At 40.5% G+C, this 105,158-nt stretch overlaps 5 protein-coding genes across 6 annotated transcripts; 3 read left to right on the top strand and 2 right to left on the bottom strand.

The window, feature by feature from the left end:
• Nucleotides 1–3,760: 3,760 nt before the first annotated feature.
• LOC145452505 (mitotic spindle assembly checkpoint protein MAD2A-like) lies at nucleotides 3,761–6,599 on the top strand. The gene has a single exon (XM_080330683.1). It carries the CDS (start codon nucleotides 3,876–3,878, stop codon nucleotides 4,509–4,511), a length of 636 nt encoding a protein of 211 aa, XP_080186809.1. The 5' UTR covers nucleotides 3,761–3,875; the 3' UTR covers nucleotides 4,512–6,599.
• Nucleotides 6,561–23,873, top strand: LOC145452503 (serine/threonine-protein kinase tousled-like 1-B). The gene is made up of 15 exons (XM_080330682.1): nucleotides 6,561–6,701; nucleotides 6,760–6,898; nucleotides 7,210–7,322; nucleotides 7,934–8,043; nucleotides 8,103–8,205; nucleotides 9,294–9,535; nucleotides 10,270–10,405; nucleotides 11,091–11,269; nucleotides 13,440–13,521; nucleotides 16,416–16,597; nucleotides 17,022–17,191; nucleotides 18,320–18,455; nucleotides 19,667–19,784; nucleotides 19,848–19,955; nucleotides 23,065–23,873. The coding sequence occupies exons 1-15, from the start codon at nucleotides 6,630–6,632 to the stop codon at nucleotides 23,197–23,199; spliced, it is 2,025 nt and encodes a 674-aa protein (XP_080186808.1). The 5' UTR covers nucleotides 6,561–6,629; the 3' UTR covers nucleotides 23,200–23,873.
• Nucleotides 23,874–24,378: 505 nt separating this feature from the next.
• LOC145452502 (protogenin B-like) lies at nucleotides 24,379–56,917 on the top strand. 2 transcript variants are annotated; one of them, XR_013919398.1, is made up of 27 exons: nucleotides 24,379–25,123; nucleotides 26,177–26,650; nucleotides 29,822–29,969; nucleotides 30,906–31,048; nucleotides 31,297–31,431; nucleotides 31,872–32,048; nucleotides 33,206–33,328; nucleotides 33,390–33,557; nucleotides 34,177–34,299; nucleotides 34,361–34,519; nucleotides 36,697–36,812; nucleotides 37,949–38,180; nucleotides 40,019–40,204; nucleotides 41,206–41,295; nucleotides 41,358–41,520; nucleotides 41,583–41,725; nucleotides 42,515–42,673; nucleotides 44,102–44,260; nucleotides 45,236–45,289; nucleotides 45,724–45,832; nucleotides 45,902–46,006; nucleotides 46,068–46,179; nucleotides 48,305–48,363; nucleotides 49,284–49,362; nucleotides 50,012–50,118; nucleotides 52,826–55,467; nucleotides 55,997–56,917. XR_013919398.1 is itself a non-coding variant. In XM_080330681.1 (26 exons), the coding sequence occupies exons 1-26, from the start codon at nucleotides 25,003–25,005 to the stop codon at nucleotides 52,842–52,844; spliced, it is 3,663 nt and encodes a 1,220-aa protein (XP_080186807.1). In that variant the 5' UTR covers nucleotides 24,379–25,002; the 3' UTR covers nucleotides 52,845–56,917. The 2 variants fall into 2 exon arrangements, 1 of the variants encoding a protein (XP_080186807.1); XM_080330681.1 differs by having other exon boundaries at nucleotides 52,826–56,917.
• Nucleotides 56,918–66,249: 9,332 nt separating this feature from the next.
• LOC145451697 (claudin-7-like) lies at nucleotides 66,250–72,301 on the bottom strand. Its single transcript, XM_080329912.1, has 4 exons — nucleotides 72,043–72,301; nucleotides 70,640–70,731; nucleotides 67,104–67,298; nucleotides 66,250–66,835 (listed from the first exon to the last, which is right to left on the bottom strand). The coding sequence occupies exons 1-4, from the start codon at nucleotides 72,182–72,184 to the stop codon at nucleotides 66,557–66,559; spliced, it is 708 nt and encodes a 235-aa protein (XP_080186038.1). The 5' UTR covers nucleotides 72,185–72,301; the 3' UTR covers nucleotides 66,250–66,556.
• A 3,587-nt stretch (nucleotides 72,302–75,888) lies between these two features.
• Nucleotides 75,889–85,112, bottom strand: LOC145451698 (claudin-1-like). The gene is made up of 4 exons (XM_080329913.1): nucleotides 84,920–85,112; nucleotides 82,714–82,805; nucleotides 76,577–76,771; nucleotides 75,889–76,305 (listed from the first exon to the last, which is right to left on the bottom strand). Exons 1-4 carry the CDS (start codon nucleotides 85,056–85,058, stop codon nucleotides 76,075–76,077), a joined length of 657 nt encoding a protein of 218 aa, XP_080186039.1. The 5' UTR covers nucleotides 85,059–85,112; the 3' UTR covers nucleotides 75,889–76,074.
• Between the last annotated feature and the right edge of the window lie 20,046 nt (nucleotides 85,113–105,158).

The raw sequence follows: 105,158 nt of genomic DNA, 5'->3' as shown, positions 1-105,158 counted from the left end.
GAAAACGTCAAGCCGACTTCAGCACAAGGCCGCTAGTGAAATTGTTTAACTTTTTAAGCCAACATATGAGCTAACGTGAAAAACATACCGTACCAATTCATCGATTCAACTCAAGTCCATAGCGAGCGGACTTCGTGATTTATTTTTCGTCAGCCGCTACCCAACCGGTGAAAAACAGGTCAAATTTGACTGTACTTTACCAAAGTTTAGTGCGGTCCGCATCAGGGTTGTAATGACTCGAGTCATGACTCGACTCGAGTCAGACTCGAGTCACGATTTTCGGATGACTCGACTCGACTCGAGTCATTTTCTCAAAATACGGAAATGACTCGACTCGACTCGAGTCAATCTGTGTATTGACTCGACTTGGACTCGAGTCATTGCGCATGACTCGAAACAAGTCATTGACTCGAGATTCAGACGGCCAAGACGGACATTTCATTGTAATTTCGAAGCCAACACACTATTGGGATTTCGTTTGTTGGTACTGGTGCTTGAAAATGCGACCAGAAACTGCTAAAAGTGAGGAAAATTGATATATTATAAATGCGAACCATTCAATATCACCAAACAGAGTTACAAAAGTGGGTTTAGGAAGACTATAACTGGAAACTGAGCAGTCAACACAATGACTTGGACTCGGACTCGAGTCATAATACCATGACTCGGACTCGTTCCTCGGTTCGCTGGCTTGGACTCGGACTTGTTTCGGTGGGAATTGAAAATGACTCGACTTGACTCGAGTCAAAAATAGAAAAGTGAGATTGACTTGTGACTCGGAGCCTTGTGACTTGGTTACAACCCTGGTCCGCATTCGCCATACTTCGGACATATCTGAATATGTTTGGCCATTATAGTTGCTCAAGATAGCGTAATGGTGAAGCGTCCGGCTTCTTGATCGGTAGGTCGTGGGTTCGATCCCCGGCCGGGTCAGACCAAAGACCTGATTACAGTAACACTGGTATCCATGACTTCCCTGCTTGGCGCTCATGCATTACTGGGATAGCATGGAGGGGTGGTGCATGACTTAAAAAGCCGTAAAGGCTATATCTGCACTTCCTTGTCCAGCGGCATATGCACACCATATGCTAATGGTATGTATATGCACAGATCGTATGTATGTGTATCATGAGTCGGTGTATATGCCGGAAAAAACATCAAGGACAAAAATAAACTACGTCCTTTCCTTTTCTTTCAACAAGTGGTTGCGCGTTAAAAAGCACATTTTTTTAGTCACAGGCAACTTTTTCATAGGGGGGAATTTTAGCTCAAATATCGGCCAAGGGGGGCACGAGACGAAAAAGGTTGGGAACCACTGTACTAGACTAACGACGCACGCGATCTCAAATTGGTATTTCTTTACGGGCATACAATTTTTCCCTGCGGAGTGGTATTTGTCTTCTGAGGTTCAGATTGCCAAGACAGGAACATTCGGCGCCAGTCATTTAGGCGCTTATGGAAAATTAAACCTATATGCATTTTGCATATATAACGAAGTTTTCGGTCAGCGTAAGCGGGCAGTCCTTTTCGGCCCAGGTTTTCTCGCTGCCGATCGTTCTGGCACACTTCTTGGAGTCGCATGTTACATGTTCTAAAACTTTAAATGTCTCGCCGATATGTCCATTTCGACAAATCTTGCGTATTTTGTCTTAGGGAAGAGTAGGCTACCAAATAACTAAGAAAGTTGGCAACTTGAAATCACACGCGGCGCGAAAAATTTTTGAAAAAGTTGCATAAATTTTTGAAAAATACTCAATAATTTATGCTAATTCGCGAAATAATTTTGGGCCCCCTTCGAGCTCGCCCCCCCAATTGGGGGGTTTGGGGTGCGGCAGTTACGGTCCTGCTAGTCATACTCAAGTTTCTGCGGTTATCGGACAGGCATTATATAAGACTACAAGACAGTTGCAATATTATTTGTTGTATTCATACTCGAGTTTCTGCAGTTAATATAGGACATATTTTCAATCAACTATATTGTGAATTGCATATCGGTATAGTTCAAGATCTTTCCACTTGTTCACTTTGTAGTATTCTTCAGTCTTTCTTTCCATGAGTTCATCTCACAATAGCCAATGCACACGAACCAGATATTCTATACCTTCTGTCATTATATTCATATACGTAGCAAACTCTACAAAGGATCAAACCCACAATATCACATCAATCTCGTGTGAAATGTAGCATAGGCTACACAGTATTATTCACTAGTCATAACGACTCGCCACCGCTACCTAAATGTTGAACTGTCTAACTAATACCGACGCAACTTCAAGAAATACACGACGAATCGCCTTGAACGCCATTGAAACAAGCACTGAGCTATCCTGTTTTGGGTGGATCCATCTGACCGTGACCATTCTGCCGGCTAACAATGGGAGAACAATCGAGTCGTCACTCCAGTCATACTCTATAATGGAATCAAAGTGACTTATGTCCACTTTACACATGTTGAGAAAATTGACTTGACGTAAAGTTTTCATCTTCTTTCAGCCATATATTGGCCCTGATTAACTTTGAATTAATGAAACAGACATAACCTTGGCCAAGATATGGCCGAAAGTAAATGGAAATCTTTCAAAAACTTGATTTTTTTCAAGTTTTAAAAATGGACCTTCAAAATTTGAAAACTGGACGTAAGTCACTTTGATTCCACTGCAACGATATAGGTGCAATGGCCCATTCAGCTTAGCCAGTGTAACTTGAAACACCTTTTATATGCTCGATAATTTGGATCAAGATGAATATCTCAGGGATAGCAGGCTAAGTGGCATGGTGTTATGCTCCACGTACCACAATATCGTAACTAAAGCAAGTCTGCGTGGGCAATGGACATTGGTTTTTATATCACAAGCGCATGATGAAAAATTATGATGTGGACAAAATTCTCAGAATGAATCAACACGGTGTGTCGCCGCAGCAGTTTACGCACAACTTCAGTGTTGCCAGCCAACAACTGCTGCTGTTGGACGTTCTTTCTCCATTCCTGGTAAGCTACTTTTGTGAGGACAGACACTTTCTACTCGAGAATGTAGGAAAGTATGTTTCGTGGTACTACAATAAATTTTAATTATTTCTACCATAATGCTTGATGCAACTACTGGAATTCTCCATAGATCCAGACTTAGTTAAAATAAGGTTTTTTCATGTAAAAATTTGTGAGTTTCAATAAGTCAAAAAAGTTTGTTCAGGCCTAACTACTTTGTAATGACAAATAGTTCCAACCAGAAAATAAAATATAAGTAGTACAATTCTATTTACATACGTGAGGTCAAAATTTGGTCAAAATTAAGTTTTTTTGGTAAAAAAGTCAAAATTTTGATTTTTTATGAGGTAAAAAATCGCACTAGTTGTATAAATAGCCCATGTATCGCGTGAATATATTTTCGAACATTCTATGTATCTTTTAGGATCATTTTAGTCATGTTGCCGTAGCCACGAAGATACATCTTGCAAGTATCCGCTTTCGATGGACTTCCAAAATATGCAACTCCAAAAGTACTTCTACTTCTACTTGAGTAGAAACAACTAACCTAGTATCTAATATAACGTGACCTGTATGTTGGGTATAGAACACTACCGACAATAAACTTCGACCAAAAATCTCCTATTGTACATCTATTCATATCAATCTCGACAATCTCTCAGTCACAGGGTCGAAGAACTTCAGTTTCAATGCAAGCACTCCATCCACTACATTTTCGATGTGCTTTCCCACTAGCGGACTCGCGCTACCGCGGCGCGTTTTGGTGGTGCAAAGGGCTCCGCAAGCTGGTGGTTTGCCAAATCTTGTCATATTTGACCTTATCACCTTATCGATCTTCTAAGGCAGAATTGCATCTGTAAGAAATTTATAAAATTCTTGATTTCAGAAAATGGGTTCGACAGGTCAAGTATCACTCAATAAAATTACTCTCAAAGGGTCTGCGGAAATAGTATCGGAATTTTTCTATTATGGAATAAACAACATCCTGTACCAGCGTGGCGTATATCCCTCGGAAATGTTCAAAAGAGAAAAGAAGTACGGTCTCACAATTCTTGTCTGCAACGACGCAAAGATAGAGGAGTATCTGAAAAGCAATGTCTGCCCCCAGCTTACTAAATGGCTTGAAAATGGTGTCGTCAATCGTCTAGTTGTCGTGATTAAAGACATTGCCAGCAATGCCCCGCTTGAGAGGTGGCAGTTTGAAATAGACTGCGACAACTCAATGAAGGGTTGTGGTGAAAATGAGGAAAAGCACAAGGTGAAAGATATCAACGTCATCAACAAAGAGATATGTGCCGTCATCAGGCAGATAACTGCTACTGTTACATTTCTACCTCTTCTTGAAAGTCCCTGCTCCTTTGATATATTATTCTACACCAAACCGGATATTGAGGTTCCCAAAGAATTGGAAGAGAGTGGTGCATTTCTCATTGATGACTCGCAAGAGGTTCAGTTGAGGTCGTTCAGCACATCAGTGCACACTGTAAACGGAGCTGTGTCATACAAATTTGGTATGAATAACTGATCATGGTACTATGGTATGAAATGTAATATTTCATGACTTTGCCCTTCACATTTGCTGATTACTCGCGTTGCTCAGAAGGTTCAAGGGCACACGTGAAGATCATTTGTGTGTATTGACACACTCATCAAGGCCATAGACCTCCTTTTACCCCTTCATGAATAGGTTGAATCCTGGGTTTTAAAATTATTATGTCTTTCTCAGTGACTGCAAGTCTAACTGATATTTTAAACACAATGTCATTTTAAACACAATGTCATGGATTTAATGGTAGGCTATGTACACATACTATTTTGTGTTGAAGATAATCTTAAAAGCCATTGTTTCATTGCTGCTACTCAAGTCCATCAACATCATGACTAGGGCGATTTTTTTCGGCATGTCAAAAAAAGTCAAGATTTAGTCAAAATTTGAGCGTTGTCAAAATGTCAAAATTGTTTACAATGTCAAAATTTTTTTGTAACATGCATTTCATTTGTATTGTAGATTTTGCACTATCAGTGAACTTCTCATTTGACATTTTACAGCTTATAGGCTACTTTATTGGCCTTCATGGTTCTTATATCAAGAAACGCTTGATGAAAAATTGTGATGTAGACATTGTTGTCAGAATGAAGCATCACGGTTTGTCACCAGCAGTGTACGCAGTCCTACGCACTGCTTACGTGGTGTCAGCCAACAGCTTCTGCTGTTGAACGGTCTTTCCGTTCTTGGCAATCTAGCCTATACTTCAACTTCGTAAGGACAGACACTTTCTACCCGAGAATGTAGGAAAGCATCTATCGTTGTACTGCAACAAATATTTATTATTTCTGCCATTATGTGTGATATAATAACTACTGGAAATCTTCATAGGGCCAGATTTCGTTGAATAAAGTTTTTTCATGTAAAAAATTCGTCAGTTTTTGAGTCAATTCTAACATTATGTGGGAAAATATCTAATTTACGTACCGTATGTTAAGTCGAAATTTGGTCAAAATTTGGTTTTTTAAGGTGAAAAAATGTCACAAATTTTCTTCATATTCTTCTTGATATAAGAACCATGCAGGGGTGCAATGCGCACGCATCATGCTTCAGTTGAGGTATTGCGGTACGTTGAGCATAACACCATGTCCACCTATTTGTTGCCTTTGAATGTTTATGATTCACAAGGAGCAGACAATGGGCCGTCTACAACAGTAGGCCTATAAAAAAGGCTACAAGCTGTAAAATGTCAAATGATAAGTTCACCGACAGTGCAAAATCTACGATACAAACGAAATGCAGGCTGCAAAAAAGTTTTAACTTTGTTAACAATTTTGACATTTTTTGACCTTACACTACAATTTTGACCTAATTTTGACTTTTTTTTACATGTAAAAGAAATTGCCCTATTGATAACTAACGTTCAAAGAGAGAGGGATGAGGTATATTTAGATCAATTTCTATCCAGTTGATGTTGGCGATTTGGAGTATCTTGGAGCTGCAATTAAAATAGACTTACCTATGTAGTATCATTTTCATCTCCTCCACTGCCACCTGCTTGGGATTTCTAATCATATTTTATAATTGTGTGTTAACTGAAATTTAACGATTGTGTTTGATGTTCTGGTTATTTGTGTCAGTCTTACTTTGGTGCCTAGCAGCTTATGTAACAGGGTTATTTTTAGTCGAAGTTTCGTTGCCTATTATGTTTTTTCTCTGCAAACTATTCTAGTGAAACACCTTAACATAACAATTACAATAGCAATGTACATTGCTGATCAACGGATCTGAAAAATGTGTTGATACCCCCATCCATGTTATGAAGGACTAGATGCGTTCTTGCCCCCAAAATTTTTACTCGCAGATTTTCATTTGTAAATAATGTTGGTTTGTTTTGTCTGTTTTCGAATACATGAGATTTTGACTGCCACTTCACAGCGAATCAAAATCAATTTTCTACATTGTGACAGTGTCTTTTCGTTGGTACTTTCAATTGGTCCGCCAGCGCATTGTCGCCCTATGTATTGCATTCCTGTTTTGTACCGTCGGTTCGTTTTCAAAGGATTTGATCACTGACGCACCGCTCTCAGCATTGATAGCTTGTGAACCGTTCGTGATTCTTTTTAGCTCGGGATTAAGTCTCTGTAGGCTACTCACATGGATGAACTGCCAACCATCGACGCCAGGAGACAAGAACTCCTAGAAGCTCGCTTTCTCGGGTCATCCAAGGCAAGAGATTTTATTCCGAGCTCGTACCAGATACTCATTGTCCGGTTTTATATAACAGCAAGGTCAGACTGGCTCGGAGTCAAATGTCAGCATTGGATCATTCGGTAGCGATATGGAAAGCGCTTCTGGTTACGCGAGCACGCCGGAGAAACCAGAAAAAGATAAATCAGAAACTAGAAAAGGGAAGAAACGAAAAGGTGGGACATTAACGCATAAATAATATGTGAGAAAGGATCCGTGTGAAAAATACTCCATTGTGTGCCTTTTAGAAATAGCCAATTAGCCATAATGGCTATGTATGTACTTTGTAATTTCACTATTAAATTTGGTTGGTACGAATCCATCAACTTTGAGCATTGTATGTTGGATGAATTTGGTTGCTTTGATTACTCACATATACGACTTGTCTTTCTTGCATCATTTATGTCCAGTTTGGAAGAGTTCGTTCTGTTGAGCAGAAATGTTATAATATGGAATCCCTGAACTAAAAAGTTTTGTACGATTTTAGCCGACGCCGCCGAAAAGCGCGGTGCCGCCAACTGCAAGAAAATCAACGACTATTTTGGAACCAGCCCGTCTAGGCAGAAACAGGATCAGAACATACAAAATTATTCTTCCGTGGTATGAATTTGTATTATTCTTTGGGTTTTTTATTATTTTCTGCGAATTGATTAGATCCCATGGATGTTAACATTATAAAATGAGTTCATTTCGCCAAGAACCAATGTGGCTTGCCAGCTTGGTACTTATCGTGTTATTAAATCGGGAAAATCTCGGGACAGTCATTAAACTGACCATCCACTATTGGGTGTGATTATGATTGTGGCAGACAGAGTTGTGTCGAATAGTTGAATATCTCAGGATTTTGACTTGGCAAATTCCTACCAAAGTATTGGGAAATATCAGCACTGCCGTGTGTATCTCTATTGTTGTGCTCCTATAGCAGGGCTACCCAAAAAAATTTTGCGAGCCCTCACGAATAGGATAAACATCGGGAACTAAAATACTTCAATCCTGTTGTAGTGAGAGTAGGAAATTCCTACCAGTTACTTTGTGTCGGTAAATAATATAATTATGCGTCACCAATAGTTTGTGGCCATTGTTTCTGGCTCCTGTTAACTAATTCTGACACTCCGCTTAGAAACATATGTTTTCTTGTGCTCTATGACTCTCCGTTGCTGGCGGTATATGTCAGCTTTCCAATTGTTCTTGACGCACACCCCTGTTCTCAGCTGCGATCACCCTCCTCACACTCCTACCACGCCTCCAACCCCAGCAGTTCGATCGATATATCAGGACTCGTGCATCTTCAAAAGCGAAACGCGGTCAGCGACGAACACAAGTATGCCTGCTTGGTTCTATCGATTTTACAACATCGCGAAACGACACTTCTCATTTCAGGTGTATGCAAACCGACATGACGCTAGTGACTTTGACGCAACTGGAGAGTCAAAGTTCGTCACAAGGAATTCGTAACGATAGGAAATTCGATGATATGTTACAGGTAGCCTATGTTAGACTATCTGTCGAGATTTCATAAGAACTTGGGGCCAGAGTTGGTCAATACAGAACTGCTTTTACTTTTTCAGTGTATTGAGTAGATTTAGCGTTTATGTAATTAGACTACTTTCCTTTGTACTTGAATCATTTTTTTTTGCTAAAACTACTTGCTTTTTACATTTTTATGAATAGTAAAAAGTAGTATTGTGGTGAGTTTTCGTAACTTTTATTTGTCATATTAACTGCCGGAAATAGCCACAGGTATCACAGTTACTGAATATATTTTCGAACATTGTGCATATTTGACGTGTATTTAGTCATTTTACATTCGACTCGAGTCACGATTTTCTAATGACTCGACTTGACTCGAGTCATTTTCTCAAAATACGGAAATGACTCGACTCAACTCGAGTCAATGTGTGTATTGACTCGACTTGGACTCGAGTCATTACGCATGACTCGAACCAAGTCATATGACTCGAGACTCAGACGGCCAATATCGACATTTCATGGTAATTTCGAAGTATAGGCCTAGTAAAGTAACCACCCTATTGGGATTTCGTCTATTGATACTGGTACTTGAAAATGCGACCAGAAACTGCTAAAAGTGAGGAAAATTTGTATATTATAGATGCGAACCATTCGATATCACCAAACAGAGTTATAAAAGTGGGTTTAACAAAACTTTAACTGGAAACTGAGCAGTCAACACAATGACTTGGACTCGGACTCGAGTCATAATACCATGACTCGGACTCGAACCCCTGCTCGATGACTTGGACTCGGACTTGACTCGGTGGTGAATTGAAAATGACTCGACTTGACTCGAGTCAAAACTATAAAAGTGAGATTGACTTGTGACTCGGAACCTTGTGACTTGGTTACAACCCTGATGTCACCCCTCGACCCCTAAGGGAGTAGGAATTTATAACGTTACCGTACTTCTACTTTGAGTAGCTTGAGGCTACTTTGACCGCCTCTGCCTGGGACGCGACATTAAAAAGTTCTTAGGGTACAGCTAGTAGGCCAACGAAAGTATTTTGCGTGTTTTTCGCTGCGTAATTCTAAGCATTTGTGTACTTCTCTCTTCAGAAAAACTCAAATCTGGAGCATCAAATCCAAGAGTTCAAGTCCATGCTGGAACAGTACAAGGACCAGCTCACCAGATGCAAAACGGTCAACAAGCAATTGCTCATAGAAAAGACGAAAGCCGAAAAGAAAGAGGCCCGCAAGAGGGCCATGGAGGGCAGACTGCGGCTGGGACAATTCAGCAGGCAGGGTCACGGTTACCACGAGACGTGGATGAACGGATGGGCGTTTACTGATATCGAAAGGTGAATATCGATGTTTTGTTTGCTTCGCAAATAGGGTAATTCCATATCAAATCGGCCAAAAACATAGATTGGCATCCATCAAACTTGAAATTTTGCTGAAATCTTGTTCAAAATATTATGAGGTATATCTGAGTAAATCTCAATTCATTTTGAACGACTGACACCTTTCATTTTTGAGTAATCGTCTGAATAAAAATGAGCTTTTTCCCATGATTTTAGCTTTAATTCGAGGGGCTTTATACGCAGATTTGGAATGATCTGTATATGACCATTGAAAGTTATTGATCTATATATATAACGCAGTGAAGGTTATCGAATTTTTGTGTATGACCGCAGCCTCCAGCTCAACTTGAAGTTATTTTCCGCAATAAAATGACCCGAACATAGCAACATTTCAGGGGCATACCTCTCATTTCTTTCTGCTTCAAAATGCTTGGAAATGGAGTAACAAATCTTTTTTCAGTTTTTATGTAATGCAGTATTCAGTTGCAATTGCGATTATCGTCTATTGTATCATTATCACGTCTGGATGTACCATTTTATTCAACTCCTAATTGTGGCTAGACCGGGTCAAACCTAATTCATATATTGTATCGTGATGTCGCAAATGCTCGATTAGATGCAGACTAGTCGTAAATGTTGTGATGTTTGTAATCCGAATGTTGGCATGACCGGCGGTCGTTTGATACCGGTTATTGTAAATTTTGTGGCTACCCCGCCGTGTCTTTTACTAGAAAACGAGCTAAAATCAATAAGGAGAAAGAGGATATTGAAAAAGAGAGAAAGCTGTTGAATAAACGGAAGCCCGGGAATCCGAGGAATAAGCAAGCGTCGCCGGTGGATTCGGAGGGAGTTTTTGTGAAACCCAAGGTAAGAAACTGGTTTTTACTTCCCAAAATCCAAAGTGTATAAAGTAAGTAGGCCTAACCGCTTCACTAAGTAATACAGCTAGGCAAAATCTACTCTGAAAAGTAGAAGTTCTTTGTTACTGACAACTTCTGCCAAAAAGACGTCACAATCGGTGTAGTAGCAGAAAATATTGACTTTGCCTTTTTTACGACCAGTCATTTTCAAGTCATACCTGGGCAGTAAGCTACTGGATTCAATTTCAGAAATAATTTTTCAACTGATTTGTGGTAGAGAATTTGAATACAACTCTCTAAAGTATGTTCATATTAACATATATTGATTCGAAGAACTTTTCGAGTGAAACAATTATTTTCTTCAAAAGTACGTTCATTTTTAAACGTTTATTCACCCGAATAATTTTGCAACCGGCACGATAAAAGACAGAATTAGATCCAAAACCAAATAGCTCTAACTCTGCCTTGTCCTTGCTCTTGGTGAGAGGCGCCCGAAATGTTCTTTCAGTAGGTATACGTTAATGAACAAACCTTTGAAAGAAATGAGTGTTTATTCAAAGCACCCCGGTAATTCTCCGAAATTAGCGAATTCAAATCCTAATGCTAAATATGCATGCGATGACTTCTACGAGTGAATCGCATGAAATCCCTATCTACCTGTATCACGTCGTACCTTACCATATCGTAAACAGGAATCGAAGGAACAACTGACGGCGCAAGAGTTTCACGAGAGAGACGAGATTTTGAGGCTGCGTTCGGTCGCGATCCGGCGAGACGAAACCGAGCTGCAGTTTGAGCTGGAACGTTTGGAAAGAGAGAGAAGTCTTCACATACGAGAGCTGAAGCGGATATTGAACGAGGACAACTCCAGGTGAGACACCGCGGAGGGTTGAACGCCTATGTTTTCGGAGCGTATCTCGTTGACAGACTCTGAACGCTGCTAGAACCTTGCCTGCTGTTATATGCGGTCAAGTAAATTTTACTTTTATAGTTCTGACTCGAGTCAAGTCGAGTCATTTTTGCTTCACCACTGAGTCAAGTCCAAGTCAAGGTGCAACGGATCGAGTCTGAGTTATTGTGTTGAGACTCGAGTCAGAGTCCAAGTCATATTGTTCACTGTTGATTATTGAGATCAAGACGGGATCAAATTAGTTCTGTGATACTCCTGGGTGATATCGAAGGTCTCGCATTCATAATATACGCATTCGTCGTATTCTCTGACGTGTTTATCCAAATGGATTAAATCGGGTTTATGTGTCTATTCAAGTGTGGGTCCTGACACACAAGGATTGAATCAAGTAATATGGAATGTCTCGAGTCGAATGACTCGTTCGAGTCATGCGCAATGACAGGAGTACAAGTCGAGTCAATACGCTAATTAAATCGAGTGTAATCATTTTCCATATTTGAGAAAATGACTCGTGTAAAGTCTAGTTGACGAAAAATTGCGACTCGACAATAGAGATAGGTGCACTTTTCAAAATTATATACAGCTACCAACCATGACATGGGCGCTATTGTGATCAGCTATGGAAATTTCGCTCATAAGGGTGTCGCAAACATCCCAAAGTTACTGTCTCTGTACAAAATCAAAAGTGTGAAACATATCTAGTTGTTGGAAAAGTTGTGAAGTAGAAGAAATGTAAAGACATGACCTCTTGAGTATGTAGTGCAAGTACGTACTGAATATGACAAAGAAGTAGAAGTACTTCCTAACTGACCACCTCACGTCAAACTGTTTCTAGTAGCAACTACTTTTTTTCTGTGCTGGAATATGGGTTTACACCGCCTGCAGCGTCCAGTTATGTATGACTGATGGATTCTTACAAAGATAAGCCTGATGTATTCAAGGACTGCTTTCCAGTGTTGGGATGACTCGAGTAATGACTTGACTCGAGTCAGACTCGAGTCACCTTTTTCGTATGACTTGACTTGACTTGAGTCACTTTGCTAAAATGACTTGACTTGACTTGGCGTATCGGAAGTGTCGATTGACTCGTGACTCGGAGCAAAATTAACAAGTCAATTTCAAGTCATCAAGTAATCGGTGTGGACAAAAATCACTGAATCTTGTGTTCGGATTGTTCGCGGAACGCTGGTGTAACCGTGAGATCGACCAATCATTCAATGATCGTGCCTTTTACTGAGCCTCCATTGTTCTCTCTCAAACAAATTGACCGCAAACGAAGTGATCGATGCTTACAGCTTACGTTGTCGTAAGCTAGTATAGTAAAGTAATTTAACAGCAAAATACCTATTTCTGTTCTCTGTTCTTACCTTAACCAAGCCTTTTGTTTTATTGAAATAGAATTCGAATATAGTTTTTGAAGTCCTCAACCATTAGCACAGGCTCGAATTGCATCATATCACTTTGTAAATGGGTAATGTATTGTAACTGTTCAATTCGATTCTCTAGTCTCTATTTTGGCTGTTAACTATAAACTGGTGAGGCTATACAATTACTTACGTAGCTTCGCAGTTCTAGGTATATGTGAGCGATACAGCGCCTTCTTACGTGTATAATTAACTCTATATTCGTTCATCGGTCCAAAATCAATGACCACTCAATCTGTATTTCAGACAGCCAGCAAAATGCAATGACGTAATCATGCCTCAAACTTCAAAAAGGCAACTTGACTCGAATTGTGACTTGACTCGTGACTTGACTCGAGTCACCTTCAAAAATCGAGTGACTTGACTTGACTCGAGTCCAAATTTGCAATGACTCAAAATGACTCGTGACTCGAAGGTAGTGACTTGATCCCAACACTGCTGCTTTCTACTACTCTACTGAAATCGTAACTTATTTAAAAGCTGCGGAAATGGAAGTAGTCTGACAGAAAGTGTACTTGGTTATTGACCATGACCGCCTCTGCGTGGCAGCTAAAAAAAGTACAATGTTATTTGACATTGACATCTCCGTATCCAATACTAAGCCAACCACGTTGCACGCACTTTTTCATATCCCGTACCCCAGGTACAGCGAACTTGTTTTCATGATGCCTTGCCTGGCTTGATTGTAAATTTATGTTGTCTTACAGATTCAATGATCACCCGGTGTTGAACGATCGTTACCTACTGCTCAACCTGTTGGGAAAAGGTGGATTCAGTGAAGTGTACCGGGTAACTACTATTATAAAAGAGACTATTGAAAATGCATTTAATCTACAGCCGTCCCTATATATAATGAATAGATTTTACTGAGGTAGAAATAGTACTGCAAATATATGTTCCAGTACTCATGAAATGTAGTTGAGAAAACAGAAATGTCAGATTTGAAGAGTATCCAAATAATATTAAAGAGTAAATAAACGCAAATCACAAATATTGGTGCATTCTAAAAAAGTATTGGTGTTATATGCAGGACTTTGGAGCAGCCGTAAATTTGCATTGCTCCAGCTCCGGCTCCGGAGCTTTCTTCTTTCATACAGTAGCTCCGGCTCCAGCTCCGGAGCCGCATTATTACCACTGCTCCGGCTCCGGCTCTGAAAACTAACGACGGTGTCTGTCTATATCAGGGGCGGGCAACCCGCGGCCTGCGGGCCATATGTGGCCAGCGAGAAGGTTTTGAGTAGCCCGCGAGCTAATTTCCCATTATATTATCGAAATTTCCTGTCATATTATCGAAATTGAATTGCTCAGATTGTGAACTTGCAAGGCCTACCAAAAATATGATTAGTCTGGCCGCGACACTTGGGATGTTGATGACTAAAATATCTGTTCCGACGCATTGGCAGATCCAGGGTCGAGTCACATTTTTAGTAAATCGTCGTACATGACAATAAACTAAAAACGTAGTAAAATTTTTCTTCACGCGTCGCGTGTTTAATTTTCACACGATGTCTTTCTTTGTAGCCTACCCCCACCGGAAAATGAAAAACGCCTTATTTAGCCGATCGCGTCTAACTGTATTCGCAATTACGGGAGAAAGTCTTTTAGCCGACGATGAAATGTAGGCACAAAATGATTGTCATATATTAGCGGAAATCTTCGATATCGATATTTCCAGATGCCGAATAGTCCTGCCCTTGCAAACTGAGCCCAGCGGGCGGTATACAGTCGACCCGCAATATACCCAAGTAATAATAATATTAACTTTGAAAATTGTACGCGCCTGGCGCGACTAGTAGGCAGCGCACTCGTTCGTCAATTTCATGTGGCCCTTTAGCCGAAAAGGTTGGCCACCCCTGGTCTATATAGACTACTAATTTAGCCGTATGTTAGTTATCTATAGTAATCTAGAGTCTGTCAGCGGTCAGTAACATCGGATGCATGAAGACATAGGTGCCGCCTGCCGAACTTGTGACGACATAATGAATACTTGTCAATAACATCATAGTTGCACTAGAACGTACTTTACTCCGTGCCATTGCTGTTGTACAGCATTCAAATTCTGATGCGGCGTTTTAACACTGGCATTGTACTCGTTAACATTACGCCATACAGCTCAATTCAATCTTTAAATGTGCGATTATTATTCAACTGTAACTGTAGTAAGAGCAATATGGGCGGATATAACGACGTGATCGAAAGAAATTCGATTCGTACCGAATGGCCCATGGTTTGACGTTAGATATTGGTGCACTCGTTACCAGTCCATCCGGTGTCGATCAAGTTTATCGGAATATAATATTTTCCCGTTGAAACGAATCGAATAATCGAATTAAACACTGTGCCATGCACATTGCGCCATGCCCATAACGAATTAAACCATGCAGTAGGCACACTGCACATTTACAAGTCACAGTGCGCGATAATCCGGGAATACTGGAGTATCAAGCAGACATCAAGAATGAATTTACGAAACAGATGATTAAAAATTGGAAATCGCGTATCAAATCAGTAATTTGTCTCCAACATAAAATACCATGCTGGGGTTTTGGGCTACTCTTCTGCCGTCCCCTACTTGCGCTCGAAAATCCTTACTGGAGTGAATGACGATGATGCGCAGTAATGAATTCCAATTAGCATGCATACTTGCATACTCGATAACACTGTCCAATTTCGCGTCCCGATTGAAGAACTATCACGAAAGAACGAGTATTTGCTCATCCGATTCATAGCAACGATGAGATGGAATTTCTCGGCTCGTGCTCGTCATATCGACATGTCCAACGAAATTACGTTTTTATCCTTTCTCTCTCATTTCACGTAATACATAGTGATCATTATTTTCGAACCGTATACCAACAAGGTTATGCTGATGATGAAATTGCGGGTATACCCACAATATTCATAGGCATATTTCGCATACCGAGGTTCGGCACTCAGCATGTATGAAAATTGAACATTGAACATATCACTGCTCTGCTGTCAAATCTCCAGCAACATGGTTAGTCGGAAAAGGTAGCGCCAAAGAGGAAAAGATTCTTAATTTCGCGAAGGTCTGCTGTTGAATTATGTGAACTCGGCAGATATGGTTGTTGCATATATAAGCATCTTAAGAAATACGTTGGAGCCGGAGCTACCCCTCAAATAACTGGCTCCAGCTCCAGCTCCGGTAAAAGGGCACGGCTCCAGGGCTCCGGCTCCGGCTCCAAAGCCCTGGTTATATGCTAGTAACTGTATCACATTGTCATAACGTCTATTTTATGCTAATATCCGCAAAGGCTGTTTGGTGCTTGACTTAATTACAAAAGAATTTGCAAATTGTCGCAGCATAAATGGAACCAGTCTAAAACCAATATCTCTGCACGACCCTGGTCAACGAAACTACATTTGACCATTCTTCACAGGGGGTCAAAGTGGTCGGCTTCGGTACACAAGTAGAAGTAAATGTATCCTCGATTACAATTCGAAGTAGAAAATGTAGGTATGAATATACTTGAGTACATAGATTCAAAAAGTTTACGCGGTCCTGTCACTCGTGTGTATACTTCTAGTAGTCAATATTGAGGTGGCTACTTTAAAATCGTAGGAGGTTTCGAAATTGCGTGTGGTTTCGTCTAAAATTACTGTAAACGTTGAAGTTGTCTAAACACGACATCACTGATGGCCTCGCTACTGTTCTTCGCCAGGGTTTCGACTCAGAACAACAGCGTTACGTCGCCATCAAGATTCATCACCTGAACCGGGATTGGCACGAGCAGAAAAAGATGGACTACGCCAGGCACGCGAACAGGGAGGCGGAAATCCATCGTAGCGTCAGCCATCCGAGAATCGTACGGCTGTACGATCGCTTCGAAGTCGATATCAACACGTAAGTTTCAAAAATATCTACACTTGTCGTCTGCTAACTATGATATCGACCATTTGTTATGTCATGTCTCACAGAGATCGGTCGTTACGCTAGTGGCTGTATTTTTTATTTCCCCTGATGACTGTGGACCAGGGGGGTCAAAGTAGTGATTATTGCTGCTCAAGTATTTTCATGTAAATTTGGTCTAGCCGCCATATGCCTTTAGCAGCTGATCGGATGTGACTACGCTAAAAATTGTATGTATCTTTGCGACTAATGCAAAATGACCGATGACACTACAAGCAGACAGAATCTTCCAAAATATATTCAATTGCCTTGATCCAGGGGCTCTTTCACACGGTTTTTATGACAATGTCAATCATAAATGTGATATGTGAACTGAACGGAATGATAACGGCGACGATTGTCTTTATCTGGTCGGTAGGTTTTGCACCGTTATGGAGTACTGTGAAGGGAACGACTTGGACTTTTACCTGAAACAACACAAGTCAATGTCGGAGAAGGAAGCGCGCACCATCGTCATGCAGGTGGTGTCGGCGCTGAAATATTTGAACACTATGGAGAGACCGGTCATTCATTACGACTTGAAGCCAGGTGAGATGCGGGTAATCGAGCACTCGGGCTATTCTGCTTGTTCACGTCAAGCCGTATTATTACTAATCAGGGCTATGCATAACGATTCGCGCACTCCAATGCAAATCGAGCATGGAGTTTAAAGATTTGAGTAGTGATTTTTGAGTACCGAAATCATGCACTCATTATTTTATAATCGAATTGATATGATGGGGTTATTTTTGTGAATTTTTTTTCCGACTGCGTGAACATTCAAGCCTCGATATGAAGTAGCGTATCATTCAAAACAAGTAGCACAAGGCTGCCCTCATTTATATTTGAAATCATTAAGTGTAACTTCTATTTAATGCCTTAGTTGTCGTGTAAAAGCTACATATTCGAACACTTCAAATCTGTTGTACTGACGACGTAACGAGTTGTACTCGGATTGGTATTGAATCACTTGGTACTCTAGCCATGGTCTGGCTATAATTAATACTGTCTTGAATTGTGCGGTGCGCATGTGCAACCCTGATAGTGATGCTCGACCTCAGAACCGCTCCGTTTTAAGACCAACGTTTCTAACAAAGGCCCGTGTATTTTTTTTTATTGGAACATTTTGTTCACATTGATTGGAATTAGAAACACCTTGTGAAGGGTTAATTTACAGAGGTGCTGGTAGAAGGTAAAAGTAGCAATTTCCGAGACATGTGAATACTACTTCAAGTGAATGTAGAAAATAAGTGTTCAAAAAGCTCTCCAATAATTCGTTTTGGTCGACACGTCGCGCACGTTTAAACGTCAATCGAAGGTGGCTACGTTGAAACAAACATAATTCAGTAAGTAAAAATTGAGCAGTTTCGGCTACGAACTGTTAAATAGCAGTGGAAGTATTCAAAACACTATGGTTTCAAGTACTGCAAAAAGTAGAAGTACTTTGAAGCAAAGGTAATATACCTGAAAATGATGCCAACCTGTACCCCACCCCATGGAACAGACGGGGGCTCCGTCGCGGTGTTTGTTTTTACGCTATCCACCTCGCATATACCGCCGTTTTTCAGAGGTGGTTTCCAATCTAAATCACGCAGATCACGATTGCTGTCGTGTTGGTCTTGTGACCCTTCCTCTGTGCGGAACGGAAAGTTACCACTGATTTCTGATTTATTGCAGGGAACATCCTGATGTGTGACGGCGCTGTTTGTGGCAATATTAAAATTACCGATTTCGGCTTGTCGAAGCAGTTCGACGAAGGACTCAGCCCGCGCGAAGGCATGGATCTGACGTCGCAGGGGGCCGGAACTTACTGGTAATTGGGCGGCTCTATTCGGTTGACCGTAGCTAGCTAGTATACTAATATGAATCGAGTCGGGTGGTGATATAATTTTTCCAAGTACAGAAATCATACGTTCTTGGCCACTAAGGGCGGAGATAATAAAGTTGAATTAGCAATAAAGTCGATTGTCGCGTTCGTCAGGATTTATCAACCCAGGATTAAGGAAACCAGTTGATCGCAGCGAATAAAGTTAGTTTTAATCTCATGATTTAACAAACCGGAACAAACTATAGATAGCTAGTTATCTACAAAAACTGCGTACCATTCCTACGCGCAAATGCACTAAACAATCAACGAATTATGTGCCCTCCATTGCAGAGCAGAGCGATATCAGTATTCTATAATCCGTTTCTTAGCTGTACCGTACTAATTGGACAGGACTTTCATTTCGCGATGATTTTAATTCTACAATCGACATATTGCAGTGACAGTATCGTTATCAGCAGGCTGCTGTTTCATTCAACAGATGAAACACACTCGAGTACAAGTCGAGTCAATGCAAAAATTGACTCGAGTCCAGTCATATTACGCATTTGAAAAAACAACTCGAGTCAAGTCGAGTCACCTAAAATGCAGAAGTGACCATCACCTGGTCGCCATTGCAAAGCCAGTGGTGACAACCATGCGAATCTGTCTGAACACTGCTCTGTGGCTTGGTCAAATCCAGAATGTAGAAGTGTTGAGAGAAATCTAAAAACGCAACCCCTTATCAAGCAGTGGAAGTTGACAAAGTCTGTTTGATGACAGAAAAAAGTAAAAGTACTTCCTTTCAGAAGGCATCATAGTTGTTACTTGTTTGTTTGTTTTTGGGGTATTCATGGTGTTTCTCGACTACTATGGTCATTTACACCAGGCCGATATTCTTTTTGTATTTTCCGTAACTGCCGACTTATAGCACGGCCCACCTCTAGGCTTTTGTAAGACACCGCTGACGCGGATGAGGTGGCGAGGAGAAGTTGTTACTTGATTAGAAGTTACATGATAAAGCTCTACTGAAGTACTCCAGTATAAAGCAGTGTAGAATCATAACGAATTGTGTGAGTAGGCAAACATACTTGAGTACTCCAAAAAAGTGTCTGTTATTGAGCTGGCTGTTCACGCAGTACAGAAGCGCATCTATCGGTCTCTGTGTTGGTAGATGTTCAAGATCGTGACAAAATTTGAATATCGCGTTTGACATTCAGGTATTTGCCGCCAGAATGTTTCGTCCGAGGCCCCGGTGGTCAGCCGCCTAAAATCGACAACAAAGTTGACGTCTGGTCAGTCGGAGTCATATTTTATCAGTGTTTGTACGGGAAAAAGGTTGGTTGCCCGCTAGCGGTACGTGCGCGATTCCGCCTCAATGCTACTCGCGTTTTTCTTCAGCCGTTCGGACATAATCTGACGCAAGAGGCAATACTGAAACAGAACACCATCCTGCAAGCCACCGAAGTAACGTTTCCCACGAAACCCACTGTCAGCAATGAAGCTAAAGTAAGTGATGTGTGCCGGGGATTTGACCTGTTCCGGTGGGCCTGGAATCCATCCTCTATCACCTGGTTCGGTAATAGATGTATTCTGTATATCTTGCCGTTTCAATGCGACGTGATGGCAGTGTGTTTGTAGTTTTGGAAAGTTTTCATTCTCTTCCCCTGCTGCAATTATTCAATCAATCTCGACAACCTCCCTTATCTGAGGGGTTTAGACCAGTGGTTCTCAACCGCCGGTCCGCGACGACCTTCCTGCCGGGTCAGGTATATTACAATTTTATACCTTAATTTCAATATGCAATGTTGAAGGCGACAAGTACAGAACAGACACGAGCTGACTCATCGCTAACCAGCGCAGTTTGCATTCGTTGTCGATTCATTCATTTTGTGCATAATCGTAACTGGGGCACCCCAAACCCGCCCAATTAGAGAGGGACCGAGCTTGAAAAGGGTCCAAAATTATTTTGCAAATGAACATAAATCATAGCGTAATTTTTTGAAACTTTTTCCAACATTTTTCAATTTCTTTTCACGCTTTGCGCGATTTAGCGTCACTAAATGCCTTGCTTATAGGTGTCCTTTTTCCGAGAAATACGCATGATTTATACAAATAGGCATTTCGGCGTCAGCCATTACCGCACCACGACGTACCAACACATAATGAAGTTCAGGCTAACATAGGACTCCGAAAGTTGTGCCAGAAATTCGGCTGCGAGAATACTGATTCAGTCATGAATGATCGAAAATTTTCGCTATTGGCGCTATTAAACTACATAAAAAACTCTCTGCTTAGACTGAGTAGAATGAATGTGCTCACTATAGTGCAGGTGAAAACATCCATCCAACTGTAGGGTCTGGGGGCGAAGCCCGCGGAAGTTTGGCTTATCGCCCTGTGGGGGCCCAAGACCAGCGTTTTTTGGGGTGAGCTGACGAAGTAATTTTTCGGTCCGAGTTTTCGCATGGCCGGTATAGCTGCTGTAAGGTGTTGTCTTGCGGCACGCATCGTATTCGTAGTTGCCAGAGTCGCCTGCGTCTGGTGGCTGTGGGCAATGAGCAAGGTAGCACGACAAGGTGCTTGGTTCTACTCCTAAACGCTTCTTCTCTCGATATTATCAAAGAGAAGAATAATATTCGTGTTGGCGTGGTCGTAAACCCACGGCCTTCTGCGCGAAAGACTGTAAACGACTCTCGACGGTAGCACGTTTATCTGGACGAGGCAATTTTACCTCCACTCAGCAGACTGACTCACTACCATAAAATCACATGGATGTCATCATGATCAAAACCCTCTAAATGTCACACTCTAGCACCATACAATTGCAAATAACGGTTGCATACTTTACATTTTGGCTTCATTTCAATTTTGAAAGTTAACCGGTCCGCCAGACATTTTTTGAAATTTTACCGGTCCGCGAGGCGAAGAAGGTTGAGAACCACTGGTTTAGACCAAAGGTGGTCGAAGTAGTCAAGAAAGCTACTCAAGTAGAAGTAAAAGTAGCGACGAAAAAATCTACTCAAGTATGAGTAGAAGTAGGATTGACTGACTTTAAATCTACTCAAGTAAGTAAGTAGTTTTAAAAACGATCATATTGCATTCGCATGGACTGTCAAAAGCTGCGAATTGAGCTATGCGGAAGTTGCAGAGAGCTTGATCCGTATTGATGCATCCCAGGAGGTATCAATTTTTGACAAAAGAAGCATTCTTTCGCGTCATTGGATGCAAATTATAGTATTGATTTGAAAATGCGATACTAACCCTTTGTCTACTAGAAGAACCCGTTTTAGAGAATATCATGGTATGTCGCCTACCCCATATTATAAGGCCCCAAGTTTAGGCGAAGGGCAATACGAAGAAGTTGTATCGGATACGATTTCAATACGTTAATAACAAATATTGTGGATCGTAACATCTATATTTAGTATAGCTTTATTTTCGGAAAATAGAGGCATTACTACACTTTCTTTTATGCTTCAACATGTATGTTCTGCAGACAAATGAACTGAAAGCAATTAGAACTCAAAGTATGATACCCGAGTATCATACTCGAAATTGAAAGTGACATACAAACCCACTTCTAAAAAGCGAAAAATATATATCATGTCTTCTGGCAATAAAGCTTAAAAGGTGATCTGCTAAAACAGGTGTAACGTTAAAAAAAGCCGGATTTTCCAGATTAGCAGGACACGTCATGGGCTGCTAGATAACGATAGGATAGGTAGCCTAATTGCTAAACGGTAGTTTCAAACGTTATTGTGGGCCATATTTACTGTGATGAAATATTTGATATGGGCGACAATGCGGTGTGAGTGGAACCATTAGCAATCCGGTACCTAAATTATATTCACTGATACTTTCGTGAAAACATATTTGTCACTCCATAACTACTGTGCGCGGAGCACAACAAAATTTCTGGGCTTTATTTAAGACTTTTATGACTATTAAATGTTGGTACTCCGTGAAAACAGCCCCGAAATTCCCCAGGCCATCTTTCGTTTTGGGGGATTAAACTACTTCTACTTGACAAATTGAAAATAGCGAAAAGTAATTAAGTAGATCACAAAATATTACAAAGTAGAAGTAAAGAAAATCAGATCTACTTGAGTAAGTACCAAAAGTAGAGGAAAACTAATTGAGTACTTCCAAAAAGTAGAAGTACTTCGTTACTGACCACCTCTGGTTTAAACTCATGTGCATGTGGGAAAAATATTTGGCGTCAAAACACCAAGTGTCGAAATAGAGTGTTTAACATAATGAGGCGTTGCATACACCGAGTGTCACAATAGTAGTGCATTGAAAATAGCGAAACATCCAAAATAGTGACTGTCATAATAGAGATGCATTCAAAATAGCAAAACATCCAAAATGGTGACTGTCATAATATAGATTCATTCGAAAAAGCCAGTTACAGTTAGAATAGCTTGTTTTAGGTTTAGGGTTAGCTTGGGTTATTCTGAATGAATCGCTATTACAGTTGTTGTTATTTATATAAATATACACCGCCTGCGTGGAAGGAGAATTGGTCAGCGGTTCGTGGTTTCTGTGGTCGGCGAATTCCCATCTGCACTCGAGATTATCTCGCCACGCGACTGATTTCTCTCCTGTTCTTTTTCAGTCTTTCATCAAAAGCTGCCTGATGTACCACAAGGAAGAACGCGCCGACGTGTTTCGTTTGGTCAGCCACCAATACCTGGTACCAACTCTGAGCAGGCGAGGGGCCGCGGCGCACGCCAGCGTCAATGGCACTTGAGACTGGCCAACCCAATACCCTGTTACTATTCGTCAAAGGTCATTGCCCCCCGGCCACCCATGCTTCAAGGAGTGATTTGAAGTTTCGGCTGTATATTTTATGTATGATCACAAGTTGGTTTGGGAAGTGGCATGCGGTTACCGATTACTGCGCCGCTTGAGACTATACTTGACCACAATTGAACCGATGTGGTGTTGACCGTTTCCTGGGAGTTGGACGTTGGACCGTGAGAAAACCTCAGTGCGATAAAAAAAACTAATGTTGTTTCGAATATCGATTACTTCCGTCAGTAGATGATTCTAGTCTGAGCATGCTCGTTGTTATGCTGAAAAAATAATTGTGGCAGAAATTTTTTATGTGACGAGATATTTATTATAGCACCGCTGGCCCTTTTCTTTCTCAATTACATATGCCCTATTCTGCTTGGGACTAAGATGGTAACGCTTCGAATTCTTCTCAGAGCTTTTTACTCTAGCAATGTTGAAAGGATTTATCTGCGACATGGCACATCTTAAGGTGCAACTTAGTGCTTGTGAGTCTGAAGTGTGTCGCATTTTTGACTCGTGGTCAATTTCATCATGTTGCGTATCGAACATCTGTTTCATATTGGGAGCTTCATGCGTTTTTGAACATGCGCCATTTTTGTTTTGATAAACGCATCCTCTGCAAGTTTAGTGCTGTGGCGCTGAGTTCTGAGTAATACATTGCAAGGAAAGGATTCTAGAAAATGTAGTTGATGACGATTGACTCCGACCACTCCTGAACTTCGCAAGTGTGGTGTAATGTACGCAGAATTCTGATTAAAACTGCAAGGGTTCTAGGAACTACTTAATAACAGCCGACTCCGCCCACCACCGAACTTGGGCCTGTAACCTAAAGAACATCAAATCGATGTGGTGGTCATTGGTCAACTCTCGCTGTCGTTATATATTTCGCGAGAGACGAGGTGGTGTTGTAGAACCCTTCGTGTGGCAGAGACGGGATTCTTCTGTTAATGTAGGAAGTACAAATATATCGAGAGTTTTTCGTGACCATGCGTTGATTGCATTGCAATCGTCGAAAACAAGGCGCCTGTTTGCGTCACAAAACCAGTGATGGACATTTCCTGCCGGACCGTCACTAGGTTTTTCTCTATGCTCAATTTCTCATACATATATTAATAGCAACTAGATTATTATTAATATTTCACATTCTATAGTGGTGCTTCTCGCCTTTTTCAGGCTATGTGCACCACGACACGAATGCTTGTAATGTTCATAAGTCTTGATCTTTGGTAATCTTGGGGACGACTTCTTCAATCTTTAGCTGATTCGGGCATCAGTCTCTCTCGCATCCATGCGTCCCCGTCGTGGTCTTTGCTGCCGACTTGTAGCACGGCTCGCTTTCGGTCTGAGCTTTTCAATGCACCGCAACCGCAGTGAGGTCGGCGATGAGGAGCTCAGAGAAACCTCCGTCCTCCGACATATAGAAGTTGGTCCGAACCGGGATTCGAACCAGTACCATTGGTGTCGTGACGCTGAAAAGCAACTAGATAATATCCCATGTCACACCGTGGCATCATTTCGTCCCACAACTCTGTGCTCTTCTATTGAATTGCTTGATTGGAGAGTCCAACACACAAAAAAATGCATCGCGGCAAACTAGATAACTGTGATCATCGAAGCGTTGCAGTGTAGTTCTTTCAGTGAGCTGCAAACAATACGGCAATCGAGCGCGTGACGTCATACGGAAAGGCTATTTAGTGGCCAGTACTACTCGGACGGTAGTCGTCTGTTGTTAGTGTGGTCAGGAAAGAGTCTTTACATGAAGAATTCTTGCAGAGTAGTTTTGGTATGTGATCTGATGACATCGTTTCGGAAAAAAGGCTCGATTTGGGGGGTTATTATTCCGCTGTCATGCGCTTGGATGTTGTCTTACGCTTCCTGTAAGTATAGCTTACTATAATTGGTATAGTCGTTTCTCGCTAGGCTTGTATATATTGTATAGTTGTACAATGTACATATGTATACCTGTTTTCGATGCAACTATGTCGCTATTTCACGAGTTTATGCACTCTGGAAAGTAGCTTTATCAAGACCTCGTTAGGATTAAGATGTCAACTAAAATTTGGTTGTATATTCGGAAAGGTACTTTAATACTCATTAGGTTTACTATGGTCATGGACTGATAATCATGCAAATTGAGTTGCATTTTTCATCTGATACTGTGAATGCCCCTATTAATGTAAGCCTATGTAATTAAATGATGCTTCAGGGATTGTTTTGTGGTGAAGCCATCGGATTGTTTAAGATGATGAATTGATTAAAATTGATGAGTAAAGTGAGTGAGTGTGGGAAGTGTACGTCCCAACATAGCTTTGATCTGGGTTTAGTTATAATTTTGTCCCATTATTTATGATTTGACAGCACAAATTTGTAGAGCAACTTCAGACTCATTTTCATTTATATTAATTAATGTAGGCAAAGTATAAAAAAATAAATAATCGGAGATTGGTCTTAAATGCCAGGCACTGGCAGAATCGCTGCGGTAACGAAATGCCAGCGATACAGAAATTACTCTATACCAGTGGTTCCCAACCTTTTTCGACTCATCGCCCCCTTTTCAAGCTCGACACCGATCATCGCCTGAAAAACCGAAAAATGGGCATACAAACTGTAATCACCGGCGGGTTGACTAAAAAAAATAAAAAGGTCATTTCTCCGATTTGAATCCTTAGCCGTTTTACCGCGTCATCGCGCCCCCTTCGCTATTTTCGCCCCCTGTCGCCCCCTTTGTCCATTTTTGCCCCCCTATCGCCCCCTTCGTCATTTTTGCCCCCCTAGACCGCCAAATCGTCCACGTTGGGAACCACTGCTCTATACTGAATTCTACCAATGTACTGTTGCATCATTGCTCTTTGCTACCTAGTTGTAAATATATAACTGCATCCTGGTCAATTCAAATCCTAACACTGATCATATTAAATTTCCATTTTCAGTCTCACCACCCCCTCCTGGCACTGGGAATGCAATGGAAATACCCAGAAGTACGCATTTTGATCTGGGCCCCGAGGAAAATTCGAAACTTGGACTGGGACAAACGGCATGGCTCACCTGTAGTCGAGCAGATGCGCAGACTGGCGGCGACGTCTATTGGTACAGAGACGGTGAACATGTCGGTCGAACTGCATTGAAGTCCAGTCAGCAACAGCAACGGGCGTTTATGGAGCAGAAGTTACGAGAATTGTTGCCGGACAGAAATCCTCGTATACACTCAACAGCACTCAATACACCCACCAATGAAACTACCTCAGCAGTTTTTGTTACCAGTCCCAATGCCGAGTACACTGTGTTTCGCAATGGTACATTGAGGATTGGAAATGTTACCAACTCTGATGCCGGAGAGTACTCCTGCTTTATTGAAGACTACCAAGGGACATTGCTTCGAAGAAAATTTAATGTTTCAATTTCAGGTCAGTGAATTTGCATGGTACTATTTTTCCACCGTTATTATATATTTACTGATGCTACAAGTCATCATACGATTTTACTTTCCTTTTTTCATATTCCTCAAATCCATCAATAAAGATGCATTCAGATATGCCGTATGGCGGCAAATTATGTGTGCAGTGAAACTCGCCGATTTCATTGTAACTTTTTTTCCAAGATGTGTTCATGAAAGTTCTGACAATTTAAGCAGATTGTATCGTGATTATATTATTAGTCACTTATGAAATAAATCGCTTTATCGTGCAATTTCTGTCCCATCTATTTTGTGATAAGATAAAAAGTCACAGGATTGCTTGACCTAGGTCTTGAATGATGCAACTAAGTCGTTGAGTCAGCAATGCAATGGCATATTTTTTCACTAGGCACAATGAGTCAGCCCAAATTTTGTGGAAAATAGTTGGGAATGGTATTTTCGCAAATCCCGCTGCCCCGAAGGCTAAAAGTTGACGTTAAACTATATCTAATTTTGCTCTGTTCGAATTTCACGGGATTAGGTGACATGGTTTTATTTCTGATGAAATTATGTCATCTTAAATATGGCGGTCAAAACTTTAGAGGCCGATAGATTTTATTCTTTAATATTTATATTACTTTTTTGGGTTTCCGGTTGAGCAATATCTAATGATTTTTTGAAAGAATATAAATAACATCATGTTTAGACGTATTTTCATACCTACACACAGAGGTGTCTAGTTGGTACAGAAAACATTCCTTAACTCGATAAACGAACTGGATATGAGTTAGAAACCTCTTCCTTTCTGATTTTGCTGGTTTCCGAAAAGAACAATTATTCTCTCTTCAGAGTGAGAACAGTGGGGCAAGATAATGTTTTGTTTGCAAACTTAGCATAAAGGTCATAAAGTCTTTTGTTGCTGAAGTTTAGATTTCTGTTCTGAGACTGCCTGCTGTGTATGTGCGTTTACACTTGCTGTTAAGCGCAGTAGGAATAAAGCTGATTATTCCTCAATGCGCGAACTGCCACATGTACCAAGTACAATTTCGGCTGGATCAAGGGATCCCGTGTTTGGCCATGATAGTCAATCGGCGATCACAGCTGTCGACTCCATCAAATAGATAATTAGGATAGCTCATAATTTCCGGTCTACTTCTACAAAATGATCTGTTTGTACTCGAATTGATGGACTTGGTCGGTATCGTTTGCATTCGTAAATCGCATCGACCTATTGTGACGTTTCAAAAGTGTTTAACCTTCGTCTCGTTGGATATGCCTGCTCATGACATACGTTGCAGAAAGCCGCCACATAGCTTTCTTTGTTAACGTATTACAGCTGCAGCACCGAGAATGACAGTGTTTATGAACTATTGGCCCCAATTAAAATTAGCGACTTGTTTAGTTTTGCGTTTCGAAAGCCACACTCGGGTGGATATTTTTATCGCCAAATTAGCGTGACTACTACGCTTCCATGCCGTGACACTTTCTTTGATCGTGGTGATAACGTATATGTTTTGATGGCCACCTTCCCCGCGGCGGCTGACTCTTTTCGATGAAAATGTCAAGTGCGCGGCCACTGCGTTGTCGCAATGACAATCGTAACGCATCGATATTTGCGGTGTCTACCACGACCGCGGTGTTTAATTCTGTGTTTGTCTCCGCGGTGCTTATGGTTGCGGTGGACCGCGCGCGTACGCCCGGAATTCGTGAAATGGGTTTGGAACGTAGCGTAATGCATAGCAGAGACGTAAAAACGTCTCGCGAAGGCTTTGGAAAGAATCAACGAAAATGCCTTGATAAGTAATGGTTAAAAATGGACACGATTATTCGAATGAATCCGAATCCGTAATAACCGCAATCACCGAAATTACATTCCCCTTACCACTAACCTATAGTTTAGATACTTTTTCTCCCGCCGTGGAAGCATTGATACCCTGGATTGGTCGTGTCGCAGCATCAGAAAAAATGTAGCACAAAGCCACGCGCGGTAGCGGAAACGACACTTGCGCGATGTGATCAACCCATTGCGTTGCCGCAAATTGCAATAATATAATAGATATCGTGCAAAAACTACCGGATTATCTTTAACATGGTGGAGATCTGTCATTGTTTGTTTTGTGGTCGCACAAATGGCACATATTTCAACTTTCCACATCACCCATTCTCTTTTAGCGTAAACTATCAGTGGCACTAGTATGCCTGCCCTTCCAGCAGTTACGAAACTCCGTATCACCGCGGCTTGATGGTAATTATTCTCGCCGGTAGTAAGGCTTGGAATGACCGATCGCTTCCAGGAATTGCTGCGCGCGACAAATTTTTCCGTAAAGCCAGGAAACCGAATCGCCGACCCGCGCTTATGAGTAATATTTGAATTCTGGACAATGACACCGTGCTGTCCGATCGACTCATCGATGACGTGCGTCACGCGCTGCTAGGGAATTATTAGATATCGAACATATTGCCTCTCTTCCGGGGGTCGCGGCGCGCAGATAGGTTGACTTTACATCAAATATTCAAGGGTCTTGCGTCATGGATTCCGGCAAATATTACCTCGATTGCACTTTCGACGGATCTCGGCCGATTTCGCGCGTTTGTAGCCGGCGTGCTGCTTTTCGGAGATGTGTAACCCGATATTGTTTATACACGAATCTTTCGGCTTTCGATAAATCGGCGGCGTTTGGCTGTATCGACAATGTTAATCTCACTGCACTCGGGGACGCGTTATGGCGTCACACATTACTACATTATGGATGACCGGTTAGTGATATGTTAGTCAGCTTCCGTTCGTTTTGTGTGATTGGTTTGGGCTCTCTGTTACGTTCATCTATTGGTTAACCGCACGCGCTCCTGCGACTTGAATCCAAATTAAGTTTTTCGCGCTGGTCAAAAGCCATCGACGCGCCGCACTCGGTAGGAGCAGGCAAGCGTCCCTTTTCTCCATTTGTTTTGCGTTACATGTCAATCGAGGGCAGGAAGCGCGCACACATTCACGAAAACGTTGCCACGATGAGCGATTGTGCGCCAACAATGGACCTTTTTTTACCTTTACTGGCACGTCCAGCACGTTGCGCATAATCGGTCACTATGTAAACAATCGATGGGTTAATAACCTTCCTTCATTTGATTGCCTCCCGGTAGTGCCGTAACTGCCCTTTGTGTAAAACGATCACGTTTCGTACAGAACCTCCTCGCTGCATCCTGAGTCCGGCAATCAAGCAATCTGCTTATCTGCACTCCAACGCTCGCTTGCTTTGTTCTGCGAATTTCGATGATGTGGCGCGGCTTACGTGGGAAAAAGACGGTAAACTTATACCGGATGGCGGTCTCAGGCGAGTACATATCGTGTTAACCAGAGTTTCGATTGCATTGCAAATTATGTGGGGTAGGGAGTGATATGTGGCCGAGTGTTCATATCCACGATCCAAGCTGTAGAAAGATGTAGGTTTGCATAAAAAGTAGTCTTTAAACATGACCACTAGTGCAAATAGAGGAAGCCTACTTGAATAGTCTTTTCAAAAGTAGAAGTATCTCATTACTGACCACCTCTTATTATGTAGTGTGGAGCTACTGGCTTAGCCCAGGGGAGATGAAATTTATTTTTACTCAAATTTGTGGCAACAAGATTGTTATCAGTAGACTGGGGGTGTAACGTGGGCTTCCAATCTAGCTTAGTCTGGTGCATTTGAGCTGAGATCAAGTGGGCTGAGAGGATAGCCAAAATAACTAAGGGCACTGAAATATGCATAAGCTGAAGTTGCAATTATGACGCTTTTTGAGAAAATAAATTTATTCAATAACCTGAAGTTTGTGGCTTTCTTCCCACGCTTTCACATCTGTGTAGCTCGATATTGAATTTTATCATCGACATGTCTTGCCATCACCGAGTTACGAAATTAATGAGATCTCTTGAGCTTTGCAACCACTTGGAAGCCTATACAAGGCCCGCTGCTAATCCGCGTTATCTATATAGGGCCCGCTTTTTCAAAACGGTTGCTCCAACCTGCTTGTAACTACTTTTGTGATGCGGTATACCTGCGAACAAGATTCATCTTGTGCTTTACAGTGGTGTACTCCATAGCAACAGGACTTATGTCAGTGTTGTGATAAGCAACATTCTGCTTGTAAGCGATGAGGTATGTGAACTTTGTCCCAGTGAAGTTATAACGGGACGTGCGGTGTAACTGTGTAAGCACCATTGGTACGCAATCAAGACCCACAGCTTATTTCTCTAATTGACTCCGCATGATTTATGTGTATCGTTTTAGCCACAAATTCAATATTCTCGGTAATGGGGCTCTTCACATATTCAATTTGACTGACGAGGACTCCGGGTCGTACAAATGCCGTGTCAAATCCGGTCTGGGTTGGACTGATTGTGGTCCGGTTGTGCTGGAGGTAATGCGAAAAGGTAAGAATTCATTTTGATTTGTCACAAAGCTTAACTGGCCAATGTAGGCTTGTACAACTAGGTCTTATTTACATGATTGATGAACTACTAGAATGACATGTTGTATTGATAAGAGTCATTCAACCCCTACCACAAGCACTAGTATATTCCATATTACAGCGGATTTCCTGCATTAGGGTGAACCGTCACGGCTTGTGACTTGTTGGTAACTGTTTTTCATCCTTTCCCTTTTTTTCATTATTTTTCAGAAATCAGGCCACATGACTTTGCAGTTATTCATGTCCCAGAGAACATTACAGTCCGTCCACCTCACGACGTTGCTTACTTGGAGTGTCTGACGAACAACATAAATTCAAATTACGCTTGGACCAAAGTAGGACCAGGTGTGTTGCGTAGGACGTCTATGCAAATTTTAGCGCCACATAATTGATCGGTGACTCACTTTGCTCTGTTTCAAGTGTCATTTCTGTATATTAATAATCTATTCATTGCTCTTCGATACTTTTATTCGACTTCACCTCTGTTGACCTTCAATATATGCGATATATATGCAGTGACTGAAAATTTAAATTGGTGTAGGAAGATGTTAACAATAGCAATGTTGCAAATTACATTGGATGTTGTGTTAGCAATCCTGACATGCCATTTATATGCGGTGACTGAAAATTTAAATTGGTGTAGGAAGATGTTAACAATAGCAATGTTGCAAATTACATTGGATGTTGTGTTAGCAATCCTGACATGCCATTTTTTCGATCACAATTTCAGACATGTGCAACATCCATAGGTTTTGTAAATTATTGCAATTTATCATATCTTACAGATCTTATATGCGGCAGCAGCTATTGTCCACCTGAGCGTCTTCTGTCCTCGCCCAGAAATAACAATTTGGTTCTCAAGAGGGTTTCCACCAGCGACATGGGCTATTACAAGTGCATCACACGCATCGTTGACAACAGCACTATCAGAAAAGAGGCTATCATGTATCTTGACGTGTTAAGTAAGTGATAACATCCCCAGAATTTTTTCTTGAGATAATTTCTGAAAAATTATCCCCATGCGTCCTGTGGTGCTTTACGAAATATGTTGATTATTGAGCCTTAAGTCCTGTTCACATTAGACCAAGTGACCGTGTTTTCTTGTAAATAAATATGCAGATATAACGGGATGAAAATCTGTGATGTATTTTACAAAATGTTGTAAATTGTTTTAAATGGCTTCACGTCAGAGGGACGAAAGTTTTAGATACCAGTAATCACATATTTTATGGCAATAAGAATGACAGTTGGGCGATAGGAATGTAGTTTGGTTGTTTTTGTCATCGACTGGCAGTGTCATATCTCAGACTTCGGGATCATGATGTCATTGCTAGTCTTTTGTAATGAGTTATGACTGAAAGACGCTGATGTCCACTGCAATTTGTCAAATTTACCTGCTCGACCGAGTTCAGTAGGAAAATTGTATGCAAATTCAACCTGTTGTAATACAAGTGGCGTGATGCACGCTTGCAATTACAACTACAGCTACCACTGTAAGTCTCATTATATATATGCAACGTGTCTTTTAGGGATAGTCTAATTACGGCTGTGATGAATTTGCTTTTACGGTACGTACCTTGCCTTGTATCGGCCACTTTGTACCTTGCGGATCAACGTAATGAATTGTGTTTGTATCTATTTTGTTGGCTGGTCATGTCCTGAAATGTGTTGATGTGATTGGATATTTCCTGTTCAGTTGTAGGAAAAGGGTACGCTTATGTTGCCGGATGGTAGGCCCAATCATCATTTTTGTGCTTGTATGCGCCAGTGTTTCCGGACCGTGTCGATCATTTTTTTATTTCCTTTTGAGGTACAGGCCTAGTCGTCGATTAGAACATGAATTTTGTATCGAAATATGTTTTCTCTAGCTAACCTAGTGCGGTATGGTAATTGTCAATTTTCTGTCCATTGCAATACTCATTCGAGTCTTTCAAAAAAACATGGCTCGAATCACCCTAACACTGTCATCAGCATATTCGTAATATATTTTTGCTTTTTGGAAGTACAGAACTTTAATATACCATTGAATAATATTCTCGTATTGAAATAAACTTGAATATGTTCGACTGACACTTGTCAGGGGTAATCGTCAGCAACTAATAATAATGCTGTTTCTTAGCGAAACCTGAAGTGAGGATTGGATACCGAACTAAAGGAGTTCTGCTTGCGAAAAGAATCAAAATCACATGCAATGTCGAGTATAGTAACCCGCGCGCCCGTGTCCACTGGATGAAGGATGGAGGTAGTGCACCTCTAAAGTTGATTTCCATCGCATTTTAACTGTAGTTGCGTTTGCGATTTAGAACTCGTCGCTGGTCTACATGGAAGTGGAATATCTGTTGTTCTGATAGGAGAAGTTTCTCACCTCACCATATCTTCTGTAGAATCGAGCCATGAAGGATATTACCAGTGCGTCGCCGTGAATAGCGTTGGGGCGTATTCGGCGGAAACCTTTTTACAAGTTCCTAAAGGTAATAATGTCCACTGAAAGTTTTTCATTCAAGCAACCCTTTTCTGCTTCTACCTCCAAAAATATTACATACTTTTGCCTAGCTAGGATATCATTCCATGACCTGTTAGAATGCGCTCGAGTTCAAACAGTAGAGTTCATGAACCGGTATCAACCTTGTCAATGATCAACTTTGAACTATGTTGACTGATTTAGTGATTCATTCATTGGTGATGTAGTGTAGGCTACTCCAGAGGCCCAACTAAAATAATTGGTGGTAAAAATGCCCATTATGACATTCCAGCCTCTATATTTTGCTCATGGCATCTACCACCATTGTCATGCATTTGACTCAAGTGCACATTAGAGCATAAATATTTTACCTTTTCACATTCCACCCTTAATATTTTGCTTTTTGTACGCACTGTTCTTGGCATGCATTCGGCCCAATGCAACAACTTTTTGTAACTCATCACAGGGCTTACATATCCCGCCTATCCATTCTGCTCCAGCATAGCACCTTTGCCTTGTGTATAAGTGCAGGATTACGTATCTTAGCGAACACTGTAGGGCAGTTTTCGTTCGTATGGTATCTTCAAAGTTTAATCATTCAGAATCTGTCAGATTGCTATTTGTTACAGGTGTTCCGCCTCCCACCCCTCAAAATCTAACGGCTGTTGCTTTGTCTCCAACTGACATCCACGTCTCTTGGGATTATCCAAATTTAACCGAGATCCATAGTTTCTTAATAACATATGAGAAAGGTTGGTATTTAAGAAAAATTAATAGATCTGAATATTTTCTGTGACGCTACTTTCCCATCAGACTACGGACCATTAAAGTCTGAGCCTGTGGACGACATGATACGGCATTACGAAATCAACGATCTTCGACCGTATTCCAATTACACAATCAAAATCACAGCTTATACGAAGCATTCGCCTTCAGAGACAAGCCGAGTCAGGGTTCAAACTCTTGAAGGAAGTAGGTTATCGATTGTGTTTTGTGCTTTGTGTATACTCCCATGATTAGGAGTGACCAAATGATTAGGTGTGACCAAAAATTCAATTTGGATCCAAAGCAGGAAATACAGTGTACTCATGCAATGAATTTTGTCTAAGCCTCTTCAAGGTGATGAAGTCCTTGAAAAGTTCCAGATGTAATTATGCCGTTCCATCCGGGTTATTTGTAATCAAAATTCTGTGATAATTAGTACCTCAGACTGTCTTACATCTGCAAAAATAACAATTAGCTATCATATCATATCATGTAGCGTGTTTACCCCGTCAGAAATGGGGCTTAGCAGGTAACTGTGGATTAATTTTTTCCTAATACTAGTTTTCTCTTACATACATAAGAAATGTTGTATTATTACTAGAATCATTTTTATTCTGGGTAACTGAGTGTGCTGGTGCATTGGGACACTGCATCTCCAGAGTTCAATCAAGTGTCTTATAATCTTTGATAAGGAGTGTTTCCTATACGTCTGACTAATGTTTACCAATAGTCATAGGATTTTTCTAATCTCTGACAGGTTTATTTGATACAAGCATATCGGTGTCTTTTTCCAAGCTGGCTACATGTGTGGCTTTGCGTTGGTTGCGCGCTGCATGATTATTTTTACTAGTAGCTCGCGTGTGAGTCATCTTTAATTGGAAGGTGTGAGGTGGATGTTGCCACCATACTGTAGGCAATGAGTTGTTTGTTTTTCGGATAATTGCCATGAATGTGATTCCACATGTGGTAGTTGTGATGTGGTGGGTGATTGAAATGCCGGATACCCTTGGTACTTGAACAATAATTGCTAGTTGTGAATTATATTTCTTTTTTATTGTTCAGTATCTGCATCTGCTTGTTAAGTATAAGCAGGCTTTGCAATTGTTTACTTTCGATAACCGCCCTACTGAGATCAACTGGTGTCACAATTTCGTGCAGAACACTCGACAAACATGCCGCCGTGTTTGTTGAATACACAATAAATGTAAGCTTTTCACGGTCAGCTCTAGATCAGAGGTCACAAACTCGTGGGTATTGGGTAACGGGCCACTTTTTCAACTTGGTAATTGCAATATTGCAATACCGAAACTTGAATAAGTTACACGGTGAGCACTCTATTCTCGTTCTGTATTATGAGCCATACCCGATGTTTGGCAACGCTTAGTAGCGACTAAAATGTCCCTATCAGGGAAGATTTATCATGGGTTATTCTAAGATCGTTACCAAATGTTCGTATGCCTGTGTCAATGTAAGGATGATTCTTTTACATTCATTTTGTGAGTTCATTGAGATTCGGGAACAAAATCAGTTGCCTAATCGAACGCTTCAAGTGACAAACCATCTGTTTATATTTTGTTCCTGACAAATACTGCATTTCATTCCAAAGCAGATGAGACATAGGGTTTGGTTATTGCACTCAGAGACCAAAGATTACTACCATTTTCCCTAAAACAACTCGTTTTTGTCAGCACACTCGCTTTTTTGGGATATTAAAATAAATGTGCGCGGCTTAATTAAGGACAATACAGGTATTCAATACTCCATAGCAATACCAAGTATAGATTTAATTGTCCCGGGGAGTTCTAGAAATAGAATAATACTGAGAAGAGAAAATGGTGTTGCGAATTGTATCACTCTATGGAATAACTTCTTGGAAAACCAGCAAAATTTGAACTTTATTAGTATGTTTTGCCATTAACCCACTCGTTCATGGCACTCAACATTCCATCATCGGATGACCCATAAATTTTGATTTTCCAAGGCAAAATGATGGATAAATATTCCCTTTTCGTGCAGCTTTTCAATTACGCTGTTCTTTGTCGGTCATCATATATCAAATTCTGCTGTCGGGGGTTTAAGAATGCTGTTACGGAATTTCATGTTTACATAATTGTTTATGAGGATTTCAAAACCTGTAATGGATATTTTGCCAACAAATCTTGGTTTGCCAATGACATATTGACTCTGCTAGAGTTCTTAGCTGTTTGTGGATATAATTTGAGGTATACTCAAACTCTGTCGCGAATACCCACCATATATGAACTATATATATTCACCACACAAAGAACTAGAAATTTATCCAATCTGGCTTCACAGTTGTGGTTAAACAAGACCTCGGTTTTCCAAGTGCTATATCCCATCAGTATGATTTCATTTTATTACAGCCCCGTGCGGTTCCGTTCAGCATATAAGCGTTCTCACCATTAATACCACGTCGATATTGGTGTGGTGGAAGTCTCTGCCAATGAAGGACAGATGTGGGGTAATAACCCAGTACCAGGTGAGTTGTAACGCTCTCAAAGTGAAGGAAATTAGTTACATTAAAGCTGATAGGAAGTGGGGTAGCAATCATATTTGCTTAGTAGTTTGTTTTGGTATTTCAACACTACGTTCGTAGCAGTGTCATTTATAAAACTATTAAGACTTTTTGTGTGCCTCTTATCAAGAATAACCACCGCCATAACAATATTTTTGAACTGGCATTTGGTTGGGCAGTTATCACATATTAAAATATAGTACCCACAGTCTCAGTCACTCATGTCCAGTTATTTGCGCAGAAGGTATAATGACTCTCGGTTTAGACTTGCCGATATTTCTGACAATATTAGTCTTTCCAACAGAGATGGCCCAATTAGTCATTAAGCAGAGTTAGTGCCATGTCTGTCTGTTCCATTGCGAGTCACAGTGGTAATTCTCAAAGTCTCAGAAAAGTCTCAGAAATACTGGAGTAAGTAGTTGTGAAAAGTTTATTTTGGGACGAGTGGTTGCAGTCTTATGTCTACGGCGAGAAATCGCAAGACACGTCTTCGTGGATGACACAGAGTGAATGTTGATGCCTGCACTGCTTTTCATAAATATACACTGTCACCGTGATAAGTTGGCATCTTGGCAACATTGCCCAGCCAAGAATTTCACGGCTGGTAGCAGCACAAACTCTATTAAACTAGGGGCTCAAACTGGGGTCTGCAGCCTAGTGTTAAGGGGTCCACGAAAAGCCGATGTTGAAACTACAATTTTAAGAATAAAATTATGACATCTGTCCTGTCCTCATTTCCGACTCCAGTCCCGTATTTTGTCTTAGTTTCAGTGCTTACCACAGGTCACTATAGACGAACGGCACTACAAGCAATAATGAACCTTTATTTAGTCATCAGCTGCCGAAATTCAGCGTTAGGGGGTCCACACAGCCATCCAAACAAAAAATAAACAGTACTTTCTACTTTGCGAGCACTCTAAAATAGCAATCAGTCGAGTAAGCAGCACAAGTACTTGAAACATACACTCGCACTTCGATTAAGTTGGAATACTTATCACAGATTGGCGACTATCTCTGCTTTGCACCTTCAAATCGTGGAATAGTTTCAATTCAATCGTCATTGTCTGTGAGCACCGGCATATTATCGTTTCATATTTTAGGTGATTCATTATGACCCGGTCATAATAAAGCAAAACATCGACTACGTCGACAGCAGGCAGGATCCCAACGACGAGGGCACTGTCACGGAATATAGGTTGTACGTCGGCTTGAAACCCGGGACGCGGTGCGCCTTTTCTGTGACGCCCCTCACCAGTATAGGATTCGGACAAGAATCTATGTTCAAAGACGGCCAGACTCTGGAGAGTACAGGCTTCACCTGCTTGCCGGATGGTAAGCGCCTGTTGATTACTGAGCAAATGATTTGGTGTATTTCAAGGTGCTTATTAACCTGGGGTGCCCTGGCTTCCATTTGAGAACCTCTGGTCTAAATTAATCTCAATTGTGAATGTTTGTAAGGGGCATAGGTGGGCATAACGCGTTGTTTGGAACCAATGAGCAAATATGGTCATAGTAGTGATATTCGAGTGGAAGAAGCCTATGCTGGAAAGTAGTGCTTGCATAGAAGTTAGCAAAGCACCGCATTAGGTGTATCATATGATAGTATTTTTCAATGGGTTATCTATTTTCTTATATTATATGCGTTTTTACCACTAACTCAAAGCCAGTGTTCTTGGGAGATATTTGGATTTCATCATTGGCCACATCTTGTGAACGCATTTCATGTCTCTTTGTCCTACTCTAACACCCATTTTCTGTTATCTCTTTGTTGTCAAGTTCTTCAACTTAAAAGTCAGCAATTTAATACCCGTGAATTTTTCTAGTGCAGCTGATTTACTCCACCAAAGCCAGGTGGTGTTTTAGCTGAATCTGCTTAATGGTGTTACTGTGTCATCGTGTATTATTACAGGAAGCCATTTCCTTATCAATTCGGTTAAGGGCGCTATTTCTCCTAAATATATTCAAGTGTATGTGCTGCGTATTTGGGTGACTTTAGAAGAATTGATATCTCGAGTCTGGCAGGAACTGATTATGCGGTGGGGAACTTATTTCCAATAATAACAAAAGCGGTATTGGAAAATTTCCCAGTTTATGTTGTATGCTTGGTGGCCGCAATACTCCAGAAATGAACTGTCATCAACTAATTCTTAGGTATTTTTCTTCACATCTTGGCATTAACAGCATGTCTTATGTTGGTGAGTTACCACTGTTAACCCATCAGCAAGAAAATGCTTAGTCAGCTTTTATGTGTTGCTCTTTCCGATGAACACACACACTCGATGGATGAACACACTCGAACCCAGTGAACACACTTGAACCCGTTGTGTGATATGCACTGGAGCGGTAAATCGTATTTTATTTGATACATTGGCTAACTGGAGTGTAGGAGTCGACTATTTCAATGCTTTGTCGCTTAAGACTCTTATTGTGAGGCAGGCTAACTATCTTGACTCAAGGTAAAACCTCTGTACCCTTACTCATCTCAATTGCCTTAAGACTTGAAGAAATTTTATCCCTGGAGTCATATTTATGAGCAAAATATTTCAACTTTCATTAGCTGATTGGGTAAGTGGCCGAAAACAGAGGTTGTAGGCCAGCTCTTTGTAACCTCTCTTAAAATGAGTAATTACACGCTGTTGAAATTTTAAAATGGGTGTCACCTCGCGTTTGCCCACTCTAATCGCATTAGTTCCACTTTTGGACTTACTGGGATGTGTTTCTCTGAATTGGGCAAATATTGATTCATTGGTCACGGTTTTAGTGTGACAAAAGCCAGTTGGTCATTGTATCGGTTAGAGGTCTTTCGTAGTAGATTCTTGATGCATTCTTGATGTGAATAGCTCGACTTTCCCTTGATGAAAAGTGACCGCTTTCAAAGACAGCGTGGTTCACAATGATTTGTGCCGTTTATAATTTACTTCCAGATCAACAGATAAACACAAAGAATAAAATAACAGTCGGCAATTAGCCACTTCCAGTATTGAAATTTTTGACAGAAATAACCTATATAACGGCTAGCTGCCCATTATCTCATAATAGCATTATGAACCTGCCATGCCAACTTCTGCATATAAACTATCAATAATTATGAGTATGTTTCCTGCACAGTATCAATACTCTCGTGTTTGACTGTATATACATCGTTTAAAGAATACCGTCATCCATCGCAGGTCAGTCCGTTTTCCGGGCTATCCGAGGAGCGATGAATTACAGAGGTAAGATTAAAGTGTCGTGGAGCATGCGCACGAATGTATCGCTGGGCCAGTTCCACATCGACCTGATGGGGATAGACGGCCGGATGTTACAAAGGAGTGAATCCATGCACCCTGAAACGGAGAAGATATTTCAACGTCCTGGTGAAGTATAGCATTTGTTAAAAGTAGAGATACTCTCAAGCCATTCCGTACCAGCGGTTATTGGTTGCTAGCTGGGGTGGCAAAACAATGCCCGGCATTAAAATTCTCTTCATGTATGAAATAGTTTAGGTCCTGTTGCGCTTCTAGAAAGCTAGCTGGTCCACGGAGACTCCAATCCAGTTTTTAAATAAATGAAAATTGCTAAATCAGACTAAAATCGCAATCAGTTTGACTACGGTCATCTTTAGCTCCGTTCCGAAAGTCCGGAATCCATTTTATGTCTACTGGAACTTACAGCAGTGTAAATATTGCCTTACCACGACAGTAGCAAATATTTTTGGCGATGCATAGTAGCTTGGGTTGCATTGTGCATGAGGCTGATTTTTTGAGCTTTTTGACTTCGTTACATCGCGTTGTGTCTTGTCCCTTGTGTACCTTGTGTGTCTTGAAGAGCTTCTTGGAGGTACAGAACTACAATATACAATTGTATAGTATAGTCATATTGAAATGAACTGACTGACACTCGTCAGGGGACATCGTCAACAACTATTAGAGAGTTGGAAAGAACATTTTGTATCAACAATCGTATCACAAAATATGACGTCTTGACTGGATGAAATTAATGAGACCACTGATAATGATTTTGATTAGGCTATGGGTCGTGACCGGAATTATTTAAAAAAAATTACTCGACTTCTAGTCTTCCATCGGGAAATTGCGAGCGTGTCTTTGAAATCGACGTTTTGATTCCATGCAGAAAAACACTCCAATTCGATGACGCTGTGCAGCCGGATGTACTCTAAAATTCAAACGATGGAAGTTACAAGAGCTCATGTTACTCATTTTATAAGTAATACCGCCTTTTAGGCGCAACCCGACACTATCGTGACATCGAATTTCTGATTTGTCGCGTTTCAAGGAAATGATTACACATGATCACACATTACATTCTTACAAAAGACTTTCATACCCACCGTGAACTCAGTTTTGTATCTCTTCAGATGACCAACCCGTGTATATCGTCAGGGTAACAGTGCTTGACACTGAATACTCCGCCTGCGAAACCCGCAAGCTTGTGATTCAGTCGAACAGTGAGTTTGCGAAAAGTAATTTTCTGACTTGGGGATTCGCTGACGCAGGTGCTGTTTTGCAGAAAAAAGCCAGGACGAGAATCGGCGACTGCCCGAAATACGGTCGTGTAGAAAGCTTGGCCCGCATTGCGTTGCAATCTCGTGGAAATACCCTTCGTCATTGGAGGTTGTTTTTAGCGTGCGTTACCGGACGCTAGAGGCCAACCGTTTCCGATATCGAAACACGTAATTCCCGAACGGCTTACTAGCGGTAATTCCTGACGCGCAACTTTCATGTATCATGACAGGTCAAAGAGGCAAGCGACAATATGTGGCCTAAGTCCCGGTACGAATTACGAACTCGGAGTAGGCGTCCTGGTGAGCGCAGGACACGCGCTGGACGAGGTTGAGTATGTGAACGCTGACGCTTACGTCAAAACGGAAGAGACCCGTACGTATTACGTAATGCTTGACACAACACATTGTAATTGGAAGCCTGATAGATATCGTATTTTTGAACGGATAAGTTGCATCTTTGCCAATAACCCCGACGTATCCAAAGGGTATGGCATCTAGCTTAAGGAGCATTGCCATCAATTTCAGAGCAATTATTCGAACAGCTTTACCGCTATTGCTATCTGTGGGCATGAAATAAACTAGAAAGGCTGCATCTGGTCACCTGTAACATAAGAAATATATCAATTATAGTTCTCGGACACCGTACTACTGTGTTGTGAAATCCCGATACATAGTTTTTCTTTTGCATGCAATGGCCCCTGTCCAGTAAGAGTTCATTTATCATCGATAATGGTATTGTCCCGTCGATGCTATTTTCCCATCATGGAAGACTTGGAACTTAAGTTGGTGATATCACAGCATCCAAAAGATGCAGAACAAGATTACTGGCGTTCCCATCATCAATCAAGTCTATTAACTTGTCCATTAGCTCACCGTGACGGAATTCTTTGTATTTTCCAAGCAGAGCTTTCAGATGCAGGCTACAATCCCGCCCCAGTGCTGCATAGTTTTACTCGCGAGCCTGGTTGAGAGTTGATTTGATAAACGCGCAAAGGCCCTCTGTGCTGATTCCTGGAAGAATACTTTGTTCTATGTTGCCTGTGGGATTTCCGCAACGTGAATAGATTTTATAAATAGACCGTCTAATCACATCGTTATTTTGGTATCCTGCTATTTTCCGCAACATCTCGTTTATAGGATTTCATTGTTAACGATTCTACAGAACCGGGGCCTCCTCAAAGACTGACGTGCACCTCCGAAGGTCGCGGGTCAGCGTTTTGTACGTGGACCACCCCTAGATTGCCAAACGGGGAGATTCGCAATTACACTCTGCAATATGGCGAACGCAGTCGTGATATTTATACACAACTTCACACAGATGGTAATATGATCTGTTGGCGTTCATTCATTAATTCCGCGGCGCGTGATGTGAACACCCCTTCTAAAGCTACAGGCTGTACAGTAGGGCTGTTCAAAAATAACTTTTTTTTCCAGATTCCAGCCATTCAGTGATTAAATCGTCAGGTTACCTTAAAAAACGCTGCACACCAAATTTGGTTCAATTCTAACAAGTATAGGGCTCCGCGGATCCAATTCAAATTTTTATTATATACAGGAAAATTGAAAAAATTTTTTTTTCAAATTTCTCTGTCAACCCCATGAAATTGTTGAGCTGTCTTCAGAGACGATACAAATAAAATTTGACTCAATTCGGACTAGTAGAAGTAGAGTTATTGGAGTTTTTCGTTGATAATTCTCCAATTATCCTTGATTGTTGGATAATCCGAGAATTATCAACGAAAAACTCAAATAACTCCGTTTCTACTGGTTGGAATTGACTCAAATTTCATTTGCATGGTCTTTGAAGACATCTCAATATTTTCATGGGGTTGAGAGAAAAATTTGAAATTTTTTTTTTTAATTTTACGTAGTAAATTAAAATTTTTAATTGGCTCCGCGGACGCTTAGACATGTTCGAACCTGGCAACCTGACAATTTAATCAGTGAATGGCTGGAATCAGGAAAAAAAAGTTACTTTTGAACAGCCCTACTGTACAGTGTACGTAACCGTACGTTTGAACTTGGCATTGAATAACCCTGCGAGCATGCTTAATTTTGGTGATTGCTTCTTAAAACTGTACTCGAGCTTGAGTTTAAACAAACTTGCGAACATGTGATAACGAGAAACCAGCTTGGCCCAGACAACTTCACGTTGGCAATGTGTTGTTGAGCTCGCGTTCCAGTCCAATACACATTGGCTGGTGGATACCTGGTCTATTTCGGCATAATGTAAGATTGACACATTCGTCTTGAAATACTCCTTTTGAGTTCAATTATGTGCCATTGCGTTGAAGCTCGGGCTTGAGTTAAAGCATCTTTCAACTTCACATAATAGCGTAGCCAAAACAAAAGTTGATGGCGACGGTGCTGGTTATTTGTTCATAACAAAAGAAGATGAGGTTGTGTTGAAGTGAAGCCTCTAATGAGAGGCACTCTTTTTCGTGTTGAAGTTCACCTGCTCGTAAGCGACTGGGTCTTATATCTGGGAGTGGTAACTATTAATAGCTTACTGTCGTGTTTAATCTGCTTGACCGCCAATGTTACGTTACGCTTATTGTGTGCCCTTTCCATGTTCATACATCATCTAGCATCCAATTGATTCCACAGAGTACTTTTTGTATGCCCCTTGTTCATATTGCGACTGTTTGGTGTCAAATCGAACAATTCGATCCAATAGTCGCAGAGCGCTACCAGTTAGTGAATTGTATGTCTCAAATTGAAAATACAAATTTTGCCGCATCCGTTCCAGATACAAATTTTCTACTCGAGTGTCTGAGGCCCGACACTGGCTACGTGTTCCAAGTCAGGGCTGTCAATTACGCAGCGGCGAGCGACTTTTCTACCTCAAGTCGGCTTCACATACCGGCATACGACACTGTGGCGGAAAACTGTACCGCTGTCTTATCAGGTATTTAACTTGTTGTTGTTATCTCTTGGATGCTAGGCGGTTCCCTCGGTATATTAGTGAAGATCGTGTATCCTTCGCTTCAGTTTATACGGATAGGGGTGAGCTAATATGAGTGGCTCCACGTAGAGTCAAGTATTCTGTTGTGCTGCTTTAAGACGACAGCAGTTATAATGACTCACGCATAGCCTTGTGCAACTGGTTTTGAATTACTAGTGACCAAGATTTTGAGGTTCTCACGCTGAGAGGAAAGTATCGAAACGTTGGTTTTTCGTTGGTAAAATAAGTCTTAGTGTGACAGACAGGTGAATATTTTTGTTACTCTACTCATACCACTTGACTCAAATATCATTACAGTTGATGCTAGGTTTGGACTTGAGTACACAAATCGTTGTGCGCATTCCTATACACGAGTTTTTCTGTAGTTATGTTTTTGTGTCACGTGATCTGGGCTATCATCTTTGCCTTGTTCGCCTGGCTCTCAACGAATGAAACACATTTAAAATTGCTGTGCAGATTGCATTTTCGAATTTATACATATTGTTTCGATGGTATTTAAGGAGGGAAATGAAAAGAGTATGTTTGAAAAGATATGTTGGGATTGAGTAGAACATTTCTTGCTCAAACACTTCTTTAACCACGGTACTCTTATAAACTGATCCTAATTTATAGATATATTCTGAAAAATGGATAGATGAAACATACTCGTTTTCCTGAATGACAGTACTTTATAACTGCTTAGTTATTGCTTGCTTGATATCGCTAAGCAACCGATTTCATTTGTCGGGATTTTGAAACCTGTGAGACTACTGACACTACTTGAATGCGATTGTGTGACTTGTGCGTGATTTATCAACATCCAACTGTTATTTTGGGATTACCAAGACTGAAACACGCGATAGTCTGCACTGTTGTATTACCGTGCCGGTATTGTTTGGAATTTTGGATGCAACTTTGACACCCACTCTCCTTCAACAGAGATGAATCGCATTCAGCAAATTGCCAGTTCCACGAATTCGCCGAACCCCTTTGGTAAGATTTCGTAATTGCGATTTTGAGGTGTAATGATAGTCGATAGCGTCATGATGATGCTTGATGGTATTCTTCAGTCTTTGCGGAGGGGATGTATGCAAATTTTTTCTCTGTGAGGATTCTGTGTGTTTAGTGACTCATGACGTTGTGATCATCTGTTGTCTGACTCAACCTATAGTGGCGCTTTGAAATACGGTCGCGATTTTGCGAATTGATAGCCTACAAACTCGGAAAGTCCATTGAACAGTCTTTTTCGTATTGTCCTCATTTACATCGCCGATATCTTGAGCATTTGTGATTCTGACAATCCCTGCCAGACCGTGCAGCACTATTCTATAAAACCAGCATAACAGGCTGGAGGATAGTGTTTTCTCAAATTCTTCTTTTACTCCGTCCCGTGACTTGCTTTCATATCTCGCTTTCCACCGTTTCAGACCCCGTAACAGGAATGGACGATGTTACATTTGGTGTTGTCCTTGCCAGCATCATTGTCGTGATTGTGTCGCTCCTTGTGCTGGCACTTGTCTGTATCTGCCTTCCCGAGTACGTTGAATCGATACGTTTTGTGCTTGAGTTCTCCCATCGCGTTACATCGTTACGTTCTGCCCACAGAATCAAAGCTTTTAGGAAAAAAGACAACACGTCAGTCGGCAGATACCTGTCAAAAGATGAGTCGGGGTCAAATGGTGTCGTTAAACGCGGCAGGTCTCGACAAAAGTACGTCTGCGATTACCAGTCGCGCAGTGTCAGATTCTCAACGTGGGTTTCATTGTTTCAGCGGCAATGAGCATCTCGAATTTACGTCGGAACAAAAGATGCCTCTTCGAACGGGCAATGGGCTTCCGACGAACGGGAAAACTCGTAACGGAAAAAGCAATGGTGTCACCGAGGTTTGTTGAGTTCGGTGTGGATGGGCAAATTTGAGTGCTTGAGTATGTAGCTTCGAGTCGAGTATTCAAGATCGCTACTTAGCACGAGTGTTGAGTAGGTCTGGTCACAATGATTCGACCCGAGTGAAGAAGGAGACGATTTTTTTATCAACACAAATTATAGTTTCGGTCCTATTTTTGCTGTGAACCTCAATTGGTCGTGTCCACTAGTTAAATTTCTAGTGGAAATATGTTTGATTTTGATTACGCATAATATGTGGACTATATGAGCAAAAATATCTTGCACCGCCGATATCGGTTTAGGCTCAACATTCTGATATAGCTTGAACTGTATACAGGATGTTAATAACTCAATCGGTAGCCCTGTAAAATTTTACTCGGGTAGCTAGCTATCAGGGTTTCAAAACTCGAGCTGAGCAATTTTATACTGTGTGTAATGAAGTCCGATTTTTTTTCTCGCTTGAGGAAAAATACAGTGATAGTTACTGAACCGTCAAAATGCATCTCTGTTCTGAGCGTAATTTGGCTAGCTATCATCGCTATACTCCATAGCGTTTTCTAATTAGAATGACGAGAATCCATTCAGAAGATTCAGGGTAATATTGAACTAGTTAAATTAGTGTCAAGTTCTATAATGGTAGGCTACTCTAAACATATGATGCTAAATAGGAAGTAGTAGGCCAAACACAAAACCATGTAATAAAGTAGCACATAAAGAGCCAACTTGCAAATACTTTATTACTGCCCACCACCTGACGGGACACTTAAATTTTGTGAGGGTCACAAAAAGAATCCTATCTTTGCAATTTACTATCGTACCGCCTCGTAGTAAAACTGTCAATATAAATTCAGACTTCTTTTCTTGATTTTAACTGGGGTTTTATCCGATAACCTATCAGAGTATGCAAATTAATCCGCATAGAATCCGCTCCCTTTGTTTGATTAAATCGCGTTTCAACGATGACTGTTAGTTTCGTTGTTTGCTTTAACATTGAGAGGCCCACTTCTCATGTTGTAATTCCTGTGAAAATACTGCTGTCAAATCTGGAATGGATTATGTCGTGAATTTACTTAGCAGTCGTGAAATTGTTACTGCTGTTCCGTGTTTCCAATCATTTTGGGATGGTGCGTTGCAGTGGCCTAGCACGGACCTTTTCTTGTCGATACAGGCTTGCTGCATATAATTTTGTCTTGCGAGTTATTTTTGGTCCAATTAGGCGTCAACTGATATTTTGGGTAATCAGGCGGACTAGTGGAAATTTGATATAGGCCTAATCATAATAGTGTCAAAACACCGTTGAAGTTGAAGTGATATTTTTTGAAGGAACTACTATCACGGTGATGACCTTTGGGATTTTGATATTATGATAGCAGAACAATTGATGGTCGATCCTCGTATAAACTGCGCTCATGTATTTGGTAATATCCTGTATAACTGATTTTCCATGATCGAATATCTGTGTGGCCGTGTTGGTAATCTTGGTATGCTTAACGCCCGCTCTTCGAACATGGGCTGATTTAACATTAAAATCTCAAGCCTATCTATGGCTCGTCTTGAGATTTCGCCATGGCAGGGAGTGAGCATACGTGCTGTGCCAGGTATTTTTGTTGTTGTGGTTTGAGTTCGAATTTGCAGATTCCTTGCACACTGCTTTGTTTCAAAACCTGTACCCTGGACGGGCCTGTTCTTGTGGTACGGCTAGGCTTGCAAGATTATAGTTGCGGAGTTTGCTTTCAAAAAGAGTGAGGTTACTGCTTTCTTTCTTCGCTCTTCGAAGATTCGTGAAATTCTTAAATTGACCTTGCCCCAATTACGCTGTGTGCTTTCGCTGTGTGCGGTGCTTCTTGCGGCGTAGGGAGGTGACCGCTTTTTGCTGAAATTTCTGTGAACATGGTTTCCCGACACAAGATGTTATCAGTTTGACTTTGAATTGGAAATTCTGGTGTGCGAGTGTGATACCAGTACCACAATCGCTTGATAATACCTGTGGTTAACCAAAACTGCACAGGCCGCAGTGTCAGGGCGGGCAGTTTCGCGTGCGGTTTATCACGCGTAGATGTGTTTTTCTCGATGTGAGAATACATTTGACTGTGTTCTTCGCTGACATTGCTGCTGTACGTTTAGAAAAACGGGATCCGAAGTACGACCGCGGCGGATGATCAGCATGTTAAGCAGGACTCGAGGTGATTTGACTTTAAATCTGTTTGCTTGTCTTTACGAGTTCAAAATCTGGCGTAGTAAGTAAATGTGCCGGTCATAGGAATTTGCTGGTAAATGGTGTGTCTCACCAGTGGTACATTCAGGAAATGGTAGGTGTTAATCAGTTAATGGTTTGGGCCACACTTTATGTCAGGGGCGGGCAATGTCTGCAGTTGGCGGGCCGGATATGGGAAAACGAAGTACTTGGCGGGCCATGGTCTCAAATTGATACTATAAACGCGTGTATGTCCACCTATAGGATTCATTAATCGTATTTAATATGAGCTTTTAAGTTTGAAGCATAGAGGCCAAAACGGTATTCAATGAATTTATCAACGTAATGTGCTTCAATAGCTGTAGAAGTCAATGAGGCATCTGTTGTCGATCAAAGTTGTCAACACTCTGGCTGCACGTAGGACGCAAAGAAAACAAAGACCTAATAATAATTAACAATCACTGTTATTTGTGTCAGAATAGAAGAAAGAATAAAATACAGCCACTGTAAATTGACGTACTAAGCAAGTAGTGGCGAATTGTGCCATATCATCACATAAAACCGAAAACTGTGTGTGGGCCGCTCCGCTCCAATTCCTTTCACGGACCGTATCTTGCGCGCCTCCAGTAATAGGTATTGTATATGATAATACGAACGAGGGCTTCGGATTTTTTCAAATTTACCGAGATACCAATTCATTAGGCCTGAGCAGCATTCTGTCCTTCCTTTTGCATTGCAGACCGATCGGAAACACGAACACCCTTCCCAGTTCAGTGTGAATGCGGGCCCAATCACTTTCTTGGTTTCCTAAAGTTTTTTGTCAGTATTTATTTGATAGCCCGCTGCTTCGATTATTTTCATGTCACTTTCGCATGTAGCGATGTAAGGACGACTCGATCTTATTTTCAGATACGAAAACGGGATTTCTAGCTTCCGGAAATTTTTCAGGAATAAACTCGAGAAGCAAGTTGCGGCCCCCGAAAGCGATGTGAGTTGCCATTTTATATGCGAACCCTTTCTCTACTGCAACGTACGGCGTGGAGCAGCAGTTTGATCCCCAGAGTGGCGATAACCTATCATCATCATTTTTTTTGTTTCACATATTTTATTCTCTCATGAAGCGCTTGCATAAGATGGGGCACCATCCTAAGTTACTCACGAATCCGCTTTTATAAGTGTGCATTCATCAAAATATATTCACACTCTACAATCACACCCGACAAAGAGCGGCTGCTAGTGAAAACAAAACAACCATAAACACTGGGATAAACTGAGCGTAAGAATGGTTCATCTGTGATTTTTCGTGTATTTGATCATATTTGTACAAGTTTCCCCGTAAGACGTTAATCGATGAATGGTTAAGACCCACAGGCGGGTCTAACGCTCGACTGTTCACCCTCTCACCTCGACATAGCACGTAAATTTGCGATTTAAATTCCAAGTTGCCCATCGTGGCAATTCCGTTTTGGTAATTAAGTCTTGCTCCTTCAAAAGGTACAAAGTTTAACTAGCCAAATCGGCCTGACTGGCTTTTTTCACAATATGAAATCTGTTGTATTTGATAAATCAGTTACTCTGGTCGAAAGCTATCAATTTTCGGGCATGCGAACTACTTCAAATGTCACCTTTATTTGCAGATCAATAACGAGCATATGCGACATCTGATTTTGTCGGTTCCAATACCGAAGCATTGTGGCAGCTCGTCCGAAGCGAGAAACTCCTCGTCTGTTTCTATTGATTCCTGGTAGGTTGGCTGCTGTTTAGGTGATCGTCAATTCTACCGACATAGATTAGGATATTACTATCTCCTCGGATACACTTCCGCATAAGTAATGAAGTTGATTGATGTTGTTTGTCAGCGGTTCCACCAGGACGTTACATATTTTTTTACGGGAAGTTGTTTTTGGATAAGTTTGCGTCACATTTTTGATTGGAATTGTCAGGAAAAATAGCCTCTGTAACTATGTTCTATGTATTTTCAAATTTTTCAAAATTTCAAAAGTCATTTTGCGTTAGTAGCGAAGAGTCATCTTGCGATTGCAATAAACTGGGTACAGTGTGCGACCCCTTGACCAAATCTACCTTATTAAAGAACTTGAATACTTTTCTGACTTTTGCCGTGTCTTGAAAATTGCGCTTCTGCAGTTGGTAATTCAGTACCTTAGTACCAACACTGATTACTTTAACCACCTCTCGTGAAAATAGTCACTACGATGCAGTACACGCAGCTTGGCACCACATTTGATATTGTTATTGGCATCCATGATACCTGTGACTCTAGTGCTGTGGTTCTCTACCTTTCTGGTCTTTGCGGACCCTCCCTCAAGATTTAGTTTTATTTTAGCTCAATTGTCGTGCAACCGTCATCTGTGTTCTGCAAATATTGACTATATCCTAGCGATGAACAGCAACAAAATTTTTCTTCACAATAATATCATACAATTTAGAACTTGGGAAGAGTTTTAATATTTCTCTAGCCAAATTTCTTGAAATAGACTTGAAATAGTCTTGAAAATCCGCGCCGCCGATTGGATATAAACGGATGCGGAAAATCCATTTCCACAAAGAGAGGTGGTGGCGAATGTAATGATAACTCTTCCGACGACAGTACGTCACCCTAGAGCAGTGGTTCCCAACCTTTTTCGAACCATCGCCCCCTTTTCAAGCTTAACACCGATCATCGCCCCCCAGATTTTGTGTACCGAAAAATGGGCATACAAACTGTAATCACCGGTGGGTTGAATAAAAAATAAAAAAGGGTCATTTTTTTCCGCTTAGAGCTCAAAATAACGTTTTTCTCTCCGCATCGCTAGGTGGATGACTAAAAAAAAAGGTCAGCCGTTTTGGCGCATCATCGCCCCCTTGGCTAATTTCGCCCCCTGTCTCCCCCTTTGTCCATTTTCGCCCCCCTATCGCCCCCTTCGTCATTTTCGCCCCCCTGGACCGCCAAATCGCCCCCTGGGGGGCGATATCGCCCACGTTGGGAACCACTGCCCTAGAGTATGATCCAGGGATTAGCGGATCTGAAATTTCTATGTCCTAATCCAATCCTAATCCAGAAATTTTGTATATTCCAATCCTAATCCGATGTGAACTTGGAATTCCTCTTAGAAAGCCTACATCTTCTGCCTATAATTCTGTAACAAGAAATAAAACGCACAATGAGTGCCAAAGTACATAAGTAATTTTGGCAGGACGAAAAACTTGTCGCCATTTGCCACAAGACATCAATATTCCCGAAAATCGGTAAATCCACTCCTAATCCATCCATCACCATCACAAAAAATCTGAAATCCTAATCTGACAAAATTTACCAAATCCTAATCCACGCTCATCTCTGGTACGATCGCAACAAATATGGAACCAAAATTGAGAAAAGGATTTTTAATGAACAAATAACGCCCAGTGTAGTCCTTTCGATCTAGCCGCTCATCTTGGAACTATTCTGGAATAGCGTTGTGTATATCGCAGGAGAAAATGGAATTTTTCCAAACAAATCTTTTCCAAAACCATCAACGAAACATCTATAAACAGCAATATGTTTGTATCAGTTGGGTATTGGCAATTTGACAATAATCAAAATTAGTCTGCACCAGGGTTGTAATGACTCGAGTCACTCGACTCGACTCGAGTCACGATATTCTGATGACTCGACTTGATTCGAGTCATTTTCTCAAAATACGGAAATGACTAGACTCGACTCGAGTCAATCTGTGTATTGACTCGACTTGGAATCGAGTCATTGCGCATGACTCGAACCAAGTCATATGACTCGAGACTCTGGTGGCCAAGACCAACATTTCATTGTAATTTCTAAGAGAAATAAAGTAACCACACCCTTGGGATTTCGTCTATTGGTACTGGTTTTTGAAAATGCGACCAAAAACTGCTAAAACTGAGGAAAATAAGTATATTATAAATGCAACCCATTCGATATCACCAAACAGGGTTATAAAAATTGAATTTAACAAGACTTTAACTGAAAACTGAGCAGTCAACGCAATGACTCGGACTCGAGTCATAATACCATGACTCGGACTCGACCCTCCGCTTGATGACTTGGACTTGACTCGGTGGTGAAGTGAAAATGACTCGACTGGACTGGAGTCAAAACTATAAAAGTGAGATTGACTTGTGACTCGGAGCCATGTGACTTGGTTACCACCCTGGTCTGAACAGTATAGGATATTGCGTCTCAGACGGCCATTCTGTTTATGTGAGTCCCGGAGTTTTAGCAGTTTGAAAGCAAAACTGCCTCGTGATTTCTCTAATTTAAAAACAATACCAATTAGGTAATCAAACTTTTTGCAAATTTGGAAGTTTCGCGGATCCCGGTTGAGAACCACTGCTCCAGTGGGATAAATAACGGTGCTCTTGTTGTGATAAAAGCTAGGATACAGTTTTGGAACTGCATTGCACACCGAAGCCATGTTGGACACTTTGTTTTTAAGGAGAGAGGACGAAGTCTGAGATGAGGGATCATGACCGTTTCTTCATTCATCTTGATGCGCCGGCACTCTCTGTGTCCCCAAAGCTGCACCGTGAACTGAACAGTCACTGGCTACCTACCAGAACCCACTACTGTATATGGCACCGATCCAATCATACAGACGTTTGTTTATCAGTTTTAAGATTCCTTCCTGGAAAGAAGTCTAGTGTAGGCTGTGGCACGCTTCAGTAAACAGCTCTACGAATACGTTGGTGTGAATTACGGACACTAATCGACGTATTATTCCTCAAAACTTTCTTTTTTGCTTATATTTGCTATTTTTCCAGAAAACTACCTCAAGTTTTTTTGTGTTTCATCGATTTTTCACGATATCCGATCAATTCTTTTCTACACAGTAATTCTGCTTTCGTATTTTTACGATTTTAGCCTTTTGTACATATGCCGAGACCGAATTGCCTGCGTGGCTGTCACACAGACAGTATAGTCTGCTGTGCTACGCTCGTTGGCTTATAGTTGAGGAAAAAGGCGCCAGTGGAAGCTGGATGAAAGGAGTTACATTGATTTTAGTGTCTCTAACCCAGTGGTTCCCAACCTTTTTCGACTCATCACCCCCCAAATTTTGTGAACCGAAAAATGGGCATTCCAAAAAAGAGGTCAACTTTTCGGCTTGATGTCGAATTTTACACTTTTGCAACTAAATTTTCGTTGGTTGACTAAAAAAAGGTCATTTCTCCGACTTGAACTCCAATATAGCCGTTTTAATGCGTCATCGCCCCCTTCGCTATTTTCGCTCCCTATCGCCCCCTTCGTCATTTTCGCCCCCCATATACTGCCAAATCGCCCACGTTGGGAACCACTGATCTAACCCATGACCTTTCTCTGGATGTGACTTTACAGTTTCCACGTCATGTTGTCATCACCGGGGCCCTATATATGATGGAACGATATTTTGTCTTTTTGGAACCATATTTGGATTTGAATCAATCCTATCTATTTCACCACATTCAATCATGTGATGTGATGTCATGTTGTGGTACTACACAAATGCAAACCAACATAAACAGCGGAAACCTAAGACTTATTTGGGGACGTATCTACTAATTTAAGGTTACAGAGCTTGTTGCCCCTAGAAGCTGATCATTGATCAACGATCTTCAATTGAGTAAAGTTGGGCCCTTTTTTGTCATTTACCTGATGCAAGTCTTAGTCGGTAGAAATTCCCATAGATGCATGCAGACTAAGGGTATATATTCTTACGGGAGTGTTTTTAGTATTATTTTAGGGTAAAATGCTACCTACCTTTATCCGGTCTTCATACCTTGACAATTTGCATTGGCGTTGAAAATGTTCGGGTACAATTTTATCAATAACAAATACCTCTACTGCTCTGCAAAGGTGTTTATCTGATGGTAATTCTTCAATGTTTACTCAATTTTTGAAATCTATTAATGAGTTCTCATAGAATCACGTTTGATTTTGCGATATGATACGTTGTGATGCGAAATCTAGGATGGTTGAAATCTCCTATTTAGGTGCGACATCATGCAACCACCAATTGATATGGTTCATGAAAAGCCACCTAACATGGATAAATGATACCATGTTTCATTAGCAGCACGATATTGGCGACCGTTTTCTGGTGATTACGCACTCACAACGCCGTCTACACTTACGTTGTGTCGTGTATTTCTGCTCCTGTTTTACGTTATCTTCCTGCTTAGTTTTCTGTACGATGTTGGCAATTGTTTGTATGGGTTTTTGCTGTTGCGTGGCTTTGCTGCTGGAAGCTCAGGGCTCCTTGTATCACTTTGGTTAGACTTTGTATAGTATATTACTTTTCATTCAACACTTTCTGCTATGATCCGATCGGGGCGTTTGTTTTGTTTGTGAATTTCAACGTTATCTCTAAACACAACCTCCCAACCTCCACCAATAAAGACGATTTTCATTTTTTTTATTTTATTCACCACCCATTCGTCATTATGTCCGTGGAAATTGCCAGTAAAATACCTCCTAATTGCGGTTAATTCTGGTAGGCCTTGGTGCGGATGCCATCGCGGTTAGATAGAATGTTCTACCTCGAAATTGTGTGTAATCCACGCCTTCACGTCGATGATAATTGAATAGGGCGGCATGTGCCTTATCCTTGTTCCCACGAATTGATTCAGAAGACGATTTTTTCATTATTTTGTCAGCCGTGTGTCGTTGCTGTTAGCCGATAGCTACCTCCCCTTTGTGTGTGTGTGTGAATTCGTGTCCCTGTGAAGTGTCGTGAATGTACCGTGACCGTGCGGTATCATTTTGCGTTTTGTAACCGAATCGCGAAGTATTGTCACGACGCGGAGCAAATTGAATATTTCCGAGATGCGTTCAATAAATGATATGTGCCGCTACGATGTTGCTATATGCACATTGCACATCGCAGTACATTCGTGGTACTTGGCGTCTCTCTCAAACATCAGTAGTAAGGCTGTACATGAGTATCGCCAATTGATGACGTCAAAACAGTATGAATGACGTGAAAAGTTTAATATGTACCCTTTATGCTACCACAAGGCATATAATGGCCGTTCCACATCACATTAAATATTATTTGGTATTTTAAACCATACCTATTTCCTTACGCATTTTGACAATGCCGAGGTTGGTCTATAGATAACTAACCTACGGATAGATACGCAACACCCGTCGTCACGCACGCTTGCCCAGTGTAATTTTTACTACTCAGCAATCTGAAAGCAACATAATTTCTAATCCCATAGCGGACGACCCGAGCGCTCAAATTAAATAAGGTTGATCCTATTTGAAAGCTACTGTCGCGCTGATTCCGAAAATATACATTCGAATTTCATCGGCGCAATGGAACCACCTCAAAACAGCCTTCAAAATCTTAAAATCGGCATTGTTCTGAACAATCACAGCGACGCAGCATAATGACCCTAACAATGTCCCTTGCGTGGTTGCAATTGTTCAGAACAATGCCGATTTTCAGACTTTAAGGTGTATTTCGAGGGGTTCCATTGCCCTGATCAGACCTCGATGTATATTTTCGGAATCAGTTCAACGATAGCTTTGGAATAAGATCAACTTAATTTAATTTGAACGCTCGGGTCGCCAGTCTATTGCACTGGGCAACCGAGCGTGACGACGGGTGTTGCGTATCTATCCGTAGGTTAGTTATCTTAAGTTGATCACGGCATGTCATTTCCACCAACATGCGTAGCTTAGCTTCGCACCACATGTTTCGTAAGCTACGATACGCCCAATCTAGGTTTACGGACTTCCTCAGTGGAATATAGTATCGAAACTATAATCCTCGGTTATAAATTAACTGGTACTGGGAATGGAGCGTATAATGTCAGTACTGGGCTCGAATCATTATAATTAATTCAATTCAGGATCGATCACCCCAAAGATTGTGTGCTCCCCCTCCCCCCCCCCCCCCTTCCCCCTACTCAGTGCTTGGTCAAGAAAGAAGCCTTTCCGTTGAATGACGTTAAATCCTTACAAATGATCTGCTATGAGCATTCTCCACGAAATACTCGCATGCATTTTCGTTTCTTGACTATTTCTACCTTGCGGTAAGTCTTAGTGTCCCAATCTTGGCTAAAACAGACTTTACCAGTTTGTAATTCCCACGCGGAATAATACCTTGTGATGTCGCTGCATTTTCGGAAATGGTTATTGGTGTGCGGGGTTGTCTGCCCAGTCAACTTCTACCTCTTGTCCCAAATAATGAGTTCCAACGCTGCAATTTCCGAAGTCCAATTGTCACTTGATAGTTCCCCGCTTTGTAGAGAATACGCATCGGTGCGATCGGTTGTCCGATCGAATATAGTTCCTCTGTATGTTAATCGCGCGGTTTGTACCGGTGCTGTACTCGAATGCAACTTGCATTTCGCCGCTGGATCTTTGCGACACTGAACCCCGCCGACGGGACTTGATTTGGTAGCACCGTCTCGCTGCTCCGCTGTGTAAGGACTTTTTTGTTGATCGATTTTGGTATGTCTCGATTGTGTGGCGTTTCTATCGTTTCTGTGTGTTTTTCTCATTTTCTACGTTAAAATAAAGATTGTATCACGTGTGCCTTTCATTAAGGATTGCTACTGTCATAGTGTTTTGGCGCGAGTGATGATGGTCTTTAGGGCATTTGATTCCCGTATGAGATAACATGACAGGGTTTTTATTGGTCGCAACGAGGAAAAAGAGAAAGATACATATCATAATAACAATTTGACTGGAGAGCTCGTCGGACGTTGTGTAATTAGGTTTTAGAGCAGCGGTCACCAACACGCAGCCTGATTTGAAATTTCGGAAGAGCGCGTAGCAAAGCATTTTGAAATGCTGAAATTGAATTCATTTAATACATATTGTTGTTGATCGAAGTAGGCTATTTGGTAGGTATTATCATTCCATGAAGGCAGAATTTGCTGATATGAATGGGCATATTGCCTTGACGTGCACTGACCCGCCGAGACGCTTAGAAAACGACGTCGGGCTCCCCGGATAGTTTTCCGGCAAGTATTGTGTCTAGCTAATCCCGATATCGATTATTTAATCTAGGGGTGACCAATCTGTGGCAGTAGCAGGAAAATTATGCGGCCTTCGACACTTAATTCGATTAGGATGTATTGAATTTACTAATTGACTCTCTAATTCAGTAGTTTTCAGCCGGTGGTCCGCGAAGCAAAACGTTGAATGGTTTAAAACGTGATTTGTATTTCTTTAAATTAGGAAAATCACGATGCAGTTTCGCTTCAAAACTGCTAAAACTTCAGGACTCACATCAACATAATGGCTGTCTGAGATCATAGCGTGCAAACTCATTGTAATTGCCAATAGCCTACTCATACAAACATATTTCAATCAATCAAGGAATAGATTATATTGCTGTTAAGGGATGTTTTGTTGGGATTTGCGGAAAAATAAAAAAGTGAAGGTGAAGCGGGGTGCCTTCGAAATGTTTGCTAAAATCCAATTTCCCACGCGATATAGCCTACGTATAACCACTATATTCCAGAATATCTTCAAGATATAAGCTGCCAGATGGGAATGACTAGGCTGGACGTTATATGTTCATTAAAAATTATGTTTCTCAATTTGATGCCATGTTGTGATCAGGGCCGTAACAGCACTTCGTCAGCCCCCCCCCCCCAAAAAAAAATGTTGGTCTTGGGCCCCCCATATGGTGATAAAGCCCCCCAGACCCCCATAAGGCTCTACGCTATTTTCGCTACCTATCATCTATATTAAGTGTGTCTATCATTATCTCGTCTAACCGCGCGAACCGCGAAAAATTTGTATAATTCACGATAGAATCGGTCAATATGATCGAGAATTGCATATATATTGCTATCAATTTTTATCCTCTCTCTGCTCACGTATTAAGATTTATACCGGTAGAGCAGAGTGAGGTGTGTTTGAAAAGGTAGGACCAAGACCACTAAATAATAATAATTAAACATACCTGGGCGTATACCTGTAGGCAGGAACGAAACAGCACTTCGTCAGGTCCAAAAAAACTTGGGTCTTGGGCTCCCATAGGGTGATAAATCGACTCCCCTCCCCCCTCCATCACGTTGTTCGCTTTTACCACGAAATTAGTTGTACTATTTAGTGAGCACGTGCCAAGCGCGAAAATTTTCAATGATTCATAGTAAAATCGGTCAATAAGATCGGGAATTGCATATATATTGCTATCAATTTCTTGTCCCTCCCTGCTCGCGTAATCAGATTTACCGGTAGAGCTGAGTGAGGTGTCTTGGAAACTGTAAGGCCCGTAAATAATAATTCAACATCTTCTGGCGGGAGGACCCGGTGGTATGACTTCGTTACATGATGTTATTTCGTAACCTCCGCAATATCAAAAATTGTAGAATCGCATAAACGTACTAAAACTATAACACGCACACGATTTGAAATTGGTGTTTCTTCACTGGCATATAATTTTTCCGTGCGGGACGGTATTTGTCTTGTGAGGTTCAGATTGCCAAGACAGGAACATTCGGCGCCAGTCATTTAGGCGCCTATGGACAATTAAACTTATATGAGAGAGAGAGAGAGAGAGATATGATATTCTTTTCCACCTGCACCATCGAGATGCTTTGACGACGGAGTTGCGATACGGCCCCAGGAGGTCATCTAGTCTGCGCCCCCGTTTTTTTCTCCTCCATGCTATCCGTGATTGCTGAGCGCCTAGCAGGATAGCTGCGGATACGAATTTTCGAGTCTTTGGTATGACCCGGCCGGGGATCGAAGCCACGACCTACCGCCCGAGAAGCCGGACGCATAACCATTACACTATCTCGCTATGTATCAGCATAAGCGCAGTACTTTTCGACCAAGGTTTTCTCGCTGCCGATCGTTCTGGCACACCTCTTGGAGTCGCATGTTACATTTCCTAAAACTTTTTATCTTGGTGCGTTGTGGCGCGGTAATGACCAACGACGATATGCCCATTTCTATAAATCTTGCGTACTTTCTTGGTTGAAGAGTACCCAATAATCAAGATATTCGGAAACCAGAAATCGCGCCCAGCGCGAAAATTTTTTGAAAAAGCTGCATATATTTTCAAAAAATACTCTATAGTTTATGGTAATTCACGAAATAATTTTGGGCCCCCTTCGAGCTCGGCCCCCCCAATTGGGGGGTTTGGGGTGCGGCAGTTACGGTCCTGGTTGTGATCATACCCAAAGGTCTTGTCAGAAGCGTTGCGCATTATCATGACATTCGCCACCACATCTTAGTAGAAATATATCTGCGGCACTCGTTCATATGAAATCGAAGACACGGATTTTCAAGACCCGATCCGGCGATCACGTATTTCAAGAAATGCAGCTGCAGAATTCGCTTTGAACTAATAAAAGACGACCCAACTTCCACATAAATAGTATGACGTTATTTTCAAGAAAGGACATTTTGTTGCCGTTTATCACTAGCCTGCAGTTAATATTTGCACCCAGACAGATGATGATTGCACGATAATTAAGCAGAGGTGGTCAAAGTAGTCAAGAAAGCTACTCAAGTTGAAGTAGAAGTAGCGACGAAAAAAATCTACTCAGGTACGAGTAGAAGTACTTCTTTCATAAGCAACCTAAAACTACTTGAAGTAGAAGTAGAATTGGCTGATTTTAAATCTACTCAAGTAAGTATAAGTAGTTGTGAAAACGATCGTAATTCGTTCGCATGGACTGTCAAAAGCTGCAAACGGCGCTATGCGAAAGGCGTAGAGAGCTTGATTCATATTGATGCATCCCAGGAGGTGTCAATTTTTGACAGATAAGCAGTCGTCCACATCATGGGATGTAAATGATAGTATTGATATGGAAATGTGATACTAATCCTTTGTTTACTCGAACAACCGGTTTTAGAAAATATAATCGCATGGCGCCCTCCCCTATATTGGGCCCTTAGTTCAGTCGAAGAGCAATACGGAGAAATTGTGTCGGATATGGCTTTAACACTTTCCGCGATTAGTATACGTTAATTAAAAATAGTGCAGATCGTAAAAATGCCATATAGTGTATAGCTTTATTTTCGGAAAATAAAAGGCATTACTACACTTGCTTTTATACTTCAACATGTTTGTTCTCCAGACAAAAAAACTGAAACTATAATTAGAACTCAATGTATAATACTCGTGATTGAAAAAAAATACTACCCCTAAAAAGCGAAAAATATATTTCATGTCTTTTGTCTAGAAAGTTTCACCGGTGGTCTGCTGAAACAGGTCTAACGTTAAAAAAGTCAAAGTCCACTTTTCCAGATTAGGACACGTCATGGGCTACTAGGTAATTGCTAGATTGCGAAACTGTAGTTTCAAGCGTTATGGGGGGCCATACTTACTGTGATGAAAAGCGACAACGCGGTGTGAACGGAACCACGCAACCTGGTATCTAAATTATATTCAGCGATACTTTCGTTCAAACATAGTTGTCACTCGATAATACATGTGCGCGAAGCGCAACAAAAATTCTGGGCATTACATGACTTTTATGAAAATTAAATGTTGATACTACGTGAAAATAGCCCCGAAGTTCCTTAGGCTATCTTTGTTATTGGGGGATTAAACTACTTCTACTTGACAAACTGAAAATAGCGAAAAGTAAGTAAGTAGATCACAAAATATTACGAAGTAGAAGTAGAAGTAGCGAAAAAAGATCTACTTGAGTAAGTACCAGAAGTAGAGGAAAACTACTTGAGTACTTCAAAAAAGTAGAAGTACTTCGTTACTGACCACTTCTGTAATTAAGTTAAATTTGAAATAACACTTCTGGGTCCGCGGTAGTTCACGACGATCCAAAAGCGGGCCGAGTTGAGAACCACTGCCCTAATTAATGAGAGGTTTGAATTATTGTTGAAATTTTCGTAGCGCCACGCGCGGTTCAATTTTCGATTTTACTGTCCTTTGTAATCTGAACCCCACTACAGCACAGATACGAACGGCGGAGGGAAATGAGGCACCCCATAAAGTAATAGGCTAGCAATTTGTAATCGTGTTGTCCTCATCATGAAGGAAATTTATTTCTGGTAGGCCTACCTTTGGGCGAATCCGATAACTTTGCACCATACCGATAATCCTGATGGGAGGTCAAGAAATAACAGCATGCAACAAAGGGGACTGATAACTATTGGCCCTCCCAAAGATGCTGCACAGCATTGGCTTACCTAAATTTACGAAGACACCTCCTGCATCAACTTTACCGGTGAATCTGATCACATGGGCTGAGAAATATAAATATTTGATAGTAATATGTAAAACTATACTAATATTAATGACAAAATTCACTCATGAATATGAACAATTTTTCACGCTTCGCGCGACTAGAAAACGAATCCCTGCGACTATTCAGTACATGACTATACTCGCGATTTCGGAGCGCATAGTAAGCCGATATGATTAGATTACTCCGGAGTTCACCGGCAAGGGACATGGACAGTTTAACGTGGGTATTTCGCCTCCAGTTCGTTCATTACGACTATGCACTGGAATGCGACCGTAGGCTACATCAAAGAAATTGAAACGCGGCCGTGAATAGCAAAAAGGTTGGCCACCCCTGCTTTAGTGGCTGAAGAGTGTTGTCAGGTATCGTGCACGGCTCACAGTTAAAAATATAATTAAAGTGATGATCACGATATTTTGTTGTATTTGTATTTCTTCAATAAAATATTATTTCTTTGTGGTAAGTATGCCCATCGCCCATGCTAGAGAGAACAGCGTGTGGTACTGACGAAGAGTAATCAAAGCGTGGCTGGTAAACTGCATTGCTTATTTTTATCTCGTTTATGCAGTCATGCGACCCGCGGCCTCTACGAATTTTGAAAAGTGACCCGCGATCCGTTTTGAGTTGGCAACCCCTGGTCCAGGTCAAACCGGACAATGCTCAGCGTCTGAGTATTGCTACGTTGATATTGAGCAGAGTGTAAAACGGGTTTCTATACTTGCTACCGATATTACCCCAACAAGAAGTTATACAGCATGCCGGATTCCTGTCCGGTTAGAATCCAAAATCCTGATCCTACAGTACGGTACATATCTACTGGTTAGCCGTCGTCAGCAATATTCCTCTCACGAAAGTCGGGGCTGGGGGGATACACCAATTTTAAGATGTCCACCCAAACAATGTTGTCTGTATTGCTGAGAGAGTCACGAATAAGAAGAAAACAACAAAGACTAACGCAAAAGTGAGTTCCTCATCCTAACAGAAACACATTTATATCACGAGGTGCCGCAAAAGAGTACAGTATGTCCTGTCACGCGGTATACCCTATAGGGGGAGCAACAGTGGCTCGGGGGAGCTTATCGCCCTTTACATGTTGTGCACGATGAGGGGCCGGGAAATGTGTATTGTATATTCATTGCTCATTGATTTTTTAGATTGGATACAGAATTTTATAGAGGTATAGAAATATATTGCGGACCTCACCTCACCTCACCCACCATCATCACCATTGCAAGATTAAGCAAGAATTGTGAAACAGTGAATATAGAGTCGAAACTACTAGGCGAGTAAAATCAATCAAACTCCCACTATGACCTACAGATTTAGGAACAAAGTGAAAGAACATGTCAAACACAGACAGAGAATCATAAAATGTACGTACAGTCGTCAGTCATGCAGGCGATGAAGGGGCAATTTACTGGACAGAGTATAAACGACGTTGGTGTGTCTCCATCGATACGACAATCTCAATATACACTCTGGTATTTATCCAGGAGGGATTTCTTGCTCCTTAGACCCCCCGCCAGGACGGACATTTTTTCGGCTACTTATCAGCGAGATCCGACTTAGTCATCTTGTATCGCATGAATGCGCGAAACGCGAAAAAATTCTTTAATACATGATTGAATCGGTCAATATGATCGGGAATTGCAAATATATTGCTATCAATTTTTATCCTTTCTGTATTACCCGTAAATAATAATTAAATAGATTCGGGTTGACCCGTTGGTGTAATGACTTCGTTGCATGATGTTATTTCGTAATTCCCGTCTGCTATGTCAAAAGATATTGAAATTGCCCAAACGTACTAAACTGAAAGACGCACACGATTTCAAATGGGTATTTCTTCACTGGCAAATAATTTTCCCTGCGGGATGGTATTTATCTTGTTGGGCTCAGATTGCCAGGACAGGAACATTCGGCGCCAGCCATTTAGCGCCTATGGATCATTAAACATATCTGTCTACTGTCTATATGACATAGTTTTCGGTCATCATAAGTGCAGTTCTTTTCGGCCAAGGTTTTCTCGCTGCCGATCGTTCTGGCACACTTCTCGCAGTTGTATGTTACATGACCTAAAACTTCATATGTTTTGGTGCGTTATGGCGCAATAATGGTCGACGCCGAAAAGCCCATTTCTATAAATCATGCGTATTTTTTTTATAGGGAAGGGTACCCAATAATTAGGATATTTTGCAACATTAAATTTTGAGCCCCCTTAGAGCTCGCCCACCCCCTCCCCAATTAGCGGGTTTGGGGTGTGGCAGTTACGGTCCTGGTCATACTCAACCTCAACGTTATCATAACCAAACACAATTTGGGCTGGATTATAATGTAATCACGTCGCATTGTGTCTTGTGTTGTGTATTGACGATTATTACGATTACGATTACATACCGTGCATATGATCCTCCACCTGAACCCCATGAACTACAGGTTTATATAGATTACCATCTGACTCTCGCCAAATCCTTTTAAACAATGCTGCATTGGTTCCAGTTTTATTGCTCTATTGTGGAATTACCTAGCTTCAATAGCCGATAAATACGCGCTCGTATGCAACGAAGATATCAATTTATCGCGTGACCGAAGGTGTAGGACAGGGTTGTAATGACTCGATTCATGACACGAAATACGGAAATGACTCGACTCGACTCGAGTAATTCTTAGTATTGACTCGAGTTGGACTCGAGTCGTTGCGCATGACTCGAACCAAGTCGTATGACTCGAGACTCAGACGGTGAAGACCGACATTTCATTGTAATTTGTTTGCAATTGTAATTTTGAAGAATAGTAAAGTAACCACACTATTGGGATTTCGTCTATCGGTAGTGGTAGGCTACTTGAAAATGTGAGCATAAACTGCTAAAAGCGAGGAAAATTATTATATTATAGATGCGAACCATTCGATATCACCAAACAGAGTTGACTTGGACTCCGACTTTACTCGGTGGTGAATTGAAAATGACTCGACTTGACTCGAGTCAAAACTATATAAGTGAGATTGACTTGCGACTCGGAGCCTAGTGACTTGGTTACAGCCCTGTAGTAGGGTAATTGCGACGTCATAATTGTATGATATGTTAGAAACAAATGTCTACCTCACACCGCCAAGTTGGTGAAATCGTACTTTCCGCGTTAATGGCGAGGAAGACCTGGCCTCGATTCCCGGCAGGTAAAAATGTCGTATTGGGTTTAGTTGTTCTTCTCTCGGTCTCAAGTTTGCTCTCAAATCCTATTCCATGATCGGATCGGCACAAAAGCAATCAACATTCTTCGCCATTTTCACCTTCGCAGCTATGTGAAGGGTGAACATGGGTGAACTGAACATGACTTTTCTGTTTGACTGAAATTAAGTTTTACACTAGGGACAGCTTGAAATTGACGATGAAATGTGGGTAGGTTTGTCTGCCTACCTCCTTTCCATCGTATATGTTCATAATAATCAATAATAACCGTGTGATTATGTTTTCATCTGACCAAGACACACACAATGTACAATGCAATACACAAGGCACAAAACGCGATGTAATGAACAGATAGGGGGATGTCGAACGACCAGCCAGTTGGAGTCTCTTGAACTGGCATCCAACTCGACCTAGTGACCGATGTCACAGTCTACTTCGATGCTATTCTTTCTTCGTCGGTCCTTTTTAGAATATATTTCTTGCTCCTTTTCTTTCTGTATCGGGTATTTTTTCTAGTTTTTTTTGTCGTCGTAAGAACAGCGACACGGGGACGTGGAGCCTGGAATAACCTCCTACGGCGGGAATCGAACCCGGGCCGTCTTCGTAGATGGCACCGACGCTATGCTATATTAGGGTTGCATTTAAAACAAAAATCAATCTAAAACAAACATATTTAAAACAAGGCCCTCGTCTAAAACATGTTTTTGTTTTTTTCAAGTCATGACGTCACTAATATTCAATTGTGACGTCGAACTGGATTGACATTGACAATTGAAAATATAGGATAAATATAGCTCCTTTGACGAAATATCTGTACTAGTGATGTTGAACCGACTATTTTCAGGGCTTCCAACCATCCCATATCGATATACGTAGGATATATCGGGTTGTAATTATCCGTAGGCTCATACAACATGTTCGGAAAGTATTCACACAAACATGGCATAATTTTACAACTTGTATAACACAATTTTTTTAAAGGCCACTGTTTAAAACACTGTTTGAAACATGTTTTACACAAAGTGTTTTAAAACACCGTTTGTTTTAAATGCAACCCTACGCTATATACAAGCAAAAGTATATCGTATTAACGCATATCGTATTGATATTTTAAAGCAACTCTATCTTCCGTTGTGCCACAAGTTCACGAAGAAGTTTGTTACCACTGATCTGCATTCTGCATGGAGCCAGACCAAGATGTCAGCCCTACTGGACATCTACGAGATCGGAAAGAGCCATTTAGTGCGACCTGTCCGGAATTTGCATAAAATTTCCAATACAAGATTCGCCGTGCCTACCAACTATCCAACACAGGCTTCCTATATAGATCTACTCGCTGCCTTCACGTCAGACACTCCTGAGATCATAGCAAGGAACTTTCGACTGTACACTTGGATTGACCACCAAAGGTATATCCTGCCGTTTTCCATAATAATAATATTAATAATGATGAACCCCCCCCCCCCCCCCCGCGACACTATCATCGGAAATCACATACTTGAAACACCAATCAATTACAACCATTCGCATTTATCTTTGCTGTGACAGCATGATGCAGTCGAAGCGAAAACTTTGTCAAGCATGGATGGGTGTAGCGTGTAGCAATGAATAAAATCGATATCAACTGTAAAAAATAGACGCTGCAAATATTCTCTAGTCTCTACTATATGACAGTCACGGTAAAAATATCTTAAAGTAAGTTGACAGAGATCCCGATGAAGAAACGCTTGCCTTTTCTCTGCATCATAACCTTTCCGAGCGGATTCCATCGGGCTCGCTTCAGCATCTTATATTATCATGAGCAAATATATTGCAATACTGTTAGACGTATTCTCCCCGATCTTGCTGCTTCACAGGCCGGCCGCGTCTGAATGACATCGACACACTTCTTCCGATGCTCGCCACTCTTCGCACGCCAGAGTCACGGTACTTCGACACTGGGTGTGACTCTCCGCAACTGCCACAGATGAGCACCAAACCCCCTAGCAGGGTGATGGCCATTGCGGTCCACCCAACAAACAACGCAGCGCCGAAAATGTATCGCTGACCGACGGTTTCCGATATAGAGAAGGCAGAGAATCTGTTGTATTCGGTCAAAATCTGAAACAAAATTGACGTTTCTTTAGCATCACTTGCAAAGGAACCTATTTTCTGAATGCCCACATTAGGGGTGGAAATCAAGGCAGAATACTTTTCCGGTTCAAAATGAATCAAATACACCCAAATATACATGTAGTATCGCCAAATTTATTGCCATCGCCCCCTTTCCTGGTCGTTTGCGTCCACTTTAGTTACCATTGGTTCGCGTTTGCGTTCCACGTCGCGTGGAATAACCTAGCAATAGCATTCATAAACTGGAAGAACTCACATCATGTGAAAACACCGAAGCCGCTACGCCAATAGCTGCGGCCGATCCCACGAAACAAGCTCCAGCTCCCATTGCGACACGACTTTTGGCGAGTGGATTTCCTTCAATGCATCTTGTGCATTGAAGACCGAAGATGGAGAATAAGAAGCCGAAAAATCCCAGCACGTTAGCCACGATTGACATGCCCCGAGCGATCTGAAAATACAGCCGTTTTATAACTCAAACCCGCCCGCACGGTATTTCCTAACGAAGTATACAGTATGCAATGCACAGTACACATCAGTTCCAACAGCTTCTTGGAGGTACAGAACTTCAATATACAATCGAATAGTATATTCATCATTCATATTGAAATGAACCCGAATATTTTCGGCTGACACTCGTCAAGGGTAATCGTCAGCAACTATAGTAGAGGGTGAAACATATAAGTTTCAGTAAATCTATAATGTACGAATAATTTAACGTTTCGTGTACAGACACACTGTAAGTATATAGTGGTGAATGTATTGTACTATATTGGTGGCGATGTATCGTTATTCATCGCCCGTCACATTTGAGATTCCATAAAAGGGTATAGAAACGGCGACAAGCACCTACGCTAGTAAGAGAAAACAGACCCGCGGACGCTGTCATAACAATCCTATTTCTCCGCGATACAAAGAGGAACTCAATGGAGTTGCGTTGGCTAGCGCTCCCAATTGTGAGACACAAAAGATTGCTTGATCTAGTGATTATTCCACTTCATTATGGACCGTCGGAAATTCGAGCATCTCCATTACGCAATGTTTTTCTCGTTCGCAATTCTAACGTGACACTCACATCACCGCTGGTTGTTACCCAATGGTAGTTTCTCATATACTGCGATCGCCAATGCTCAGACCCAGTAACATACCTCAAAATATTGAACACATCGCGACAAAGACGGGAAGGAAATTCCTCGATGTTTATTGTTTATGCACAACTTTTGGGAGTGACATTTACCTTGTTTACTCATAAAGCTTAAACTGGTGTCGCCAGCCTTCCACAAGGGAATGAATATACGCGTGTTCGGAGATTTCTCACTGAAGTGGTATACACATCAAATAGCGCAGTTGGGCGTTGCCAGAATGAAAATTTGGGAGCCTTGTGAGTAGTCTAGTCATGGTATAAATTTGAAAAATATCTCGGTTAAGAAACCTAGTTTAGATATGAGATTTATCGCGCCTATGTCACAAATCACGCCGAAATGTTTGAAATCAAAACTTTTAGCAGTGAAGGTCAAACTTAATCCCTTTTTCCTTGTTGTACCCTTGGTAACGTATCTGAATTAGAGTGGTGAAATCGTAACACCAACGGTGAAACTGTAACGCCTATGTGCTATTCCTACCACCCGTATTATCATTTCATGTTCACACGGCCGTGGCCGGGGTATGCGCGGTGACATCTAGACGTCGTTTCGTATGCGCGGCGACATCTAGACGTCGTTTCGGTATAGTCGTAGATGCTACGCCGCTTTCAAGTATAACAATTCAAATCGGCGTCATTGAAATCAGCTACTCAATGATTTGACTGTGGCGGAGATGAATTAGACATCAGACTTTCACATTGGTCATTAACTCGTAAAAAAAATCAAAATGCAGTCGCAAGTATTTCACCGAAATTTCATTAATGCAATAAAAACGTCTACCGGATGAAATAGTATATTGTACATTGTACACATAATCAATTGGTTCATAATCTTTTTTGAACATAATTTAGCCCTTTCGCAAGAGTGATGGATGAAGATTTTACCCCTAATGACGTATATTATTGTGGCTAGCAAAACACAACAAAATTATTCATTTAATCATTTAATGAATCCCTTGCCATTGCTTTTCAGGCTACGAGCCGTCCATTGCCAGGTTCAACTAGGTATAATGCACAGCTAATGCCGAATTCAACGTAATGTCGATTTCGTGAATTAGATCAGTGGTTCACAACCTTTTCAAGTGACGGACTAAAATATTAACGAGCTTGTGGCCTAAAAAATAACTTCGCAATCTACGCAACGCATATATTTATCTAGAGAGTGTAGGTATGATAGTTCTACAAACAGGCTGTAACAAAAATATTGGCTTTGAATCCCCATACTATTGCTAACATATTGAAATGAATGTTTGTGTAATGTGTATGTAGGGTCAATGTATAAAATATTGCCCCAGCATTCTCTATTTGTATATCAAACACTTTTAGGGCCGATCTTGCAGTTTCGAGTTTCGGGGTGCAACAGTTGCATCACACCCACGAGAGATAAATTCAATATTTATCCTTATAGCGTCGATAGTGGACCCACGGGTACACCTGGTTGGGTACCACTGATTATTAATGAAGTATTAATAAATAACACAGAAGCAGCACTAACCCAGATAAGTATACAACTATCCATAAACGTAACCAGAATATTTAAGGCATTAAGAACTGCATGTGGATGGCAGTGTCGCCATTTGACCTTAAATTATGTTCGTTTGCTGGTGTGAAATTGAGGCTTTACAGAAGCATCATATATGTATTAACAGGTCTCTTATGATTCGGCTGCACCAATTTTTCAACATGCTTCTTACTGCGTTAAATCAATCTTTGGGATGTATGACTATGACATCCGCACAATATATGGTTTCTACAAATGATGTTTGTCGCGTTGTGTGAGTGAAATATCTTGAGGGATTGAGATGGGGAGTTTTGCGTAAGGTGACAATTGTTTTTAGTCATTCGTTTTTGAGGAAAACACGTTCGATTTGTTTTTCTATCGTTCTTCTTAAATTTATCCGATAGAAAGTATAAACTTATCCCGGGGTAAGAAACTATGGCCTAAGCGCTGTGTGTTGACGCCGGAAGTATACGTGTCTTTCGAGTGCACTTGTTCCAAGGAATTCGATTATTCGAAATCTACTGATCAGTCAACATGTTTGTCGTTCTGAAATGTGATCTGACCCTGTAACTGTGAAATCTATCCTATAGGCCTACGACTTTTGTGTTGGGTTCTCTGATTTCTGAATTGTCGCGCATTCGTACCGAGACGTTGCATTATCATGATGACTGTTACTTGAACTTCCCTCAAAAGGACGTAAAATATACTTTTTCATCGAATACAAAACGAACAAAATATCTGCTGCCACCGCACGCATGTGACAAAAATGATCACCGTGATACCAGCAGCTCCTTACGATGCTATGGAGTAATCAACCGTTCTTGGTTAAAGGGGTTTTCAAACAGGTGCCCGAATTCTCCGTCTAACACTGAACTGATTTACAAGTGGTCAGGGCGATAATAGTAGTGACGGTAAGTAAATAAAAAGTGCATCTAATGCGGAATAAACACAACGGCTATGTTTCAACACAAAGCAAACTGACCACAAAACAATAATTATTATCCAGAACGGGTCGAATTAGGTATAGCACTAGCTAAAATAGATTTAATCATTTATCAACAAACCGATCTAAGCCGGACCGAGAAGCGAATGACTGATTAAATAGGAATTTTAAATAATTATCGCACGGACAAAATTTGGCGGCACCCACCTGCAAAGATGTCGGTAGACCGATGAAGAAAGTGTCATAATCATCACACTGCCATGTTCCGGTCGGGTATGAAATGCATTTGATCCAAATCCCTGAAATTATGAACAATTTACAGTTTTCTTCAGTTTTCTTCTCTATGCGGTAACTATGATACTAAAAGAACGCTGATGATACAGTTTTATTCTCTATGTGGTAACTATGATACTAAAAGAACGCTGATGAAAGAGCTTCATATCCCATAAAAACGTTATTGCCACACACGATTCTTCCACAAGTGCACTTTCAGTTTTACTGTAGTGTCTGAACTCGAGACGTAACGCATCGACAGAAAAATTAATGGCGTCAGTCTATTATAGAATATATATCCCGTTATCATGCGCGGTATACATGTATAATACTATCTATAATGTATAATTTAGGACATAAAATAGTCGGTGTAGGCTGCTCCGGGTCAGTCCGTACAAACTTCACCCTGATAGCACATTTCATCACTGTTTTGCTGCGAAGTCTTAGTATTCGGGCCTTGTGGGATTTCTCTAGGCAAGGAAATACGTCTTGATACACTTGTTTAACGGATGAACTTGAAAGTAAAATTAAAGAGAGCGGGAGAAAAATTCCAACGATTCGGTGACGTAATTCCTTGTCAGTGGCCTCTACACCATGATGTGTTTTAAACCCAAAACTGGGGAGGCTAAATTCCCCTTCGTTGTATGTCTTGATCGGGCTTTGGCTAGGAATAATTTTATCTAGCATATTATTGGCGCTACTTGAATCGGCTGACTTTCCATGGTTTCTACAAACGCTGATTCGGTATAAGATATGAATTCATATTTAATAAATGACTTATATATATCCAGGTGGGCAGTGGGAATACATTATTTAGGCTAATAGACGCAGTTAGCTGTAGTATCACGACTTCATCTCTGCCACATGTGAGCCATTTTCTGAATTTCCAAAGTTTCAAAACGATGAAGAATATCTCAGAAATATTGTTCAACTCAAAGTACCACAGATTCATTCCAGTTGCATCACCGTCACGTCAGGTTCATAGAGAGTAACTCTGTCGCTACAGACAAACTAGCTATCCGATCAAATTAGACGATTATAATAATCCATTTCATGTTCACATCATTCGGATATTACAACATGCCGTTCTCAAAAATAGCCTGCATGCTTTGTAGGTCTATATTAATCTTCACAGTCAGACATGCTGTTTCGAGATAATAAATTAACAGCCCCTTTTCATCTCCATCTCCCGTACATGTTAGATACTTCTATAGCCATTTCTTGCACGTTACAGCTACCTCACCCCACGGTCCAAACGCAAACGCCAATGAAAACAAGTATGGAATATTTCACGCAGATATGGAATATATCACGTATATATAAAATGTATTCATTACCTTGATGGCGTATAATAGCTTCCAATACTTCTCCTGTGGGATCGTTTTTCCTCCAATCAGGTAAAAATGTCGCGATCAAGGTACACAATCCTCCGGCGCAAGCAACAAGCAAGCCAACAAGTTGGATAGAGCCATTCGCCATTTCGGACTGTCGAGGATTACTATCAATACCTCTCCAAGTATACAAACCACTACAACTTAAAATTGGATTCTAAAGTCAAAACGGCTCGAGTGCTCAGCTGTACGAGAAAATTTTCAATATGGGCGCAGTGGGTGCCTCTTATATATCGATTTCGCCGAGAACATTCTTCATGGCTGCGCTATCAACCGAGACGGCTTTGAAAGGCTTGAATCGGGACCCTGATCACGTCACTGAATGAGTTCAGCTATGAAAACCTGTGGGCGTCAGGACGATCGTATTACCTTACCTGCCACATACTCCCAGTTGAAAAAGAGGTACCTGTCGCGCGATCTTTTGTTATCTATCTTAGTGAATTCGCAACTAAATTGCGTGACAGACGCTCCAAAAGTGGTACGTCAATATATGTATGCTGCTAATGTTATCGCCGTTACTCCTGCAGTATACAAGCTAAATATCAATTCCAACTTGGTATAAACATATATCTACCTTGGCCCCTCATTTTACCTACCCTGTCGTGCCAAGAAACTTAACAACACGGGAGAAGGAACACTTGAATCGTGCTGTGCCTGCGCTGTAACTCATTATAAGGATACAGTAAGCCACAGAACTCATCTCGGTACGCAGAATTCAATATAAGGGTGATAATCTCTTCACATCAATGATCGCATTGTGTCAACTGCCAGACTGGAAATCTCCATCGGCGATTTCGCTGTGGAATCAATTAGCTGTTGGTCGCTGGTGGATAAATGTATGAATAAATGCAGGTATCGATTGAGTAATTCACGTTTGCTTAAAGTGTGGGACGACCACATGCACTCGGTTGGATATCGCAACAGTGATTCAATTGGTGCTATAGAGTTTCAACGAGATGATGCGATTATGCGCATTATCCTAATATTGACGCTATAGGATTATATACCCATGAAATATTTGAAACAGATTGACAGGCGGGTCCGTTATGCTGATCTACGTGTGTCTACTACTGCAAAATTTCCAGGGGTCGAATTCCGCACTTTCAGAACCTAATCTCGTTTCCTATCTCAGGTACGAATCCAGTGATTTGATACATTCGCTGTCATGGCTAAGTATACCAGCCATATTGGGTATTCGCTCTTAACGTTCCGTTAAAAAGTCGGACCGTGTGAATCGAGAATCGTTCGTGATTTTACGACCAAAGTCTACAATGGGATATAAAAAATATCGAAAATGAAATGAAATTCAATCCTATTTCGGACAAAATCTTCCAATCCTTTTTTCGCATTCAAATTAATGAAAGTTCACGGAATCAGAATTTCCTGTGCTCAAATCATACTCGGTCATCATTTATGATCATGACTCTCGTCTTCTCCCATGGTCTTGTTCTTGCAGGACCCGCAGTATTTATGACAAATCCTACACAGGCAATTTGCAGAAAGTTGTTTTAGTTGAAGTGCATATCAGCACATCTATATCAGGATTTTCACACCTCGACTTATGCCATGCCTATCTAGACATTCTCATCATTGACATAGTGGCCGCCAAAATCACAAAGTTTTTCGATGACGTGGCGTTCATGGTTGCCTACTAAAATCCAGTTTCAAAAGTTTCAACAAATTTCATTTTGTATATAATCATATTTGCTGTTCGCAGTGAGATCCTCGCGTGTACAGCACAGTGGCATGTATTCGGTATAATCATCAAATAGGGACATGCAATAAATAACGTACTGATTGGGGTAGCCCTACACGACATTCTCGAATTACATGCCTGTGTCACAGCCAAGAAATATTTTGAGAGTTGTAGAGGCAGGTGGGGAGAATTCTCTTGTGTTTCACAACGATCACGAGGCGGTTGGGAATACCAATGAAAACAGATGACGCGGAACAACTAATGCGCAATGCTTTGTATGTAATTTCACGGGGGGATGACTTTAAGCTTTCCCAAATATGGTAGTAATTCGTGTGATGGAGAGTCACATGGGAATTCATTTATAGCAATATCCAAACAATATGAAATATCCGGGTAGACCTGGAAGCTCAAAGAAATTCCCCATTTCCTTTTCAATCGTCTTCTGATGCTTGAATGTAAACCCAATAACATTGTACTTGAATACTTCAATGAATAGGTCAAATGTCGCGTAACACTTTTCGGTGCTTTAGTTATCACCAATATTTTGTGTGTACACGACTCAAAGTTCTAGACCCATTTAAAGTAGCCATATCCAGTTCATTGTGTACGTCCACAAACAGATCAAGGAACCGTTTACGAGATATTGCCAGCGGCCCAGCGCAAATGTGTCGGTTATTATATAAGTCTATGTTATAGGTTGCGACCTCGTGGTACTACGTTTACTGGATGCTTTCAGATTATATATCTACAACGTTGCCCTGTGTGATCAGAGCCTGCAACTATATAGTTCGACAATTCTCTTCCCCGGACGGTTGTACAATGTACATCCAATATATTGAAGAGGTCAGCTTTTAATCAAACGCTGAATTTTTTCCACATCACCCGAACATGCTCAAGCTTTCTGTAGTTGATGAAAACATTAATTACGAGATAACGTCAAATACTCTCGATGTTTAGTAATGAATTTTCAAATGTTAGGGTCGTTTCCCGTCACAGCAAAATCAGCATGTACATTTTCCCCACTTCCAAAAATACTTGGTGCATTGAAATATTGATTAAATTGTTGTGACAAAGCTGTACAGGAAATTAGATCTAATTCAATCCAATAGAAGAGGCCCGATTTAAATTGAAATTTTGACCAATTTCTAAAATAACAGTATTTCTACGGTGGCAAATTTCGCTACTTCGCGATCAACAGACATCGTTTTTAGGGCATGCCTGACGGGAGACTGATGCGTTTTTACGTGTTATAATCTTGAGGGACGCCTGTCGAAGAGTGTCTGATTATCTAACAAGCGAATTACTCACTAAAGCAGGCCGGATATGGGAAAATTAAGTACTTGGCGGGCCAGATTCCGGAATTGACACATACATCGCGTATTTATCCAGCTATACAAGGAATAAATCGTATTTAATGTAAACTTTAACTTTAAAGCATAGTGACAAAAACCACTATTTAATGAATTTATTAACTTAATATACTATAATAGCTGAAGTCAATGAGACATCCGTGGTCGATCAACGTTGTCAAAAAGTGGTTAGAACTCTGGCTGCATGTCGGATGAAGAAACCCTTGGTAAAGAATGCACGTGATGAACGTCAGTTAGACGTAACTTAGTCTTGTTAACGTTCATGGTCGAAAATGTTTACTCGCAAATGTATAGGCCTATGTAGACTGTAGAGGTAGACCCGCGGGCCACATTATCATGTAATACCGGAACAGTCTACGGGCCGGACCCGGCCCGCGGGCTGTATGTTGCCCCCTTCGGCTATGAGGCATTGCTGTAGGCTTGCAGGAGTTTCCCATCATTCTCTTGGGATTTATATGCAGAGAACTCTGGTCATCTCTACGTTATCCCTACTACCAGATATTGACCATCACTTGGGAACTATGTTTTCCTATATTTTATCTGCTTGTCAGTTTATTTCCTCATTGTGACCGCCGACTACGGTGTGGAAAGTATTTAGTTTGAGAATTATATCATCGTCGTTTCAATGATATTGACTAATTTCTGTGGCCAGTGACTGGCAAAGGAAAACAGAGACCCCTATATAATGTTAATTTACTCCCACCCAAAACGCTGACAACACTAATGTCGAGTAACATGGCATGATCCATATCATATTTTCATTGATAAAAGTGGTTTACAGTGGTACAATATAACAGATCAAGTGAATACACAGCGAAGCGCCGCTACATTCAGACCCATCGGTCGAAAATAGGAAAGATGAGTGAAATCCAACTGACAACGACACCGCTGCAATCGCTGGTTCTAAAGCGATCAAACGTATTCCGTGCTGGACGACTTTGGCGGCCTGTAGCTGGGCATGTATGTCGTTCGCCGAACCTCTTCATCCTCACCCGACACCATACTACCGCATCCAGCTATGAACGATCCCAACACTATGACCGCCATGGATGCCCATCCGATAAATAGGGACGTGCCGTAGATGTATCGCTGTCCGACATCGTCGGCGTAGAGCAATCTATCTCGGTTGTATTCGGAGAGCACCTGAATTCACAGTATATTATGTTAATACTGTTTAGGGGGCCAAGAATCGATTGGTTGTCTATTATCAGATACGCATCGTAATATCTCTCGATTATGCTCAGTTATCTGGTGACACCATCGCGTTAAATTTCATTCTAACAGTATTAGAGTTAGCTGTATAAATACGCTGGTAACTATGAATGCACTATATGCGCATTATTATTTTGCACAGTCATGATGCATGACGAAGGATTCGCTTTCCCTGATGCCACTGATCAAATTGCAAATTTACCTGGTGAGCATAGTAGGATACGGCGATGCCAATTGAAATTCCGCAAATGGCGAAGCAAATTGCTCCGATCAGAGACAAGCGGGACTTTGAACGTGGAGTGTCATCCATACACCCTGTGCACTTCATTCCGATTACTGATATCACAAGTCCTATGAGTCCTATTATACACGCGGTCACCGTAAGCCCTCTAGCGACCTGAAAACAAGGATCGATGTAAGCGGATACATCCCATACTTTACGTAGTAGGGCATTGCGGGTTGTTCGACAGGAGCCCTGAGTATAATGGTTGCCCGAGTTATGAGCATGCGACACAATGAAAAACTATAGTTGGGCATGAGGAAACACTTTAGCATGCGTCCCTTCGCTCGTGACTTTATAACCCCAAAACTATCCCTAATGCCAACTATAATCCTGAAATCAGCCCTTATATAGCCTAATCCTAATCCAGACCATAACCCTAACCTAACCCTACATCAGGGGCGGGCAACATACGGCCCGCGGGGCAGCTTTCGTAAGACACCTCTTATACCAGGGGTCGCCAACTCATGCCGCATGAATTCAATATCGTGATTAATTAGGCCACACAGTTGAACAACGACGCTATCTCGTCACCTACTCAACCCTAATAAATTGAGATCTTGGTAAATTTGTATCGATTCTGCAATCCGGCCCGCCAAGTACTTAATTTTCCTATATCTGGCCCGCCGACTGGAGAAGTTGTCCGCCCCTGCCCTACATCCTACCATAACCCAACCCTAACCCAAAATTATTGGGTTAGGGCTGGGACAATTTGAGATAAAAAGTCATTTTTGAACACCTCTATAATGATCATGTGTTGCATGCTGAAGTCTCACATGCTATTATGCCCACTGATCGAATGAAATAAAGCTGTGTCTGAAGCCATAGAACGGATAGAGGTACTAGGAGTAGCCTACACATTGGATTTTGTGAAGTAGGAAGCAGTTTTGGACTATGTTGACATCACTTTTCTGAGTGACATTGTCATACAAGCCGGGCTAAATATATCATGTATCACTGTGACTGAATATATCTTCAAAATTTGCTCCACTTTGTAGTGCTAAGTCATTTTGCGATAGTCCCAAAGCACGCCATAATCCGAAATCAGCCATATCCGATTATCCACTAAAAGTATGCGACCCATCGACCAAATCTACTCTTCAAACTACTCACTTCAGTACTTTTCAGACCAATAATTTTCTACTTCCACTCGAAGAGTTTTGACGTTTCTTGGATATAAGTACTTTATACTTGTAATTGAGTATAGATATTCATGACGTTACTTCCGCTTCGTCTTGAGTATACCGACGCTGACTACTTTGCACTACTGACTACTCGCTATACGACCTGGTGTTAATGAGACGCACAATCATTAGTCTTTATAGTCACTTTAGCTCCGCTGATATTTTGAATCAATTGGATTCTGTCGGTACTTAACTGGAGAAGTGATTGAGCTGCTAATGGCCAAATATCCAATACACCTATAAATCAATCTTACATAATAGTACCGGACCCGGGACGAATCGGCGACCCACCAAGATAAAATTGCTTGGCGATCGTGTTTCAAGCGCGGCAATTCGTTTATCGAAACGCGGTCTGTATTTGATGCCTTTGAGCTGTAATCACTGTACAAATTCGCTTGGGAATGACTACCTAAGGCAGTGTATATCAAACTTTTTGACCTCGTGGACCGAAAAAACTTCAAAACAAACGTTACGGACCGGCGAACCTTCAGAAATCAAAGTTTACCGTAAATTTACGTCAAATGTATGCATCTCAAATGCAATATTGGAAACTTCATTTACGGCTGCCTTTCTGATACTAAATTTCTATACATGATTCTATTTAAGTTTTTGCTAGGTGAATCTCGCGAAGTCCCGTTAGAAACTACTAACTTTATTGTGATTATTCGGTATTCGGGGAAAGAAATGGGACTTTACCATGTAAGCTATGGTCTCTATGGTACAGCCAAGTGTCGCTTAATTGCACCGTTGAAATTCAACAAAGTTTGTTTAAAAGTCTCCGTAACTTTCACGTTTTAAGTTTCCAGCTACTTGTAGACTACATCTGACAGTTTCATACAACACTCGTACACTATGACGTCCTCCCAAAGTGAACCATGAACTCTATTGCGGCCCCATGCGGAAAAATACGTTCCAAACTTCAAATTCAATTTAAAATTTGATGGTTTATTTCTCTCATTCACGGACAATCGTCCAACGTCTTGCAATCTCGAATTGAGACATAAAATTCTTATATATTTGGTGAACCGGCGAGACCGGGGTTGAGAACCACTGACCTAAGGGCCCAGGTGGGCTACTCGCTGGCCGTTGGTCATATTTCATAGAGCGTATTTCAGTGGCGTATGTGATACAGGCTTTTCTTCGAAATAAAATCGACATCGATTGTGGAGATTCCAAATTCGCATGGTATATTCATATTGGATGACAACATACCGGTGACTTTTATGAATTGTGTCTATGGCTGGGCTGGGAAAAATTGATTACCGGAGTGAATCGATTCCAAATCGAGCATTGGGTTGAATTCATTATGACGTTCTAACAGTATGTATGACTTGAAACATTAAAATATGTAACTTTAATCCCACCACAAATAGCATATAATGTCAGCTACACCACATATCAGATCATTTTGTATTTTTCGACCATATCTATTTCCTAGCGCTTTTATATGACAATGCAATGAGGGTCAATCAACATGTCACCGAACTATCATTTTCACCAATGGAGATAGCCCGATACTACATGTTATGGATGCTGGGATGTCTTCATGACTTCCACGACGGGGAGAAAGTATCGGAACTATAATTCTAGTTGATGAAATAACTCGCAGCTGGAGGGGGCGTATAATATCAGTACTCGAAAAAAATCGTTTCTCACTATACCCTCCCGACTCGTATTGTTACAATTGATATTCGATTCGGAGTGCTCGACTCAATGTTCCCAATCCCAAGTCGATAGCTCTCATATGGAGTCAGTGAAGTATGACGACAATGATGTCGGAAAGTTTGGGGAACATAATACGTTTTATATTAAATAACTTCAATGTGATCCGTATCATCAGTCACTCGTGGATGCGTGGTGAATGTAATAAAAAGCACACAGTTCCATAACGAACTATGGTGGTGTGAATTGTCTTTCAATTTTACTTAACCGAAACGATCAATCGGCAACTGAACATTTGTCATTGATGCCACGATGTTTGAGTCTGTAGAGCACTTTTTAGTATCATACGTAAGTAATACGCCTCAGCGGTGATATACACTTCACGCGTAAGCAACGGATATTTCAAGAACTGTATAGCAATTCAAGTCTATATAAATTATAAAAACTTTTACCATAAGCAATTGAATAATATATGCATATTGAAATAAACCTCAATATTTTCGGCTGACACTCGTCAGGGGTAGTCGTCAGCAATTATTGGAGAATTGAAAAGAACATTGCATATCAAAAATCGTATTCCCCATATCGATGCGTATTTTCGCACTGACGGTGTGTCAAACATGGCCCCATTTAAAACAAAAAGCAATTTAAAACAAACATATTCAAAACATGGCCCTTGTTTAAAACATCTTTTTTTAGCCACGAAGTCACGAATCGTCAGTTTTGACGTCACAGTGTATTGACAATTGAAAATAGGGTACGGTAATAGGTTTACGAAAAGTGGCTTCCGGTTCCGACCTCAGTCATAAACGGACAAAATTATCTTCAACCAGGACTACATCGCTCTGCAGCATTTTTGCGGTAGGCGGTCATCATCATCAGAACACCCATTACGTACCAATGATCTGCATATCTAGAGATGTTGTGAACCTCTGAAAGGTTCAGGTTCGTGTGAACGCGAACCTTTTTGAAAGGTTCTGTGTGAACGCGAACGTGAACCGCGTGACGTCACGTGACGTTATATTGCTAATTCCAACCCTACATTTCAGTGAAGTGATAGCCTATATTAATGTACATTGTACAGTGTACCCGATACCTAGCGACGACTCGGGCCACATAATGCCACAATGCTGAAGTACTTATTGACGTTTTAAACGTCGCCAAATGTATCAACTGAGGCAATCAAATGGTGATATATTAATCTAATAAAATCAATATCTTCGGTAGCATTGACAACAATTTCGACGAAGACTTGCAGGTTTCAAGGGAATATAAGGTTACGCCCTAACGGTCTAGGCGAGACCGGACAATGTATTCGGCGTCTGCGTATTGCTACGTTGATATTGGGCAAAGTGTAAAACGGGTTTCTATACTTGACACCGATATTACCCCATCAACAAATTACACAGAAGTAGCCAACACCCCAATCGCACGGATTTGGTTTTTGTGATAAAATAGACATATGAAATCAACATTGACCTCGTAGGCCTGCTAGATTTTGTACATCAGACAACAATACCAATTTAATTGATTGGTTGAATAAACATCATTCCTTGACTACATATCATGTAGTGTATTTCGATATTGATGTTGTGTCTTGATGTTGAGGGTCAAGCTCTCAGCAGGGAGTCACTAAACCAAACTTTTGTAAAGAAGCGAGCAAATTTTTTGACATTGTCAATGGCCAATGGCCATGATCGTTTAGTAATGAGTTTGTTATGCTGCCAGTGCTATGCACAAAGTGACCCGCAGTTGAAATGCAATAAATTCTAGGGATGGTGTGAACCTCTGAAAGGTTCTGGTTCGTGTGAACGCGAACCTTTTTGAAAGGTTCTGTGTGAACACGAACGTGAACCTCGTGACGTCATATTGATAATTCCAATCCTGCATTTCAGTGAAGTGGTAGCCTATATTGATGTTGTACACGATACCTAGCGACGACTCGGGCCACATAATTCCACAATGCTGAAATATATTTTGACGTTTTAAACTTCGCCAAGTGTATCAACCGGGGCAATCAAATAATATAATAACCCCATAAAACCAATATCTTCCGTCGCCTTGCCAATAATTTCGACGAGGACTTGCAAGGGAATATAAGCTTACGCCGTAACGGTCAAGGCCAGACCGGACAATGTATTTGGCGTCTAAGTATTGCTACGTTGACATTGAGCAGAGTGTAAAGCGGGTTTATATACTTGCTACGGATATTACCCCAATAACAAGTTATACAGCAGTAGCCAACACCCCAGTCGCACGGATTTGTTTTTTTTATGATACAATGAACATATGAAGATTGTCACCGTACTCTTGCTGGATTTTTTTTATATCAGATAACGATAGATCAACTTCATTGATTGGTTGAATAAGCATCATTCACTGACTACATGTATAGTGTATTAGCTCTTGATGTTGTGTGATTGCGGGTCAAGCTCAAAGTCACTAAATATTCACTAACGGAAAGCTGGATATTTCGAGCAAACTTTTGTAACAAAGCAAGTAAAATTTTCGAGATTGTCAAGGTGTATGGTCGTTTAGAGTTTATTTTTTATGCCGCCAGCGCCATGCATAGAGTGGCCCGCAATTGAAATGCAATAAATTTCAACCAAAGATATTATATCGAAATGAATATTGTAATATAAGAAAAAGGTTCACAGTGCAGAACCTTTCAAGGTTCGTTTGTGAACGTGAACCTCTAAATTTCCGAGGTTCACACACAGAACGCGAACGTGAACCTCACGTTCACACCATCCCTAATAAATTCCAACCAAAAATGTTATAATGAAGTGAAAATTGTAGTATATGAAAGAGGTTCACAGTGCAGAATCTACGAAGGTTCGTAGGTGAACGTGAACCTCTAAATTTCTGAGGTTCAAACACAGAACGCGAACGTGAACCTCACGTTTACACCATCCATAGTATCTACGTATACTGTAACGGTTTAACCGACTACGATTTCGAGGGTTCTAACCACTCCAATATGCATACGTGGACTATATCGGGTGCAAATCGTCCGTAGGCTCATACTACATGTTTGTAGAAACAATTATGGTATATTTATTCAACTTTTGAAAAAAAAAATTTAAAGGCAGTTTTTGAAATCACTGTTTAAAACTTGTTTTAAACAAATTATTTTAAAACACCATTTTTTTAAATGCAACCCTAATGCGAACTATGTTCATGTTACGCTCATGACTTGTATACATTACAAACCTGGAGTGGCACCGCCAGTCCCAAGAAAAAAGCATCGTAGTCATCACATTGCCACTGGCCTGTAGGATATGAAATACATCGCACCCATATTCCTGAAATGAGAGTTGAAGGTATTATATTCGTTTCCAAACGTCCACATGATACCATTTCGCGTACAAATTATATATACCGGAGAAGTTTATGCGGCGATTCACATACAATGTTAAATGTTACCGACAGGCGATATCTACGGAGCTTTTCTCAGGGATAAAGCTTATACCCAACCAAAAGGGTTATAGAATCGCTCTTGCACCATCATTTAATTTTTGGAATATTTGGCACTGAAATTGATGCCCCATCTTGAACGAGAATACGACTATTCTGCCAAGAGATGCTTTCTATTTGTTAGGTTAAGCTATCACCGCAAAATATGACCAAAATTGTTGTTAATGACACGGTAAGCTGTGGAGGTAACCAAAGTTCTGGAAAGATGCATCAATTTTGGGTTTATTGTACGAGAATATTTCGTACCTATATCGCATACTTCTCGGGTTGGCTCAAGTAACTGGTATAGGTGATTACTGGGAGGTTATGGCATTAGGTGACATGGAAACAAATGCATTGTGTAGGTCTACGTCATTGGTCGAAAATAATTCTGGCTCGGGATGGTAGGTGGGCCTGATTTACGCTGACCAATATGGAGAATTATCAATTATCTAGAATTCAGGCCCGTCCACCGCATGCTTCGGTGATCTGTTGATTCGATTCACCATGCCCGATTCGAATTATACGACATAAAAAATGTGTGATACGTTTTTCCCATCCTCACGTCTTATGCGTCCACATTCCTGCAGAAGGTTATGTATATCATTATATATTATCCCCACTCGCTATATGCCAGTGTTGGGATCAAGTCACTACCTTCGAGTCTCGAGTCATTTCGAGTAATTGCACATTTTGACTCGAGTCAAGTCAAGTCAATCGATTTTCGAAGGTGACTCGAGTCAAGTCAAGTCAATCGATTTTTGGAGGTGACTCGAGTCAAGTCGAGTCCAGTCAAGTCAAGTCACGAGTCAAGTCACAATTCAAGTCAAGTTGCCTTTTCGAAGTATAAGGCATGCTTACGTCATTGCATTTTGCTAGCTATCAGAAATAAAGATTGAGTGGTCATTGATTCTGGACTCATGAACGAATATAGAGTTAAATATAAACGCAAGAAGGCACTCTATTGTTCACATATACGCCAAATGCTAAACTACATAAGTAATAGCATAGCCTCGGATTATAGTTACCAGCCAAAATAGAGAATAGAGAAACGAATTGATAAGATGCAATACATTACCCAGTTAGAAATTGATACAATTCGGGTCTGCGCTAATGGTTGAGGACTATATAAACTATATTAGAATTCAATTTCAATAAAACAAGTCTGGTTAAGTTAAGAAAATAAAACAGAAATAGACATTTTTCTATTAAATTACTTTACTATACTAGTTTACGACAGCGTAAGCTGTAAGCTTCGATCACTTCGTTTCCGATCAATTTATTTGTGTGAGAACAATGGAGGTTCAGTAAAAAGCACAATCATTTAATGATTGGCCGCTCTCACGGGTTACACCAGCGTTTCGCGTACAATCCGAACATATGCAAGACACAATGGTTTTTAGACAACGATTGCTTGATGACTCGAAATTGACTCGTGAATTTTGCTCCGAGTCACGAGTCAATCCACATTTCTGATACGCCGAGTCAAGTCAAGTCAAGTCATTTTAGCAAAGTGACTCGAGTCAAGTCAAGTCATACGAAAACGTGAGTCGAGTCATCCCAACACTGCTATATGCACATATCGTATCCGTGCTATATGAAACAGCCCAACCGTTCTTCCGCGAAACGCCTGCCTAAAAAGGCTTAGTATGTGAACACACGGTTAACAGATGCAGAAATAGTTTGGAAACATAAAAGATTGACTTCAAGTTTAACGCGTTTATTGTAGATAGATTTGCAGATAGGTTTTTTGATTATTATAAACCCCTGAATCTGTCTATCTGGTCTCTGCATGTATTTTTAGATGTAGAGTCGCAATCTTGCACGTGGTGATTTAAATGGATTAATCAACGGATGAATGAAGGAAAAATTATATTTAATGGTCGAAATATTCGGTCTTACAACAGGAAAAATCCCAGCGCCACAGCATATATCTAATAATCTCTATAGTGTAACTACTCACCCTGGTGTCTGATGATGGACTCCAATACTTCGCCAGAAGGGTCGTTACGTCGCCATTCCGGCAGCCCTGTGGTCACAATGGCACAGATGTATCCGATCGTGTTTAGTATGAACCCAATAATTTGTAGGCTACCGTTCATGTCGCAACTTTTTTATGTAGTTTTAATCCTCAATAAAGTTACTATCGTCAACGCTGAAATTTAAGCATTGGAACACATGAAATGGTACATCCAGTTTCTTGTTGAATAAAACGATCTTAATTTTTTGAGATGAGCCGTATTGTAATTTACAATGTAAGCATCCAATTGCAACTGCGAGCTTCGAACTCAAATGGCTGTCCTCGGAAGAAACTGATTATGAAATCGAATGGAACGTAACCGTGGTACATATTGTTGTTCTTAGTTGATCGCAGTGCTACGCGTTCTTTGTACTTCCTTTGTATCCCATATTTTTGTTGAATAAAAAGAAAACACGACATCACAATTTGAACAATGGCCGAATCTAGTAAGCCTTCAACAGCCGTAACAGCTAACCTTATTCCCATACGTTTGGTCAAAAAAAAATCGTTTGCCTGGAACCATTTATAATAGGATACATATAATCTATAATATGATAGACGTTCGTCAATGTCCACTAGCTTTTTTCATGCCTAACCAGTGGAAAGGAAAAACTATATGCGCACCGGGGTCGATTACTAGACACTATGATGTTATCGAATGAAGTATATCTGTGGCGTCACAACTCTGCTGAAATACGTCCTTCCGTTGATTACAGAACGTGATTGTATAATTTTACTGAATTACAGCACAAATAGCAAATTCTGACTAAATCAGAAGCATGCGCCGACGACACGTCCCCAATCCTACCGATTTCCTCAGGGATAATCCTACCACTCTGTACTGATGGATATGGTTAGCCATCAATAAACATCAAGCACGTGCAGAATATGATTTGAATTACATTCAGTCACAGATTCTAGGAAAGTCATAACCAGCATCTATATCAGAGGTCTCAAACACGCGGCCCGCGGGCCGCATGCGGCCCGCCAGAGCATTTTGTGCGGCCCGCGACGACATTTTAGATTTTTATTAATTTGACAAAATATAAGTGTCACATATATCTTTCCAGGTTATAAAGTGAAAATTCCCTCTTAAATTGCTCCGAAAGCCTTAAACTGTTCATCAAACTTCACTATCACATCAATTGCAAACGCTACCATGCAATGGAACATTCACTATTTCGCCACATTTCTAATTCATGATGACAAAACCGGACCCTTAGAGTCTAAGGCTTAGACGATTCTAGACTGAAATTTGTGAGTTGGACTTGGACGCGACCTTTCTTAGAATTACCCAGACTCGGGCTAACTCGATGGCAAAATGAAAATGACTCGAGTGAACTTGAAGTGACTCAGAATGCCGTAAATTTGTTAGAACCATGGACGCAACAAACTAATCGCGTATCAGGGGAATAGTATAGATCAGAAGGTCGCAGCTTGGTATTTCGCTAACTAAGCAAGTATAGTTATGGCAACCATTGGCAATATGTTGGTTACATATTTGGTCGCTAAACCATGTTATTAAGGCCATTTAAAGGTACCGAGTACCGTAGTGGTACGCTCCAACGATGTAACAGCAATGGGCCGTTCGGCGTTCCGACATTTCAATCACTAGGACACATTCATTAATATATTCATATTATATTTGTATTTTTTTCTGCTCCTATATTTGAAGATATTTGGCCATGAGATTGTTAGCCTACTTATCAGAAGTATACCCGAATCCTCGATTGGAATTACAATGCTCAACTTAAAAATGTTTTGATATCAGATCAGTCTCTATCATCAGTCTGTTGGATTCAAAATATTCATAGTAGCTGAAAATTATAACCTGATAGCTTTTATGATGGCATCATGCATTTGTCCGCCCATATGGTGTCTATATCTTATAGTTAATATTTATCAAGTATAACAACAATTCTATTCAAATAGTTATAAATGTGATGATTCTTTTCGTGCCAGGCCTAAATTAATACAAACGTCAATCACATTTTGACGATATTTGTTTACTGTCAGTCTGTTGACTCGGCTCACTTTCAATAGGAAAATTCATCCCCGCCAAATAAGGCCTACTTTGAAAGACATAGAATACCCCTATAAATGCTGCGGCCCGCGGCGTCGTCAAAACTGGAAAAATGGCCCGCAAGCACATTTGAGTTTGAGACCTCTGATCTATATCAAGGGCGGGCAACTAATTGCGTATCTATCGATCTATACATAGAGTAAATCGTATTTAATGTAAACTTTAAGTTTAAAGCATAATGACCAAAAACAGTATTTACTAAATTTATTTCCCTAATGTAACCTACTTCAATAGCTGTTGAAGTCAATCAGACATCTGTGGTCGATGAAAGTTGTCAACAAGTTATTTGAACTCTGGCTGCGTGAAGGATGTAGAACAGACTGCACGTGAACATCAGTGATATTGGAACGGAGCCTTGTCTTGTTCATATTCATGGTCGAAAAGGTTAGCTCGAAAATGTATGTATACCGTAGACCCCAAGAGAACATGTAGTTTCATTATCATCTTTCTTTAGTTGTCAAACTTAAATTCATTCTGTGACGCACAATAATTGCCAATACTCTCAGATTAGAATTTAACTTTCAGGATAGAAACTCTCTGCGGGCCGCTCAAAATCTCGGCGCGGGCCGCATCCAGCCCTGATCTATATGTGTCAACTTATAGTATGGTGGATTCTGCCTATCATCCATATTCTATTACAACAACGTTCGGACAAGCACTCTTCCAACTAAGTCATTTATGTTCTACATACGAAACATCATTGCATGAAAATTGTCTACCCAGGCGCCAAAACTGCGATCAACTTTTTGATCAGTTGGAGCACGTCAAATAGGAAAATATTCACTCGCTTGATATTCATTCATCAATCTATCCGAGCTTTGAAGGAAGCATGGTCTGTGTATGGGGTACTGATACGGAATTCTTTCACCGTTGGGAAACTTGATATCAATATGACGCTACCTATTATTGTCATTAGTTAAATGTTTGTACCATTGATAAGGAAGCTTTGTGGGGTCTGTGCGAAAGCTTACCTCGGCGAATTGTTCACCTGGTATTCATTAATCGTACTGAATGGATTACTGCGAACATATTGCGTTTCCTTGGATGCTTTTGTCTCTTGTGCCGTCTACGGGAATTTGGTGGATTCAGCTATAGACGGGGAGACATACGTAGGCCTACTTCGTTTTCGGACTTGTACGAATCGATTCGAATTGCGCACCAACTACACTAAAACTGACTTCGTCACGACTCGGAATGTTATCGCCGTAATTCCAATTTCGTGGCAATGCGCAAGGTAACGATATCAGCGAAACACTGCCGAAAAGATTCTATACTTCCAGCTGATTGTCTAATAAGTAGGGCGATTGTTTTTTGACATGTCAAAAAAAGTCAAAATTGTGTCAAAATTGTAGCGTTAGGTCAAAAAATGTCAAAATTGTTTACAAAGTCATATTTTTGCAACTCGCATTTCGATTGTATCATTTTGCACGGTAGGGCAACTTATCATTTGACATTTTTCAGCTTGTAGCCTAGTTTATAGGCCTATCGTTGTAGACGGCCCATTGTCTGCTCATTGTGAATCATAAACGGTCAAATGAAACAAATAGGTGGACAAGGACATGGTGTTATTATATTCAATGTACCGCAATATCCTAACCGAAGCAAGACTGCGTGAGCGTTGTAAAGTTCTTATATCAAGAAGAGCATGATGAAAAATTGTCTTGTGATGTAGACATCATTGTCAGAATGAAGCAACAAGATGTGTTAAATGTAACGGACGTTTTGGTCGTTGCCTAGCTCAAACGATAGTTCGTTATATTTACTTGATTAGAGTTTTGGCTGTAACACTTTTAGGCTTGTCGAGTAGCTTGCCAACTCGAATTGAGACTACCACCTCACTTTCTTTGCTTCCTACAATCCGAGCCTACCCCTGAGACCCGGTCGAATGTAACTCAAACAGTTACAGAATAGGATAGCAATTTACTACATAGAAAGATCACGTCAACGTCGAGGCAACAGTCACAATAGCGGTTAACAACAGTTAACTCTCTAGGGTCTAAACTTACAATCTAAACAAAATACAATCACCTGAATGATGGCCTAATCTTATACAATACTTACACAATACAAATAATGCCCTAAATGCCACGTTGAATAACTAAATTTAGCCTAACTTCAATCACTGATCCAATGATATTACAAGCAACAAAGCGACTAAACTTCAACAAGTGACTATCAAGACACGAGGGGAAAATCCAACCAGAGAGGGCACTACTGAGCTGTGAGGCTCACAATCACTTGACCATTTCTCGTGTTACATCAATAGCAGTGTGCGCACAACTCAGTGTTGTAAGCCAACAACTGCTGCTGTTGAACGTTCTTTCTCCGTTCCTGAAAAGCTACTTAGTAAGGACAGACACTTTCTACCCGAGCATGTAGAAAAGTATCTTTCGTTGTTGTACTACAACTACAAATTTTAATTATTTCTACGATAATACGTGATGTAACTACTGGAATTCTTCATAGGGCCAGATTTCGTTAAAATAAAGTTCTTTCATGAAAAAATTTGTCAGTTTTTAGTGAAAAAGTTTTTTCAGGCCGTTAGGACAGACAGTTCCAACCAAAAATGAAGGTAACTAGTACAATTCTAACATTATGTGGGAAAACACCCAATTTGCATACGTTAGGTCAAAGATTGGTCAAAATCAAATTTTTTAAGGTCAAAAAATGTCAAAATTTTGATTAATTTGGTCAAAATCTTCTGATTTTTAGCTAAAAAAATCGCCCTACTAATAAGTATCAAAGACACATGTTTTACTCACAATTGATTTGCAATCGTAATCGATTACGACGACTGACGATTTTCAATTATTCATTATTATCGATTAAATTTTCGAAATAATTCATAGTAATCGTAGTATAGCAAGAACTAAAGCCTGAACTGAACAAGGAATAGTGCGATGTATCATATTGACTAGGGCTGGGCATAATGATTCGAGTACTCGAATCTGAATCGAGTATTAACTGTGATGATTCGAGTCGAGTAGTAAAAGACGATTTTTTTCGAGTACTGGAATTATACGCTCCTCGCCACTGGAAGTTAATTTGAGAATTATAGTTTCGACAGTAATTTTCGCAGTTGAAGGCTTGAAACCTTGATTGGCCGTATCGTAACAAACAAAACATATAGTTCAAAGCTACGAAGTTGCTGGAACTAGCAGATTTCCAAATTCAGGATCGTCCCGCAACATTGTCACCAAGTGCAATAAAATCGGTATGGTCGAAAAAATACCAAAATATCTTTTATGTGATGGATAAGAGGCATTATATTCTTCGTGGTGGAATAAAAGATACATATTTAAACCTCCACACATCACGTTCTGTTATGACGTCATAATTAGTGATACTCGATTACTCGACTCGACTCGAAGCATATTGCGTGATTCAGAATCGATTCATTCAGGTACTCGATTTTGCCCAGCCCTAATATTGACAGTAAAATTGTTGACGCTCATTGCTAAGCAGTATTGCATCACAAGCATTAGCTATCCTTATCAATCGCGTCGTAACAAATTTTGATCTACTCGTAATCACGTATGCACCGTATAGTTATTTGATCGTCGATGTGCTGATATGAGAAAACAGCCGGTTTATACGCATTTACCGTCACAAACATAGACCACCGCCACCACCACTTAGCTTGGATTGAAACTGTTGAATCGCGCATCATGTCGACACTGCCGCTATTAGTCAAACTAAAGTTTGGTTCTGCTTACAAGCATAAGCGCCGAATCGTCATCGAATAAAATCAGAATTTGTGCCACTACGAAATTGGTGATGCATCAATATTTGTGAACGTAATTCGCAATGCGCACTGGCAAGGGGTATGTAACTCGGCGCGACAATCATGCAGCACCATTGTGTTAGGCAGTCGAGAATGGTGATGACAAACGAAAGAGTGTGCAACTAATCAATGATTGTCCCTTATGGCCTAAACGACGAATTTCGGTCTGACTTAGCTTGCTGTTTAAAACAGTGATTTGGGCTGCATTGCTGGATTTCCCGATTTACGTTCGCAAAGCTGGGCCGGACTAAATTCCAATTCGCAGGCATACAGAATACCACACTGTTCAATTTCGATTTCAACCGATGAAACATAAATCTTTGTGGAGGAATTTCATGTTGATTTTATGTTACTCTCCGATGGTCCTACGAAAAGGCGCACCATTTGTAGGGTTACCTTATTTTGCAAATCTGAAAAGAGGATACTTTTTCAAATTTTTCAGACTTACAATACTGAAGTAAAAAATGGTAAATTTTTCCCGAGTTTGTGGTTGGTTAACTAAAAAAGGGTCATTTTTTCTGGTTAATGTCCCGAAAAGGCCACCTAACCGTTATTAGAGCTCTAATTTCCTATATGTCAGTCCAATTTCCACCTACATTTAATCTACATTTTCAAAAAAGAGAACAAATTCTCAAAAAGAGGAGCCTTAAAAAAACATCAAAAAAGAGGACAGATCCTCTTGAAAGAGGACGTATGGTAACCCTAACCAATTGTTATTGACCAATTCTTCATACAATATTTGATTCTTCAATCAGTCATGTTAGCGTGGGTCTAGGTATGAATGAAAATGGGTAATGCGTGCGACATATGGGTTAGTCTCAATCAGGACCGTAACAGCACTTCGTCAGGCCCCCCAAAAAAACTTTGGTCTTGGTTCCCCCATATGGTGATAAGCCAAACTTCTAGGGCAAGGGTGTCAAGCATACGGCCCGCGGGCCGCATCCGGCCCGCCTGACGATTTCATCCGGCCCGCGAAACAATTCTGTAAATGACTGTATTATCCATCATATTTCTGACAAATGTTGAGATTTTTAGTGTGAAATACTTTCCTTAAATAATCCCCGAAGACATCAAATATCGAGTATGTTCATGTTCATAAACCACAGATCCGACAGTGGCATGTGGTTTCGCTGTAGTCACTATCAGCAACAAATCGATGCAATTGACACCCAATTCCGAGAAGAGTTTCCAGGACAAAATGGATCAAAAAGTAGTTATTCACAGAAGTGAAAACGCTAGTTAGAGACCGGTATATGCGGGTTACATATGGGGAATATAATTGTCACACAAAAATAGAATTCAAATATCCATGGTCGCACTCCTCTTTCGCTTATGAGTAACAGCTCGTCGTCCTCCAGAAAAACCCGAATCGCGACATAATATCAATGAGCCAAATTTCAACGTCAGCGTTTACTGTTAAATCTCTTTCATTCCTCACATCGCATACACAGAAATAGTGCCAGATTACGACTAAACAAAGCAACGGTAGAAATATGCCAACGTATATCGTCGTTAAAGCTACTGATTTCGCAGTTTATGTAACTGTATTCAACCAGTAATCATCATCATTTTGCCAATAACATTGTTAGCGAATAAAGGTGTTGATAGAATAGAACCCTATGATCCGTGATATATAGTGTAATATATTAATATGTATATAGGCTTGATAACTGCGTATTCAGGCGAAAAACAAGGGCATGGATTTTGAGATAACATTTTGGAATCATTTGACTAGTCCGGCCCGCGAGCGATCTGAAGGTTTGAATCCGGACCGCGACGCATGTTGAGTTTGACACCCCTGTTCTAGGGGGATTCGCCACACAGACCCGCATCATGCTATACGCTTTTCGACGCTACTTACCAACTGTATTGATATTCGTTCAAAGAGCGAGCATATTCCGCCTAAACGTTCGAAGCTATAATTCATGATTGAATCGGTCAATATGATCCGGAATTGCATATATATTGCTATAATTTTTTTATCTCCTCTCTGTTCACATAATCCGATTTACCAGTAGAGCTGAGTGAGGTGTCTTGGGAAATGTAGGGGCCGTAAATAATGATGAAACAGCTTCCGGTGGACCCGTTGATATATAATGACTTCGTTACATGATATTGATATCGCCAAAACTTACTAAACTAAAAGACGCACACGATTTCAAATTGGTATTTCTTCACTGGCTAATGATTGTTCCCTGCGGGATTGCATTTGTCTTGTGGGGTTCAGATTGCTTGGACAACAACATTCGGCGCCCGCCATTTAGCGCCAGTCCTTTTCGGCAAGGTTTTCTCGCTGCCGGTCATTTTGGTATACTTCTCGGAGTCGCATGTTACATGGCCTAAAAAGTCATACGTCTTGGTGCGTCGTGGCGCGGCAAACGCCGACGCCGAAATACACATTTCATTCAATCATGCGTATATTTTCTTGGGGAAGGGTATACCCAATAATCAAGATATACGGCGGCATTAAATCGCGCGCAGCGCGAAAAAAATTTGAGAAGCGTTCATACATTTTCAAAAAATACCCTATAATTTATGCTAATTTACGAAATAATTTTGGGCCCCCTTCGAGCTCGCCCCACCCAATTGCGGGGTTTGGGGTGCGGCAGTTACGGTCCTGGTCTCAATTTTAATAAAGCAAAATAAATATCATCGTGATGGATTTGTCCATGTATTCGTAATCGACTACCACAAGATCGCAATCATAATCACATGTTTCGGAAGTAATCGCAATCGAAGTGTCTAGCGATTCTATGTTTGTGAAATCTGAGCAAAATGCGACCGATTTATCAACGTCACGTACGTTTACGCGTGCGCTTTATAGTTTGGAGAGTATTTCGCTTTATACCTTGTACGGTACACTACCTATTACATGCTTGATTGCTTGCTTGCCGAAAGACATAACAATCTTAAAACGCCAAGTTGACGATCTGAAACGATCTGTAGCAATAACTCATCGCCTTTAACTCCGATGTCCACTGATCATGTGTTATTTATGCATTACTTTGACTTCTCTTACAATAAGGTGATTGTCAATGAGCATTCATATATCAAAGTGACAATATCTGTAAGAGTGTTTGCCGTGTGCCGGATCCGTGAAGAATCATTGCCTTGGAAAAAGTGCTCGTAATCCAGACTTTTCTAGTACTGTTTTTCATTTTATGTATGTATTGATTTCATTGCCTTGAAATTGGCCATTTCTATCGACAACGATTACTCCAGTATGTCATCTACCGGATAACATCACAATCACAAGTCGGCTTACATATCTAACCCTTCGCTTCTTTATTCTATTTAGAGGAGTTTTCAATTTGGAAAGTTGCTGTCAGCTTTTCGATATAGTAATGAAACCAACAACGCTGTCGTTTACCGGTTTTGTTCTGAATAAGCGTATGACAAGACCTCGAAAAAGCGCTTATATCGATTTATACTGATTTCTAATATGACTGACTGAAATATCAAGGATTGCTTTTACTACAGGTCTCACGGCAATTGTATTTGCTAATTGATATATCGCGACAAACAATATGTTCAATTCATATTGCCAAATTTATTTCAATCAAAGCTCTTCGAATGAATTTCATTACATGCGGTTAACCAAATTAGAAATGTAGAATGAATTTTGTCGCTGTGACGTAATAAGAACAAGTACAGAGAGTCGCCAACATGTTTCGCACATCAAATTAGAAAATCGCATGAGTACGATCAGATAACGGCTTGCAATCTCCATACCCTGGCAATATTTAGTTACTGTTGTGTTGTTATTCGGTTATTTTATTAACCGAATTTGTCTCAGTTACTACCGTAACTATGCGACTTGCAACAATTACAAAATTATTGGTATATTTTTAATTTGGTTAACCGGATTTACTGACGTTCACTCACGGTGAGAGTCAGTCGAAATTAGCTTCGAGTGGAATAAATTTGGCAATGTCAACATATTGATTGTTGCGATATGGAATTTCTGTACAACTAGAAGCCTATTTAGTTGATATAGTCACGAGACCAACGTCCAGTTTTAGCGATATTCAGATCTCACGTTGTAAATATCATTCTTTCTGTTACTCGTTTCCCTTAAAGATCACATCTATTGACAATTTTTACTTCTTATCTGCAACTTTCAACATCACGCATATTCTGACCCACGAAGTTTACAAGCAAGATAACGAAAAGAACATTCACTGAGTGTTACAACTGCTATCTTTCAAATATCAGCAGTGAACAATATGTAGACATTGTAGAGACCCGGTGTGATGGTTTCGCTTCGTTGGAATTGTTAGTAGTAGCAACTTGAAACGCATCGTAAATGAACAGACGAATATGAATGCATCATACTGTAAGATGGAGGACATTTAAGTTTAAGATCACGGCAGCGCTGTCGTATTTAAATAGTAAATGACCTCATATCGTAATACGCGACAAAATGTATGCCCACATTGCTCACAGCTAATCGGATTTGGAAGATTTTGTCTTTTCGCAACGTTGACACCTATGAACGATATGACGGATTTCAACGTTAGAAAATATGACAAATACATAGGAACTGCAGTCGTTTGGAAGATGCCTGCTTTGTTATGATATGCTGATGGTGATTATACCTTATTGATGTCAAATCCCGACTAAACCGTTGAAACGCGTTGGAAGTGATGGATGGAAAATGAGTTATTCGTCAATTTTCTTGACTTAATCAAGAGCAAATAGTAATAGCATGAATTCACCATTAGCTGTTGCATTCTTCAAAAATGGGCGAGGTTGCATTAGATCATCCACTGTCATCCACTCTTCGCATCTATCTCTATTTTATTATATCATCACAACTAGCTAACTTGTTACCCGACTGTATATTTGCTTATAATGTTTTGGATTCCGGCTTGACACGATGATTTCAATGATCACATCACCGGCGCCCGTCTGTATTGTTACGCAGATAACTATACACTGCACAGCACACACTTATATTACTGTGTATGTGTTATGGAATTTACATAATCAAGTTGCTTGTTTCCCGGTTGACGAAGTCACAAATGATCTATCGCTTATGTATAGTCCCATCGAAATATCACAAAATTGATAATATTCCCATTTCCATATTTTAATATCCAGATTTTTCCTCGAAAATGGCGCGTAAAACTGTCGACGCTATAGTAGTATAGTAGATCTCTCGTGAGGTGGCAGGGGCTCTTATGGGTGCGGCGGCACGGTGCCAAGAAACTCGTGGTGGCACGGTGACCCTTATCTCTTATGGGTGCGGTGGCACGGTGCCATTGTGTCTTATGGCGGGGGTGGCACGGTTACCTTCTCGGGTATAGGCTGCGGCGGCACGGTGACGTGAAAACTCGTGGTGGCATGGTTACCTTTTCGGGTATAGGCTGCGGCGGCACGGTGCCGCGAAAACTCGTGGTGGCATGGTTACCTGTTCAGTATAGGCGCGGTGACATGGTGACCTTTCGGGTAGAGATGATTTGACTAACGTTGTGGGTATAGGCGGCGGCGGCACGGTGTTGAATATGTATTAGGTATAGTAAATAGTCACGTGATTGACTCTTAGTTAATGTGTATACCTCAAATTATTATATATGACCAATTTGAAGTAATCCCAACGTTTACGGTGAGTGTGGTATAATATATCGTTATTCTTATGGCCGCGGCGGTGATTCGTACTTTCGGGTATAGACTGCGGGCGGCATGTCGTACTTTTAGCAAAAAAGGGTGTGAAATAGTTTGCTAAATCTAGGAATCAGTCGGTTGGTAATTAGTTTACCACGGAGCCGGCGTAGACGGCGTTTCCAATACCAACAATAGCCGCGTACACATATTAAAACTCCAAATAGGTGTGAAATAGTTTGCAAACCCTGCGATCGCTGACAAGATAATGTCTCAGACATACGCGACTTGATGTTACAGGCATATCGATCGCTCACGCGGTGAAATTTTCGTAAGCAGTTTGTCACAGAAATTGATTTCACTCGTAAAGATTTAATAAGTAACGAATAACAGACCGCCAGTGTCGGCAACTTGAATAGCGACAAATTGTCACTTATTTCTACTCTAACCCTAATCCTTTGTGAAGTGTACGCTTATTCAAAAAGGTGTGAAATAGGTTGCAAATCCCACGATCACTCACGAGATAACACCTAAGACATAGCCATCCCTCGCAACTTGTTGTTACATACATTCCAATCGCCACAATAATGTAATATTTTGATAATCGGTATGTCCCAGGAATTGGATTTCACTGGTAAAATTTAATAAGTAACGAATAACAGAACCGTCACAGACGATGATTCGAATACCGACAAATTCTCACTTATTTCTGATCCCGCCCTAATCCTTTGCGAAGTTGACGCTTATTCGAAAAGGTGTGAAATAATTGTAAAACCCTACGTCGCTGACAGGATAATGCATCAGACATAGCGATCTAGTTATAGCATGGTCGGAATCTATAGGTAAATCCAGATAATCCAAAATGAAATATTTGGACTTTGGCGTAGTGTGAATTGAAATAGGATTGACAAACAAGACTACCAAATTTCAACCCGGTCATATTTAGAGATTATACGCATATTGATTTGAAACAAGTAATGAAACCTTACAACTCTATTCACGATCCGGCTTTCCGTTTGTCAAAGAGACATTTTAACATCTTACCATACTCAAAAGAATTATTCATAATATCAACCGGTGTTAAAATATAGTTTTCACTTACTTGATTATACCACTACAATTCGCAAACTTGAATTAATTCATCCTGGTTGTATTCGTATGATCGGTCTTTTTTATTCAATTGTAAAGGTCGTTACTATTCTGAAGACAAAGTAAGCTATTTACTAATCGACACATAAACGACTTGACATAAACATATTATATTTTGAGTATACGAGATTTGAATGTCTGAAAAATAACTGAGAAATAATTTATCACAATAAAATACGTATATTACAGCGTAAAAGATGTTTGAATGTCAGCAACTCTGTACGGTCATAGTTACTACCACTAATTTGCCCGACCAACTCGTCATGATCATTTCTGAAATCAACACAAATATGACCACTGACTTGAGTTAACCACAAAACAGCATCAAGTTTTAAATCCACTTGTAGCTTACGGATTATTTGAATGCTGGTTATGTTTTGTTGTAATTGAGTTAACGGAAATAGTATTACGTCTCGACATCTTACCATCTTACCATATTCAAAGAATCAACCACGAAAACATTGTCAAGTAAATCCGTTAACCGACCAACTCAAACAGTATCAATATGAAAAACAGCCAAACATACACGAATCCATACAATCACTAAAGCCTAAAATCCATAACAAGCTTGGTTGTATTCATATCCCTACGCGTCTTTTTTATTCAACTTGAAAAGTCGTTACTATTCAGTAAGATAAAGGAATTACTACGGGGTATATTCTGCAAGACAAACTAATTACTACTCGGTATATTTTGAAAGACAAAAGTAATTACTTCTCAGTGTCGGCGACTTGAGATTAACATAATATGTTTGAGTATACGAGATTTGACAGTCTGACCGTCGTAGTTGAGAATTCATTTCTTACAAACGAACACAGGTGTTATATCAAAGATTATCATGATGTAAACATAAGGATTGACACATTGATTTGACATATGAGATTTTGTAATAGTTGATCATTACTTTATTATTAAATTATTTGCGTTAATTAGACCCCGCGTTGTGGTAAATGTTATGACAGCAACAAACTTTTCAGTACCAATGTTATTAACATATTAAGCTGCAAAACTATGTGTGTCTGAAATGTTCTCGATAGGGAAATTACTCCACCTTGGTAAAAATCACTCTGCGTATCGCGGATATCAGAAAATATTTCCAGTAACCAAGACTAAAGATGAAACGACAATATCGGTATTATTACATTCAACAATCAGTATAATTATTAAAATCTATCGTTTGCGATAAACAACACTAAAGATGTAATAATTCCAGTATTCATACATTGAACATCCGATACAAAATGCTTTATTATCCCGATTCCCAACGGGTAATTGAAACGACTAAGTGTAGAATCAGTATATCACAATATCGTTACTATTGAATCCAACGATTTATTGTCAGAATTTGTGACAGAGAATTGAAACATATGCACTTTACAGAGTATGAAAATATCACTTTGAGTATCGAGTACCGTTCGAAGCTAGCGATCAATTCCTAATCATTTCAGTAACTCCCCATTGTGCGTGCTAAATGTAAAATATCGCGAGGTTATACACTCTACGACTTTGATTATTGTAAAAGTAAATTGTGATATGTTTGTTAGATGCATCCAATTCAACTAGAAGTGTCTAGTGCCCAACATTCGTAATATCAAAAAAGTACTTGCTACACTGTTATTTGCTAAACGTGTTTTACATTGTTGTTCATTTCTAGTATTGATTGAAATCATTCTTGAACCCTCAAATAATAATTCCCGACATGAAACCAAACCGCTGAAAGTCGTTACCATCACGAAGATACAATGTGTACGATGTTTGTCAAATGTGGCCTACCTGGCCATCAGAAAACAATTTTCACTAGCTTGGTAATGATATTTTGTTTGTGTCAAATACTTTACAATGAACACATTTGCGTGGTTGAGCTTTACATCATCAAGCTGTTATTTGTAAATCAAGATTTCGGTAAACTTGTAAATGTATCGTTTAACTAACTGACATTTAGTGACTGGGGACCACACCAAACGATACACATCCATCTCTGAAATACTGCATCGATCTTAATTTCCATCGTCGTGATAAGCGAAGTACATTTGTTTTGAATTCATAACAATAGGCTTTTCTATGGTATGATAAATTATTGACAAGTTCTGCTTAGACGATTGGTTGCATATCACTAAAAATAATATACCACACAGATTATTACTGTTACTCCATTCATCGGTATTTTTCCGTTGTTGATTTTCAAACGGGTAAAATTTATTACTTGAGTTGCTCTGCTTAATGTAAAATGTAAACTCACCCGTCTTTCAACAACAAACAATGTTAAAAAAGTATGCAATCAAACACAAGTTTTACGATACTATAATTATTATCCCACATAACTCATTTCTTACCAAAGCCATATGAAATATATTCATGTTACACGAAAATATTCCCATGCTAAAAAACCTGTACAATGATTGGTGGTGCTTTCAAACTATTTCGATACCTCAAGAACTTTATTGTCTGAATGGTTGTTCATGTATCTTAATAATCAAATAGTTCAACACAGAACTAGTATTAACAGAAACACCAGAGTTGGTTACACAAAAGTTGTATGTGTACAGTATACAAATATCATGTGTAAGTCCGGCACAATTGTGGTATCCATACGAGTTTAGTTAACACAATTTACGACACCGAGGTCGCATCATCTTTCGTAAGACAACAAACCAAGGCTTCAGGATATGTCCATGTCATAACAATAAATCAGCTACTCCAACAACAGAGTACATATGTTTTCTAGTTGCGGTGCTTACATCTTACACACAAATCGACCTACTTTGCTAACGAAAAGTGCCGAGTCATCACATGGTTGTCCTCACAACTAAAACATACTATCATACAAAATGGTCGTTATAGTTTGCACACCAACGGTACATCGTACGAGTAACAAGTCTCGAGAATCCAGTTATTCAAAAAAACGTTAAAGCATTTCTACGCCAAATCGTTATGTTGACGAAAGCGTATATTGTAATATCATGATCGATTTGCATTCGTTGGTCACAAACTGTCACTACTCTAAATAATTCTTTTTCACTCAAAAGCATACTTGTCACCATTCGTTTCATCAAGCACGAGTTCAAGAAACCTGCTACGACACGAATTGTTATTTTTATGTTGTGTAAATAGGTAATAATTAATTCAAGTAACACTATATCAACATCATCGAGTTGTGCTAATAGATTTACATGTGGTTTTAATCGAAGTACACAGCACGGTCTAATGTAGATTCATCTCTATTGTACAGCAACTCGATAATCGAAATGCATTAACATTTAAACAACGATCTTGGTTCGTCACGCGAAAAATATCTTTACTGTCGCAACACTCTGATACTCTGCACAAGATGTGTAAATCGTTTTCACACTCATAATAATACACTAACGGGATACCGACGTCAAGCAACAACGTTTAACAACATCACTGACACTGAACATACGATACCTACCCAAGTAAAAATATCATTTTCACCAGGAGGTCAGTCGTTACTTGTGTACAATTACCATTTTCCCTTGCGAGTTTAGCGTTACCCGAGTAACAAAACCATTTTCACTTGGAAATATATGTTTTTCCTCAACAACAAACGTTTTTCACTTGGAAATATATTTTTTCCCTGGGTAACAAACCCCTTTTCACTTGGAAATATATTTTTGCCCTGGACGACAAACCATTTTCACTTGTAAATATTTTTTTCCTCGGCTAACAAACCTTTTTTCACTTGGAAATATTTTTTTTCTCTGGGTAACAAACCTTTTTCACTTGGAAATATATTTTTTCCCCGATCAACAAACCTTTTTCACTTGGAAATATTTTTTTTCCCCGAGCAACAAACCATTTTCACTGAGCAACAAACCCTTTTCTCCCCAGGCAACAAACACTTTTCGTTTGGAAAACTATCATTTACCTGAGTACCAATACCATTTTCGTTTTGAAAACTGACAACTACACCGGTCAATTTGATATTTTTTGTATATTGTTACAACAGACAGTGACAAAATATACACCAACAACGACTCCGATACATTTGTGTAATCGCATATTCACTTGTTTTGGTGCATCCCATCAAAACCCTCAGTTACCCACATGTAATGCGCTGTACATCGATGTGAATGTTTTGGAAAATTGGGCAATAGGCTTCGATAGTTCTGTGATGTCCGGGTTCGTGCTTTGGATTTTCCAGAGTCAAAATGTCTGAATAAAACACCTCCTTGACGATGGTTGGTATGTGGATAACGGTGTTCGGAAAACGGTTGGATTTATGTCACCCATCGCGATAACAACTCCAGGTCGAGTTTTCCTCCCGCATGTTTACTATATTGTGTCTTTATTGGTCAATGTATGTCTCGACATTCAGTTTGAAACCGGAAACCCTGATAAAGTATGTAACCGGATCCGGATATCAACTGTGAATCGATAAACCAATGGACAATATTAAAAGTAAACATGTTACACCCTGTGTTTCCACGAAAAAATACCATCCAGACATACGTCGCGCTTGTTTCCCCACATCAGTATACGCGCTAATGGAGGTTTGTGACATTGCATGCAATGTGTTGGTATACAAACATCGATCCACAGACATTATCATAGCCGGTAGTTTTGATGTAGATCGAATGTCACCCGATAACAATACCAATAAGTCACATTGCAATGACTCTGAGTCAATCTGAAGCATGACATACAGACACACAAACATGGAGTCGTAACATGGTTATTCACACGACGGTGAAAGTGAACTATACAGCATATATCAATAGAGCGTTAACACTCCCAATATGCGAACCGTGTACGACTGTATACCCAGCTTTTTGTTGGATATGTACAAATCCGATAAATCGATACATTTCCTTCCCTACGACATCAATAATACAAGCGTCGTTCCAATGCATCGCTCGAATGTAAGGTTCGTCGGGTGTAAAATCCATGTCAAATAACACCAAAGTGTGCCTTCCGTGTTTTATTATTTCCACCGATGCTTCTTGTCTGTGTCGTAACACTATGGTGCGGGGAGTTGAAAAACGGTACATTCTAAAACGGATTGACATGTCCAACTGAAACCGACGCCAATAACCTTGTGGCGATACCGTTTCAAAATGTTATTCAATGTGACGAGAGCAAACCCGATCTCTTGTGACGATGACCGTTTCGAAACTGGACTAACCCTTACGAAAGTGTGTTTTATGATTGCGTGTGAAATCGCGAGGTAGTGTTCTATTTGTGGTGTACGATTGCAGTCTTCACAGAAACACACCTTATTGGATCACAGTATCAGTCCGAGATTTGCAGAATCACTGTTCGCGATATTTATCTGGAGTCGTTATGTGGGAGTAGCGACATCCATGTATCGTGACTGAAAGACTGATCGCAATCATTTCGAGCACCCGTGATTCGATAGTTCACCTTGGTCAAACGCTGCAGTCTCAGCAGAAAACTTCGGTGTCGACAACACGACAGATATCGACCGATGTATCCAATTGGTCTGGGTGATCTGTCCGGAGATAGGGTCAAGACTATCTTGTAATGTTACAACACGATAACACCATCGAGTAAATCAGTGAACGGTGTCGAAATATCGATGTAATAGCGCGGACTCAGAGTCATTGCAATGTGGCTTATTGGTATTGTTATCGGGTGACATTCGATCTACATCAAAACTACCGGCTATGATAATGTCTGTGGATCGATGTTTGTATACCGACACATTGCATGCAATGTCACACACCTCCATTTACGCGTATACTGGTGGGGAAACAAGCGCGACGTATGTCTGGATGGTATTTTTTCGTGGAAACACAGGGTGTAACATGTTTACTTTTAATATTGTCCATTGGTTTATCGATTCACAGTTGATATCCGGATCCGGTTACATACTTTATCAGGGTTTCCGGTTTCAAACTGAATGTCGAGACATACATTGACCAATAAAGACACAATATAGTAAACATGCGGGAGGAAAACTCGACCTGGAGTTGTTATCGCAATGGGTGACATAAATCCAACCGTTTTCCGAACACCGTTATCCACATACCAACCATCGTCAAGGAGGTGTTTTATTCAGACATTTTGACTCTGGAAAATCCAAAGCACGAACCCGGACATCACAGAACTATCGAAGCCTATTGCCCAATTTTCCAAAACATTCACATCGATGTACAGCGCATTACATGTGGGTAACTGAGGGTTTTGATGGGATGCACCAAAACAAGTGAATATGCGATTACACAAATGTATCGGAGTCGTTGTTGGTGTATATTTTGTCACTGTCTGTTGTAACAATATACAAAAAATATCAAATTGACCGGTGTAGTTGTCAGTTTTCAAAACGAAAATGGTATTGGTACTCAGGTAAATGATAGTTTTCCAAACGAAAAGTGTTTGTTGCCTGGGGAGAAAAGGGTTTGTTGCTCAGTGAAAATGGTTTGTTGCTCGGGGAAAAAAAATATTTCCAAGTGAAAAAGGTTTGTTGATCGGGGAAAAAATATATTTCCAAGTGAAAAAGGTTTGTTACCCAGAGAAAAAAAATATTTCCAAGTGAAAAAAGGTTTGTTAGCCGAGGAAAAAAATATTTACAAGTGAAAATGGTTTGTCGTCCAGGGCAAAAATATATTTCCAAGTGAAAAGGGGTTTGTTACCCAGGGAAAAAATATATTTCCAAGTGAAAAACGTTTGTTGTTGAGGGAAAACATATATTTCCAAGTGAAAATGGTTTTGTTACTCGGGTAACGCTAAACTCGCAAGGGAAAATGGTAATTGTACACAAGTAACGACTGACCTCCTGGTGAAAATGATATTTTTACTTGGGTAGGTATCGTATGTTCAGTGTCAGTGATGTTGTTAAACGTTGTTGCTTGACGTCGGTATCCCGTTAGTGTATTATTATGAGTGTGAAAACGATTTACACATCTTGTGCAGAGTATCAGAGTGTTGCGACAGTAAAGATATTTTTCGCGTGACGAACCAAGATCGTTGTTTAAATGTTAATGCATTTCGATTATCGAGTTGCTGTACAATAGAGATGAATCTACATTAGACCGTGCTGTGTACTTCGATTAAAACCACATGTAAATCTATTAGCACAACTCGATGATGTTGATATAGTGTTACTTGAATTAATTATTACCTATTTACACAACATAAAAATAACAATTCGTGTCGTAGCAGGTTTCTTGAACTCGTGCTTGATGAAACGAATGGTGACAAGTATGCTTTTGAGTGAAAAAGAATTATTTAGAGTAGTGACAGTTTGTGACCAACGAATGCAAATCGATCATGATATTACAATATACGCTTTCGTCAACATAACGATTTGGCGTAGAAATGCTTTAACGTTTTTTTGAATAACTGGATTCTCGAGACTTGTTACTCGTACGATGTACCGTTGGTGTGCAAACTATAACGACCATTTTGTATGATAGTATGTTTTAGTTGTGAGGACAACCATGTGATGACTCGGCACTTTTCGTTAGCAAAGTAGGTCGATTTGTGTGTAAGATGTAAGCACCGCAACTAGAAAACATATGTACTCTGTTGTTGGAGTAGCTGATTTATTGTTATGACATGGACATATCCTGAAGCCTTGG

Source organism: Botryllus schlosseri, chromosome 12, assembly GCF_051294905.1.
Source record: "Botryllus schlosseri isolate E-star chromosome 12, Bs_hap1, whole genome shotgun sequence".
Classification (NCBI taxonomy): domain Eukaryota; kingdom Metazoa; phylum Chordata; class Ascidiacea; order Stolidobranchia; family Styelidae; genus Botryllus; species Botryllus schlosseri.
This window is presented reverse-complemented; position numbering and strand designations above follow the sequence as displayed.

What these genes read in the sequence shown, in the direction of transcription:
- LOC145451697 (XM_080329912.1), bottom strand. Translation starts at nt 72,184, where the DNA reads ATGGCGAATGGCTCTATCCAACTTGTTGGCTTGCTTGTTGCTTGCGCC. An exon ending in GTCTACCGACATCTTTGCAG is followed by an intron (nt 67,299 to 70,639) that starts GTGGGTGCCGCC and finishes CTGTATTTTCAG; the next exon opens with ATCGCTCGGGGCATGTCAAT. An exon ending in CTTCGGTGTTTTCACATGAT is followed by an intron (nt 66,836 to 67,103) that starts GTGAGTTCTTCC and finishes ATTTTGTTTCAG; the next exon opens with ATTTTGACCGAATACAACAG.
- LOC145451698 (XM_080329913.1), bottom strand. Translation starts at nt 85,058, where the DNA reads ATGAACGGTAGCCTACAAATTATTGGGTTCATACTAAACACGATCGGA. An exon ending in GACTGGCGGTGCCACTCCAG is followed by an intron (nt 76,772 to 82,713) that starts GTTTGTAATGTA and finishes CCTTGTTTTCAG; the next exon opens with GTCGCTAGAGGGCTTACGGT. An exon ending in TATCCTACTATGCTCACCAG is followed by an intron (nt 76,306 to 76,576) that starts GTAAATTTGCAA and finishes CTGTGAATTCAG; the next exon opens with GTGCTCTCCGAATACAACCG.
- LOC145452505 (XM_080330683.1), top strand. Translation starts at nt 3,876, where the DNA reads ATGGGTTCGACAGGTCAAGTATCACTCAATAAAATTACTCTCAAAGGG.
- LOC145452502 (XM_080330681.1), top strand. Translation starts at nt 25,003, where the DNA reads ATGAAGAATTCTTGCAGAGTAGTTTTGGTATGTGATCTGATGACATCG. An exon ending in GATGTTGTCTTACGCTTCCT is followed by an intron (nt 25,124 to 26,176) that starts GTAAGTATAGCT and finishes TTCCATTTTCAG; the next exon opens with TCTCACCACCCCCTCCTGGC. An exon ending in GAAGATATTTCAACGTCCTG is followed by an intron (nt 40,205 to 41,205) that starts GTGAAGTATAGC and finishes GTATCTCTTCAG; the next exon opens with ATGACCAACCCGTGTATATC.
- LOC145452503 (XM_080330682.1), top strand. Translation starts at nt 6,630, where the DNA reads ATGGATGAACTGCCAACCATCGACGCCAGGAGACAAGAACTCCTAGAA. An exon ending in AATTCGATGATATGTTACAG is followed by an intron (nt 8,206 to 9,293) that starts GTAGCCTATGTT and finishes TTCTCTCTTCAG; the next exon opens with AAAAACTCAAATCTGGAGCA. An exon ending in TTGAACGAGGACAACTCCAG is followed by an intron (nt 11,270 to 13,439) that starts GTGAGACACCGC and finishes GTTGTCTTACAG; the next exon opens with ATTCAATGATCACCCGGTGT.